The sequence below is a fragment of the Archocentrus centrarchus genome, chromosome 7 (genome assembly GCF_007364275.1).
Source record: "Archocentrus centrarchus isolate MPI-CPG fArcCen1 chromosome 7, fArcCen1, whole genome shotgun sequence".
Taxonomy (NCBI): Eukaryota; Metazoa; Chordata; class Actinopteri; order Cichliformes; family Cichlidae; genus Archocentrus; species Archocentrus centrarchus.
The window spans coordinates 36,175,003-36,316,683 of NC_044352.1; the positions used below are offsets into that span (position 1 = coordinate 36,175,003).

General features: G+C 42.5%; 8 protein-coding genes and 1 long non-coding RNA gene across 23 annotated transcripts in view; 5 read left to right on the forward strand and 4 right to left on the reverse strand.

Moving 5' to 3' along the window:
* The first annotated feature begins 13,055 nt into the window (after positions 1-13,055).
* On the forward strand, positions 13,056-32,279 carry LOC115782444 (polyhomeotic-like protein 2). Of its 7 annotated transcripts, none has more exons than XM_030732594.1 (7): positions 13,056-13,194; positions 14,067-14,229; positions 21,035-21,113; positions 24,651-24,762; positions 25,226-25,352; positions 26,391-26,640; positions 29,815-32,279. In XM_030732594.1, the coding sequence occupies exons 2-7, from the start codon at positions 14,092-14,094 to the stop codon at positions 29,967-29,969; spliced, it is 861 nt and encodes a 286-aa protein (XP_030588454.1). In that variant the 5' UTR covers positions 13,056-13,194; positions 14,067-14,091; the 3' UTR covers positions 29,970-32,279. The 7 variants fall into 7 exon arrangements, with proteins under 7 accessions (XP_030588454.1, XP_030588451.1, XP_030588455.1 ...); XM_030732591.1 differs by having other exon boundaries at positions 13,096-13,194; positions 14,000-14,229; XM_030732595.1 differs by lacking the exon at positions 14,067-14,229 and adding an exon at positions 14,000-14,066 and having other exon boundaries at positions 13,117-13,194.
* Positions 32,280-37,466: 5,187 nt separating this feature from the next.
* On the reverse strand, positions 37,467-48,741 carry kiaa2013 (KIAA2013 ortholog). Of its 2 annotated transcripts, none has more exons than XM_030734573.1 (3): positions 47,340-48,740; positions 43,202-44,055; positions 37,467-40,308 (listed from the first exon to the last, which is right to left on the reverse strand). In XM_030734573.1, the coding sequence occupies exons 1-3, from the start codon at positions 48,295-48,297 to the stop codon at positions 40,258-40,260; spliced, it is 1,863 nt and encodes a 620-aa protein (XP_030590433.1). In that variant the 5' UTR covers positions 48,298-48,740; the 3' UTR covers positions 37,467-40,257. The 2 variants fall into 2 exon arrangements, with proteins under 2 accessions (XP_030590433.1, XP_030590434.1); XM_030734574.1 differs by lacking the exon at positions 37,467-40,308 and having other exon boundaries at positions 40,322-43,296; positions 43,342-44,055; positions 47,340-48,741.
* LOC115783651 (uncharacterized) lies at positions 48,609-52,055 on the forward strand. 3 transcript variants are annotated; one of them, XR_004020233.1, is made up of 5 exons: positions 48,611-49,233; positions 49,588-50,613; positions 50,712-50,906; positions 51,004-51,117; positions 51,210-52,055. It is a non-coding gene; the product is annotated as an uncharacterized LOC115783651 (long non-coding RNA). The 3 variants fall into 3 exon arrangements; XR_004020231.1 differs by having other exon boundaries at positions 48,609-49,233; positions 49,588-50,906; XR_004020232.1 differs by having other exon boundaries at positions 48,610-49,233; positions 49,588-50,891.
* A 3,295-nt stretch (positions 52,056-55,350) lies between these two features.
* plod1a (procollagen-lysine, 2-oxoglutarate 5-dioxygenase 1a) lies at positions 55,351-83,134 on the forward strand. The gene is made up of 19 exons (XM_030734571.1): positions 55,351-55,673; positions 57,090-57,181; positions 57,317-57,450; positions 60,384-60,547; positions 62,826-62,938; positions 63,428-63,491; positions 66,493-66,590; positions 67,410-67,511; positions 67,654-67,785; positions 70,872-70,993; positions 71,162-71,266; positions 71,439-71,564; positions 73,013-73,154; positions 73,260-73,373; positions 75,513-75,578; positions 76,157-76,261; positions 77,932-78,078; positions 80,111-80,236; positions 81,163-83,134. Exons 1-19 carry the CDS (start codon positions 55,583-55,585, stop codon positions 81,316-81,318), a joined length of 2,199 nt encoding a protein of 732 aa, XP_030590431.1. The 5' UTR covers positions 55,351-55,582; the 3' UTR covers positions 81,319-83,134.
* A 1,108-nt stretch (positions 83,135-84,242) lies between these two features.
* On the reverse strand, positions 84,243-103,367 carry tpx2 (TPX2 microtubule nucleation factor). 2 transcript variants are annotated; one of them, XM_030733953.1, is made up of 17 exons: positions 103,267-103,367; positions 102,652-102,803; positions 99,616-99,714; positions 99,394-99,502; positions 98,452-98,514; positions 98,132-98,236; positions 91,641-91,750; positions 91,160-91,305; positions 89,723-89,894; positions 89,476-89,614; positions 88,814-89,036; positions 88,616-88,711; positions 88,336-88,509; positions 88,097-88,243; positions 86,735-86,846; positions 85,905-86,071; positions 84,243-84,576 (listed from the first exon to the last, which is right to left on the reverse strand). In XM_030733953.1, the coding sequence occupies exons 2-17, from the start codon at positions 102,761-102,763 to the stop codon at positions 84,466-84,468; spliced, it is 2,085 nt and encodes a 694-aa protein (XP_030589813.1). In that variant the 5' UTR covers positions 102,764-102,803; positions 103,267-103,367; the 3' UTR covers positions 84,243-84,465. The 2 variants fall into 2 exon arrangements, with proteins under 2 accessions (XP_030589813.1, XP_030589812.1); XM_030733952.1 differs by having other exon boundaries at positions 85,905-86,089.
* Positions 103,368-110,678: 7,311 nt separating this feature from the next.
* Positions 110,679-120,461, forward strand: LOC115783763 (rho-related GTP-binding protein RhoA-C). Of its 3 annotated transcripts, none has more exons than XM_030734746.1 (5): positions 110,679-110,778; positions 113,282-113,437; positions 114,964-115,084; positions 115,162-115,292; positions 116,796-120,461. In XM_030734746.1, the coding sequence occupies exons 2-5, from the start codon at positions 113,282-113,284 to the stop codon at positions 116,967-116,969; spliced, it is 582 nt and encodes a 193-aa protein (XP_030590606.1). In that variant the 5' UTR covers positions 110,679-110,778; the 3' UTR covers positions 116,970-120,461. The 3 variants fall into 3 exon arrangements, with proteins under 3 accessions (XP_030590606.1, XP_030590608.1, XP_030590607.1); XM_030734748.1 differs by having other exon boundaries at positions 110,749-110,860; XM_030734747.1 differs by lacking the exon at positions 110,679-110,778 and adding an exon at positions 110,985-111,167.
* Positions 120,462-122,485: 2,024 nt separating this feature from the next.
* Positions 122,486-130,675, reverse strand: tpk2 (thiamin pyrophosphokinase 2). Its single transcript, XM_030733534.1, has 8 exons — positions 130,445-130,675; positions 130,110-130,351; positions 125,352-125,415; positions 125,141-125,271; positions 124,948-125,066; positions 123,429-123,561; positions 123,220-123,316; positions 122,486-123,138 (listed from the first exon to the last, which is right to left on the reverse strand). Exons 1-8 carry the CDS (start codon positions 130,593-130,595, stop codon positions 123,092-123,094), a joined length of 984 nt encoding a protein of 327 aa, XP_030589394.1. The 5' UTR covers positions 130,596-130,675; the 3' UTR covers positions 122,486-123,091.
* Positions 130,344-138,587, forward strand: gmeb2 (glucocorticoid modulatory element binding protein 2). Of its 3 annotated transcripts, none has more exons than XM_030733532.1 (11): positions 130,344-130,709; positions 131,013-131,118; positions 132,237-132,440; positions 132,950-133,035; positions 133,913-134,037; positions 134,134-134,237; positions 135,042-135,199; positions 135,737-135,805; positions 135,899-136,036; positions 136,162-136,284; positions 136,398-138,587. In XM_030733532.1, the coding sequence occupies exons 3-11, from the start codon at positions 132,298-132,300 to the stop codon at positions 137,018-137,020; spliced, it is 1,569 nt and encodes a 522-aa protein (XP_030589392.1). In that variant the 5' UTR covers positions 130,344-130,709; positions 131,013-131,118; positions 132,237-132,297; the 3' UTR covers positions 137,021-138,587. The 3 variants fall into 3 exon arrangements, with proteins under 3 accessions (XP_030589392.1, XP_030589393.1, XP_030589391.1); XM_030733533.1 differs by lacking the exons at positions 130,344-130,709; positions 131,013-131,118 and adding an exon at positions 131,634-131,874 and having other exon boundaries at positions 136,398-136,661; positions 136,746-138,587; XM_030733531.1 differs by lacking the exons at positions 130,344-130,709; positions 131,013-131,118 and adding an exon at positions 131,634-131,874.
* A 2,151-nt stretch (positions 138,588-140,738) lies between these two features.
* The window catches only part of pdyn (prodynorphin), a 1,702-nt gene continuing 759 nt past the window's right edge, over positions 140,739-141,681 (reverse strand). Inside the window, exon 3 of the mRNA XM_030734363.1 lies at positions 140,739-141,478. Within this exon, the coding sequence (XP_030590223.1) occupies positions 140,912-141,478 (567 nt within the window). The 3' untranslated portion in view covers positions 140,739-140,911. The remainder of the gene's footprint in view (positions 141,479-141,681) is intronic.

Sequence of the window (141,681 nt, forward strand, 5' to 3'; positions counted from 1 at the left end):
CCTGCTTCCACGCAGCCAGTCGTCTCCCGGCCTGCTTCCACGCAGCCAGTCGTCTCCCGGCCTGCTTCCACGCAGCCAGTCGTCTCCCGGCCTGCTTCCACGCAGCCAGTCGTCTCCCGGCCTGCTTCCACGCAGCCAGTCGTCTCCCGGCCTGCTTCCACGGCTATTCCCCGAGCAGCCCCTGCTGCTCAATAAAGCAGCAGTGTGCCCTGTTCCGCGGTCCCAGCCTACGCATCCGGTGCCTCACTATGTAGGCCCCGTTCAGCCCATGGTCTCCGCTCAGTCCGAGCCGATGGGGGTCTCCGCTCAGTCCGAGCGCTCCGCGCCAGAGGGGGTCTCCGCTCAGTCCGAGCCGATGGGGGTCTCCGCTCAGTCCGAGCGCTCCGCGCCAGAGGGGGTCTCCGCTCAGTCCGAGCCGATGGGGGTCTCCGCTCAGTCCGAGCCGATGGGGGTCTCCGCTCAGTCCGAGCGCTCCGCGCCAGAGGGGGTCTCCGCTCAGTCCGAGCCGATGGGGGTCTCCGCTCAGTCCGAGCGCTCCGCGCACGGGGGTCTCCGCTCAGTCCGAGCGCTCCGCGCCAGAGGGTCCCGCTCAGTCCGAGCCGATGGGGGTCTCCGCTCAGTCCGAGCGCTCCGCGCACGAGGGTCCCGCTCAGTCCGAGCCGATGGGGGTCTCCGCTCAGTCCGAGCGCTCCACGTCACCCGAGGGTTCCCCACCAGAGCCCGGGGTCGCCCTTCTCCGCCGCCGCACGCCCCGCGGTCGGCCTCCAGTGACCCCTCCTCGTCGCCGCCGCATGCCGCGCGGTCGGCCTCCAGTGTCTTCTCCGCGTCGTCGCCGCCGCCGCTGGAAGCACGGTCAGCCTCCGGTGCCTGCTCCCCGTCGCCGCCGCCGCTGGGAGCGCGGTCGGCCTCCAGTGACTCCTCCTCGTCGTCGCCGCCGCCGCTGGGAGCGCGGTCGGCCTCCAGTGACTCCTCCTCGTCGTCGCCGCCGCTGGGAGCGCGGTCGGCCTCCAGTGACTCCCCCTCGTCGTCGTCGCCGCCGCCGCTGGGAGCGCGGTCGGCCTCCAGTGACTCCCCCTCGTCGTCGCCGCCGCCGCTGGGAGCGCGGTCGGCCTCCAGTGATTCCTTCTCGTCCTCGTCGCCGCCGCCGCTGGGAGCGCGGTCGGCCTCCCTCGTTGGGATTTTGCTTTGTGGCCCCTTGGCCTCTGCGGCCTCCTGAACTGTGTGTTTTTTGTTTTTGGATTTCCCACTGACTCCCCTGAACTGTGGACTGTTTTTTCCCCTGCTGTTTTTTGTTTTGTCATAGCTCCTGGACTGTTCCTTGTTTCGACCCCCTGTTTTGGACATTGGAGCTCTCCGGCCTTGTGCTGTCGCTTTTTATTTCATCCGGTTGTTTTTTGTTTTCTCATCCCCATGTTTTGCTCTGGTTTTTGGACTGTTATTCAGCTTGTGCCATTGCTTTTCTTTGTTCTGTTCCTTTTGCTTATTGTTTTTTGCCCTTGTGCTCTACCCTTGCTCCAGTGCTTCCTTGTGTTTTTGGGTTTGTTCCTGACTTTGTTTGCTCCCTGTCTGTTTTTGTTTCGGGCCCTCCTTCCTGGTCCCCCGCCTCCCGCCCTTGTCTGGTTTTGTTTCTGGTTTTGGCCGTCGGGAGCCGGCCTTTGAGGGGGGGGTACTGTCATGTCCTGGGCCGTTGGCCCAGCGTTTTGTGTTAATAGTTTATTTCCTGAGTTTGTCCTCCCTGTATGTTTGTCATGTTCCCAGTGTTGTGACTTGTCTGCGTGTTCCTTGGTTTATCACTTCCTGTTTTATTTTGCCAATGTGATTTCCTTGTGCTTTGTGTTTAGCTTTGCTTCCCCTGTGTAATTAGTTTCATTTGCCTCACCTGTTGTTCCCTGCTGTTTCCTCTTGCCCTGATTACCCATTGTGTATTTAAGCCCTCAGTTTTCATTTGTTCTCTGTCGCGTCGTTGACGTTGTGTGTCCGTGTGTTCCTGTGTTCCCTGCGCCTGCCCTTCGTCTCCCTGTGCCTCCCTTCCAAGGTTTTTGTATTTTTGTGTTTCCCCGGTGGAATAAACGCCCTTTTAAGTTACCTCGGGAGTCCTGCGTTTTTGCCCTTCCTTGCCCGTTTCCTCCCCGGCCATGACACTAGGACTACACTGGTTTGTGGCCTTCCCCATTGCTCAGTTCATTTGCATCACATTTTGGTGTCCTCATCAGAATCAATAAATTATTGTTAACATGTTTCAAATTAATGAAAATTTTAGGTATTAATATAAATGTGGATACACTGACACACACATCAGTACAAGAACAAGTTCCTTAAAATGAATTTCACTAATTTTATAGCAATTTTATAGCAAACCAAGGAGCTGGTGGTGGATTTCCGCAGGCGCAGACCCACCACACGGACACCGGTGAACATCCAGGGAGTGGACATTGAGATAGTGGACTCTTATAAGTACCTGGGTGTTCACCTAAACAATAAACTGGACTGGACTCATAACACTGATGCGCTCTACAGGAAGGGTCAGAGCAGACTCTACCTGCTGAGAAGGCTGAGGTCTTTTGGAGTGCAGGGGACACTCCTGAAGACCTTCTATGACTCTGTGGTGGCATCAGCCATCTTCTATGCAGCAGTATGTTGGAGCAGCAGCTTATCTACAGCTGAGAGGAAGAAGATAGACAAGCTCATCAGGAAAGCCAGCTCTGTCCTAGGATGTCCTCTCGACTCAGTGCAGGTGGTGGGAGACAGAAGGACTCTGACCAAAATAACATCACTGATGGACAAGGTCTCCCATCCCATGCATGAAACTGTTGCTGAGCTGGAGAGCTCCTTCAGTGACAGACTGCTGCATCCTAAATGCACAAAGGAGCCTTATCGTCGACCCTTCCTCCCAGCAGCTGTAAGACTTTATAATCATCACTGCTCCCAACAAAAACCACAATAACCTACACAATGTAGGATAATATATAATATACTGTAAATAGTCCGGCCTGTTAAGGTTCAACACACAGGCACATCATGTACATTGTATATAGTGTTATTATTAGTAGTATTAAGGTTAATATTGTTTGTTGATTTTATATATATTTATATTCTTTTCTTAGTGTGAATTATTACATTTTTACTTATATTTATAATAACTGCGGCTGCTGTTACACCCAAATTTCCCCTCTGTGGGACAATAAAGGCTGTTTCTTCTTCTTCTTCTTCTTTTCTTTGGTTGGATGGATCTGTTTTTGCTGTGTCCAACATGCTGCTCTGCTCCTTTCAAGCACTGTAATAATAAGGTATTAAATGGCACAAAATGAAAATACTTTTTAAATGTTCTTACTACTCTTAACAAATTATTGGGTAAAACAAACATTTAGATTTTTTTGTCTCCATTTTTATTATTTTATTTAACATTTTGTGCACGTCCCTAAAACTACTGTCCACCCTGTCATCATGGAGTAACTGCCCCTTTAAGAGACCAACTAATGAAATCAGTAACATCAACAGCCTGAATCTGTCTTTCTTCAATGGAGGTTGAAACAGCTGCAGCAGCTACAGTGAGCAGCTACACTTATATTTCCTAATTTTCATGTAATTATGTTGGTAGTTAGGTGGTGTCAACCTTAGCATATCCACCTTGTCAGAGGAAAAGCTGATTAATAGAAAAGGTTTTAGGAAAGTTTAAATATATTTTGAAAACAGCATGGGGTCTCCTTCAGTAACCAATAACTTTGGTAGCTGATGGTCCACCGTGTGCTTCTTAGATACTAAATTAATCCAAAGATGTCCACCCTGTCATTGTCCACCCTGTCGCCAAACCCCACATGACAGGGTGGATTCTGTATTTATAGCTGGGATTTTATTTTATTTTTTTACATATTTTGATGAGATTGTGATAATTTAAGAGTTCTTTGAACTTTTTTTCTCAAATTAGGCTCATACTGTTAAAAAGGGTCATTGGTGAGTTTTGTGTTGTCTTTTTAGAGCAGTGAGTCCAGGTGGAGCAGAGACAGCATGGCAATATTGGGAACATCATGATGCTGCTCCAGACAGAGGAAGAGATGAAGACAGAAACATGGAGGAGGAGGAGGAGGAGGAGGAGGAGAAGAAGGAGAAGGAGAAGGAGAAGGAGGAGAAGGAGAAGGAGAAGAAGGAGGAGAAGGAGAAGGAGAAGAAGAAGAAGAAGAAGGAGGGTCTCCCTGAGCTCAGTGAGACAGAGAAGGGGGGGAAATGGGAAAAAAAAGAGAGAGAGAGGAGTATCCTGCCGCAGAAGAAATGCATCAGTACAATTGAGATCCATCCATCCATTCACTTCTGCTCATCCTGTTCAGGGTCGCGGGGGGGGGTTGGAGCCTATCCCAGCTGACAGAGGCAGGGTACACCCTGAACAGGTCGCCACTCTGTCACAGGGCCAACACAGAGAGACAAACAACCTTTCACACTCACATTCACACCAATGGCCAATTTAGAGTGCCTAATTAACCTAACCCCAGTAAGTGCATGTCTTTGGACTGTGGGAGGAAACCCACGCAGAGAAATACAAACTCCACACAGAGAGGTCCGGGCCAAAGTGGAATCAAACCCAGACCTTCTAGATGTCATTCTAACTGTGAGGCAGCAGTGCTAACCACCACGCCACCGCGCTGCCCCCTGAAAGATTATGTTAGTCAAATGGCAGCTGGACACAAGCAAACAGTCACACAACTTAAGAAAAACATGCAGGAGAGTTTGTGTGCGATACAATGAAGAACTTAGGAAGTGACTCCCAGAGAAGCAGTTAGTCACACACTTCCTTTTGCCACCTTAGACACGATTATAGATCTTAATTGTGATGCAAAAATCTTATGAATGTTCATATTTTGTAATGTTCACCCTTGTTGAGAAAGCTCTTAATAAATCTACTCATGTCAGCAGTTAACACATTTTTGTCCACCCTGTCATTTTTCAGTTTTTTGAAAATAATCAAGTTATCGTCACAAGTTAGTAAAAGCTTTTCATGTTTTCTTAATAAACTAATCACTGCCAAATAATATTGTTTGAAAAACTGATCAGATCGAGGTTTATAGAGATTTTATTTAAAAAGGAAAACACAGCTATCACAGAGTCTTTGAAGACACGAGCAATTTGCAATTATTTCACTATTTTCAAAATGCTTACTTTACCAAATAAATATTATTATTGAGCAAGGGACAAACTAGCTATCTGTAAATGTGCATTGTATAATCACGTTGGTATGAAAATGTATTTACTTTCATTTGACTTTGTCCATGACAGGGTGGACATATTTTACAATGTGCTCATTCTTTAGCTGCTTGCAGTAAATTCGTAAAAAGTGTGGGAGTTTGACCAACATTCATTTACAACAGCCTAAAGTCAATTTGATACACTGGATATGAAATTAGTTGGGAAATTGAAACTTTTTTTGGGACAAATTACAATGCCCCAAAAGCACTTCATTTAAAATCCAACATGGTGGTGTACAGTGGCAAAACTACAAAAAAATCACGAGTTATCAGAGTTCCAGTTTCAAGTACCTCTCACTCATACATGACCTTTTGTGACCTGAGAACAGTGTGCCAGTTTAGTGCAGCTCAAAGTCTAGGATTTTTCCCATGGTCAGCCTATAACAGCTGTTACATTTTATGGCCTAGACAAATATCATGAAGGTCTCTATTGTATATTATATTATAGATATATTAGTATCTCTATTCTGTGCTCAGTTGACCAGGTTCTCCTTTTTCATTTAGTTTGAAACGAAACAACAAGGGGTCTTACATTTTCTTTACAGAATACTCTAGAACTCCAAATCAGTTTTAAATGGAACCCTATTGAGTTGTATGCTGCAACAGCCCCCAGCCCTGTTCGGAGGGCTTTTGGTACAGCTGCTTCAAATCTCTTCAAAAAGCCAGATGCAATTTTCACCCATATGACTTGTTTTATCTCCCAATGAATATGCAACAGGGCAATTATAGGCAATTATGCTAACAATAGCAACAAAGGCAGCAAACACACACACATTTATTGTGTGTGTTTACAGATCTTCCTGAAGTAACCTCCTTGCAGCAGCATCCAACAGCCCTCACAGCAGCATAAGCTCTGGATTTATTTGGTTAAATGATCAAAGCAAATGGGAAGTGTATGGGGGTAAAGGTTATTGTCTTCCTTTTCCAAAGTTGTCAGTTGCATTTAAGGTTTTAAAGTTTTTGCACTAGTAAACAATGAAAGACTCTGAAATGAGCCCTTATCAAAAGCTTTTTTATTGTCAGCGTTTTTTTAACCAGTACATCAGGACTCTTTAAAATTTCTTTTGCAAATGTGTTCTGGCCAAGATAAGTGGCCTCGCAAGAAGGGCTGGTTTAAGGTCAATGTTAAACACACAACAGGCAAACACATTACATCTCTTTAGTTCAAAATGTAGCTTTTCTCCAAATATTTAGGGTTTCGTTAGGGGTTATCTGATTTTGAAAATATTACTATTTATTAATTTACTGTTAGTCCATTCATATGAATGGGTCAGTGTGTATATACATATATAAACTGACCACAATAAGAATTTCACTATAAGAATACCATTGTTATAGCCATTTAAAATTTGGTTATTGGAGTTCCAAGTTAAGAACAACAACTCCCAATTCAAAGTACAGATATCATCACCACTAAATCTAAAGCCAATTCCTAAGTCATTACTAACAATCACAATGTCAAGTCAACACTATAAATGATCAAGCCGAGATTAAAAAAGTCTCTCCACAAGTCCCAAGTAAAGACCAATACATTCCATGTATAATATCTGGTAAAAACAAGTTACAAGTACAGAACAAGTTAAAAGTCAAGTCTCACAGTTGTCCCATGAATTACTAAGACAAGATGAACTAGTCTAAGATCAAGCTCCAAGTAAAGAGCAGTAATTCCCAGGTCAACATTCCAAGTCAAAATCAAAGAGTCCCAGGAAAAGGCCGTCAAGTCTGAAAGCAAATCCAAAATTCAACACCCACTAAGACTAAAGGCCGTTTGCAAGTCTGAAGTCCCGGCCCAAGTCATGACCAGTAAGTCAGTTTATGTTTCAAGAATGAATCCCCAAATCACCAACTAATCCAAATTCAAATCTCAAGTTAAAAACCATTAATAATAGTTAAACCCACCAACTCTCAATTGAAGCCGAGGGAAAAATCATGACCAATAAGTACCAGTTCAATGCCAACATATCTCCAAAAAAAGAATTCAAGTCCCAAAGCTCCTACCAAAGTACTAAACCATCAAGTCACTGTGCACCCTTCAACACATTTAATTCCATGTAACAATTTTAAATGCAGTTAACAGTTGGTAATTTAATATAAACACCAAAGGAATACATGATTTACTAAAGTTTAAATCAAACTGACACAATGATTTGAGGTCTAAATGTAGTAATCTGACGTTTAATCTATTTATCTATATGTAACATCATTAGATGCTCTGAGATAGACTCAAAATGTATCTGCTGTCAGAAAAACTACAAATACAACTAAGTTGTTTCACTGTCCATGTTTTTATGACCTTTATTTTAAATATTAAATGTTGTCAGAGAATTTAAGTCATCCCAAGTCAAAAGCTTAATTTTAAGCTAGTTAGCTTCCCAGTACAAGCTAGCTGGGTCTGTTGGCTGCTAAGAAGTTCCAGAGTTGCAAAGTTGCTTTAGTGAAGGGCATCTGAGAAGCAATAAAGACAGCAAATCTATTTTTTTTTTCTATGCTGAAGTTCTTTCTGTCTAACATTCACACACCAGTGAATATATCGGAGAGCAACTCGGGGTTCAGTATCTTGCTCAAGGATAATTTAGCATGCAGACTGAAACAGGGATCAAACCACTAACCTTCTGATTAATAGGTGACCTGCTCTACTTCCTGAGCTACAGCCGCCCCAAGCATTCAACCTGTTACAGACATGGCTACCTCTTTGCACCAACCTTTTCATAGCTCTCAGCTTCAACATGTTTCCGCTGGCGGAGCTGCTTGGCAACTGACTTTGGCAGCATCTGGTGCAGCAGATCTTCAGCCAGCTGTCTCTGGTGCTTAAGGTCTTCGGTTTTCTCCTTCAGACTGTGGGCATAGTTCTGTATCCACTCTGTCATCTGCTTGAAAGAGAACATCACAACAGGGTAGATGAGGCATGCCATGGCCAGCAGGCATATCCTCATACTGAGGCCCGAAGAGATGGATCGAGAAGCCACCCTGAGAGCCAACACTGCACGATCAAATAAGCACTGCTGAGTGTTTGTCAGAGCTTGAATTCCAGTGTGAGACCCAGACAGAAGATCTGTAGATCCAGACATCTGCCACTGACTTGTGTCAAAAATATAGGACTGTTGAACATCCAGGCTTGAGTTTAACTTGAGGTCTATGTTCTCTAACCAGCAGTCATTCAGTTTCTCTGTCAAAATCCTGGCAAAGCTGAGGTATCTCAGAATGTATGTCCATCTAAACTGGAAGCCAGTCGGAGTTTGCGTGCGGCCAAAGTCCCTCAACTGGTGGTTGAGATCAATAAAAGTTACTAAAAGTTTTGCAGACAGTACATCTCTCCAATTAGAATTCTGTTTGGCTTTTACTAAAGTATCTTCTACTGTACCCCAAATGTTAAGAAGGCTTTCAATGGCCAGTGAGAAAGCAAAAGTGCCATTTTCACTGGTAATGTTTGTATCCAGTGAAGCATTCAAAAATCCTTCAATGCTTCTCCTCATCTCCTTGCAAAATCTAGGCAACTCAGTACTGCAAGGAAGCCCAGTGTCATGACTTTGACCCACCAGTTCATCACAATGATTGTCAAACATGAGAAAAACAATCTGAGAAAAACTTGCCTCAGCTGTCTCATTGCCCACATCTTTGGAAAATAAATGCCTCATCTTTTGAAGTTTACCAACAAGCTGCAGGAGAGCTACAGTCCTGCATGAAGTCAGCTCATCATAAGCTGCTTCTGTGGTGTACAGCAAGTCAAAGTTGGAGTTGATGTCAATGAATACGGAGCCAAGCAGGGCCAGGAAAGAGAGGATGCAGGCTGTCAGAATCCGACGAACAGTTCGACTGCTGCCTGAATGGGAAAATATGGAACACCTGCAAAAGAGGAACACAATCACACAAGTTCAGTATTTTTCAAACAAACTACCTAATGCTAAAATGCTCCAAATTATTTTTGGGCATTGTTTTAATTTATGGACAGAGACTGGAAATGCAGGGGAGAGAGTAGGGAGATTTCTAGATTCTGTATTTTCAAGTCTCGGCATTCCTGTTTTGAGGCCACTTTGCTGTTTTTTTCTGTTCCAGAAATGACCGTATTTAGACCACAGACCGGCACGGTCAGTCATTATCTGGGCTTGGATAGCAAGCAATTGATCCTACTATATGCTGCTGTTGACTAAATTCTTTATTATTATTATTCTTCAAGGGCTATCTCCTCCCACACCGTATGTCATAGAGACATTGTTCTTGCACCAAATGACTGCTTTTGTCAGGTATATGTTTTATGGGTTTTGAATTATTTAAAAAGATTTTGAAAAAAAATCCTAAGAATCCCTCCCTAATGGCGAGATGGCGAGAATGGACTAATTAACCAACAAAGTGGGAGAAGCAGAAAAATGTCTCTTTAACCCAAACTGTAGAAAAACTTGCCTTCTTTCTTGAGGTAAACTTTTTGATCTGGAGCCATTCGAGCGCCCAGTACAGCCCAGTATGGTCCCATTATAATCTGATTAAGGATTTTCTGAGAAAAATCACATCGCTCCCGTGACCACGTTTTTAAGACCAGGAACACAAATCTGTCAAATAGCTTCTTCGGTCTCTCATGGTTTTGTTTTTGTTTGTTGTTTTTTAATCATGATGATATAACTTGAGGTTCTGAATTTTTAAATATTTTCAGGAGTCGTGTTGAGTGAAGTTTTGCGCAGATTTCTCTGGCAGTCACAGTGCCATCACCATGGTAACTAACTGCAGCTGCAAGCTGAATCTCCTCTCTGTGATTGGTCAATACTTCTCATGTGTGTTCACATCAAATGCTGGTCTCTCTCCCAGACAAATAGGCCCTCAGCGAAGTGGACTTAGACATGTTTCAGTGTATTTAAAGCTATTTATCTCTGTCTCTCTCTAATCAAGTGAAAAAGACAAGCCACTTTATTAGGTACACTGGGCATCTCCCTTCAGCCACAGACCAGAAGCAACAAACCCATCACAATTTTTTCAGAAACTGAGTTGTCTGTTGTTTTCTGTTGTTTGTTGGTTACTTTTTTGCTGTTGCCTGTGCATATTGTGTTTGGTCTGATGTAGCAGTTTCCCAGTGCAAAACATGGGAAAAGAGAAAACATATTAACTTTATAATGTTACATAGTTTTGACTACAGGGCTCCAGGGTTCAGGTTTTTCCTTTAATATGTCACTCATATATACATGCACTCAACAAGTAAAGATAATAATATCTTTATATTCTTTGTTTAGTGCAAACTAACTAAAGTCAAATAACAAGAAATTTTGGTTTTAAGCTAAATAAGAGGGTCATCATTATGAAGCCAAAATAAGCATAATGTTGAGAACTACAATCTGTAACCAGTCAGCTGAACCTACAGCAAATGTGAGAATGTTATTTATTTAAAATGAATCATAGGTTCCAAATGTATTATGTTCTCACCTTCTCAAATATGAGGAATTTGCTCCTGGTGATTTGGTAGAAAAGTTTTCTAAATACATTTTAAATAAAAATAAATAAATGCAAACAAGTCCCTATGAGTCCCGTTGTATTCTTGTACTGTCTCCTCTCAGTGTGGAGGCTTTATCAAAGAAAACTTCCTGACGCTCGGCCGTGTCTCACCTGCACAGCTGACACTCGCTGGCCGCATCGTGCTGCGCCCTCGGAGCGACCCTGCTCTTCTTTATGAACCTTCTTTTGAGAGAAGCTGAGGACAGCGTCCCAGACGGAAAACACTGCTTTTTCATCAAGTCCAGCGATGACATGCGACTCCCGCTGCAGCTGCTTTTACCTCAGACGGAGGCTCGGAGTCATCGCACACGGAGGACCGCTGATTAAAGTCAGCAGCCGCGTCTCGTCTGTTTCGGTTGTGTACTTAATAATTAATAATCAAAAATACTGGTACTGGTATTAATTCAAATAAATATATTCAGTCCAAAGACGTACATCATGTTAACTGTCTTTTCTAAATGTACCGTGTCTGGCTGGTTGGATCGGGGTGTACTCAGCCTCTCTCCAGGGCAGCGAGGGCACGATTGGAGCCGGCTGTCTCTCCGCTGGGATAGGCTTTTTATTTTGAAAGTGAGCTCGGTGGACAGGAAGTGATGCTTTTACTGCCAACTGTTTGACCACTAATCTACATGTTTTAATTGTGATAATTATTCTACTTTAATTTGATTTGATAATATTATGCCAGAAGTGTGTTGACTCATTTCTAAAGTACATTTAATATAGCCTATAATTTTTAGGACGTGGTGAAAGAATAATATTTTCTCATTAATTGTGGAAATGATGAAAATATCCCGTTTAAATTTTGAAGCAACAAACGGAGCAGTGTCACAGGCGGAGCTGCACACAGGGTCAGCTCTATTACCAGCTCCTGCTCTCACTTCCTAAGGCTGGACCTGGACTCCTGCACCGTAAACCCGGATAAGTTGAATCTACTAAAAAAATAAAACAAGGTAACTTGTTGCCTTAAATTTTTTAAGTAATGAAACATTGGTTGAATAAGTGCAGTGGACTATGTTCAATGTACTTGAGGCCCTTTTGGAATGGAATGAAAGATTTAAGATTTAAGCTAATAACAGAGTTTCAGTAACTGAAGATACTTATAAGCAATCAGTCACCACCCATTTATTTAACTCAGCTTGTTAAGTAAGCACTACTCCATTAGCAATTGAACTAAATTGTATGTAATAATTGACCAAACTTATCTTTTATAGTTCGGACAAATTAAAATATGTCTTTTAATCAATCAAGCTGGGTAAATTAAATATATACACTTTTTTTAATTATTAAACATACATCTTTCCATCCAACCTCTTCCCCCTATCCTTTTGGGGGCTTCTCCCAGCTGACACAGGGCAAGAGGCAGAGTACACCCTGTACAGGTCACCAGCCTGTCGCAGGGCCAGCGCAGAGGACCATTCACACCTGTGGGCAGTTTAGGGAGACCAATTAGCCTAACCCCAGTAACTGCATGTCTTCAGATTGTGTGATGAAACCCACGGGGAGAACATGCAAACTCCATGCAGTAAGAGGCGGAATCGAACCCAGACCTTCTAAGTGTTATGACACAATCAGATAGACCATCAAAAAGTCCAGTCTACTCAGAATTGATAAGTAATGTTGCGAAATGACAGCTGTTTAAGTGATATAAACTCAGGTTATTTCAGTAGGAGCTGCTGATTGGACTTAAAAACACGATTACAATAAAAAAGGACATGAAACAGTTCAGCTTACACAGCATTAACAAGTAATGTTCACATAATGGGCAATTTTAAGTAATATGAACCCAATATTTTTAAGTTGGATCAAAATCTGGGTTTACAGAATCTGTGGGCTGTTTCTTCAGAGAACAAGTGATGAAATGCCACTATTCTATTAACTGTTGTCTTTTTAAACTCCCATATATTGTGATTTGTCCTTGTCTTTCTGTGCTCATCTTTTCTCTCCTGCCCCCCCCCCCCCCCCCCCCCCCAACCAACCAACCAACCAACCAGTACTGCTGGAGGTCTTAAAAATGTCTTCCTTACACCGTCGCCTTGTGTTTCCCACTAAGGGAAACTGATCATTTGGGTTCATTGTAGCATCTTTATCTTGCCACATAACGTGTCTTGACTGTTGGCGCTATATAAATAAAACGGACATTAAATGAATTGCCTGAAACATTGGCCAGGTAAGTCCACTATATCTAGATTTAAGGGTAGATTTAATGTTTTCACAGCATTTTACGGGGCAATATTTTATTTATTTGTCTTCTCACTCCCAAACCTTTTTTTCACTTTGAAGCAAGGAGAGAAGTCCATGTTGTCTGCAGAGAAATGCGCAGAATCCAAGCGGACAGAGTCGCAGAGCTCCCTTTTCCCTCAGTTGTGTCCTTTGATTTTGGAGGCGCTCGCCGGAAGTGCGTTATGAGACTGTTTGGCTTGGGCGCTGAGCACAGACGTCCAGCGTATTGTAGTGTGTGCAGCAAGAAGGAGAATGGTGAAACATGGTGAGGTTATGATCGAGTCTCTAACTTTCCGCGTCCTCGTGTAACGGGGTGGGTCCAGCGTTGGTTTCGCTGGTTAAATATCCTTCAGCCTGACCGCTGGCAGTCTGACTCCTGGCCGTTTTCACGGGGGGAGTGTAAGTAAATGAAAGCGTTGTTGGGAGCCGTTGAACAAAGAGCTTTTCTTCCTTCTACTATTGTTTCCAAGTGGAGCGCCTGTTTTCCATCCGATCCAAAGGCGGTTTCGAACCGTAAAAGTAAGTTAACTTATCTGAAGTTTTCTCCTTTTTAAAAGGGGACGAAAACGTGCGTTTGTGTGGCTAAATTTATTCACATACGCAGTGAGCAAATCCGTGTGTCCGCCTGGCTAAACTGATTTGATACAAAGCTAGCTGTAAGTTCACACAACAGTGCGTATAACTGAGGCATAGTTGCTACACACAGGTCTAACTCAGAGTTGTAACTTCTGCTGAACTGTAATGTGTGCGCTTTCAGTGTAAACCAAACCCGCTGATTGGTTTTGTTTTCGTGAGCGAGGGGAACAGACTGATTTAACGCTCCACAAGTTATTATTCTCTGACGTCACAGGGTTAACTGCGTTATGGATGGGGCTTTCTTTCATTCTCAGGGTCGTGGGGTTTCCACAGCAACAGCGTACGCACAAGTCCACGTTAGCCTAACGATGCCCCCCCCCCCCCCGTGAAGAGAGACTCACACCAGTCTCCATTTTTAAATCTGGAAGTTCTGTGTTGTCTTTCTTATCGCAGCCAAAACATTAAGGCAAACTTTTCTTTGTGTATTTAACCAGCGGCTTCTGGGGGGACAGTCCACGTGGCCACTGCTTGTTGAGATTGCCATGCTGCTTCTGTTGACAGGTGAGGGGTGGCTTGTGCTCCAGTCATGACCTCTGGGAATGGGAACACTAACAGCACCCAACACAATGGAGAGCATAAACCCGCCCAGGCCATAGTCAAGTCTCACATCCTCACCCATCTCATAGAAGGCTTTGTTATCCAGGAGGGTGCTGAGCCTTTCCCTGTGAGTACTGGAGCCACACGTCTGTCAGAACAAGTGAACATGTTGACTTCATGTACGAATGCACGTTCTGGTTCGTCCTCTGTCAAAGTGGCAACATCTTAATAGGTTAGATTTCAGAACATCGCTCTCAGCGCAGGAGAAGTCTGAATGCATGATGCTACATTAACAGATGGACTGGCACAAGATGAGGAATGTGCCCAGTGTCTTCAGTCTTTGCTTATTATAAGAAATTATTATTTTGGAGAATGCTCTAAAAAGCAATAACATGAAAAGTAAAAATAAAAAAAAACTTTTGGCCTCATTCTGCTCAAACTAATCAATGACCGTGCCTTAAAGTGAACACTAAACACTGCATGTATAAAGGCTAACAGCATGGAGCCTTACTCTAAAAACCCATCGATTTAACACTGAGCTGGATTTAAGAAATAAGGGTTTTAGTTTTTAGAGCATGTGTAGCGCCATCTTGTGCCAGTACAGAATGTGTCATCATCAGTAGGGTGTAACGGTACAGAAACCACGGTTCGATTCATTTGCATATATGAAACAGTTATTTCTGGATCACATGATGACTAAAACAAATTATTTAGAACTTTGTTATTCCTTGCAAACAATAACAAAAATAACTTCCAATGAACATAAAAGCCACATTTGACTAGAAAACAAATGAAAATGGAAAAAAAGTAACTGATGATTATTGATCAGTGTCTACTGCACATCACCTGAGGTCTGTTAATGTTTCACTGCTAAAACACAGTGCAACACAACATTCCTCAGAAAAAGCTGACACAATAATCCTCTTCATGAGAAACAAAATTAATCCGTATCTACAAGTCACCTTAATATCACCTCATGCTTATTTTTTTCACAATATTGTCGCAATTACTGATTTTGTTTTTTTTTTCCCTCAGCAGATCAGACCTGCAACCCTCCCGTTTATGGACAGCTGGTATTTGCCAAAAAATGATTGAGTGTATCTAAACTGTTGTAAAATGACTTTCTGGCCCATAATCTGTGAAACATATGTCAAACTTATCTCTATCTACAGAACCAGACAAAAGTTTGAGTATCAAATAATTTTGAATAAGAAACAACTTTCCTGTCACAGGGTAGAAGCTGCAATCACTTTTTGGCAAAGTCACTTTCATATATTCTTTATTTATCAGGGTAAAAAGTGTCATTGACATTGAAAATGACTTTTTAAAGAGAGCAAGAGGGCTGCAGAAATTGTAACAAATATAACTTCACAGTTCTATAAAGATATTTTAATGGCCAAAAAGGACTGGGTTGATTTTAATGTGGATACAATAACGCAGTCATAAAGATACACGCAAAACAGGTCATTTCTTCATTTTGTCATTTTATATATAAGCCCTTCATAAATCCCGTTAACTACAGTCTGTTTACCAATATAGGCAAAGACATTACAATTAGAAGAAACACAGAAACATCAGAAATCTTTTTGGCACAGCACCTGCTGAACAGCAGCAGCTACAATGATGTTCGATGATGTTAGATCTACTCTGAAGAACGGTTCAGTAACAGCAGATAACAGTAGCTTACTGCCACAAAAACAGAAGCAGATACCGGCAGAAGTCCTGTTTGTTTCGCCTCAGTATCGCTGTCATCGAGCAGAAGGGAGCAATCACTACACACTCATTTAAAGTCTTACAAACACATATACTCACTCATTAACTAACACACTTAAACAGGTGCACATACGCTCACTCACGTGCTCTAAAACATACTGTCAGGATTCTCCCATTCTTTAAGTACGGTTAACAATAATGTCAGAAGGACTTACAAGAAAAGAGAGCAGAGGCCTTTTTTTAATTTATGCCATAATTTGGTTGTATATATTACTTTTTAAGTAACTTCACTTAACATTGTTTATTTGTATTTTATTTTTGTAATTTATTTATTTTGCATTTAAAATGTTTAAATGTTCTTTAAAAAGTGAAAGTGATTTAATATAGCATGCAAATACACTAAAAGGTTAGCTCTTGTCACATATTATAAAGAATTTAACTATTAAAATATTTAAATTTCTAAAGAGAAAATTAATGAGCTGTTCATTGTGTGAGACCTGTCGCGCTTTCGTTTTAAAATACTTAATATTGTTCATTAATAAGTCAAAAGTGTTTCTCATCCAATTACTCGATTACTCGATGGCATAATCGATAGAATACTAGATTACTAAAATAATCGATTGCTGCAGCCCTACTTTAAAATTACCACGAGGAGGTCATCCCTGAGATTGAACCTGTGGGTAAATCGTGTTTTTTTGTATTAATATGACTCCGATGTAAGTGACTTTCCAAGTTTGAGGTAAAACCAGCGCAGCCACCACACATCGGCTACTTTTGGATTTGGATTTTGTAATGGAGTGAAAGATGGTCTGCGGGTCATACAGTCTTTTGTGATTTTTACTGTACTAAGGTAATTAGTTCAGTTACATTTAACTCTGAAGGAATAAGTTAATCTGTGGTGGCTTGAAGCGTGTCGGAGGCCTAGTGAAACAAGGTGATGTGTCAGAATTTGTGCAGTAGATATCACAAAGGAATTTACAGCTATAATAATTAGTGTTAGAGTGGAAATGCAAAGGTTTCTGAGGTGTCAGGAACCGGTGTCACCATGAGAAGCTGCCATACAGAATGTGCGTGAGTAATTTCTTAGTGAATTAGTCGTGAAATTTGCACACTGCAGTGACAAATTATTTTAGATAAGCTCTGGACTAGAGAAAGAGCTGAAACTCTTAGCAAGGGAGCACTTTGAATAATCCATACAAGCCTTTCCTGCCTCTGTGATATTTGGAGAGTCGCGTGGATGTTTGTCGTGTAAAAATGACACACAAATAGCTACCACAGCTGAAAGCATACTGAAGCTTTCAAGCCACACCATCCTAAAGACGTCTGCGTTCCACTGCTGATCCCCATGGGCGACAGCGTCTCACTCTGCATGTCACTAGAGCCTGGCATACTTTTGTTGGAGGAGGGCGCTTTTGCACCCCTCACTCTTACTTTTGATCCAATGCAGCTGCAGGTTGAAAGGGCAGAGCATGTTGTTTACCCTTTTTGTCTTCCTCAGCATCAACGTGGAAGTCTTTTTAACCCTGTGGTTCTGGGATCCTCGTGCAATAGCTGGCATGAACCCAGGTGGTGCGACCCTTGAACTTCACTGCTGTCTGTGTTGTCAGTAGTACCTGGATTGGTCCCTGCCACTGTTGTTGTTCCAGCTGGTTCTCTGGAGATCTGATCAGCACCCAGTCTCCTGGCATGAGAGGGTGTAGGCTTGTTTGTTTGGGCTGTTTGTGGAAGTGCTTCTTGAACCTGCTTATGAAGAGACCACAGAGTAGATGAATAGCATAACATTTCATCCCCACAGTATATTTGGATAGGGCAGCAGCGGTGGAGGTCGTAGCTCCCTTCTCAGGTTGATCCTCCTGAGGACTGACGAAGTGGATGCTGTGCTGGGCTTTCTTCAACACTGCCGAGGTCTTAAGGCCTTTACACACACCTTTACTGTGTGAACAAACACATCTGACCAATCAGAGCACTGCATTTGGCGACTTGAGCTCATAGCTCAAAACAGGCACCGGTATGCAATGATATGAAAATAGTAAAATTATACTATTCTTCCTCAGACACACAGCTAGACGCTGCTCCGGGTCACTCAGCTCTCTGGAATTTTTTCTTTGGCTCCTCAGACGTGATCCCAACTCTGCCAACAAGAGCTAAAACTGCCCCACTGACATCCTGAAATATGTAAATATCAAATAATGTCCATTATGTCCCTACCAGTCACGGGGCATGATTAGCTAGGGATGGTAAGGAGATGCACCTACCAGTATTCACTCAGCGGGTGTAATTAGCGCCACACCGGACCCGGATTTGTTGCAGAAAACCGCAAACCAATTCGCCTCACGTTCCTACCAATGTTAATTAACCCTTTGAATACATGTACAGGATCTGTCAGTGTGTTGTGGCACTAAAATGTGAGAATTAATTTGGTCTAAATAACTTTTTCTAGTATTATTTGTCGTGATAACTGGCATTACCTTTCTATTTATTTATTTATTTGTGTTTAATTTATAATGTATTTATTTATATTGCAATTTATTTAGATTTTTTATATTGTATTTATATTTTGTTTATATATTCTGTTCTTTTATTTTCAATTTAGTATTTATTTTCAAGAGATTGTAGAAATGCACCAAATTTCAAAGTATTCACTGTTCTTTAAGTGCAATAAATGCAGTGTTTACAAAGTTGGTGAATACGTAATCGTGTTAAATGATCGTGATTTCAATATTGACCAAAATAATCCTGATTATGATTTTCTCCGTTATCGAGCATCCCTATCAGACACGTGAGCCTTCCATCTCAGCTGACAAAGAGCTGGTTATAAGCCAACATTATGGCAGCTAATGTTAATGTTGCCCTCAGATAAATAGTTTGATTACATTCTCATACTTCTACTCTCTATTTGCTATGTGTTCACTAATGCTGGCAAACAGCAGCAAAAACAGCAGTGCTTACAATTCAAGATATCCTCAACAACTCACCTCAGTATCATCGGACAGAAGTGAGCTTCACGGAGTCAGTGACTCGTATTGGACTCCTTTCACAAAGTTACGGCTTCCTTCACAGTAAATAGACGTGGACACCTGACATATTGACAGTTTCAGTTGACTGCAATCAACTGAAACCTGTTTTCCTCAGTCAGTACAAATGAACGATCCAGCGTTTTATGCAGTGAGGATGTGACACTAATAATAAGATAATCTACCTTTGTGGGAGTACAGTTTAGGTAGCTGCTCTGCATTGTGTTGGCACGTGGCATCGAAGAAGTGAAGGAAATGTTGAGTCTTCCTAAACCTAGTTACAGCATTTTCAGTAAGACATCTACTGTAATAGAATTTATTCTCCAGTGCTGTTATCCAGTATTGTAAATTTAAATGGTCAGACAAAAGAGGGTTTTCAGGAAATACTGTTACATGTTCAGTTTCTGTGTCATATGTCAGGGCAAGATCCAGACTGGTTGAAACAGTGACTCAGTCATGCAGTGCTGACTGTTGTCATTTTCAGCATCTACAAGGATGGTAAAATCAATCAATCCATCCAGCCATTCTTTTTGGTCACGCCTAAGCAGAGAAACCCAGACCTCCCCCTCTCCAGCCACCTCCTCCAACTTATCCAGGGGAACACCAAGGCGTTCCCAGGCCAGCTGAGAGATAAAATCTCTCCAGCATTTGTCCTTGGTCTGCCCCGGGGCCTCCTCCCGGTAGGACATGCCGGGAACACCTCACCCAAGAGGCGCCCAGGAGGCATCCTAGTCAGATGCCCGAACCGCCGCAGCTGGCACCATTTGATGTGGAGGAGCAGCGGCTCTACTCTGAGCCCCTCTCATGTGACTGCACTCTTGATGTTAAAAATCACCTTCAATAATCATTTGAACTAAACCAAATATTAAATTTGATTTAGAAAGTCTGACAAATCAGATTTCAAATTAATTTGGTTGATGAGCTAAAGTCAACAATACCAGCAACTCCTCCTCGGCCTGTGCTCCGAGGGGGTGTTGAAACATTTACACATTTTCATACTGCTATAACCAGGTTTTTATAAGGAAGAATATTAAAGGTGTTGATCACTTATTAAATCATTTACTAACAGGAATTTAAAATAAAGACCTCATGTTTAATAGTACTCATTTAAATGCTAGTTTTTATTCTGAAAAATCTTTTGTTAATTTTTGGTTTATTTTTAGATGGTCTGGGAGCAGACACAGTCTGGATATCGAATTTTGGGGGGCTGACAGGAGGAGGGAAGCTGCAGAGAGGCGTGTAAGACTCTCACTCTGCTTCCTGATCCCAGCTCTGGATAGTCATGTTTTGGGAGATTTAATAAATTCACCCAAATTTCTCAGAATGAGAGCTGCAGCATCCAAAGTGTGATGGATGCTGGTTTTCCTCAGAAAGTTTTACAGCTATCTGTAAAGTCCACATCATTTTCTGGGTGACACATACTAACAGGCTGCACCATCATAAACCGGGTTTTGGCATTTAAAAAAGTAATGTCAGTGTTTATGCAGAAAGTGCAGTTACGAGCGTGTGTGTCAGAGGTGGGAACTCAGATTTTTCCAGCTGACCCTGTTGCCTAAATATTTCTGGGAGGAAAATATTTAAGTCAAGCTCACAAACCTATTTACTAACATTTGCAACATGCAGTTTACTGCTAATTATGCCAATATTTAATGCCACTAAAAGCATGTCTTATTTTTTGCACTTGATATTGAATTGAGTGTTTAGAAAACAGAAACCTTAACTTTTGTAACATGTTACAAAAGTTGCACTGTTGCACTTATAGGTGTAGTTGCACTGTAACTACACATCGACTCCATATTAATTTTAGTGACCTCCAGTTTATGCAAGTTGGTGTCATTATTGTCAATGTCAATAACTCTTACCAAACTTATACTTATCCCCACCCTTACCCCGATCATTACTTTAAAGGCTGTTATTTGCTGTTTTTGTTCATTTGCCAATTTCTACATAGAAGTGGGCTAGAGTTACTCCTGTTTGTCTGCCTCCTAAAGCCAGAGGCTCATTGGTGTACATTCTAAGGTTTAAGAGAGAGCCACCTCAAGTATTTTATTATCCACTATTAGCATGATGAGAATGATTGACAGTTATGCCACTGGGAAAGCCTCATTCACATACAATCATGCATATGAATGATTTTAGCTGACAGTAATTAATGAGCATAAGGTCACTGGTATCGGTTTAACAGCTTTTTTTTTTTGTCTACAGGTGGAACGTCCATCTTTCTCAATAGAGAGTCTAAGAAGGCATACGGCAGACTCAAGCATGGACGGCCTGTCAACAAAGGGTTTGTCAGATTTAAATATTTCTTTGCTTCTTTTTGCTGTTTTGGTGGCTCATGGTGGCGCGATACCAAGATACTTTGTGTAGTCTTGTCCTTTGATTTATAACCCGTCGGTATGCAATAGTGACGCAGAGTTGTGTGTTTAATCTGGTTAGCTCATCATATTGAACTGAATGATAATGACCCTGAAAGGAATCTGACTTTACATGTGAATTACAGCATGCTTGTGATCCTGGCTGCAGTGCAGCATATATGGTACCAACATCAGTTTGTCCTCCTATTTTCCAACACTCAGTAGGGTTTTGAAAGGTCCTTTATGATGAATCTAAAGATGTATTCACATTGTGTGATCTGCAACGCGCCTGAGCATGTTTGACCCCCAAAGTCTAACACTTCTTTGACAGCTGGCTCTGTGAAAATCACTATGTTTAGTAATTTTCACATTTTTAAGGCATATGAGAGGATAGTATGTCACCACTTCCAAAATCAGCAAGACTCTCATGTAAAAAAAAAAAAAAAAAAAAAAGGCTGCTTGTTGTCTCTCAAGAAAATGGAGTATGCTAGCTGATCATATAGCAGGTCTTTGGGAATCCGACCATCCTGCATAGTCAGGTAACTTACCCAGCTGAAAGGCCTTTGGGTGGCAGGTGATCCTCAGGTGACTGCCAAGAGGGAGGTCTGGGATTTTCTGCTTAGGCTGCAGCTCCCACGACCCAGCCCCAGATAAGTGGAATAAAATTGATGGATGATTTACTGTTTTGTTATCATTTTAGATTTTACCTTTTATTGAAAATTGGTGTCATGAATTCATTTATCATCATTCATAATGATGTGCTTTTATCATATTTTAATACATCGTGAACCCATTTTCATGTCATATTTAACATCAGTTTATTTTATCGATTTAATTATGTTCACTATCAGTTTGGAGTATAACGAGCAATGTTCATAATACATTTCAACATTGTCCATTAATAAGTCATTAAATTTAACTTGATATCTGAGTGTTTAATTTTAGACTAGCTGGTTAGTCTTAAATTTTAGATAGAAAGCACTTAGGTATAGAAAGAATTGCTGGTATGAATGTGTGTGAATAGGTGAATGAGGCATGTTGTGTAAAGTGCTCTGAGTGCTCAAAGTAGAGTAGAAAAGCACTCTATAAGAACCAGTCCGTTGACCATTCACAGTTCAGTGAAGATCTTTGGGTGATGATGATGATGATGATGATGAGGTCTAGCTGTTGCCATTGATGAGATCTAGGGTGTCACCAGGATACTCTGTGCCTGGACTTAGTAGAGAAGAACACGTTGGTTATACAGAGGTCATGGTAAAAGCATATCTCTAGCAGTTTCTGTCCATTGTCATTTAACTTGCAAACTTGCAAAAGCCAAAATTTCCAATACAGTGAAGCCAAGACGCATTGCATAGGCAATAAAAGCTGCAGCTATGTCTAGATGTTCTGTGTTGGAGATTTGTTTTCTCAAATTCTTGATAGAACTCCCCCTTTATCCGAACAGAAGAACAAAATGTAGGAGCGTAGATGCTCAAAATATTTATCGGGCCTGAGATAAACCTTGATTATGCTCCTTGGCGGCCATGGACAGCTGGTGACCCAATGGCTAAGTAGGCATTTCAGTTATACAGTAAAAATTGGAATAAAATGGCCCATGGAATCCTATCTTACGTGTAAGTTGGATAAAATCCGATTCTTCAAAATTCTTCAGACAATATCAGACAGTTTGGGGTCTAATATCAAATTTTTCTCCAATGACTTTCAGCTTCATCTCTGGATTTGCTTCTGCAAATTTTATAATCTTGTATGTTTGCTCGTAAGTGCGACTTTGTGGCTTATGCTTGACTCCTGCGCTTGACATGATTGTCTCTGGTGAAAGGAACTGATTCGCCCAGCCAATCCAGATGTCACATGACTGTATAGACACTCAATCTCCAGGCATTGTTACTGTGTGTAGCTGCGCGTGAACGAGCCGATGTGTGGAGTTTGGGTAGATTGTAATTTGATCACATTTAATTGGAAATGTATTACAATGGGACGAGATTTTTCCTCCGAGGTAGGTGAAAATCCAACTCGTATGATCCAACTTAGGAGACGATTTTATTGGAATTAAAGTTAGGAAAAATTGGGATCTGCACAAGCCATCCGACTAGAGCGAAAATCTGATTTGTGCGACTTCAATTTAGGCGATTTTTACTGTACTTTGAAATCCGCTGCCCGGGGCACATGTATAACTAAATTCACCACAGACAAGTCCGCGTGGTCACAAAAACAGGCAGGCATGTGGATGTTCCCATGGACCCTCATGCTCACCATCTGATGACGAAATCTGTGTCATTCAAATCCTTGTAGACTCATGGACAAAGAATAACTGAGGATATAGATGTTAGGTGGGAGAGAAACTAACGTGTGCCTTTTACATGGTGGTTCAATAGCAGAGAATTTCTTACTGCAAAACCAATGCTGTGCGGTCTATATTCAATAACTGCTGTTCACAATCTCCATTAACCTGGTCCTCTGTAATATATATTTATTAGGAACACCACATAAGAAATCATCCTTTTCAAACTTAGAAATAAAAAAAAAAAAGATTACTCATCTATATTTCTTACATCTTACACTATTTCCTATATATATATTTATGTATGTTTATTTATTTTATATTTTTTGCACTGTTACTCAAGACCTCTGCACAAGAATTCCTATGTACCCAATCCTTCCATGCGAGTACAAATGGCAAATAAAGTCTCTTGAATCTTGTTCTGGTTATAATCCAAAAGAATGTGTAGTCTTTTGATAGACGTCTGGTCTCTTGCTGTGTAGCAATGTCAATTTTAGCTCCCAGTTCATTTTTTTTTTTCTGCCATTGTCAGCTTGTAGCAGTTCATCTGAGGCCAGGGTACAGTGCCCTAATATTCCAGCTTGCTAGCTGCAAAGTTGGTGGTTTGTCACTTCCTTCGATGCCTGGGTGGTGCATATAGGGGGTCCTTGGATGCCCAATCATCAGGCGTCCCTTCTTGGCTGCACTGATGTAATCCAAAGGAAGGCAAAGCTTTGGGTGATCAGTAAGACTATAAACGTGCTATTTAAGTTCTTACCTAGTGTTCCCGCTCTGCATTTGACATTAACATTAAAAGTGGGGGTGCTTTAGGCTAATAGTACAGTAGCTGAACATGAGTCATATAAAAGCAATTAAGGCATACCAGGACTCTGATTTCCCTTTAAATCCTTCTTATTTGTCAGTCAGGTAAGTTCTAAAATGAACTTGTTCAAACCTGCATTGTATATGTGACCACAATCTATAAAACCCCCTCATGTGCCTTAAATGTCCCTAAACAGAATTCAAGTTACATCCTGTTAACCACTTGTTCTGTTTTACATTGAGTTCCTCACTGCTGTGGTCTGTGAGTGAAGGCGGTGCCTGCTGGATGCAGTTCTTCTTGCTGGATGTTTGGAGATTTCTGTGAGCATCACAAAATTACTATAAAAATGAAATCAAACAGATTGTGTTGACTGTGTTTCCTCAGAGGTAAAGGGCCAGCAGGAGCCCATGCTGACCTGTGAGTTGTGCGGTAGGGTGGATTTTGCCTACATCTTCAAAAGGTCTAAGAGGTTCTGTTCTACAGTGTGTGCTAAACGGTAAGATAATTTTTTATCAGAATCAGAATCTTTATTGTCATTGTACACAGAAGTTGCACAACGAAATTTAAAATGCATTCCTTTCTAGGTGCCTCAGACAATAAATAATAAAATAATAAAAATATGAGTGATAAAAATGATTACTAAAATACAGTGCATTCCATTTTCACAATTCACTGTGGTTCTGTCTTAATATTGGCTCCAAGCTGATACTTTATACACTATTTCTCTCCCATGTGCAGTGAATTGTTGTGCTGTAGTTTGAGCAATATGAAGTGTCTTGGGGCGACTGTTGTGAATTGGTGCTAAAATTGAATTGAAGTAAAAGAACACTGCTTCTGAGGAATATAAGGGAACACGTTAATTCAAAGTGAATGTGCAGGCCACACCTGACGTAAAGATCTGGTACTGTCTTGTTAATGATGCGCAGATTTTGAGCTTACCTTGTTTGCTGTCCTTATAGCTACAATGTGGGATGCACAAAGCGAATGGGTCTGTTCCCAAACCGCAAAACCACCCTGGAGAACATGAAGAAACAAAAAGCTCTGAATGGAAATCACAAAAACACCATCTTAGAATCTAAAAAGAAGGTGAGATGGCTTTTTCAGATTTGTAGCAACGATTACTTACCCTAATAAAGTGAAGGATAACTGACCTCTCTCTACACTCTTGGGATCATGAAGTGGTCTGCAAAGGTTTGCCCACCCTTAGAAATTATATTGTGTGTGTATATGTATGATTATATAACTATATAAACACACTAATGCCAGGTGGCTGGTGGAGCTAAGAGCAGATCACACCAACCTCCCAGAGCAAGAACCAGTCAAAATCACAAAGACAGACATCCAAGAACGAGTCTGTGGAGTCTCAGGACCTGACATGATCTGCACCTACTGGCTGTACATGCTAACAGCACTCCATGGATGCCTAGCAGCACACATGAAGGGGCTGCTAACAGCAGGCACTCTTCTGTTTTTTTGTCCCTCTTTGGTTTCTTAAGAGGACAGGGGTCCATTTGGAGGGACAAATCATTCTTAAAGCAGTGGGAGCAATAATCCACATATCTGCTCGGGAGAACCAGAGCCAAACCTGGGAGAGGGTTTAGCTGCCACAGGAGGGGTGGTTCACCTCACTGTGCTGAGTGATAGACAAACCCAAGTCTGCATGGAAGACAAGAAAGCTTAATTTAAACTAACCATTATATGGTAATATTTTTCCATATTTGGTGGCTGTGAGTGGGTTGTTCACCAGTCGGAAGGTCGGTGGTTTGCTTCCCAGCTCTTCCAGTCTGCATGTCGAAGTATCCTTGGGCTGCCCTGAAACAAGGCACTTAGGTATTGAAAAAGCCCTTAAATGAACGTGTGAATGAGAGCTAAAGCATTTTGCATGCTCAGATTAGAATAGCGCTATATAAGTACCAGTCCATACATTTCAGGGTCTGTAGTAACTTTGTTGACTTTAAAGATTAATAAAATATCTTGACCACAGCTTTATATCTAATGTATGTCTTATTCGTCATACTGATGTATTACATCTGTAATTGGGAGAAGAACATCTTTTTTTTTTAAGAAAAACATCATTATCATAAAACATCACTAAAGTCACGTTTTTTTCTTGGACATCCTCAGACTGCTCCCTCTGTTCAGAAGCCTGCCACTGCTCTATCTACTGTTCACTCAGTTCACCCTGCACAAGGAGAATCACATCAGTGTTCAGATTTGTCTGGCTACAAAAGACCCCTTTCCCCTGTGTCAGCTGCCCAGAGGGTGCCTGTGGTACAAGCCTCTGAGCTGCCCCTGCTGACCCATGGCTTCCTTCCCAGTGATCCAGGCCAGTGGAACATAGAGGACGTTTTTGAGTTCATCTCTTCTTTGCCAGGTGGGTGCTACCTCCAGTGTCGCCTGTGTTCATATCCAGATGTCCATATCGTTTCCCTTTGTTAGGTACCATATAGAGATACAGTATTGCGCACAAGTTGAGAGCCACGCCCGACTTATTTATTTATTTTTTCATATTTTGCTTCCAATGAGCCAGACTGACTTTTAAAGTGGTCTTGAAAGTTTTTCTTGGACGTTGGCTGCTTCTTCACTCATTTTTTATCCAGTCAGAGAAATATTTCATTTTTTGTTTAAGCTACTTAACATTGACCTATGAATCCTTCAAGTATTAAAAAAAGCACCAAACCCTAAAGGATGAACCAGTGTGGTCTACATGAAACAGACAACTTGGCAAAGAACCTATTTTAAATTGTATCTTTAGCTGTTTTGTTACAAAACACCTCTCAAAAAAATAGTTTTTAATTGAATCTATAAAACATGTCAAAGATAACAGTTTGTTAGGCATAAAAAAGTATCTCTAACAAACTGATACTGATAATCACTTGGTGTGGTGTGCAGTGTGTCCTTAAGAAACTTGAGGAAACTGGACAAGTGAAGGACAAAAGAAGTGGCAGGCCTAAAAAGCTGTCTACAGCAGATGAACAGTATCTGAAAATCATGTCAGGAAATAACAAATCCAGAGAAATACATCTGGGCCTCCAGTTGGGCCATCTACTGTTTGCTGAAGCCTCATCAGAAACAGGGAAACAGAGAAAAGGCTAGGCATGCCAAATTACACAAGAACTGGACTGAAAATCAGTGGTGGCAGGTCTTATGGAGTGATTAATCCAAATTTCAAATTGTTGTCAGTATGTACAGAGGAGATCAGGACAGGGGTAAAAAACTGAGTGTATACAGGCATCTGTAAACCACGGTGGAGGCTCTGTCATGGTTTGAGACTCCAGCTTGTTAAAATTGGTGAAATTATGAATGCAGAAGAGTGCCATCAGATTTGAATCCACCGTATGATACCATCTGAACAGTGTCCAGCAATGCCTTCATTGTGCTCCCAAACACACTGCCTCCCAGAGCCAGGATCTCAACATTATTGGAGCAACCTGGGATCATCGTGGCAGAGGATGGAACGAGATGCAGCCAACAGCCAAAGAAGAGCTTTGGAATGTCCTTCCAAAAGCCTGGAGAACTATTCCTGAAGACTGCTTCAAGACTACTGGAATTACTGCCAAAGTCTGCCAAAGAGAGTTTAGGCTCTGTTGACCAATAAAGGTGATCATACCAAAGATTGACTGTCGGGCTTGTTAGAATTGTAACAATTGTAAGTCTGTTTTTGTCTTAAATACTGTATTTCCATTTATGTTTGCACATTTTAATAAAGCACTGCAAAATATAAAGAAATGAGGGGTGGCTCCAGACTTTTGCACAGTACTGTAAGAAAGTGGAAAGCTCCCTTATTCTTCTACATTTGTGGTCTCAAGACACTTTTAATGTAAGTTTGTTGCTTTCAGCCACATGTAAGGACTTTCTCAGCCTCAATGTGCATTATGATTATGATTACCACCTGTTGATGACAGCGTCACACTGCAGTCATGTCCTGCTACATCAGACATAAGGAACACGGGTTCCTCGTTGTCAGCAGTCGCAGTGAGGGTCCTGAATAGTTGAATTCTGACGAACATAAAGAAAGAATGTCTGATAAAAAGTATGACATTAGGTAATAATGTAAAGCACATGAGACAGTTATGAGGCGGACTTCTTTAATATTAGTTCTCTGGATTTGATTTAATGCAACACATTACCAGAAGAAAAGACAAAGCTTCAAAGTAAAAATGAATTTTATTTTATCCTGATTAGTTTGTTTTCATAATAGCTGGAAGCCAAAATTCCAACTGAAATTAAAATCTGATGAAAGGGTTGATTGAAGAAAATAAGAACAACCCCAGGTTTGTTTTCAGCGCTGTAGCCAGGCTGACAAAGAGTCAGAGCTCTGTAGAGCCGAGTATTCCTTTCACTTTAACTAGTAGTGACTTCATGGATTTCTTTACAAATAAAATTTTAGACATTAGAGAAAAAAATTATTCAAAATCATCTCACAGTAACACTGTGAGAAATCTTGGAGTCATTTTTGACCAGGATATGTCCTTCAATGCACATATTAAACAAATATGTTGGACTGCTTTTTTGTATTTGTGCAATATTTCTAAAATTAGAAACATCCTTTCTCAGAGTGATGCTGAAAAGCTAATTCATGCATTTATTACTTCTAGGCTGGACTATTGTAATTCATTATTATCAGGCTGTCCTAAAAGCTCCCTGAAAAGCCTTCAGCTGATCCAAAATGCTGCAGCTAGAGTACTGACAGGGACTAGAAAGAGAGAGCAGATTTCTCCCATATTGGCTTCTCTTCATTGGCTCCCTGTTAAATCTAGAATAGAATTTAAAATCCTTCTCCTCACCTACAAGGTCTGAATAATCAGGCCCCATCTTATCTCAAAGACCTCATAGTACCATATCACCCCAACAGAGCACTTCACTCTCAGACTGCTGGCTTACTTGTGGTTCTTTGGGTATTTAAAATCAAGTGATGGAATTATTCCATCCATATTAAAATAGCATAAAGAAAAAAGTTATTTACTCAACAGCTCCGGCCCTACTGTGCATCTGATTTACTACTAGTGCCTAAACCAACCAACCCCCTAAAGACAACCCAGTGAGAGGAACTATAGGGTAGGCCATAATTTTGTAGGATTCCTTTCAAAGTAAAAGCCATCTGGACCATAACTCATTGATTTATGTCAATTTTTATTGTCTTGTTTTGAAAAAAAAATTACTGCGTTCCAGACCTGTTACCTTGTAAAGCTGATTGCAGCCATGATCAACTTGGGCCCCACACAGCAGCAGCAACACTGTAAGAAGTGAGGCTGATGTCTCCAGTACAACAAACAGGTTTTACCAGCATGGAGAATACCAACCCTCTGTGCAGATCAGGGTCAATATGTGCAGTTTTTAGTGAATCCTTAAAAAAAGAAATACTGATCATAAACTGAAAATAACACCTGGCTTCATCAGTTTATGTCTTCTGATTTAATAACCTTTTTGTTGCTCTTGGTGCTCTTTTTGCTTCTCTTTTCTTTCCAAGAGTTTTCTTCTACATTATGCTGGTGGTCACTCTGTAAGGACTCTGTGTGAGCTGACTGTTGTTGCTCTGTGGCTGCAGGCTGTCTGGAGATTGCTGAGGAGTTCCGCTCTCAGGAGATAGACGGACAGGCCCTGCTGCTGCTGAAGGAGGACCACCTCATGGGAACCATGAACATCAAACTGGGGCCTGCGCTCAAGATCTTTGCTCAGATCAGCATGCTCAAAGACTCATAGCCCATCCCACCCAACACATACACACGGTTCTCAACGGCAGCTCAGCTATTACTGGACTAACAGGATGTGCTCAGGATTCCCCGTGTCAATTAGCTCTAAGCTGAGTTCAAATCCCAGGCCGGCATTGGTTGATGTTGATGCTGACCTAACCACCCCACTGTTTACACTGATAACTTCACTGTGGCACTACTTCAGCTGTGGTTGGAGAGGGATGCTGTGTTATCTAGGCAGTGTAGAAAAATGTTTATACATTTAGTTTTTTATAGTGTGTTACCTTACCTTAGGTTTAGCATTTGATTTGTTCTGGAGCATGACTGTGAAGACTTCAGATGGGTGCTTGCTGTTCGGCCCCATATTCCAGGATCACTCTGTGCATCCTGCATAGAGTCGGTTATTCCTGACCCAGGACCTTTGGAACGCCTGGAAGGCTTTACTACTGACTCCTTGAACTTTGGATGCTTCTGTGTCTAGGCAGCTCAGTATTTGAGCTGTGGGAAAATAGGAACTTCAAAAAATAAATAAAATCAGTATTCCATGAAAGTTGGTAAAAACTCTGTAAACGTTAAAGATGCTGAAGCCAGGGAAATCATAAAGAAAGTAACTATTCATTTATTCAGTTTGAATAAAGGGCTGTGATTAAAAAAAAATTGTGTAAAATTAAATTCTTGGCTGGACATACGGTAATTAAAATAAGCTTTGTCCAGACCATCTGCTTTCCACAGCATTCAGATGGAAGGTGTGGAGCTAGCAGTGCCATAGCCAGGCTTTCTTTGTTTAGATGGTTGAAGTCCCTGTGAGAGAGAGCAGCTATGAAAACAGATTTAACTGCCTCAGCAGGCTGCCTGGATTCTGTGTGCTCACCTAAAGGGCCATTTAAACCGTACAAAACGGAACAATCAAGGATGGACTCCTAAGCCAAGACAAACGAGGAGTGCACTCATCTTTACTATGATAACTAGTAGGTGTGTCTGCCACCACTCAGCTGAAACTGTTGTGAAACTGCTGTAAAGTAGGCCTTTTAGGGTGGTCTTCAGGGTTACAGAATTGTCTCATATAATGCTTTTCCAAATGAGTTCTGACAGAATATACTGCCAGCTTGACAGCCAGCCTCTTAAGTACTTAAATGATGTCTTTATGAAAGTGACATGCTTCATTGCTGTGTGCCAGCAGTACAGTCTTTAACTGGTCCCAGACTCCAGTCTTTGCTCTAAGCCAGACAACATTGGGATTGTCAGAAAATGCCTTGATCAAATGAGCAGTTTGCTTATTTGTTTTTTGATTATCACTTTAGCAAGATTTACAAACACACTCAGTGACCGTCCTGCAGCAGAGCTGCTGTCTCCAGGTTGAGGCTGACCGCGTGAGCATCCATAAAACTGATGGTGTCCACTGATTCAGTCACATTTCAGTTCACCTGCGTGCACTGATGAAGCAGCCCTCTGCTCTGCGTCAGACAAAGCGAATGAGTGCACACCTGCCTTTCCTGGTGTTCCAGGCTGAGTTCCTGCACACAGAGGCTGAGTGCACTGAGTGTCTGTGCTGTGGTTGTTCAGGGTGATGGGAAAGCCATTTTGGATGCTGTCATCTTACTTTTACCAAAGTCAGTTGGAAGTGGAGCCAAACAGCTGTCATAACCTGCTTATTTCAAACAAATACCACAAAATGCCAGAATTTGTTTAACAAAATATAAATATTCTATTTTTTAAAGGGGGAAAAATTCATCACATTTTAAAAAGTCTCACACCACTACGTCCCAAAGTAGCCATAGTTTCCCCTCAGCACAGAGTGTTGACCAGGACCGTCTCACAGTTAATCAGCATTAAACAGCTCAGTGGCAGCTGACGTACAGCAGTGAGTTTTCACACGGAGAACTGTTTAACTGAATAAAGTCGTTAGATGAGAGAAAAGGATCACTTCTAAATGTTTTCACTGCATTTTTTTTTATGACTGTTACTTTTGGGGGTGTTATCACAACTCAAAGGTGTGTTAAGAGTTTGCAGCCACAGCTCACGGTCTTCAGCGTTTCTCTGTCCTCTGCTCTCCTGCCTGTGACCTTGAAATCAGCCTCAGCACCCTATGTTGAGCCCCCCAAAAGGACAGAGGAGTGGGGAAGCTTGCTCAAAGTGCTCTAATTGAGGGTTCACAGGTGTACCCTTTACCTGTGATGTATGGAAGAGGCATGTCACACCACTGGACTACTGGGAAGAGGACTCTGCATATATTACTTTGTATTCATAGGTTCATTTATTTAAGTTAGCAACTGATTGATCAAAGTTTCTGCCCTTTACTGTTTGTATTAAAAAAGGTTATCTTGTCACATTGTGTCATGTAGTGAATTTAATTAAAAGTTGTCATTAACACTATAATGCTCACATGATAGGTGAGAAATACAGGCAGTGTTATTTAACAAAGTGAGACATCCTTGTTAAAGCAATATTAATTAAATGACATCATTTGACAACTAAAACACAAATTGTTTGGATATAGCCCATTTACACCTGTATTTTAAGATTTCTAGTGGGAGGGGCTAAAGTAAAGGTGAGTATGGAACGTGTTGTATGATTCTTCTCAGCTCTGTGAGGTGGCTCTCAGCTCAGGTATCTGATAATAGGGAAACATTCTTGAATTTTGGTAATGGCCAATGTTTGGAAGCTACAATGTCATTTTACTGGGCACTTAGTTTGTTGTTGCCACTGAACGCCCAGATTATTATGGGATTATTTATTTAAAGAATGTGTTAAAGAATGAAAGTACAACTGATAAACCTAACCCAGATGACCTCTACTAATTGGAAGGTTGGTGGTTCAATTACCTCCAGTCTGTATGCCAAAGTGTCCTTGAGCATAATACTGAACAGTTCCTTGTGAGGGTGAATGGAAGATGCTGTCTAAAGTGCTTTGAGTAGAAAAGTATATAGAACCTTTAATGTGATGCAGACCCTCTGTGGTCAGTGACTGCCTAATGGCACCAAATGTTGACTAGATACCAGGCCATAAACAAAGGGAGGGGGAGGGGGAGGGGGGGGCAGGAATGTGGAGCTGAGAGGAAGGACTTAAATGTCTGATTGGTAAAGGGAGAGAACTGGCTTATATGATGGAGAGAAGGAAGGTGAATATATGGTGTGTGCAGGAGACCAGGTGGAAGAGAAGAAAGGCCAGGAACTGTTCTATCATGGTGAAGATAGGAAGAGAAATGGAGTAGTGGTAATCTTGGAGGAAGAGTATGTGAATAGTGTTGTGGAGGTGAAGAAGGCCTCAGACAGGATCATGAGTTTGAAGCTGGAAATCAGAGGAGTGATGTGAATGTTGCCAATGTGTATGCCCCACAGGTTGGATGTCAGTGAGAAGAGAGAGGAATTCTGGAGAAAGTTGGATGAAATGGTAGAGTGTCCCTAGTGGGGAGAAACTGGTGATTAGAGCAGATTTCAGTGGACATGTAGGTGACAGAAAGGCATTTGATGAGGTGGTGTTGGCTAGATATGGTGTTACGGAGAAAAATTCGGGACAGATGCTAATAGATTTTGCGAAAAGGATGAAAATCACTGTGATGAACATTTCAGGAAGAGGGAGGAAGATAGGGTGACATATACGAGTGGAGGAAGGTGCACACAGGTGGACCATATCCTATGTAGAAGGTGCAGCCTGAAAGAGACAGGAGACTGCGAGGTGGTGGCAGGGGAGAACGTGGGAAGACTTTGGAAATCAAGAAGAGGAAGTGAGCACAGCCAGGCTCTCAGATTTGGTACAGTTGAATCATATTCATCTCCTAAAAACAATAGAGGATGATCTCGCACAGTGGAATATGGTAAATGGACTAATTCTTAGAGTTCTCAAAGCACTTTATGCAGCACGTTTGCATTTACCCATTCACTTCCTGCTACAGCTCAGTGCTTCAGTGTTTGTTCTGCATCAAAGCCAGAACAAACAGACTCAAGAACAGTTTCTTCGCCAGAGCAATCACCACCCTGAACTCTCACACTGTAACTGTGCAACACCCACATCTCTGTGCAATATTAGATTATTCATACTGAACAATATCTAACATTCCTATATTGTGTAATATCCAGTATTCATTCACCAAGTGCAATATTCATCATCTTCATTATTATATGTATACACTTATTTACTTTTCTTACAATGTACAGATGCACCAATGTATGTATATATTTTTATACATTCTATTTTTTGTATATTTTATACATTGTTTATTTTCTGTATATTTCTTGATTATACTAGATTATAATATTTTTATTTTAGAGTTTGATTTTCTGTTGCATGGCACTGAACAGGAGTGGCCCTCCAATCTCATTGTACATCCTGTATAATGACAATAAAGGCATTCTATTCTATTCTATTCTATTCTAACCATTCAGACTCTGACAGTCGCATCAGAGAGCAACTTGGAGTTCAGTATCTTGCCCAAGGACACTTTGGCATGCAGACTGGAGCAGCCAGGAATCAAACCACCAACCTTCTGATTAGTAAGTGACCTGCTCTACCTCCTGAGCTACAGCCACCCCAACTTTACCTGTATCACTCATGGGAAACGTTACCACCATTAAAATGGTCTCTGGAGCTTGAAAAAGGGCGACTGGACTTGTTTCTCGAAGACGATTCACCTCTCACCTGAAAGGCTTCTTCAGTTCTCAAACCAGAGGTGGAGTAAGAGGAGTAAAACAAGCATCTGTGTCCACTATGAACAACCATCATTGAACAGAGGAGGTGGATTACGTTACCAACTCCCCCCCCCCTTACAGTGCTGTCCTGAGCTCCCTTCCCAGATGTCTCAACTCCCACTCACACCTTTGTTCCAGTGACCTCAATAGGTCACATGACACAATGGAGCGAAGTCCTAAATTGATTTCATCTGAAACCACTGATGGAAATGGCCCACGTCTCCTTTCACACCTGGGCACATGTGATTATGCACATGAACCATGGAGGGTCATAACCACCTCCAGGGGACCACGCCCACAGGGGTTTAAATACCTGAGTCTCTCCACCTTTGGTTTGAGAAATGAAGAAGCCTTTGGGGTGAGAGGTGAAACGTCTTCAAGAGGCAAAAAAAGTCCAGTCGCCTTTTTTCAAGCTCCAGAGATACTGAGAACCTACACAGACACCGTTAAAACGATGGTTTTACCAAAAATCAACTATTTGTTCTCACTGATCCCTAACAAACCCTCTGTTTCTTGGTTTAGGTCACTAGATTTGAACATCTTAAAATTTCTATGCAAAAACAAACAATCACAAATAAGTTTAAAAACTTTACAAAAGCCAAAACACAGTGGTGGGATAGAAATGCCAGATTTTAAATTTTATTATTTCATAGCCAATAGATTGAAGGACATTTCAAAATGGATCAAATCAAACTCGTTAGCCCATGGCTGGACCTAGGACAGCAAAGTAAAAATATTCATTAGCTCTGATATTAAACATCATAACTGCTTTAAAAGCCTTCCTATAAACACCTGATGTTTTTTTTTTTTTAAATAACTAAGTCTTCATTTATTCCATGTAAACCAACAATCAACAACAACAAGATTGTTGGTTTGTTTCACATGTATATTTTTTCAGGTACTGCTTTATGTTTTTTTTTTTTACAGGTGCAGCAGGTGAACCACAGCGTGCTCTGTCCTCCCATCTTTTTCTCCCCGTTTTCTTTTTTCACCCACCTGTGAACTCCGGCATTGCTACAACACATATACATGTATGTGAAAAATCACTGAAATAAATAAATAAAATACAAGGAAAAAAACACTAACAAGAGGAGCTTATAGATAATCTATAGAGCTCATCTTGAAATATGTTTGCAGTGCATTCAGATCATAATTCTGACTGCAAAACCTGCCAGACAAGACAGGCTTAAAAAAGGGTTGTGGAAGCTGAAGAAGGAGGAATGTTGCAGAGTTCACGGAGGAGTTGAGACAGGGTGGTAGGGAAGGGTTACAGCTGAAATAGTGAGGGAAACGGCCAAGAAGGTGTTTGGAAGATATTTTCTTAGAGATCGTCTGGATAGAGGAGACTTGGTTGTGGATGAGGAAATACGGGAAAGTAATCAAAGAAGAGGACAGCAAAGAAAAAGTAGGTTAGTCAGGGAAATGAAGAAAGTAGACAGGAGCACTGGGAGGCCAGGCGTACACCAAAGAGAGAGGCATGAGTGAGTGTTACGTGAGACTGGACACCAAGGAAGGAAAAAAGACTTGTATCAAATGGCGAGCAGAGAGGTCGAGGTGGAAACAATGTGCAGCAGGTCAGGCTGATTAAGGACACAGATGGAAGTGAAGAGTGTGCTCACAATGTAGAACGAGTACTTTGAGGACCTGTTGAATGAAGAAAATGAGAGAGAGGAGGACAGATGGAGGACAGTTAGTGTGCAGAGGATTAGTAGTTAGGAAGTGAGGACAGCTATGAAGCAGATGAAAAACGGAAAGGCACTTGGTCCAGATGATGTACCTGTGGAGGTATGAAGATGTCCAGGAGAGCAGTGGACTTTCTAACCACAGTCCTTTAGAGTGAGAGATTGCCTGAGGAATGGAGCAGACTTGTACTGCGGCATCACGGTGGTGTGGTGGTTAGCACTGTTGCCTCACAGCTGGAAGGTCTGGGTTTGATTCCACCTTGGCCCGGACCTTCCTGTGTGGAGTTTGCATGTTCTCCCCGTGTCTGTTTTGTCCTGTATATGCTCATGAAGCTTATGAATAAGCTGAATAAGAAAGATCTGTAATCACTCATCTTCCTGCATTCCTGGGTGTTCAGGCTGCTGCTCTATTATTTCCATCACTTCCACTTTTCCATGCTGTCAAACTAAACTCTGTCCTTCCTGCAGCCCCTTTAAACTCTCCGTGCATTCGTGTCCTTCTGCCTTTCAGACTGTCACCTGTATGACCTGCTTCAGCCCAATCTCATCACTTAAAGACGCTCATCCAACTCTTCATCTGTGCCACCACCAGCATCCGGACTCCGGGGGGTCCCGACACCCCCCCCCATTTAACATGGCTGTTCCCGTGTGACAGGTAAAAACCCAGTGTCAAGATAAACAAGGGTAAGATTCAAAATGGGTTTACTGCCCACCCAGCTGCAGCGCGCCTCACGCTGAAGCAAGCGCCCCTGTTACTCCTTTCCCTGCTTCTCTCTCTGCAGGTAATTCCATTCACCTGTGCAGCTCACAGCTCCCACAAAAGACACCACTGGTATGGTAAAATGTTCATTTAAATTGATGATATTCTTTGGATGAATGCAGGACAAAGTTAAAGTTTATTTAAGGAATATTTGGTAATGTGTGTCACTACTTGCACTGAATATAATTCATATTTATGAGATATTTTAAGATCAGCTCATTAATTGATTGAACATTAATTCATGAATGACCCAGATAAATTTTAATCTGCAGAACATTTTATTTGAGTAAGATGCAATAAATGTTTAAATATGTAAATAAAGTTAAAATTGTTTGATGGACCATGTGACTTAAGAAAATGTGTAGATAAGTAAATGTTCATCTTGCTAAAAGTAGTGCGTTTATCGATCATGCAGTTTAAAACAAATCTTTTTCAGGCTGCAGTGAATTAGTTATAAATTGATGTTTAATGTACATGTCTGTTATCAACCTACTCATCCATTAATCCACCTGCTCATTTGCCACTGCACCGAATGCTTGCAACTCCAACAAAAAGACAAAAAGCACTTAAACTGAGTGGACTTGTCCCAGCATCCTTTTGTGTGGAGTCAGCCTTTTTCAAGTTTGGGCAGGAGCTGAAGGAAGTTTTAAAAACGTGACACCCAGAAATACATATAACAAATTTACAACACATTTCAGCATTTTCTCACAATAATTCACTGATTTATTCTCCCCAATGTAAGACAAAAATAAACTCTTTTGCTTTAAATTTACAGACCACAAACTATCCACTTATTTCAAGTACAGTAAACGAGCTTCTTTCTTCATTATAAGGCACACTCAGTAGTTCACATAAGATTCTTGATCAAAACCCACAAACTAAAAATCTTCAGATATGATCATAATGTGATGATGAAAGTACACTGACAGAAAAATCTCCACTGACAAACACAAAACATCTACAACTTATTAATAGTGTGTAAGATTAGGAACAGTTAGTAGAAATGTATACATACACACACACACACTTTAAAAACCCGTTACCTGACAGTACAGGTGTGTTAGCCCACTGCAAACCAAAGCCCAACCTTTCATTTACTTAAAAAACCCTCAAAGGAATTGAGCATTTGCAGAGGACTGGTTTATGAAGAGCTTCAATAATTGATTTAAAAATTGATCACAGCACAAAAGCTGGAGGAGGTTATTAATGATGTGATCTTGGCCTCGTCTCATTTTACTGCAGAGACTAGAGTACAGTGTTGGTACTAAAGCTGGCCTGATCACATCCTCATACTTCCCTCGCAAATTAATATTATAAATGAAAGCATTACTAAATAAATTATCCGATTTCCACTGCTACAAACATGATGCCCAGTAATGTTTCCATCATGGACATAAACGTCATGGTAATTCTATCTTTAAACAAAAAAGCAACAAGTTTGAATTTAGTCTGGATTTTCTCTGAGCCACATAGTGTTTAAAGTATGCATACAGGCTCAAATATATACACACACTTACTTGAGTGATGCTGAAGGTTCTACAATGTCTGTTAACCCAACAAGGCCAGAGCCTATGAAGGCCAAGGCCTGTGAGCTTCATGTTAGTGATCATGGGCCTGGTTCTCTTGGAGGTCTCTTCCTGTTAAAAGGGAGCTATTCCTTACCACCATCACCAAATGCTTGCTCATAGGTTATTGGGCTTTCTTCTGTATTACTGTAGGGTCTTTACCTTATAATATATACAATGCATCACATGACACACCTATGACTTTTAAATTATTATGAGCAATAAAGGAACACCTGCCAAATTTACAGAGAAGGCACTAAAGCTGTAATAAACCAAAGTTCCCCTTTAAAAACAAGGGCGAGTGACTGATTTCTAGACACTTGGAAGATTTACTGATAAGTAAAGCAATAGCACAAAGAAAATATTATATGGTTGATGTGTTAGAAAAGTTCAAACGTGTTACAGGCTGTAAAGAAGAAAAGCTTCCAAACACACCGCATTTGTAGTGAGTAAAAAAAGGCAGATAGGTGCATAGAACTATAATGAAAAGGCGAAATGAAGGCTCATTAACTTTATGACAAGGTATTTCACAAGACATATATATTATTTATATTTATATATATATATATATTTTTATTTATTTATTTTTTGTATATGTAAACACACACATGCACGTGGTTTAATTGATCAATGAAGTTAAACATTATCCCCGTTTGTGCTTCTGCCTTGAAGGTTCAAAACCTCGTCATAAGAAATAATTCTGATTAGTCGCTGACAAGCAAAACCTGACATACCAGAATGATTTGAAAGATGCTAAAATCATGTGAACCACAGCAACTCTGAGCCAACTCCAGCTTGTTGGAGTTGGCTCAGAGTGAAAGAGCTGTAAAGGTTTTTAAAGTGCTGCATCAGCTCCACTTTGTAACAGGTCCTTACAGGTTCTAATCTTAGGAGCGACGTGTTTGTTCTGCTACAGAAGAGCTAATTCCCAGACTACGCTACAAGGCTGCAACTAGCACTTTATTAATTACTGTCATAAAAACAGATGGACAAAATTGTTTATGTATTTCCACTTCTATGCCAGGAAAAAAAAGAATGTTTTATTAATAAAAACTTCTAGCCCACTATTGCTGAATGGAGCAAATTCACACACATTCATGAAGCCGGACCCAAAAATGAGAACCACAAAGCTACGACCATGAAGGAGCTGACAGCTCTGATTACATTTCTCATGCTGTCAGTGCTGCGTCCTCACTCCTGAAAGCCTTAACTTTCCTCAGGTACAGGTGTGAATCACTTCTGTCTTCATATTCATCTGTGTGAGTCAGTCACTTTAACAACACTATCACTATTATTTTCTTTCTCTTGATTTTTAGCTTTGGTTTAGGAAAAGATCAGAGTTTGGGTTCAAGAGCTGAATTTTCTAGATTGTTTGGGTGAAGAGTCAAAACAGAAACTTAATTCAATTTGAATTTTTTTTTAATTTTTTTTTTGAGAGGGGTAATTACTCTGCAGCTGATGAGATTCTTTAAAAATACAACGTTCGGTCACAGCTGTGACCTAAAGGTCATTTCAGCTTCAGCAGCACAGCCGTGTTAATACCTGCCCCGAGCTCAAGCACAGCAACGAGCACACGAACAACGTGTGCATCGCACTGCTGCAGCATTCAAGCAGCGTCCAAGGAGTCATGGCAGCTATCCTCGTGTTTGCCGGCCACCTGGTGAAGTCAGAGGGGAAGGTTAGATCAGCTGGGGAAACTGGCTACCCCAACCCAACAAACGCACCCTGCCTCCCAGGAGGAAAAACGCACAAGCTGAGCATGACAGGAGCACGACCAACACACAGCAGCATATCACAGGTCAGCAGGGAAGAAACAGTCAAAGCCAAACCCTCTGATTTCTGATAATTTAATTAAGTGATTTGATATAAAACATCATCAAAAAGCAGGAAAAAAGGAACAGCAGAAAAAGACTCTTGGCAAAGAAAGCACACAGTCCATGCTGATCAGACAAACATTTAGCGAGTGTCCAGCAGCTCAACGTCTCTGTGGCAGTAAACTGAAGCTGCTTTTTGCACTCTCATTCCAGCTTGGGTACATTTTTTTTTCCGGCTCTGGAAAGGTGAAAAAAGAGGAGCAGTCGTGATCAGACAGCAAAGCTTCACTGCACAGAAAAACTGAGGCAGAGCTAACACGCTTACAGTTAGCCCTTCACTCTCCTCCGGTTCAGTTTGTTTACACACCATCCAGTTCAGGTCTTCTTATGATACTGCTGCATTTGCAAACCGCACAGGTTAACATAAACCTCCTTCAATTTCAGGAGCCATAATAAAGCTGGCTCAGGTTTTATGTGACTTCACTGCACGCCACTATAAATATTTATTTAGCATATGTTGTACTTTTATTTTAAGGTTGCTGTTTTTGGGTCAATGGTTTCAAACATTTAGTCTAAAGTGAACTCAGTCAGCCCACACAGGTACTCTGTGGAGGTTCAGTGAACACAAAGCTGTATATCTCACTTCCTGCTCAGAAACCTCCATAAAGCAGCTCTGCAGGACACCCCGACTCTTTCAGCTTATGATGCTATAAAAGCCCCCCCGTTAACGCACGCCATTAAAAACACCAGAAATATTTTCACTGCCTTCAAATGTTTGCTACACACATTCACTGTAGAAGGCCACCATTGCTTTGCATGAGCAATGCACTCTGGGTCAATGATGGAAACTGATGGCGCTTCAACGCAGTCCTGATACAGCTGCCATTCCTAACAGATGACACAAAGCCTAAAAAACGGCACCGTGTGCTGCTTTTGGTTTATTTTCCTGTCAGAAGGAAAAAAGGGAAGTGATACTGGGCTGCACGGCTTTCCTGGGAATAAGAGAATATCCAACACCTGCTGTTGTGTTCTTGGCACTAATCAACTAAAAGAGCTCACAAATGGCAGATATTTGTGATGACTGCAACCAAATGCTGTGCTGACAATTTTCTGCCACCAACAGGCTTTAATAGTAAACCTGAGAGCCAACCACAGGTCACGACCCTGATCACAGAGGAAGTAATGATCTATACGTTTACCCTGCTGGATGACTATATGATGCTGTGGATTCCATTTTATCATCAAACAGCTGGATCCATACACTGACCTCCAACAGTTTATTACCTTCTATAACACGACAGGAAGTGTTTATAACAGCGCTCAGCAGAGCAGAGCAGCTGCTGCACACACACACTTTCCTGCTCTGTTCGAACATCTGATGTCACTACCCAGACTGCACTGCAGCTTCAATGGTGGCCTGCCAGTGAAACTTCATAACAACAAAATCATGTGTTTGTGTAACAGTAAAACAGTGACGTTTTATACCAGATTTAAATGTTAATGTTCGTCAGGCTGTGTGTGTATTCACCGTCAGTGAGTGTTTTAAATGTGGGAAGGCTGTTCTGTTGTTGTTGCTAACATTTATATATGATGATATGTCCACTGTGGGGTTTACTACAGCTCACTTTACACTGTCAGAAACCAAAACTTTCAATGTAGCAAAAATGACATTCAGAAATCTCCCATCACTGAAGAGCAGAGGTGATAAAAATGGCACATTTAGCCTATTGAAGGTTAAAAAGGAAGAGAAGCTGGGGGCAATATCTGGAAAATTATTGACGGGTTTTGTTAGAGATTTATTAGAGAAAACTCTCTGAGATTAAAGGCCTTAAATTTCAACCCCAAAAAAGAAAAACTGGAAAAAATAATGAAACATAATCACAGCTCAGATGCTGCGTGCCAAGTGTCTGCAGGTGATGACCTCATCAAATTATATTTATTAGCAGAGAAATGCCTTTCACTTCAGGCCTGAATCGCCACAGAAACTTTGGATGACACACTGCCATAATTGTTTTCCCTCACAAATGTAGATTTTTATTACATTTCAGATAAATTTGTAGATTTATTACATTAATCTTTTTTCTATTGTTTCATTTCTTCCTTTCCTTGCTGTTGTCTAACCTTACAGTGGCCATAAATCACTGCTGTGGGTGAGTCACACAGTGGCACTGAAACGGTCCAACCACAGCCCCGTCATTTCAAGATAACACTTGTGCTCCATTTTCACCCTTGTGATCAACAATGTCTTACATTCCACAATGAAGTGCAAACACACGATGTGCTCCAAGGACACCGCAGACTAAAGGGTTAACTGTAACTGTGGGATCTTGAATGAGGGCTGCTACTCTACCGGTGCTCTAACAGGTCAGACTTCCCTTTGCCTTCAGTCTCTCAGAGGAAACACGTGCAGTGGAAACTTGTCAAACAGTTCAAAACAAACAACAAAAAGTGTAGATGATATTTTGAGAGAGCTGGAAAGGGGAGGTGTGTAAGGCTATTATGCCAACCCACTCCGAACACGTCCCAGGTAAGATTGGAAAACAAAGTTCACTCACAGAAGAAGTTAAAGTCAAAACCGAGTACCCATCCCACAGAGAGCATCCAGAGGAAATCTTTGCTGCCGCCACCACAACACACACACACACAAACGCACACACACGCACGCGCACGCACGCACACACACAAAGGACCAGAGGAGATCAGGCTGCAGTTCTGTTTTATTACCGCTGTTTATACCTTGCTCCTGAAGAGGGGCTTGGCTCCGGGGCCACAGTACTCGTTGTATATGAGCTTGAATAGGAAAAGGTGGAAGAGCGTTATGAGCGAGGCCACGCTGAACCAGAAGAGGAAGGGCAGGCCTGGGTACCTGTTGGCCATGTGCTCCTCGTGAGCCAGGATGGCCTTTAGGTGCAGAGTGTGGCGGAGGTCCTGCAGATGGCGCAGGTCTGTGGAGATGTAGAGCAGAGGCGTAATGGGCTGCGTTACCATGACAGGGAAGGTGTGGCCTTTGATCTCGGACGTGAGCTCCACGGGCTCGTTGAGACAGCCGGCCTCGCAGGCGTACAGCTTCACGGGCTTCTCCTGGGGCTTCACCGACACGTGAAGAAAAGGCTTTCCCTCCACATCCAACAGCACCGCCAGGTTGATGAGGTCCTGGTTGTAGTGAATGCCTCTCAAGGCGTAGCTGTTGTGCAGCACATCCGGGTCAGCCTGGAACTGAAGATGGTTCTCTGTGAACTGAAGGCCACCGAAGCTGAGCACCATGCCCTGCATGACTCCATGGGCCCCGGCAGCTACCAACACCTTGCAGCCTCTTTTGTGCAGAGTCAGAGTCCACAGTGTGACCAGCTGCAAGATCTGAGCAGTGCTGCTCACCCTCTCGGGCCACAGGTTTTCTGCGTGCATGGTGGCGTGGCCGCTGAAGCAGTGATCCGCGTAGTTAAGACTGGATTCGAGACGGGCGTGCTCCTCGCTGTTTAGCCTTTGGTCCAGCAGGGGAGCTGTGGAAGAGGACAAGACGTAGTAGAGGGTGGTGTTCACCGTGCGGCTCGATGGGGTGTGGGAGTCAATGATCTTCCTCATTTCAACACCTGAAAGAAAGAGAAGCAGAGGTACAGCTTCACCCAAATATGGCATGTAGTGTATATAGGACTGATTACTGGCTACTCTGACCCCGATTATTTACTGACCTTCGCTTTATTTCTGATTTTTGTCACAAAATTATTATCCAAACGGCTCCATAGTGTAGAAGTTTACACATTCGCCTAACACACGACAGCTCCCTGGTTCGATCCTGGGAGGACACACAAACCCCTTTGAGGTTGCACCGGGACTATAAAATCATCAAACATGCGGCGCTGCCTGCTCAGAGTAGCTGGCTTTTTTAAAACTTCAACTCAGAAACAAAAGCTTTTAGATTACATTATTATATACATTATTTTAATGACATTTCAGCTACTAAACCTGCTCCATCTTCAGAACAAGGATCATTTTCATTTCCCCTCCATGAGTGTGCTCAGTGAAATAAGTTCAGTTCTACACAGTTTAACTTTCAGGACTTTAGAGACACTGTGGCTTTGAGAAAAATCCACAAAGTGGCTGACAGGAAGCTTTCACTGCTCATATACAGCCTTCCAGCGGTGACTGCTGATAGAATCCTGTGCAAGGCTTTTTCTGTGGAAAAAATAGGATTTTCTGCTCATTTGCTGCAGACATGCCGGCCAATCTGCGTTATCGGGTATTTTCTATAGATTCAACTAAAGAAATGGGAACACGTTGTGTTTTTGTGACTGCTACTAAATAAAGTACAGATGCTAAAGATACTAAATTGGTTCTTTGGTAAGTTGCCCGCTATGTGAAGACATGAGACTGGTTTATGCTTGAATGATTTATAGGTCAGTGTTAAGGGGCTTAAACAAAAGAAAAAGAAGAAGAAAAGGACTGGACTGCAAATGAGTGGAAAAAACAGGCAATGTCCAAAGAAATCTTTGAAAGCTTTAGAAAACCTGGAGAACTGTTGTTTTAAGAGTAGCTCCAGATAAGAACAGCCCGGAAAATCAGCATCTCCAAATCTGATTATATTACATGAGAACGGTGATAGGAAAAGAAAATGTTATACATCATTTTCAGATTAACTGCTTCTGTGCTTTTTGGGAAGCTTCAGCACTAAAGTACCTTTACCCTGATTACCCTGAACCTGACTGAAGAGCCCATGGTATCTGCAAATGATAGACCTGTGGGTTATCTGTGACTTATCTGTGCAACTGGCTAAAAATTGTGGGCCCTTCATGCAGATCTGCAGCAGCACCGCTTGGATTCACTTCATTCATTGATTTGGTCAATCTTTTTTATCTGCATTTTGTAACTGCACTGTAAGGACACCGACTCATCAACAGAAGCTGTCGGTCTCCCTGGTTTTAACATATGCTAATGTGTTGCTTCACTTCCTGTTACAGGCCAGCACGGTGGCACGGTGGTTAGCACTGCTGAATACCATCTGGAAGGCCTGGGTTCGATTCCATGATGGCCCTCTCACTCTCTCTCTGTGTGGAGTTTGCATGTTCTCCCCGTGTCTGCATGAGTTTCCTCCCACAGTCCAAAGACATGCACTTACTGGGGTTAGGTTAATTGGAAACTCTAAATTGCCCATAGGTGTGGATGAGAGTGTGGATGTTGTCTGTCTCTCTGTGTTGGCCCTGTGACAGGCTGGTGACCTGTACAGGGTCTACCCTGCCTCTCGCCCTATGTCAGCTGGGATAGGCTCCAGCCCCCCCACAACCCTGAACAGGATAAGTGAATGGACTTCCTGTTCCAGGATTACCTTTTTCTGATGCTGATTCAATTTTATTTATACAGCTCTGAAACAACAGGTGCTTTGTATTGTAGGTAAAGACCCTCCAATAATTAAAGAGGAAACCCAACAGTCAGAATGACCCCCTACAAGCAAGCACTTATCTGATCATGATCTTATAAACTCGCAGATAAACCATATGGTCTATCATTTGCAGTTGTTAAAACCATCAATCAGATTCAAGATAATCAGGGTAAAGGTACTTAAATGAGACATAAAATTTTCTTTTCCTGTCATCTAACACATTATCATGTAACAGATTTGGAGATGGTGATTTCCAAACATTATCTGGAGTTACTCTTAAACATTACAAGAAAATCTGGCTCCTTAGAAGCAAAATATAGAGAATGTGCAGTGTACCATATTTGCAGGTAATCCCTGTGGTGCAAAAGGTCAGGCTTCACGCTGATCTAAACTCTGTTTCAGTTATTTGGTCCTATATTCTGTAAATCATAAAGAGGGGACGTCCATATATTTTATATTATATCATTAAGTATGCAGACGACACGACCGTGGCGGACCTCAGTAAGAACAATGATGATGACCGAATGGAGGTGGAGCAGCTGATGTCGTGGTGCAGGTCCTGCAACCTATTGGTTAACATCCCAAAAACAAAGGAGATGGTGCTGAATGTGAGAAAACCCACCACACAGAGAGTCCTCTGAGCATCAGTGGGGCTGCTGTGGACGGTTTCAGAGTCCACCTGGCAGAGGACTTGACCTTCACCACCAACACTGCAGCAAACCTCAAAAAGGGCCAACAGTGGCTCCACCCACTTAGGAGACTCAGGAAGGCAGGTCTTCCCACCGTCCACTCGACCTCAGAGTTTATTGACCTACAGCCTGACGTCTGGTTTAGCAGCTGTAAGAACTATGAGAAACAGTTTCCCCCTCACTGCTGGACAGCTACAGCGAGCGCTGCATCCGTAGGGTGTCAGCTGTCCTAAAAGACCCTTACCACCCGTCTCACAGTTCTCCCTGCTAACACCTGGGAGAAGGTTCAGGAGCATGAGCTGTAGATCCAGCAGACTTTTCACCAGCTTCTTCCCACAGACTGAGAGCACTAAACAAACGGGACCTTCTTTGAACACCTGCACAATTCTTGTTTTGCAGTCTTAATTGCACAGTGCAGCATACGCTCTCCAACACTCACTGCTCAGTGTGAACGCTGCTGGCCTTATTGCTGTTTTTATATCTCAGCATATTTATCATTTACTGAGATCGTTTTCAGCTTTATTTGCACTGCTTCACTCCAGGCAAACAACATGTTGTTTCTGTTGCAATGACAAAAAAATAATTTTATTCCCCCCAATCAGATATCAGCTTCATCTTTATTTAACTTGCAAATCATTTATTTAACCCTATTTAAAGAGGGTTTTGTTACTGTTATCCTTGCATTATATGGCTGTATGGTGATGCCATCTCTGATATTATTTGGTATAGTGCAGAATTGTAGTGAATAGAGAAAATTTATTGAAAGAGCAAAACTGTCCCATAAAGCACTGCAGTTACTGCTACTCCTCACCTGAAATGAAGAGGTCTATCCAGGCTTGATGGTGGCCTTCAACCAGGTCATCCTCATTGGTCCTCAGCAGCTCTCCCAGCTCCTTTTTGGCTCCGTCTCTGAGGATCCTGAAGGTCTCCTCCAGCTTTGAGGACTCGATGGCCTCCGAGGTCCACACCACTGACAGAATGCTGTCTTTGTGTTCTGACTTAGCCACGACATGGATCCTGTTGGTCAGTTTGTTGGTAACCACCACTACCAGAACCATCCTGTTTTTCTCCACTGGCACCCTGCCAGAGGAAAGGACTACCTCTCTGTCCTCCAGTGTCTCCACACTAGCGGAGAACTTGCTACCGAAAGAGGGATTTCCAGGCGATATGTCAAAGTTCAGGGCCCTGTCAGACGGATTGTTGATGTGGATTCGCTGCAGAAAGACATTCGGCCTGCTTCTGTGAGCGATAAACTCCTCTCTGATGGTGACACACTCTCGGGCTGACTGCAGGTCGGCTGGTGAGGCGCAGCGGACTGACAGCACGGCTCCCTTCCGGAACCGCAGCATGGTAGCCTGAACCTCGGCGCGCGTCCCTTCGAGACGGACGGTGACCCTCGGAGAGTATTCAGTCTGGTGTACCGGAGCCGAGCCGGGCTGTGAGGATGAGGCTACCCAAAGTTTGTTAGAATCTATATCAACCAGAATATGGCCGTTACCAGTTACAAAAGGCGTGTCTAGTTGTTCCTGAGGTGTGCTGTATATGCCCTCTCCTCGGTCTACCAGAGACTTCCACCTGTAGATCTCAGTCAGGAGACACTGTCCGGCCGCCCCGCCGGGCATGGCCGAGGCGCTGAACAGCCTCCATCTGCGCTCTGCTCCCAGGTACCAATAGAAGATAAGGAACAGTAGCAGTCCTATCAGGAGTCTTCTCGCCCAGCTGCTCGATAACAAGCCCGGTAGCCCCTTCAGTCTTTGCTGTAGCCACATTGTACGATCAAAGCCCGGCTGTGAGTCTGCGTAGAGACAGCACCCAGAGTGCTCGGGGTGAAAACGTTCGGATGTCTCACATGGAAATGGCTCGTACTTTCCCCACGAATGAAAGCTGACGGAGAGGATCGGGCTAAGTGAGTTTAGTCAGTTAGCTAGCGCTGTAGACAAAACCTGCACAAAAGGTGTGGACGCGTCTCGCATTGTGGTTAATCTCATATCCTCAGGCGGGCTTATACGTGAGCCATCAAGATCTCTTTTCTCGGCTTATTTTATTTCGGTTTGCCTTCAAATGAAAAAGAAAAACTCTTCGGAAACAGCTTTGCAGCCAAAGGCTGGCTCTACTGGTTTGTCACAAATGTCGTCAAGCAAATTGGCAAAAAACAACGACCGGAAATGTCGCAAAAAACAGTAACTTCACCGTGAACACGTGACAAGGAAAAACTTCCGCACGCAGTTGATGTTAAACTAGAGCGAAGGGGACCGAGCTGTTCACAGCATGCTCGCTGTTGCTGTAAAATTGAGGCGCAACGTCACGATGGACGCTTTGACTGGCAGCCGCTGTCACGGAGAAACTTGCGTACCTCCGTTCGGGAATCGCAGATGGAGTCGGGGCGCTCAGAGGAAGTCCAGCGGTTACTTTTCATATAACCACGGCCGCCTGTTTCAGACTGCCAGCGTGAGGTGGTCTAATCCGTAAATGAACGGCTTTTGCTGGCTGTCGGAAAAAGCTTGAGTGTTCATGAAGTCAGTGCTGTAGTTCAAACACGAGCTCTGCTGCTGGATGTTCATACCTGCAGCAGGTAGCTAATGAAGCGGGTTGTATTAGGTACCCGCATGCGTAGAACGATCAGTTTCGCTACCATCGATTCGCCGAAAGAAAGTGTTTTTTTTTCCAGTGCTCATCAACACTGTGTCACACGGTGAAAGTCAAAGGTAAGGCGCTAACAACGGCAGTTTGTAATGGTAGGAAGTACTTTGTTAAACTGTTTTCTTCACTGAAACAGCGTCTTTGTTTCGTACTCATGATCCGTGGATGTGCATTTGGACCCAATTTAGACATCGGTGGCTGCCACAAGATGGCGCTGCGAACGTTCAGGGAAATATGAGCTTGCATCACTTCATCACTGTCACAGAATATATTTCTAATGCTTATGCTTCCAAAAATAATCGCTTCAGTTTCCGAGTATAGGAATTCATAATAACACTTGCCTCTGTAATTGAAAAAATATAAGAGAAGAAATTGCTCTTTCATTCATCACTGGGACAGAAATTTCCTTCTTTTTCCAGATGGCCTCAGCTGCTGATACAACTCCCGTTTTTCCCAGGAAGTCTGAAGACTGAGTTCCTCACACAAGCTGAAGCCCTGAGTGTGAAACTGTCGTAGACTGAGCACTTCCAAAAGAAAACAGAAGGACTGACGCAGGTCCTGGAAGAGTGTCAAAAATGCCTCATCTCCCTCTTCGAGCAGCCCCTGACCTTAGTGACAGTTTAAGGGTGGATTTCTGTGAAATGGGAGATAAATACAGGACCGAGCACAAGGAGAGAGACAGCAGAAAGAATTTGATGATTTTTTTAAAAAATCGATTCATGAATTACCGGGAACTCGACCTCCCGGGACTGTTTCCGTGGTTATCATTTAATGGATGTGTTACAGAACTTGGAACGTGAGAAACTTTGCAGGGAAACACAGGCTTATCAGGATGATAATAATGATCAACACAAAACTTTAAAATAAGAACTTGATGTGATGAAGAGGCAGGTTGATGATCGAGAGAAAAAATGATCAAACCAGAGGAAGTTTCGTTTGGAGAGGAAACATATAAATGAGGACAGATCCCGCTTACGTAAATGGGTGGAAAGAAAAATGCAAAAGTGCATCAGTGAAGTGCAGACGAGCTGAAAGTGTCTGCAATGGAGAATAATTTTAATAAGTGTAAGAGCAAACTGAGAATGGTCAGAGTCCAGCTGCAGAAATCTTATTCTTTAAAGAAACAGCCGGTCCTGGTAGTGTCGATTTGAATCATGATGATGTGATAAAGAGATTAATGGATGGAATAGGGAAGAAACATGAAACCTCCTTTTCTTGAGAATGAGCTGGAAAAATGACGTTCATGATTGGAGGACTTGAATGCTAACCAGATGTCAGATTATGTTCTAACACAAAGAGCTGGGAAAACATGCATACTGGGTGAGAGAGGCCAGTTTAAGATCAGGGTCCAGCAGAAAACCCATCAGAGGCACGCCGCAGACTCTACAGAGTCTTCACTGGTAAAGAGACGATGGAGAGTTGCCTTCTAAAAAGATGTGCTTGCAGTAAGTGAAAGAACTGACATCAGAGCTCCACCAACTCCAGGGTAAAATATTATACTGGATCATCTGTTAGTTTAATGAAGCCTTGTCTTTTTTAACAGACGTTCCACGTCAGTCATCAGCAGAATGTGTCCTGGACCGTGAACGTGTGTCTCTGCTGCTTTCTGATAGGCTGGGTTGGGTGTTCCTCCCCTTGTGGGTGGAGCTACACTCCCCTGCTGCTGTCAGATGCACCTGAGCTTCACGAAGCCCCATCAGGCTCCTTTGCTCCTCGCCAGAGAGTCAGCATCCCTTTAGTAAAGTTTTTTCTCCTTGACTTAGCTACTCTGTTACCAGTTACCCACCTGCTACGGTCCCAGCAAATAACCTCTTGCATTCCTTATTTCTTCTCAGTGTTCACTTCCCCCACCTGCGCGTTTGGACTTGCCTGCCTGCTCTCCCAGAAGCCTTGTACTCTGGAATTTCTCCAGCACCTTACCTCCTCCCAGGAACAGACTCATTTGGCAAGTAAGCCAACAGCTGTCAGTAGTCCCCCTCCTGGCAAGTTGCAGTGTGGAGTCACTTACCTGGTCAATAATCTTCCTCTCCCTTTTTCACAGGAACGTCCCTGTGGACCCAGCACCAGTTCCAGACCCTCCTGTGTCTGCTGATCCAGTTGATCCAGTGCCTCAGGCTTATGATTTTCTAGGTTTTCTTTGATAAGAAAAATGTTTTGTATAGGTCATTAGTGAGACTGCTGAGCACAGTATTGTGTTGCTTTTTGTTTTCATACCTGCGTCTGCTCGCAGCCTCGATGTTTCGAGTTCACCTTCTAACAATACCTTAGGAGTGTTGTGGAGTAGTGGATTTACTTCCTCACGTCAGACAGATTTTAGTTTTGCCAGCTTCACAGCAGCTCTGGCTTTGTTTAAAATAAAGACTCTGGATTTGAACACCTGACTCCTCCGCGTCCGAGTGTTCGGCCTCGATGGCGTCTGACAAGAACGTTAGATTGGAAGAATGTATGAGAACCTCAGAACAGGAAAAGACCAGCTTTAAGGGATCTCTGTGGTCACAGGAGCGTCCCTCAGAGTCACACCTCATCCTGCATGTCCTCTCTTTATGCTGAATGCACTTATTTAATACTGGAGTCAGTTTGTAGTAACTGCAAACTTCAAGATCTTGACCGAGGGGTCCGTGGAGGTACAGTTGTTTGTATACAGAGAAAAGTGCAGTGGTGAGAGGACACAACCCTGTGGAGCGCCTGTACTGATAGTCTGGGTGTTTGAGGTGAATTTTCCCAACCTCACCTGCTGCTCTCTGCCAGTGAGGAAGTTGGTGATCCACTGGAGGGACCAAGTGGGACTTGGCACGCCGAGTTGGAGTAATTTGTTATGTAGTTGTCCTGGGATAATTGTATTCAAAGCTGAACTGAAATCTAAAAATAAAATTCTTACATATGTTCCTGAGCGCTCAAGCTGTTGAAGAATAAACTGGAGTGCCATGTTCACTGTGTCATCCACTGATCTGTTTGCCTGATATGCAAATTGCAGAAGGTCTAGCAGAGGTTCTGTGATGTTCTTCAGATGCGAGAGTCTGGTATTAAACCAGGGCTTGTCATTGTTATATTTTATGCGAGTCCTGGTGGGAACACAGGTGCCTTCACAGAAGCTGATGTAGGATGTCATAGTATCCGCATATTTGTCCAGGCTGCTTGTAGCGTCCTCAAACACACTCCAATCTATTAGTTCCATGCAGTCCTGAAGCCTCTCTTTAGCCTCGCTGGTCCACTTCTTCACAAAGCTGACTACAGGTTTGGCACACTTGAGCTTCTGCCTGTAGGTTGGAAGAAGGTGGACCAGCGAGTGATCGGAGAGGCCCAGAGCAGCATGGGGAACAGAGCAATAGGCCTCCTTTAACACAGTGTAGCAGTGATCTAAAATGTTACTCTTCCTGGTGGAGCAGGTAACATGCTGTCTGTATTTAGGCAGTTCGCTCTGTTAAAATCCCCTAAAATGATAAAAACAGTCCGTGTGCTTGAGCTCCACACCGGTGATCTGGTCTGCAAGAGCGTGCAGCGCCTTGGACACGCACGCCTAGGGTGGAAAATACAGTGGCTTACAAAAGTATTCATACCCCTTGAACTTTTCCATATTTTGTCACATTACAACCACAAACATAAATATATTTCACTGGAATTTAATGTGAAAGACCAACACAAAGTGGTTACAATTGTGAAGTGCAAAGAAAATTATACATGATTCAAAACATTCTTTACAAATAAAAAACTGAAAAGTGTGGTGTGCAAAAGTATTGAGCCCCCTTTTCTCTGAGTGCAACCAACTGCATTCAGAAGTTACCCGATGACTGCTAATGACTAAAAAGAGTCCACCTGTGTGTAATCTAATCTCAGTACAAATACAGCTGCTCCGTGACGGCCTCGGAGGTTGGTTAAGAGAATATTGGGGAGTAAACAGCATCATGAAGTCCAAAGAACACAGCAGACAGGTCAGGAAGAAGGTTGTGGAGAAGTTTAAAGCAGGCTTAGGCTATAAAAAGATTTCCCAAGCTTTGAACATCTCACGGAGCACTGTTCAATCCATTATCCTGAAATGGAAAGAGTACGGCACAACTGTAAACCTACCAAGACAAGGCCGTCCACCTAAACTTACAGGCCCAACAAGGAGAGCACTGATCAGAGATGCAGCCAAGAGGCCCACGGTGACTCTGGACCAAATGCAGAGATCCACAGCTCAGGTGGGGGAATCTGTCCACAGCACAACTATTAGTCATGTACTGCACAAATGTGGTCCTTATGGAAGAGTGGAAGAAGAAAGCCATTGTTAAAAGAAAACCATCAAAAGTCCCGTTTGCAGTTTGCCAGAAGCTGTTGGAGACACAGCAAACATGTGGAACAAGGTGCTTTGGTCAGATGAGACCAAAATGGAACCTTTTGGCCAAAATGCAAAATGCTATGTGTGGCGGAGAATTAACACTGCACATCACTCTGAACACACCATCCCCACTGTCACATATGGTGGTGGCAGCATCATGCTCTGGGGCTGCTTCTCTTCAGCAGGGACAGGGAAGTTGGTCAGAGTTGATGGGAAGATGGATGGAGCCAAATACAGGAAGAAAACCTGTTGGAGTCTGCAAAAGACTTGAGACTGGGGCGGAGGTTCACCTTCCAGCAGGACAACGACCCTAAACATAAAGCCAGGGCTACAATGGAACGGTTTAAACCAAACATATTCATGTGTTAGAACGGCCCAGTCAAAGTCCAGACCTAAACCCAATCCAGAATTTGTGGCAAGATCTGAAAACTGCTGTTCACAAACGCTCTCCATCTAATCTGACTGAGCTTGAGCTGTTCTGCAAAGAAGAATGGGCAAAAATTTCAGTCACTAGATGTTCAAAGCTGGTGGAGACAAACCCTAAAAGACCTGCAGCTGTAACTGCAGCAAAAGGTGGTTCCACAAAGTACTGACTCAGGGGGGCTCAATACTTTTGCACACCACAGTTTTTTATTTGTAAAAAATGTTTTGAATCATGTATAATTTTCTTTGCACTTCACAATTGTAACCACTTTGTGTTGGTCTTTCACATTAAATTCCAGTGAAATATATTTATGTTTGTGGTTGTAATGTGACAAAATATGGAAAAGTTCAAGGGCTATGAATACTTTTGCAAGCCACTGTATTTATTCATATACATTCAGTGCTTTGAGCAAAATCTTAAGACTTTTTAGCCATTAATATCTAAGCACACTTACTGATTTATTTATGCAATTACAAATATGATAACTACAGATTGTGAATGCACATTTGCAGATTCCTGTACACGTTCACAAATCTCTGCACACATTTATAAATCTGATTACACACACACGGATCTGAATATGCAAACACAGATTTCAATATACAAACATAAATCTCCACACAGATTTAAATGCATATGTGTGGATGCACACACACACACACACACACACACACACACACACACACACACACACACACACACACACACACACACACACACACACACACACACACACACACAAATAGTTTTGTCACAGTAATAGCCCCATATAACTGAAACATGACACTAAACATTGTAGTGGGGTGTGATTCATTTGTTTGCTCTGGGCCATCTGTGACCGACTCAAAGCCATTTCTTCTGATTTTTCAGATTCTGAAACACTCATTTTATTAAACATGTGATTAATTTAGTCATTGGTTCCGATAGAACGGGGGTTTCTTGTTCCTGCACAATTTTCCTAGCTCTAATAACCTCTATCTGGACTCTAGTGGATACCAATAGGTTAATAACACTTTATAACTGTTCACCACTAATTAATAAAGCACTCATACAGCTGTATTCTCTAATATATCAGATGTCAGTACCAGATTACGCACACCTCTGTTGCATCACCTTTCATTGGGCTTCAATGTGAAGTTTATAATTACTTTGAATAATGCAGTCTGTGCTGCTGTTGAACCGTTCTCTGTATTTCCCATGTTTAGGATAGCTTAACCTCATTCACACCAACCAGGGTCACACTATTCCTAGTTTCTTGTTACATTGTTGCTTCTCCATGGTCACCCTATAATGAGAGCTTTAATTTGACAATTTAGTTTAGCCGTTTTGAAGCATTTACATGAAACTAATACACAACCAGCGGTTCGGGCTACGTGCAAGTACTCATGTCTGCGGAACAACTGGATCACCATATGCAAACAGCTTTCTCCTGCCCACTGTGGAAGTGGGCGTTTGCGTGCAGTTTTAACACATGGGCGACTATGTTATAAGAGTTGGAATGCCGTTGCACAGACGCCAAACTGCTGTTTTACTGCTCTTATCGTTCTGCTGCAGCTGAGGTCAAACACAGGGTTTGTGTGCGCAGAGAGGAGAGAAGCCAGGGGAGCAGCGCAGCCACATTCAGCAGAACCGGAACCAGCTGGGAAAGTGGAGAAAAGACTTTAACTTAGCAAAAATGAGACTTTCTTCTTTGCTGTTGTTGTCAGGTATTTTTGTGTGCACGCTTCCCTCTCTGATAAACTGCGAGGAAGAGGGAATCCCCAAAGGTAAGGCTGGAATGCTGGTCGGGAGAACGTTATGTCCGCACCCTGCAGTGTTAGCTGGACAGTCTGTAGCAGATATTACCGTCTGATCAGTCGGCTGTAATAGGAAGGGTTGGGACAGTTAACTCACGCAGGGCCAGCTGAATAACCGCGACAGAAATGTGTGATATTAAAACTACTGAAGCCGAACCGCAGACAGGATCAAAGATGGTCGCGGAGCTGCGGAGGAGCCCCTGACCGCCGGTCCCGGTGCTAGCTTCAGTAACAGGCTAGCCTGTTAGAAAAACCGAGATTTGCACTCGCTGCTCGTGGCGCCTGCCGCCATAGTTATACTTATTTACGCACCACTTTTCTTTTTTTATGAATTTTCCAAATAAACATCATTAATAAAACATGAGTTTATTGACATTTCATCACCTCTTTACAACAGAGCGCAGACAGTAGGGACTGGGCGCTGAGGAGGGCTTCATGCCGCTGACGTGGACGCTGTCACCGCTGCCTGTAACGTTAACGTTAGCCTACAGCAGCGGTGTGCAGGGGGACCCGAGTCTGCCACAGACGCAGAAGGAACAAAAATATAACTTTTGAGACTTTCTCAGGCTTGATGAGTTTGCATAGAGAGATCTGTCACCCAGCAGCTGTCTGTTAAACCATAAACCTGAAAACACACAGCGCTAATACAGATATGAGAGCAATAAAAATGCTTTATTATTACTGATATAAGCAGAAAACTGAGTAGACAGCTATATCACTTCTGCTGTCGCCACAATGGTATGATCATTAGTAACACAGATTAATAGAAGTTAATAAAGTGGGCTTATAATGCTTTTATTCTTTTCCCTTTTTGTTATATTTATACTTTTCCAATAGTGGAATCTCATATGAATGTGCTCTGTGCAGAGAGGGGATATACTGGATGTTGAATATGGAGCTGCCAGTTAGCAGGAAAAGAGGAAGACCACGTAGAAGATTCCTGGATGTAGTGAAGGAGGACATGCAGACGGAGGGAAGCCCTAAAGGGGGAGGAGCTAAAAGAGCTGGTTTCAGACAGGATGAACTGAGGGGCTGCACCAAAGCCCAGAGTCATGGACAAGGATTCAAACATGGAGCTCAAAATGAGCAGAACAGGCCCACTTTAAACCAGTATTCAGTTTCAAAATAATGGTCTCCTCCCATTAAAGAGGAACACCGTTATTAGGAAACATTAAAATTATTAGTATCTATTATCCAAGTACAATAATAGATATAGGCACACTAAACAATCAGGGTCAATGGACATGTTTCTTTCTGTTCGGTTATTGTGTGCTAGGACTCCTGTTGCTGACAGGCAGACATACATTACAGAAACTCAGTAACTGCTGAGTTTCTTCATCCTTAATAAAGCATTTCTAATTTCCTCCATGATGCTGTGTCTTCCAGACAAACTTCTAGTTTTGACTGTTGCGACCAAAGAGACTGATGGCTTCAGGCGTTTCTTGAGGACGGCTAAACACTTCAACTATACGGTCAAGGTAAGAAGTTCTGGGGCCAGATTTTGGACAAAGTTCCTTTGATGCAGTGTAGACATGAGGCCTAAGACGACTTTAATGGCACCTTTAAATCGTAGTCTTCAAATGAAGAGAGTCAAACTGTGCATGTTTTTAAAGGTTCTGGGCCGAGGTCAGAAATGGAAGGGAGGTGACTACATGTCAGCCCCAGGAGGAGGCCAGAAAATACGACTTCTTAAAGAGGCTCTGAAGGAGATGAAGGACGAGGACCAAATCATCCTTTTTATTGACAGGTAGATTGTTCTGACTGCACACACAGGTTCAGTCTATTCTTTTTTACACATATAGGCCACTGTAACACCTTGGTACTTATCCAGTCGCTGGTTCTGAGTCACTTCATATTACATGAACCTGCCTGTTTGACCCTAGTCGGTCCACACAACAGTATAGTAATGTGTAGGCTGTCGTTCTCACTGTGCAGCCAAGTGACAAGGAAAAAACCGCAATGGTTGGTGAGGAATTTGGAACCTTTGTAGAGGGTACAACTGTGCAGTTGTGGCATCATGTGCGTAAAGTCTTAGCAGGTTGATTCTGATATTTCACTGTAAAAAAAAAGACCTCGGTGACTGTGAAAGAGCTCATTTCTTCTTACAAGTCTATGGTCAGAAAGACGGATCAAAAAGCTCGTGTTTCAGGTGGCACAGCAGTCAGAAAGACATTTTGATATACTGGAAAAACAACAGTGTACATTTTTATAAACTGGCAGCAAATATCTGATGACCATGATCTTCAGCATTGATATGTAAGAAACACAGAGGAGGAGCTGTTGGAGTTATGGTATAAATTCCATTCTGTTTATTATAAATTATCATATCTTCTGTTTGTATATTTTCTATAAGTTGTTTTATGTGCATATGATACTGTTGTTTTTATGTTTGAAATGGGAACACGTGGTGGTATTTCTTACAAAGGAAGTTGTAGTTACCTGCAGGCTGCTCTCAGCCTGCAGAGAACAAATATAGGATACGTGTCTCGTATACGCCATGTTACATGCGCACATGTCACAGTATGCTTACGACCATATATGGTAAGGAAAAAGCCAAGAATGTTGTTTATTACATGCTGTAAACTGTGTTTGATGTAACCCACGTGATCTTATTGTGAAAATCCGAATAAAAGCGCTGCGCAGGAAGCAGTTCGCCGGGACAGACAACTTCCGCTCAGCTGAGAGCTGAGTTCAAGGAACGGATCTCTCCTCCTTGCGCAAGTTCAAAAGAGTTGTGTGTTTGTTCTCTGAGTTTTTAAAATGATCTGAACCTATCAGAGCTCTGCTTCAGCAACTAATCATGAGTGCAGGGTGTGATCAGGCTGTGAGGAACAACAGGCAGAGTGATATTATGGGGTTGCACTGCATTAACCCCTCACAAAAAGATGAATGTACATTTGTGAGTTATAAGTGCACGTATCACAAAGATATGGGTCTGAAGAGGTGAAGGAAAAAGAGCATCTGCAGCACCAGTCAAAGGTTCAGACACACTCAGCCATGGGTGAGCCCACACCAGGAGAACAGTGCAGGGCTGAAAGATTGACCCCTCTTCAGTGAGAGAAGGAAGGGTGACTTCAGGAGTTGTGCGTGGTCTCTTCCAGGGTAACAGTGCCTCCATCAGTAGGGCACGAGGTCTTCAGTTGTTTGCCTAAACGACCAGTTCTGTGAGTTTTTGCCTGTGAAGCAGCAAAACCAGAGTACATCAACATAAACGAGCCCTTTTGCATTGGGCTGTGTCTTTAGTACAGAGCAGGAGTCAGGACATGTTAACTTAAAGCGCCTTGAGGCAACTCTTTGTTGTGATTTGGCACTAGACTATATATAATAGACTGGACTAGACTGGACTATATAATAATTACAGATATCTTGGTTTGAGGATCTGCTGATACCGAGCACCTAATCTGGACTGCTCTGAGAGTCTCCACTGCTGACTGCATCAGTCACGCTGGTTTCTACTTTCCCTGCGCTCACTGTGAACACACCGCCACACTCGTGCTTGTGGAGCAAGAGGAGTGAAATAATTCTAATGAGGACAGCACGTTATCTTACTTTCTCAACAAGTGTTACACAAACATAATCAGAGTGACAGCAGATCCACAGATGTCACAGGTTTTCCACTCATGTCACCAGTTTGTGGTTAAGTCAAACGCTGCTCTAAACATACAGAGATGTGTGGCAGACATGAAACAGCTCTAAGCTAACTGCAGCTCACCGCTTCCACGTTTTATGCCAAACCAGGCTAGCTGATTCAACATGCACAGTATCAGTTAATAAGAACATAGACGATGAGAATTGTTTCCATATAAATGAATACATGGACTAGTTCTTATAAAGTGCTTTGCCACACAGCACATATGCATTTAACCTTTCACACATTCACTTCCTTCTATAGCTGAGTGCTTCTATCTAACATTCACACACATTCACACTCCCATCACATTCAACTCAGGGTTCAGCATCTTGTCCAAGGACACTTTGGTGTGCAGACTGGAGCAGCCTGGAATTGAACCACCAACCTTCCAATCAGTAGATGATCTGCTCTGCGTCCTGAGCCACAGCCACCCCCCAGTAGCCACCCCCCAGTAGCCACCCCCTTAGTAGCCACCCCCCAGTAGCCACCCCCCAGTAGCCACCTATTTAAAACAAGTTAACAGTTCCTATTTTTTCTGCTGTTTCTTGAATCTTTTAAGATGGCGTGCTTTGAATTAAGTAACAAGCTCCACTTACAGCAAGTTATTTGCTCAGTTGTGATGGTATGAGGCAGTTTGTTGAGTTCAGTCAGTAGATACTGCTCCTATTTTATAATTTAACACATTTATTTTTCATTGTGCACAAGTAAATAACCTGTTTTAAAAGTACCTTTAATGCAGCCTGTAATGTACATATGGTGCATGGTAGCTGAAGTCACAGACCTGTCACTGTGCAAACCCACTGATAAAGATCTTTATGGTGAAGCATGTAATCACAGTGAAATCTAAAGAGTGCATGTTATTTTTCTTACTGTTGCAGTTCCTTTTCTGCCAGTAAACATAACCACAGGCAACTTAACTCTCCAAATAAAGGCGCTGGCATCTTATAATAGCAACCCCTTAATTTGTTTTAACTATGTTACTGGCTTCACGCAGTTCTGAGCCACACAGCGCACTAAAGTTTTCTATTTTCACTCCCCGTTTGACACAGCTATGATGTGGTTTTTGCCTCGGGCCCCAAAGAGCTGCTCAAGAAGTTCCAGCAGGCCAAACACAGGGTTGTATTCTCCTCCGAGACCCTCATCTGGCCAGACAGACATCTGGAGGACAAACATCCCCACGTCAGGGAGGGCAACAGGTTCCTGGGCTCAGGGGGTACGTTCACCAGTCCTGTCAGCCAGAACAGGCCATTGACTGTACTGCTGAGAAAAATGCTGTTGTGTAATTTTCTCTTTGTGCGGTGCCTGTTTGTTTCTCCTGTCAGGAAGTGTTTCCACTGAGATACCCAACAGTTCATATATGTCAGCCTTTTGGTTAGAGAGGCTCTGTTAGGAGTTAGGAAAGAAAAAAGTAGGAACATACACAGAACAGTGCAGATGACAAAGGAAACATGTCAAATGTCAGGTACTTGCATCATTTTCCAGCATCTATGAAAATTCACCAGATTAACAGGACAGCAGCGGTTCATGTTCCACCAAACTACTTAGCTTTGACCCTTTGCTCATACAAGGCTGCAGGCTTGGCTCTCTGCTCTGGCTAGCTTTAGCTTTGAGCATCGGTTGTGAGCGTGCGTAGAACCATTTGCCAGGGCCTCTGTGTGCATGTTGCTCATGCATAAAATGGACCGGCTTGATACTGGACAGACGTGAGGCTAACCTCACCGCTCACAGCCAGTTCCAGTCCCTGGCCAGTTTATCAGTATATCTCTAGTCTTCACACCAGTCCTTAATGCTGTTGTAGTTTTAATTAATCCCTGCTGCATGTGCATGTTCTTTTAAATGAAAAGGATTCAGACGACAACGAAATAAAGATCAGTAACTTGAATTCAATCAGCCAAGAATCACACAAATTACAGACCGGTCCTGGTGAGACTTTAACCTGTCTGAGCTAATACAAATCAGCTGGTTCAGGGCATGAAGTCTGAACCCCTCTCTGGCTAGACCCAGACATGTAATTTTTGGTTATCACATTCTGTTAAAATTGAGATAAATTCTCTGATTGGCAATGGCTTCATTTTTCAACATGACAGTGACCCCAAACACGTTGCCACCGCAGTGAAAGTGTACCTGGACAGAAAGCTGGGCTCATCTTGACAGAAAATGGAACCAAAGGCAGCCAATGTCAAAAGAAGAGCTTTGGAATATCCTTTAGGAAGCCTGGAGAACTATTCCTGAAGATTACTTAAAGAAATTCCAAGAAAACTTTCCTAAGAGAGTTCAAACTGTGTTGAACAACAAACCAGAACCAAGGCAGAAACTAGGAAGCAACACAAGTGCGAAAACAGGGACGAAAAGTTCTGGGCCTCGGCTCGGCCACAGGGCAAGGCTGTGGACCAGTTTGCAGGGGCCGAGTGGGAGGCCGACGACAGCGGCGAAGATCCTCTGGAAACCAGTGTTGGTGGAGGTGACGGGACACCTCTGGTGGCCAAGCCAGTGGCCTGCATCGGCAGGGACCTCCTTGAGGCTGTGAGAAAGGAGATTCTCACCTGAAACTAATGACGGAAGACGAGACAAAGGAAGGAAAATTAAACAGTGCACCCGAGAAGAGATTAGCTAAATAAAACAGGAAGAGAGTGAACATGGGAATATCTAACACAGGAACGCAGGAGGGCCCGAAAACAAAGTCAGGGAATTAACACCCCACCTGTGATTACAAGTTACAAAAGAAAAGAACCTCACTGAGAATAAGCTCACAGAAAACAAAGAAGGAAATCAAACTCAAAACTCTGACACAAACATGTAACAACTAGAAGGGCACTCATACCTCGCCCCCCCCACATGCTGCAATAGATACCACCCAACACTGTCATACTCCATCATATACTTCAAGATCACAAAGGCTAGAAATTAATTTTATTGCAGTAAAATATGATTTTATACTTTTATTTAAACATGAGCTCCACATGAACAGATAATGGCATATAGTCATTTAAAACAGAAAAACAATGAATTATCAGCAGTACTATTTTATACCTGAGTACCAAATTTCATCGTGAACACACAAACACTTTAACAAGCAGTGCTACAAAGTGCTTTACACAGGGACATTCAGATGATATCACTTAGCACAATACAGTAAGCAGAAACAGGCCAGAGAAATAATCAATAATGCATAAAGAAGAAAACATTTGTGTAATAATACCAGATTCAAAAATCTAAGGTCCTGAGTACACTCACCTTCTGAGAACGAGCCCGTCCTGAGAATGTGAGGCCGACGGGTGCTGATGTGGCTTTTTTACCGCAGAGAACAGCAGGTCTTTAGTCAGCACTGCACGGGGCCATAAAAACCTGGGAGTGCTCATTAGCCAGCAGAAGCCTTCACTTTTCCTCCCTGTGTCTGAATGTGGACGCAGGACAGCAATGACAGTGTGCTCATAAACAAATATGTGCATCTGTTTTATCCTTCCTGTGTGACTCCTCCTGGTTTCTCACAGGTTTCATTGGATACCTTCCCAACATCAAAGAGCTGGTGGCTAATTGGACGGGAGAAGACAGCGACAGCGACCAGCTGTTTTTCACCAAGATTTACATCGATCAGTCGAAACGAGTAAGACGTGTTCCACCGCTGTGATGACTTTATCAATGTTGCACTGATATTCACATTAAAAACTGCTCTTTTAATAATTACAGTAATTGTAGCAAGTAATTCTTATAAATAAATACTTATGAATCTCCTGCCAAAAGCACTGAAGCGCAGCACTTTCTGTCCACATGTTTCAAATTAAAGGCCTTCCAGTAGCTCAGTGGGCATTTTCCTGGTTCGTGGTTTGCTTTTAATTTGAAACATATTCCAGAGGCTTTGCTGATGGTAATGACAAGCAATACACAAAACAGTAGTGTTGAAAAGACACAGTGTTGATGCTGAATGCTGCATGGTTCACAGCAGTAGTGTTGTTGTGATGGATTAGTGGTGTGAAGCTATCATGTGAGCAAAATGCAGATAAATAAAATATAAATAATCTAATAATGTAATATAACAATATAAATCAGAGACATGTAAGATATTTAATTAAAATAATATATTTACACGTTTCAGAAATCCATAAATATCACCCTGGACTTCAAATGCAGATTGTTTCAGAACCTTCATGGAGCTCTCGGTGAGTGAATTTTGTTCCTCTTTGACCTCGATTGTTGTTGTTGTCTAACACACGTGACACTAACCAACATCTGCTCATGCTCACTGCAGTGTACACTGAGCAGTAACACAAACAGTAACTAGAAGGGCACTCACTACAATACCCCTCAGCCTTTTCAGGCTGAGGGGTATTGTAGGGGTATTTCTTACTCCTGGTTCTTTCTTAATCATCTGCGTTTGAATTGTTATGGTGAATAAAGTCACTGAGGCTCATATGTGCCCCATTCAGATCTACTGAGACCTGGAAATGATCTGTTTTAGAGCTTGAACTTCCAGGAGGCTGAGGGGCAGTGCTCGATTATGTGTTACAAATTGCAAATAAGGAAAGCTGATGTATTTAAATAGACCTTTTAAAAATAACAGGCAATGAAATATAATCACTGTTTGGTCATGTATGACAGTGCAGGTAGGAATACACTGAGGCTAAGACAGCAGTCACATTAAGGCTTAATAAAATCTGTTTGTTTCTGGTGACATCGGCATTTCAGGAGTGAACCGACAGGCAGGGAATTTATTTATTTATTTTACGTTGATAAGAATTTGTGGCTGCTGTGACTCGTGAAATCTAGGTTTTATTAAATTATGACTGGGGGTCAGAAACTCACCTGGCAGTGCCAAGCTTTCTTTTTTAGGCATAGTTAAATAAGAGTTTCCTTACGGGGTTGGAAGGACATATTTTTATATATGCACTAATAAACATGTCAGTTACAGTCAACAGTACAGGTAAAATCTAGAACACTTGGTGGACGATATGAAAGAAACAGTCACAAAGGTCACGGCCCACCAAGCACTGAGCATGTACCTTCATTGTTTTTCACCGTGATGAAGATGTTTGAGGTAAAATATCACACAGCTAATAGAGCAGTTTGCATTTCATGGCCAACCACCGAAAGAAACTGAGCCGAGCGGAGGCGAGCAGGTGCTAGTGGAAAAGAGGCATAATGCTCCTGTTACCACTGGGACCACTTTGGACCTTCCACTCTATTCCAGCTGTTCCCACAGCCTCTGGTACTTCTCTGTTTTTTGTGTGCCTTCTTGCTGATGTTGCTGTCCGCTGGGATTATCACAGCTAATCACTACTGCGGTCTTCTGCTGTTGTCGACCACCACTATGACTGGTTCGTTGGGCAGCAGCTGCTTGTCTGTCTGGAACTCAAAGTCCCACAGGAGCCTTATTTTTACCACCTTTGGTGGTATCTCCCATGTGTGGCACAGATATTTCGGTACACTATCCCAGCCACTCGGCTGTGCCTCTCAGTGTATGGGGTCCCAGGTCTCGTCCCATAATAATCAGTGGGGCCAGTTTTTCTGCATTTCTTTTCTTTCTGCATCTTCTTACATATTCCATATTCCAAATTCTGTTTCTTCTTAAGTCCACTAATCTTCATCCTCTGGCCCATTTGCAGTAGATCTCAGGTACTCTAAAATCTCATCAGTAGTATCATCATCATCACTGGATTCTTTTGTGTCTTTCACAGAAAAACGGTTTGTGTTGTTCTCTCTTTTATGTGTTATGTTATGAGTCATTATCTATGAGATTTGATCTCTGCGTGCTGTTATTTTATTTTAGTTGTGCTGATAACTTCTTTTGGTCAACAAGAGAGGTTATTTGGGATCCTGCACCTGCGTCTGATTTCATATCTCCGTAGTCTAAAAGACTCAGCTGTTTGTTTCTGTCTCTCGGGGGACTCAGTCTGCTCTAATTTTCCTGTTAGGTTTGATAAAATCCTCTTTTGTGTAACTTTTGGTGGACTGGAAAAAGAGTTTCCTCCAGAGAGTATTGCCATCCGGGTCACAAGGCACCAAACTGCTCCAAGCCCTATTTTCCTTTAGTTTGCTGTGGTGGTGTGTTATTAAAGTATACTGGCATTCGATGGGTTTGCAGACACAGAGAGCCAGGAATATTTTTGATTATCTTTCTCAAAGTCAGTCTCAAAGTATGTATGAACTGAACTGAACTGAATTGAATTGAATTGAATTGAATTGAACTGAATTGAACTGAATTGAATTGAATTGAATTGAACTGAATTGAATTGAATTGAATTGAATTGAATTGAATTGAATTGAATTGAATTGAATTGAATTGAATTGAATTGAATTCTGAGGGCTGAAGAGTTTAGTTAGAAAGGGCTGGACATTTAGACATGATTTTTTCCTCTGTGTCAGAGGGAGGAATTTTTGAGATGGGGGTGTCAGATTTCACGCAGACAGCAGAGACATGAATGGACTCAGTGTGAACTGCCAGCAGCCGGACATCCTCTCTCTTCCATTAACTCCTAACTCTATATAGAGACTGCAGCAGATTATTGTTTTAGTCATAAAATAAGATCTGATTAAAAATGAAGCACCATGATCTTTAAGTGTTGACTGTAGTAATATGCAAAAAAATATTTTTTTAATTACATCTAATTCCTTACATTTAAATTAATACACTTCCATAAAAACTTTAAGCGTTTGTAAACCTCGGCTCCCTGGGTGCCCTCCTGGTGCCCCTCCTCTCTCGCCCCGCTCCCCCTGGGGTGGGGGATGTTCTCCCTGACCTGGGGTGCCGGTCGGTGGTGGGGTGGTTGGGCCAGTTGGGTGGGCTCAGGGCTGTGCTGCTCGGGCCTGGGTTTCGTGGGGTGAGGTGGTGGTGGGTGGGGAGGCCCTTCCTGGGGTTGGGGGAAGGTTGAGATAGTTGACCCTGGTGTGACCCTGTGTGCGGGGGACACTTCATTTAATTCACAGCACCAGTGAATTAAATGGTGCTGTGAATTAAATGAACACACACACACACAAATATGGAGGAATTTCCAAATATTTCCGCAATAAAAAAAATGGCACCAGCCCCTTACTAATGCACAGTTAACATTCGAGCTGCCATAATTCTTTGCAGTCAGCGTGATAATGCTAAATCACTGTATTTAAAATCTAAATGTGTATTTTTGATAATAATTAAAATCTTCCACGTATATGTGTTTCCAGATGAGGTGGTGCTGAAGTTTGAGGACGAGCGAGTACGAGCCAGAAACGTGCTGTTTGATACTCTGCCTGTGATCATCCACGGGAACGGACCAACAAAGGTACTCACCTGTCACGCCCTAATGACACGGCACTGCTGTCAATCACACTGTGGAGCTGATACCAATATGACAAGTTAGTCACATATAGGGGCAGCCACCTGCCACAGATTAAGACTTTTGAGTAAATGCTCCTGAAATCAAAAAAGGCACTCAAAACCCACTGGAGAGGAGCAGCTTCAGGTGTGAGTCAGTTTACTGAACAGGTAGGTTAGATGGAACACAGGTATTTGCTACCTGCCAGGCATGGCTGCAGGATGCAGCTCTGGCTGTACCATCAAGCATCTGCAAGCTGGGAGCCACCCTGTTTCACTTCTTTGATATGCAGGTGTTGGGACAGCAGCAGTGACTTCCCCCCACCACTTCCTGCAGCCGGCCTTTTCCTGTCCCACTTTATGTCTTTCCTCCTTATGGGCTCACGGATCGCTGTGTGGCAGGAAAGAAAGAAAGAATCAAATATGATTAGGCTTGTTCCTTGGTCACCTGATCCAAAAAGGAAAGTTTGCAGCGTAATCTTAAACATTGATAGTGTGTCTGTGTCTTGAAGCCAAACTGAGAGCTGCTGTCCACAGGAGGGGGGAGTATACACTGTGAGTTTGTAACCTTAAAGGTTGCTGCACATGAAAAGTGTTGATAAAATGGTGGAAACTGTCAGAATCTGATAAATGTTTTACATGATTTCTGTTGGACTGTTGAATTTAGTTCCTGTGACATCTTAACTATTTTATTTAATGCTACCTGTATTTTTGTTAAGCTCATCTTTTAGTATTGCATATTAGATTGAGATACATTTAATTACACGAGCACACATTTGTTGTCCAGCTCCAGATAAACTACCTGGGAAACTACATCCCCAGAACATGGACATTTGAGACTGGGTGCACAGTGTGTCATGAGGATCTACGCTCTCTCACAGCTCTAAAGGTCTGTTCACATCTGTGTCTCTGTAATACTTCACAAAACTGCTTTCACTCAGTCACAGGCTGTTGTTTGTTCAACCTATGATGCCAGATAAAAATAGCATAAATTCTGGTACTTGGGGACTATGTCTATTTTTTTCTAACAGGAAAGTGAATACCCGCTGGTGGTGATTGGCATCTTCATTCAGCAGCCCACCCCCTTTGTCACGGTGTTCTTTGAACGCCTGCTGAAGCTGCAGTACCCCAAGAACAAGCTCAAACTCTTCATTTATAACCAGGTAACTGGAGAACCCTCCTGATACTCAGCTAAGATATGCAGCTGGTCACAAATGACCACAATCCTCACTAAGCCATAAACAAGCTGCCCAAATGAAAAACTCTGGCTATTATTTCATAAAGAGCAAAAAGTGGAATTCATTCACTTCGTCATTAAAGGGAACCTTTAATGCTTTTCCTTATTTTCTGTCCTACATATCCTGTTCCAGTGATGGATACTCACATGAGGTCAGGTTATGTGAAAATGTGGGTTTTGCTCTGTATGATGCTCTGTGTGACATCACAGAGAGTGTATATTTGGTCATCTCAGATACACAGCTGCTGTTTAAACCTCCTGTTTCTGAGGGCCAGCTGAGCCAAAATTGGCTCAAAGGGAAGTGGAGGGAGGGTTACATGCAGCAGCATACAGCATACAATGATGGACACCATGTCCGCAACCAGTGATAAAAAGTCGAGCACAGTAATACACTGAGTCCAGTTTCTTTAAGTGTTTTTCAGGAGCAATCCTAAAAAGCAGGTCATCATAGTCCAACAAGAACTTTGTAGAGATTAAATAATCTGTGACCGATGAGAGAAACAGGATTTGTTTCTAAAGAATCCCAATTTATTAATTAATTTAATTTTGGACTTAGACACAAGTGTGTCAGTGTGCTCACTGAATGAGAAGTTACACACAGTGGTGACACTCAAATACTTGTATCATGTGACAGTTTCAGTTTGTGGTCCCTGAGCTGTGACAACTTTTGGAAGGTCAGCTGGTAACGCTTTGCCACCAGAAGTAGATACAGTACATCACAAAAGTGAGTACACCCCTCACATGTCTGCAGATATTTAAGTATATCTTTTCATGGGACAACACTGACAAAATGACACTTTGACACAATGAACAGTAGTCTGTGTGCAGCTTATATAACTGTCTTCATGCAGAGCAACAATTCATCTTTAAGATCCTCACAGAGTTCTTTGCCATGTTGGAACTTTCAGTGACCAGTATGAGAGAGTGTGAGAGCTGTACTACAAAACTGAACACACCTGCTCCCTGTGCACACCTGAGACCTGGTAACACTAATGAGTCACATGACATTTTGGAGGGGAAATGACAAGCAGTGCTCAGTTTGGACATTTACGGGTGTAGTCTCTTAGGGGTGTACTCACTGGTTTAGACATTAATGGCTGTATATTGAGTTATTTTGAGGGAAGAATAAATTGACACTCTTATAGAAGCTGCACACAGACTACTTTTCATTGTGTCATTTTGTCAGTGTTGTCCCATGAAAAGATATACTTAAATATCTGCAGACATGTGAAGGTGTACTCACTTTTGTGATACACTGTAGATAGATAGATAGATAGATAGATAGATAGATAGATAGATAGATAGATAGATAGATAGATAGATAGATAGATAGATAGATAGATAGATAGATAGATAGATAGATAGATAGATAGATAGATAGATAGATAGATTACTTTGGCTGCTTCTCTGACCTGCCAGAGTCTCGTACAAAGACAAGCCAATGTCAATGAGCCTGGTCAGAAGGTCAAGTGTATCGAAAGCTTTTGATAAGTAAATGAATAAAGCTGCACAGTATTTTTTCTTATCCTAACCCTCAATGATGTCATTCACCACTTTAATGGCTGTGGTGGCTGTACCGTGCTGCTTTCTAACACCCACACTGATGTTATTCAAATCTAAATCATCTTTGAGTTGCTCACAGACAAGCTTTTCCAAAACATTATCCAGGACACATAAATTAGAGATCGGCCTGTAGTTGTTTAAAACTGAAGAATCACCTCCTTTCAGGGGAGAAATAACAAATGCAGATTTCCACACTTCAGGAAGGGAAACCACATCCCTGTTAACACAATTCATATAATAGAGGATGAAGAGACTCAGAGGAAACGGTCAAGAATTGCTGTTTTGTCAGTTACCATATAATTACCATCTGTGTACAACTCATAGTGCCAAATCCATAAGTGCATTTGTTCACTTTTCAGAATTTCTTTTGACCCTTTAAATTATTTGTAGTTTTGTAAAGGTAATAATCAGATTTGGCCATCTTGATTTGAGAAGTAAACCAATTTCTAAGCTGCCTAAAAGCTCAGGCAGCATCACTTCCTCGTTTTATGGTTGATAGTTCAGGAGAACCGTGGGCTTATTCTACCCTTAACTCGGTATTTGCGAGATGGAGCATGCTTAGTTTGCATACAAACATTATAAAAGTAGTTCCAGGCCAATTCAGCATCATTAATAAGTGATAAAAAATATATAAATAAATAAAATCCTTTTCTTGAGAACATCAGCGCGACAACTCCTAAATGTTCCTGATTGAATTTGATATGTATTTATTAAGATATGATTTCCAGTATCACCATCATCATAATATTCTTCCAGAAATTCCTGGTTCCACATCTGGATTGAGTCCAAATGTTAATCACTTCTAATTTGGGCCAAGCTCCACTTCTGGGAACATTTTCATGCAATATTAATCCTCAGTGTTTTGAGTAGTTCTGCTAACTGACAGACAGACTAACCAAAGCATGTTTCCTCTTTAACAGGGAAAAGCCCAAATTATGCAACAAAACAGCCAAGCAGGGTATTCCAAACAAATGTTTTCCCCGGCGACACCCTGACCTCTTTTTAACAAAAGAAGTAACAGCTTTACTTGTGTCTCTCTCCCCTCAAGAATGGTGTATGTCCTTCAGTAAGTTGAGCATGACCTGGGAGGAGAAGATGCTGGTGACCCCATCAACAGCAAGCCTTGACCTTTAATGCTCAGCCGTTCATGATCAACTAAATTAATGACATGGAGTGCCAGTCCTGTAAACCCACAAGGCATCAGCACTGGGGCCAGGGCCAGGACCTGGGTGTGCTGAGCCCTAGAATCACAGGCTGGTCTCAGGAACGTGGGCTAATCCTCTTTCATTTATAATAACATCGCAACATGCTTTATGTTATGATTTTACACCTTAAAAAAAGCCTAGCTTTTTCTTTTGCTAACTGTCATATTATGCAGTAAGACTACAGTCACATGTCTTCATGGTCTGCATGTCTTTGTAAATCCATTTGTTTTTCTCTTCCCTCCAGGAAGCTCACCATGTGCGTCAGGTCCACTCTTTCGTGCAGGATCATGGGAGCCTTTATGAGGACGTTAAGCTCGTTGAGCCTGAAGAAGAGATGGATGGAGGTGCCTCTCGGAACCTAGGCTTGTGAGTTCTGTGTAACAGTGGTTACCTAAACATGACACAGCTTCATTTAAAAATGTTTATCAACTCAGTTGTTCAAAATCAACTATGCTCTTCATGTATGCAGCCTTTGGGTCAGTAAGCAGACAATAAATAATGTGCTAATATATCCGTATGTTTTCTTTGTCCCAGTGATCTGTGCCGAAAGGACCCAGACTGTGAATATTTCTTCAGTGTGGACATTGAAGTGGTCTTAAAGAACAAGAATACACTCAAAATTCTCATTGAACAAAACCTGTAAGTAATGTATTAATATTGAATCCTGATCAGCTGATGTGACTTTGGTAGTCACAATAATATTGATTCGTCTTAATTTCTTTCACTCCAGTGTATTTATGTGAGTCTTTATCATCTGTATGTGTTGAGATGATGAAATGTAACACAAAACACTTCTTGAATGGTTTCTCAGTCCTATTGTAGCACCGATGATAACTCGAAATGGTCGACTGTGGAGCAACTTTTGGGGAGCCCTCAGTGAAGACAGTTACTACGCCAGGTCTGAGGACTACGTGGACATTGTTCAAGGACGGAGAGTGTAAGTTTCTCAAGAATTGCTGCCTGAAAATCTTTAAACGATTGAGCAGCACGGGACTTGGAAATACACCTGTTCTGCTTTCCTAATATTTTTCATATTCTCAAATTGGTGGATGCGTATGTTAAATGTGGTTAAGGTTTGCAATAATGTGCTGAGTAAGCTGCTCGGCCATGGAAACCCATCCATGAAGCTCTCACTGTTCTTGAGCTGATCTGAAGGCCACATGAAGGTTGGAGGTCTGCAGTGATTGACTCTGCAGAAAGTTGGTGACCTCTGTGCACTATGACCCTCAGCATCCACTGACCCCACTCTGTGATTTTACGTGGCCTACCACTTCATGGCTGAGCTGCTGTCGTTCCCAGTTGCTTCCACTTTGTTATAATCCCACTAACAGCTGACTGTGGAATATTTAGTAGTGAGTGGACTTGTTGCACAGGTATCATCCTATCACGGTACCACCACTGAGCTCCTGAGAGCGACCCGTTCTTTCACTGATGTTTGTAGGAGCAGTCTGCATGCATAGGTGCTGGTTTATACACCTGTGGAAGTGACTGGAACACCTGGATTTTCAATAAACCAACTTCTAGATATATCACGAGTTCATATTACATATATTACATATTCACATATTGTGAATTTCCCTCTGGGATCAATAAAGTTATTCTTATTCTTACAGTATGAGTGCATATTTTTACAATATAAGTGGTAACAATGTTTCAGTAGTTTGTTTTTCTGTTTTTACAAAGACACAAACTGCTCACCGAACTGAACTTCATCATTCAGCCTTGTGCTGAGCAAAATCATTGACAGCACTCTTTAAACCAAATTCCTGGTTTTATACTCATCCTGTTCTCTCCTGCTTCTTTTTTGCTGTGGCTTGCTAAACATAATTTATAATACTGCTAGACCGCTTTATATAATTATATAAGTATATAAGTGATATATATATATAAGTGACCGGGTGGGGCTGAGGGGAGAGAGACAGGACAAAAGACAAAAGACATGCTGTGGAAGAGAGCCAGAGATGAATAATAATTAATGATTAAATATAGAGTGGGGTATAAATACAGCGTAAACAGAGGTGAATGAAAAGAAACACTCATCATGGGAACCCCCCAGCAGCCTAGGCCTATAGCAGCATAACTAAGGGAGGGTTCAGGGTCACCTGATCCAGCCCTAACTATAAGCTTGATCATAAAGGAAAGTTTTAAGCCTAATCTTAAAAATAGAGAGGGTGTCTGTCTCCTGAATCCAAGCTGGGAGCTGGTTCCACAGAAGAGGGGCCTGAAAGCTGAAGGCTCTGCCTCCCATTCTACTCTTAAATAGAGCCAGTGAAGAGAAGCCTGTCAGTACTCTAGCTGCAGCATTTCATCTCAGTTTTCTGCTTTTGTGCAAACCAAAAAGTCTTGTGTTGGTATGTCAATTGTCTGAGAGTATGCTGTTTTTAGGGGCGTGTGGAATGTGCCATATGTGTCCAATGTGTACCTGGTGAAGGCCGGCCTCCTCCGAAAAGACCTGAAAGACTACGAGCTGTTCACTTCACACTCCTCTGATCCTGACATGGCTTTCTGCCACAACATACGCAGCGAGGTCAGCAAGAGAAAAAAGACCAACACAGAATAAACACAGAATATACTTTTTGGACTAAAGAAAAATGTAAATGTAAAGTTGTTCACATTTTGGTTTTTCTCTCAGGGAATCTTCATGTATGTAACCAACATGCACACATTTGGACGCATCCTGTCAACAGAAAATTACCAGACCAGTCATCTACACAATGATCTGTGGCAGATCTTTGAAAATCCCCTGGTGAGATGGTTTAAGAAACACCTGGAAATATTACTAACTGTTGAACTTTGTGTTAGTGTCTGCTGGAGGAGAGGTTCTAGCTCATGCTGGTTGTTATTACAGTAGCAGAGTTGCAAAAGGTCAGTAGAATTATGCTGTTGTGTACGACATAAAACCTTTTAAAAATTATATAGTGGTATATAAATTTTAACTACAAAGTCAAAACATCCTTATAAATCGATTAGACACAACTCAGCAAAATAATATTTTCACAAATCCTGTCTGCTTATCCTACTTCTTTTATTTTAGAAATATTGCACAAATGCAAAAAAGCGGTCCTGCATATTTGTTTAATATGTGCATTGAAGGACATATCCTGGTCAAAAATGACTCCTAGATTTCTAACAGTGTTACTGGAGGCCAAAGTAATGCCATCCAGAGTAAGTATCTGGTTAGACACCATGTTTCTAAGATTTGTGGGGCCGAGAACAAGAACTTCAGTTTGATCTGAATTTAGCATGAAGCAGGACATTAGAGGTCATCCAGGCCTTAATGTCTTTAAGACATTCCTGCAGTTTAACTCATTGATGTGTGTCATCTGGCTTCATTGATAGATAAAGCTGAGTATCATCTGCACAACAATGAAAATGTATAAATAAGTAAAGTTTATTTATTAAGTGCTTTTCATAGACAAACAGTGACAAAGCGCTGTACACAGTAAACAACAAAATAGGAATTAAACACCATAATAGCTAATTAAAGATAATGCACTAGAACAACAAAGAATGAACAGGTAGTTCATAAATAGACAGTCTTTAGTCGTGTGTGGGGAACAATTAACAAATTCTGAGCTATGAACGAACACAGCGAGAAGCAGTATATTTTATAAGAAACTGAGAAATATAATCTGGAGCCTGGCCTTTTAGTGCTCTGCATGTAAACATGAGAATTTTTAAATTGACTGGGAGTCAATGTAAACACTATAAGATATAACTAAGGTCTAGCAGGACAAGCACAGAGATGGGAGTGGGTTGTCTCTCAATTCAACTCAATTCAATTCAATTCAATTCAGTTCAATTTTATTTATATAGCGCCAAATCACAACAAACAGTCACCTCAGGACGCTTTGTATTGTGGGTAAAGACCCTACAATAATACAGAGAAAACCCAACAGTCCAAACGACCCCCTATGAGCAGCACTTGGTGACAGTGGGAAGGAAAAACTCCCTTTAACAGGAAGAAACCTCCATCAGAACCAGGCTCAGGGAGGGGGGGTCATCTGCTGAGGGGGGGCTGAGGGGAAGTGCTGACAGCTCAGCTCCTCTCTGCACCTACAGCCGCAGATCTGATGATACCATTACAAAATCGATTCCTTATGGATAAACTGTGGTTTGCACAGAAGTCCAATAACAAAACACCATTCAGGTTCAGATCGGGCAGGCTGTTCCTCCCAGTCGCACCCCTCCAGGTCTCACTCTCATTGCCCACATGAAAGTTTCCCGGCAGGACGATGGAGTCTCCAGATGGAGCACTCTCGAGCACCCTGCCCAGCGATTCCAAGAAGGCTCTGAACTATCTTTTGGTGCATAAGCACAAACAACAGTAAGGACCTGTTCCCTGGCCCGAAGTCGCAGGGAAGCAACCCTTTTGTCTACCGGTGAAAACTCCAACATGCAGGCAGTAAACCAAGGGAATACAAGAATACCCACCCCACCTCGCTGCCTCTCACCGAGGGCAACTCCAGACTGGAACAGAGTCCTGGGCAGACCCAGGACATGCTGGAGAGATTATATCACTTGGCTGGCCTGAGAATGCCTCAGCACTGAATAACAATAGTACGTCTCAGAATACATGCCTTTAGTCATCTTATCTGCACCAAACACTGTCTGAGGAGTGTCCACAGTAAAATTCAATGCAGTTCAATTTTTAATTGTATAGCAGCAATTCACAACAGTCAGCTCAAGGTGCTTTATATTGCAAGGTAAAGACCCTACCGAATTAATAGTATCAGTATTAGTATTACTGAAGTAATCAGTTTAAACATGGAGGTTTTTTATTGTAAACTAAGCCACATTCTGGTCTTCTTGTGTTTAATGAGGACACAATATAAAAATGCACCACATTTGCACTGAGCAAGTCTGTGTGATATATCTGTTTCAGGACTGGGAGGAGCGCTACATTCATGAGAACTATACCCGCATCATGAAGGACAAGCTGATTGAAACTGTGAGTCGCAACTCAAGCTGAGCTGTGGTCAGATTAAATCACTGAAGGAGCTGAAAAAACAGAACACATTTAACTCTTGTGAACTTCCATATTTCTTATGAATATTGTGACTGCAGGGACCTGCAAAGTACGATTTTAATAGAGGAGTTTGTTTAAATACATGGGATAATCTTTTTTTTTTTAAATATTTCAAATTGGATATTGAAAATCATGTAATTCTGCTGGTATCAATTATTAGATTTCTGGCATAGTGATGTGGGCTGATATTCCAATCAGCTAATATATCAGAATTATAGCTTAATTTGATTTTGTGTCCTGCCTGAACTAACACAGTTTGTAGGACCTTCATTTAAGAGACAGTGAATATTCATGAATGGTTCTGTTACAGCTGTGTGGAAAACTGGAACATAAGAACCCACTGTGATACGGGTGTCACAGTTTCACATGTTCTGGAAAATTTCTGGAATAAGTTTTTAATTAAAAAGATTTTTGAAATTCTGATTAAATTTTCCTTTGAGGAGATGTGTGTGTGTGTGTGGGGGGGCGCTTTTAATTCGGTTCTATCTTCTGTCCTCCAGCCATGTCCTGATGTGTACTGGTTCCCAGTCTTCTCCAATGTTGCTTGTAACCACCTGATTGAAGAAATGGAGCACCATGGAAAGTGGTCACAAGGGAACAATGTGGTAAGGCATCATATAGATATGTGTATGGGTATGCAGTCTAAAAATTATCATCGTTAATAGTTGTGTAGTAAGTCTACATTGGACATACTGTGAGTCAGTAGTTACCATTATTTGTTTTTGTTTTTTATTTATCATAAGGTGCATCTTCCATCTACAAACCCATATTGTTTTCACAGTAGAACATAGGAAACATAACAAATGCTTAAAATGAGAAAATTACTAAAAAAAAAATACTAATAATAATATGAAAATACTAGCTCATTTTGAGTTTGATGGCAGCAGTGCGTTGGGACAGGACCATATTTACCATTGTGTAGCATCTCTGTAAGAGTCTGGACCTGGGAGACAGGACCAGATGTAGGATTCCATGTCCTCAACAGTTCTGGGTCTTCTTTGTCATATTTTTTGTTTCATGATGCACCAAATGTTCAGCAACTATACTTTTCTACCACAAAGCCTGTAATAGATGCAATATGCAGTTTAGAATTGTCTTGCTGAAATATGCAGGACCTTTCCTGAAAAAGATGTAACCTAGATGGGAGCATTTCTAAGTTTGATGCATGCCTATACATTTCAGCAATGATGGTGCCTTTCAATCAAACTGCTAATTCACTGCAGCTCAGAGACGTGCCTGCTCCCAGAACATCAAAAACAGCAAAACCCCCAAAACTAATTACTCATAAAAATACACAAATAAAGAACAATATAGCATAACAGTTAAATGTGAATTATTAAACATTAGGTCTCTCTCTTCCAAGTCCCTGTTAGTAAATCATTTAATAATAGATCAACGTATTGATTTATTCTGTCTTACAGAAACCTGGTTACAGCAGGATGAATATGTTAGTTTAAATGAATCAACACCCCCGAGTCACAGTAACTGTCAGAATGCTCGAAGCACAGGTCGAGGAGGAGGAGTAGCAGCAATCTTCAATTCCAGCTTATTAATTAATCAAAGACCCAGACAAAGTTTTCATTCTTTTGAAAGCCTGACTCTTAGTCTTCTCTCAGACTATTTATCTGATTTAGTGCTCAGTTCAGATAAAATTATTATAGTGGGTGATTTTAACATCCATGTAGATGCTGAAAATGACATTCTCAGCACTGTATTTAAGCTGTTGTTCATATATGAGCACCATATATAAGTTCATATATGAGCACCGTACCAGGGTCCAAAAAAACCCACCTTAGCTAAGCATATCACACATTTAAAGCCGGGATAGCAGTATGGTTGGTTGGGAAGGGGGAGACACCCGGAGAGATATGATTACCAGCCTCAAGGCCGGCTGGGGACCCGAATTCCTGATAATGCAGATGTTGTTTTGGAAGAGGCTGCTAGTTTTTTCAGCAGCCTTCAGTTTCACTGGGGAACCCATTCAGTAAAATCCTATGGTCCAAATTGCAGTTACCGTTCTTCGCTATGCAGAACCGAACTTTATCTCCAGATCTGATCCCTTTCGCCTGCGAGCACGTTCACAGCTGGACTACGCATCCAGTTTGCAAACATTTGATGTGTTTTTTTTCTGTTTGTGAAATTTGCAAATCATTGTTTACTGTTTTTATTTACACTTTACGGAGTGTCACAACTTTTTCTGAATTAGGTTTGTACACCTGGTGAGATTTACCTGCATACCAGATACAAGTTAACATAAAGTTTCTCATTTATCAAGGACACCAGAATCCAGGGTGGCTATGAGAACGTTCCCACCATCGACATCCATATGAATCAAGTCAACTTTGAAAAAGAATGGCAGAAATTCCTAGTGGAGTATGTGGTACCAATAACAGAAAAAATGTTCCCTGGATACTACACCAAGGTAAGACCGTCATCTTCACGTAGTCTTATGGAAAGTCTAAGTTCACAGAAATTCAAGTGTGTCATGTGTCATATTAATAGTGATGTCTGCTGTAAATAAATGGTCCTCTTTCATGCTCCTTTGTTCTCAGCTTTGTTGTAAAAATGGATACACTCTGTCCACTTCCTGTCACCTGCTGTTGACATTTTTGTGTACATTAACATGCACTGGCTTCTTCTTTAGCATCATTTTTAATTAGTAGTACACAGAATATACTTCAGACTTTTCATTTTAGCTGCAGTCACTTAATAAATCTTGTATGTTGGAAATCCTGGACATTTCCCCTTACATGGAGCCATGTCTGTAAGGAAGATGCATTTTTGGGTTGAGCAGCAGAGTTCAGTATGTGAGCTGCACCCATGAAAAACTTGCCAAAACTTCTGTGCCAATGCAGCAGCAACATATTTTGGGAGTTTGGGAAGTTTTTCTTTCATTCTAGGCCTAGGCTGCTGGGGGGGGGGGGTTCCCATAATGCACTGTTTCTTTTCATTCACCTTATTTACTTTGTTTATACTCCACTCTGCATTTAATCATTAATTGTTATTAATCTCTGGCTCTCTTCCACAGCATGTCTTTCTCTCCCCTCAGCCCAACAGCAGATGACCCCCCCTCCCTGAGCCTGGTTCTGATGGAGGTTTCTTCCTGTTAAAAGGGAGTTTTTCCTTCCCACTGTCACCAAGTGCTGCTCATAGGGGGTCGTTTGGACTGTTGGGTTTTCTCTGTATTATTGTAGGGTCTTTACCCACAATACAAAGCGTCTTGAGGTGACAGTTTGTTGTGATTTGGCGCTATATAAATAAAATTGAATTGAATTGAATTGAATTCTGTGACCAACACAACCACACTGGCTGCTGTGCCATCCCACAGCAATGTGTAGCCAAGCAGCACGAGGCTGTGTGGTTCTTCCACACGCTACTGTTAAATTGTTAAATTGCTGATGTTTCTTGTTTCGTCAGACTTCAATCATTGAATCCAATAAATGACACCAAACCAGAATCCATAACAGAATCAGCTGTTTGGCATGTTTTTCATGGATGCAGCCCACGTACTGAACTCTGCTGCTCAACCCACAAATGCATTTTCCCCACAGATGTGGCTCCATGTAAGGGGAAATGACCAGGATTTCAAAAACATATAAAATTTATTGTCAAGAAGCTTTGATACAACAAAGAAACACAAATTTCCTTTTTTTTTTTGTGCTAAGTTTACTTCATATGTTGGCAGAGTTTTATCTGGTCTTTGTCTGACGTCATTTCTGGGTCCAAATGCTCCTAAATAAACAGCAATGGTATAACCAATGACTGTTCACAATTAAAGATGATTGTAACATACCTTATCAACTGCAGCTATTTCCGCTTCTCATTGGTAAAATCACAGCTGAGTGTGTTTTTTTTTCGAGTCGGATTGGTTAAAACAACCAGGGACGCAGCATTGCGGCATATTGATCATGTGACAGTTTGGACCCGGAAATGGAGTTCTACGTCATCACTTAACAAGAAGTATATTACCCTGTACTGCAAGTTGAAAAAAGACAGGTGCTCTCAGACGGGGCAGCACGGTGGCGTGGTGGTTAGTGCTGTTTCCTCACTGCAAGAAGGTCCTGGGTTTGAATCCGCCGGGGCCTGTGTGGAGTGTGCATGTTGCAGTGTATTTGACTTCATGAACTCAGCAACGCTGTCCACTGTGTGTTCTGCTGAGCAGCATGTCTCTGATCATCAGTGTTACACTCTCCTGAACCTTGTAGTGAGATACAAACCCGATGAGCAGTGCCTCACTGTGACACCTACACACTCACTATTAACATAGCACATCAGAGGCACTGGATACCAGCTAACTGAGGAGGAGCTGGCAGGTAATAGAAGCCACAGGCAGTGATAATGCAGGGGATCTGCACCTCTGTTCCACCTGCGGACGTGAACAGAGCTGATGCTTTTCTTTATTAAGTAGTACCTGTGTAAAGGTGCATGGTTCCTTTCTGTCTGTGTGTTTGCAGGCTGACTTCGACTTGGCATTTGTAGTTAGATATAAGCCCGATGAGCAGCCCTATTTAAGGCCGCACCATGACGCCTCCACGTTCACTATAAACATCGCACTCAATCAAGTGGGCCTGGATTACCAGGTGAGTGTTACGTGTTGGTAGAAATCTGACAGTTCCATCCACATTTCTACATTTCAGGTCAAATGTAACTCATAGAGAGCAAATCATAACAAAAGGATGCTTCATGAGTCAGAACCTTACAGCATTACAGAGTGAAATAAGCCTGCTCTTCATTCAGCGTTAGCAGGCAAACAGCTGCTTTACCTTACATATAAAGCATCTTGAGGCGACTGTTTGTTGTGATTTGGTGCTATATAAATAAAACTGAACTGAATTAGTTGTTGTTGCTTCCACTATGATTCATTTTTTAACCACTTTAAAGGAGCAGGTCAGAAAAGTCAAGCCTTCCTGCGGGTTTGGCCCAATAAAAGCTTTTATGGGACGGAGGATCACACAGACTTTTTAACTCAAACATTCTGCAGGAGCTGAATCACTGAGAACATCTTAACAGGAATCCTACTAAAGTAGTTGGATTACTTTTAGTAGTACTTTCAGAAAGAGTGCTTCGAATATGGTGGATATTAAATTCGTCAGTACGAGATAAACATGGGGAAAATGTCTCGTGATGCATCCTGTTTATCACCCAGTGCAAAATTCCACAATGAATGAAGGAGGATCGTGTTTCTATTGTAGCTTCCCCCCCAGCTGATGGGAATTAACCTGAAAGTAAGACTTCCAGCACGTGAAAGGGTTCAGAAACCTCCAGCTAATTCTACTCTTTCATTAAAATGCTGTTTCTATAGAAACAGTTAAAGTGCTTCATATGGTAGAGATAATATTGAAGAGAGAAATTTAACGATCCATCACCAGTGAACAAGCACTCAGTGGGAGACAGCAGAGACCATGAAGCAGGAACAGTAAAGCAGTGTGGGGGCACTGATGTTAAAGTTGTTCATTTCCAGACTGTCACAGCTGTCAGCTGATAATGTGCTGTTTCGCCTCTGCAGGGTGGGGGGTGCAGGTTCCTCCGCTATGACTGCTCCATCCAGGCTCCTCGTAAAGGCTGGGCCCTCATGCACCCGGGCCGCCTCACCCACTACCACGAAGGCCTGCCGACCACTGCCGGTGTCCGCTACATCGCCGTGTCCTTCGTGGATCCCTGAGCTCCCAAAGATGGCTCACACACCGACCGTATGCTCCAGCATCAGTTTCTATGTTTTTTTTATTTAGAGCAGTTTATCTTTTCATCAACTCATTTCCTTTAATATACTATCGCCTCTGTCTCACTGTCACAGTCATGTTTGAGGTTCACTTGGTGATCAGCAGAAACATGGAACACAGATGAACAGTACTGTCACCACTTACAGTGAGAACTGGGTCAAAGTAACAGTTTATTGAAACTGTCAGCCGGTGTTGACTTTGTGTTCACATCGTAGTCACAGCACTCAGAGCACGCCTCACCCATTCACACACAGAGAAGAGCAGCTTGGGGTTCAGGATCTCGCCCAAGGACACTTTGGCATGAAGAACTATCAGAGGCTGACAGGCTGCATTATCAGCAGGGCCCCAGAATACTGAGGTCTGAAAGTTATCTGTTTGCTCATAGGCTTTTAATTAAGCACTCTGGAAACTTTATGCCAGGTTATTAAACATCATCAAAGGGTATCTGAGAAGCAGCAGGTGACGTCGCGGCTCACACACCTGTGTGTGAAAGGTGTGCTGCTTTAGAAATCTGAGTGCTGCACACAGAAGTTTGATTCTGCAACAGCAAACACGATGGATGGAGGAACTTTTAAGCATTTTTTTCTTAATTCAGGGAATTAAGTCAGGAAACAGTTTTTCCCAGATTTTTCTGAAGATTAAGTTTTTATGTCCGACCGACAATTAAAATGATGGTTTTTAGATCATTCATAATAACTGCTGGTTGAAGATGGCTGCTGAGTGGCATGACTTGCTTCCACCAGGCAGGTATCTCCATTTTTCCTTTTTAAAGTGACCACCATAATTGATGCACTATGTAAACGTGTAACACTATATCAGCATAAAACAGCATGTAATAGATATGTTTGCAAATATTTTCATGGCAGCCTTGTTAAGCTGTGGGTAGACTTTAGAGCGCGACCTGAGTAAGCCGAGCTCAGGGGTTTAATGAGCCGCTGGCTCAGCATCAAGTTACTGATTTTACCTCCAGGGCCAAAGTTGACACATGCTGACATCACACATTAAAACACGTTACTTTGGTCCCAGTTCTGACTGCTGGAACAATATCGCTTTAGTCTGCCGTGCTGTTCAGTTTCTTTATAGGAAGAGGAGGAGTTATTGTCCTGGGAGCTCAGCTTCAATGAAAATTTGCCATTTATTTCATTTTATTTCACTGAATTTTTGTAGCGTTACTGAAAATATGCGCACTGTTAATGGCACAATCCTGCTGTTAGGATCTTTTGTGATTGTGTGCTTTGTTTAGGTGTTGTTGTGCCTTCAGCTGATTGTGTCACATTGTAAACAGGCCTTTGATTTGTGAAGACGTGTTTACTTCAGTAAGTTACACGAACTGTGCCTTTTCCTGGAGCTGAAGCAGCCTCGCTCAGACTCTCCAAAGCCATTTATTTATTTTTGTATATGAGATAAAAGCTGTCCTGTGATGTTTCATGTTGGAGTCAGAGCTCACTGATGTTCAAATAATCCGGTGAACTCATCATTTTGGGACAGATCCTTCAGTGAGACTGTAACAATCCTGCAGATATGGATGCCAAGGCGTTTATATTAGAAGCACACTTTAACTACCACTTCATTAATTTTGGTCTGAAGGTTCAGGTCAGCTGAATTAAGCCACTTTTATTTTTTTGGTCATTTGAATTTCCTTTTCAGATCACACTTAGGAAAAATGTTTCTCTTTGTTAAACACACATGCACAATACAATGTTTATTTTCTGTTTTAATTCATATAACCAAAGATAAATAAAACCGTTTCCCACCCCAACTCTGAAACCAGGTCATGTCATTTACAAGGCAGCAGAGCACACAGATGATCAAAGGAAGCTCCCGTCAATCAGCCATGAGTATAAACACCTTTAAATCTAATACAAAGTAACAGAAGGATGGATGTTTAACAGTGCCAACAATGAGCAACTATATAATTAAAAAAAAAAAAAAAAAAAAAAAGAGAAACGGCTACAAACAGAAACATTAACGTGTGCACATCAGCTCCAAAGACAAAAGAAGTCATAATCAGGATCATCACTACACAGCTTACACATCTGTGTTTAAGTTTTAAAATAAAGACAAAAACCAAACAGGACTTTGTCAGATACAGCAAGAAAAAAAAGACGTGTGGAGGTGGGTTGCCAAGGGGCTTACAAGCAGCAGCAGTCAGTGGGAGGGGCTTGCAGTTTCATTGGTGGTTGGGGTTAAAACCACAGCCTAAAACCAGCTCTTTAATATCTGCACCAGGAGAGGTGAGGGTTCACAATATGAAGGGTTGGTCAGGGGGAAGGGCTACAGGGTTTAACTTTGTAACAACTGTTCCATTTCTAAAACCATACATGGGATCAATTTTATTCATATTGCACTCAGTATCCAACCTGTCCAGGGTCTGCCTCTCACCCAATGACAGTTGGATAGGCCTAATCCCACCCATCCATGTTCTTCTGCTTATCCGGGGCCGGGAGCCTAAGCAGAGAAGCCAGGCTTCCCTCTCCTCCAGCTCATCCGGAGGGACCCCAAGGCGTTCCCAGGCCAGCCGAGAGATAATCTCCCCAGCGTGTCCTGGGTCTACCACGGGGCCTCCTCCCAATGGGACATGCCCGGAACACCTCACCCAAGAGGCGGCCAGGAGGCATCCTAATCAGATGCCCGAGCCACCTCAACTGGCTCCTTTCGATGTGGAGGAGCAGCGGCTCTACTCTGAGCCCCTCCTGGATTAACCCCGCCCACGACCTTAAATTGGAAAAGTAATTAAGAAAACTGATGGACAGTCTCAGGTTGCTTTATATTTATTTTCAGATAAAGATCCAACAAAACTAGAAAGAACCCCAATGATCAGATTTTCACTGTATTAATGTCAGATTAAAAGGCCCAGAACTATGGGTGGGTTGTGACGACGCTTTATTTTGTACTTTAGAACAGTCAGAATAATGCAACAAGCGTGTACATCAGGCAGTTAAAACCTAAAGCTAGAAAACAGGAAAAAGATTTAGCAATTTAAAATAGAAAACATGTATTTACAACTTCAGAGTCAGGTTTCTACTGACTTAAAAACCATGTAAGACAACATCAATATGAAGGGTGGGGGGGCTGTGGTAGAGTTACATTCACAAGCGGAAGCGATCAGAGAAGTTTGGGGACTCTGGGACTGTGAGGGGAACCTCGCTCTTCTTCACTGCTACAGGTTTGTAGTGTCTGATGGGCTGAGCCTTGTGCACCTGCAAAGGAGAAGGAAACCTGTGAGACACACTGCAGGCTGCTGCACACACACACACACACACACACACACACACACACACACACACACACACACACACACACACACACACACACACTTTAACCCTCTGCAGTCTGGGGTATAATTTTGTGTTTTTGGTCAAACACTTTCTGATAGCAAATATCCTGTTTTTCCCACTACAAATGTACATCAGAACATGAGGACAACATTCAGGGAAAAGCATAAATTAGTTGGTCTGGTTTATACTCGCCTATTAAAAACTGGTACACACTTTCAGCAGGTTGAAACGGAGCCTCAGTGAGACTGCGTCCTGCTGCTACATCATCAGCGTTTGGCAGAAAGATGAAACCATTTTGGAAGTGGTCATAATTACATACTAAGATTATTTTAAAAGAATTTCTTTAAAGTTATTTGTACTTGGTTCATAGGACACATTATTACACAAACAAAAACACTGATGAACTTTTTACTGGTACAATCATAAGGATGTGGCGTTTCCTGATGACAAAGCTAAGATTTTTATTTTTTTAATCATCTTAAATGTAGCAACAAGAATGAGAAATACGTGCATCTGTGTAACAGAACTCTGGCTGCCTGAAGCCATTTTTCTGATCATCACTGCTACTTTTACAAATCACAAATGCAAAGTAAAACTTCTCATTTTATGTGTCCACTAGCATTCAATATGCACAATATTGATGTGCCAACGAGGTTAAGAAACTTCCAGAGGAGGAAAACTGGAACACTACGGTGGCTCTTTAGGGCCACAAATGTGCTGGGTTTCACAATATATAAATTTCACTGACTAATGGCAACACGTGTCTGATGTAAACAGATTAACACACCTGTGCAGGATGCTGTGGTTCAGTGGTTACGTTAGTACACAGAACAAGCTCAGACAGCATCAGTGGAGGCAAAAATGGACCCTAAAATGTAGCTTTAAAAACTGAGCCATGACCTTCGGTGATCTGTAGCAGCCCTTCGACATTACACAACCACACCATAATCAGTACTGTAGACCAGTGTCCCCCAGAGCCAAGGCACTGGGATGCAAACTCCAATACAAGAGCAGTAAATTTAGGTCAGTAATGAAAAATATTAAACTAACCACCTCCTATTATCAGTTTTAATTCACTTTATATAAATATTTCTATAAATATGTAACGGCATACTTGTAGTTTCAAACTGCATCTGTTATTACTGCGGCCCCCCCGACAGTACCTCTGCAGCCCACCAGGGGGCCCCAGCCCACACTTTGGAAACCACTGCTGGAGACAAAGTTTCCACTGATATCTGTTTTGCAGTTACCTGCTCCTGCCGCAGCCTGGCAATCTCCTCCTTCTCCTTCTGCTCTTCCTCTCGTCTCTGCTCTGCTTCCATCTGTGCCCGGAGAGCCTCTTTCTCACAGGCCAGTCGCTCATACTCCTGCCACTCCCGGGCACGCCGCTCTGTGGCCAGCTCAAAGGCCTCTACAACTGTGGAAGAATTATTGTCTTCAAGAGTGTAGTGACAGATGATAGTGAAGACAACAGGAACACAGTGAGTTACACAATCCTGACCTTTTTGGAGAGTGCTTCTGCAAAGCTGAAGCACTCTTCATGAAGGTCTGCAATTATCACAGTATTCAATAACAGAGCTACAACTATCATCCATTAGCATTCCTCACATTCAAACAATACTGAGATATGTCCAAAACCCACAGATACGGTAGACTGACTGGTTCTTAAACAGCACAATATGTTACAGCAATGAGCTGGGTCAACACTTCTCTCTGATTTCATTCACTAGTTTCAGTCTAAGTACCATATAATGGTTACATTTTTCCATCCTAGTCCTCAGAGTAAAAAGGGAAAATAAAGTTGCTTCATTTCACTCCTGTGTGAGCACGCACTAACATGGGCTTTTTCCACAAATGTGACGGTGGAGGGAAAGAGACGTGCTTGAACATGTGAAGTTCTAGTCTGGTGATGACAGGACAACAGAAATCTGTTATACTGCTTTTTGTTTTAAACTGACAGATAATGATTGCGACAACTTATGTTGTCATGCACTTTTAGTCAGTCTGCAATAAATCTAAATGTTATAGACATGCAACTTGACTGCTATTTTTAAATGTACGATTTATGCAGTTTTCTTACCCACTGCAGGCCGGGTCTCTTTCTTGGGCCGGAAAGGCTCCTTATGAATGACTGTGTTGGGCCTTGCTTTAAATGCTGTCACTTCCTCTTGATGTTTCTGTTCTTCTTTCACCTACAAGTCATAGATGTCATTAGAAAGAATTGTAAAAGCTGAAAAGACTAAATGTTTCACTGATATGTTGAATAAATTCAGATCAAACTGAAGTTCTTGTGCTCGGCCCCACAAATCTTAGAAACATGGTGTCTAACCAGATACTTCCTCTGGATGGCATTACTTTGGCCTCCAGTAACACTGTGAGAAATCTTGGAGTCATTTTTGACCAGGATATGTCCTTCAATGCACATATTAAACAAATATGTAGGACCACTTTTTTGCATTTGTGCAATATTTCTAAAATTAGAAACATCCTTTCTCAGAGTGATGCTGAAAAGCTCATTCATGCATTTATTACTTCTAGGCTGGACTATTGTAATTCATTATTATCAGGCTGTGTTTCTTTTCATTCACCTCTTTTTACTCTGTTTATACCCCACTCTGCATTTAATCATTAGTTATTACATGTGGGGGTAAAAGGCACAGCTTTAGAGTGGGTTTGGTCATACTCGTCAGAAATTCTAGGGTCAGTTTTGGGGCAACTTCTTCCTCTGCATCACTCCTATGTGGAGTTCCACAGGGTTCCGTTCTGGGGACAATTTTTTTTTTTGCATTTTTGGTCACTGCAGCTTTTATCGGCAGTGGAGAGAGACAAGAAATGGGGGAAAGATACGTTGGCAACGGGCCGGGACTCAAACCCGCGCTGCCCAATGCGGCATATGTATGTGGTCGCTGGCTTCACCACTAATCCACCCAGGCACCCTCTGGGGCCAATTCTTGTCGCCTTATATTTATTTCCCCTATGACTGACTCTGATAGATATGGTATCTCTTTCCACTTCTATGCTGATGAGTCCCAAATCTATCTGCCCCTAAAAGGAAATGATTGTAAATAATATTTTCCTGACCTTAAAGCCTGGATGGCCTGCAGGAGTGTAACAGGACAAAATGCCACGATTTGGTTCATATTGCAGTACAGAAGATACAGTTCAGTGAATTTCATTTCTTTCAACTGTGGAATGCATTACCACCTAATGTCAGGCTGGCCCCCACCTAAGATGTGCCTTAAAATTATTTTTTTATTTTTTGCCTTGCAACCCAGAGTGAGAGCTGGAGTATTTAGGCTGTTGGATAGATCTTGAATTTTTGTGATTTCTTGAATATATTTACTGATGTGAGTATGGTGTATCTCTTATTTTATTGTGCAATCCTTTGTTTCATGTCCAGCACTTGGGTCAACTTTGCTGCTTTATAAATAAAATCAGATACCATCTGTTCCCAGCGACTGTTCTTCACAGCTCCCCGTTCATCTATGAGCAGCCTAAAGGGCTCAGGCTTTGTAGGCTCCAGCTTCTTCTTCTCTGGGAGGACCACAGTCTCAAAGTCAGGTAGAGGCTGGGCCTTAAACTGTGGTGCCTGTAAAATATTCAGGGGGAGAAAAAAAAATGTTAAGAACTGTGTCTGTACTGTGAAGCTCAGGATGGCAGGTTGGGGAAGTGAGACTCTACCTCTTCATTTTGCTTTTCCTCCAACTTTTTCTCTTTCAAAGCCCTCTTTTCACGCTCCCTCTGTTCAAAGGAGAAAGGACAGACCTCCACACGGTGGTTCTCTGGGAGCCGGGGCTGGAAGGGTAGGCCAAAGTGAGGCACTGGAGGGGCCTTAACTGGCGAGGGTTGTTTCACCTCATGAAAAACAAAGAGTTTAGGATACAGCTGATGGTAGATGGTTGTTACTTCAAAATGAACAAAGTACATATGATGCATTGAGCAAACAGCCACATGTCCTTACTTCCACAGCCTTGTGGTCCATTCGAACCCTCTTCTTAAGGGCAAAGGCAGGAGACTCTGGCACAGTTGGATTTGCAACTTTCTTTTCAGGCAATCCCTGTGGACGACAGGAGCATTCTTAAAAACTGTAAATAAAACTTCGTGTCCTCCTTACTGTACTCAAAATCAAGCAACTTGAAACTCAAAGCCTTAAACTCACCACAACTCCTTCCAGAACCTTTTTGGGCAGAGGCCTGGCTTTAAAGTTTTGGGACTTTTCTTCACCTTCCTGGGGCTTCTTGGTGACCTGTCTCTCCTGGAGCCTTTTTTCAATCTCCAGCTCAAAGCCTTCAGGTACTGTGGGCTCCTTCACTGCTGGCTTTTTCACATTCTCTGCAGACTCCAGTATCTTCCTGTTCAGCTCCAGAGCCTTGATTTTAAAGCTGTAATTAAAAGCAAACGTTAGTTAATGATCATTCAAAATTTAATGCTTTGACAGTAAGGCTATGACATACAGGGTAACTATCTGGCAGAAATCACTGACCAGTCTAGTGGCATAAACATGTTACCATGTCAACCCAAATATTTCAGCATCTTGGAGCTCCTGGTTACAATTTCTAATCTTTAACTGTCACTGCAGCCAACTAAACATGATTTCCTTTTTTGGCAAATAAATGACAATTTAGTTTCTCAGAGGTACCCATGAACATGTTGATCCATAATTCCAAAATACTGAACTGTATTTTGTACTATTCCAGCCCTAAAAGGAACCCCTGCAAGCCCCATTTTTCATTCACTAGTCTTATAAGCAGCAGGTCGAGCATGGATGTGTTTCCTGTGTCCACTGTGGAAAAACACAAATCTGGAAACAAAGTTTCTCACTTTGCTAATTTTTCTGCCTCCTCGGCCTCCAGCTCAGCAGTGCACTTAACAGTAGGTGGCCTGCTCCTCTGGCGAGTCATGAGGTGTGGGGAGTGAGGGTGAGTGAGCTTCAGGTGGTTACCCTTTGCTGTGGTGGGTCCTGTCAAAACATGATGCAGATACAATTAAAGACCAACTGTACAAGAACAATTTCTTTAACCGCTCTGAGAAGTGGCAATGAATGGCAAAAACCCAACATATACCACACCTCTCTCTTGACTTCTACGACTGTGCACATGATAACGGGTGGGGGTTCGCTTCTGGAACTGCTCGATCTGCTGGGCCATGGGCACATAAGCCTTTGGGTCGTCCGCCTTCCTCTTGTTACCTGTCGACAAGTTGAAGGGTTTGGGCACTGTAGCACCTGTCCGAGCCTTTGCCTAAAAGCACAAATAGAATTAGGTGTGTTTTTCCATGTGTCCTCAGTATGATTATTCAGGAATTTGACTACTATCCTTCTACTTACAGTTAACTAAAATGAATTAAATAGTGGGTTGGTCCTGTGAGTGCAATATCACTCCAATGGGAGCCTTTATATTCTTTCCAGCTCCATATTTCAAACATCCCTCTTATTTATTTAATACTGGGCCTTGGGTCAGCCCCTCAGTTCCTCTGTATACACATTTTATGGGCTTAGTCTCTATTAATTCCACCCACTGTCTTAATCTCTTCTGATTCAGTTGTGATAAAGGGGACATGAAACACTACATATGTTTTTAGACCGTGTCTACATATGTTCCAAAATCTACCGTACATTGCTAGATTGGTTGGATGCTGCTAACAGACTTACATTAGTGTGTTAGCCAACTAGAAACAGAACTGATAACTCAGTAGAAAACAAGAAAACAAACCAAAAAAGCAGTTAAAAGGGGTCATTTTTGTGCTGCTCCTGGCTGCAGCTGTGAGTTGATGTTAAAATCTAAGGATCTACTGTGTCTGTTGTTGGCTAGTTGCGCTGAATTGGGAAAATACAGCTTGTTAGCCGTAATGTTTGTAGAGCACTTTATAAATGAGGACTGAGGAGAAACCGTTTGAGTCAGGTGCACTGGTGGTGCACTGCCCCAACAAGCTGAAGTCAGACACCGAGCGGTGCAATCAGCTGACAAAGCAGATGCCTGCAAGGTATGAACAGCTCTGCTTTATTTCATAAAACTGACTTTTCTCAAGCACATCCAACCAACATAACAGGTTACTACATGTGCATCACACCACAAACACAAGTAAGTTTCTTACTGAAGCATGATCCTAACATCCATACATCCCACTGCGATCTTCAGTCTCTCTAAACCAAAGAAAAGAAAATAAGGTCTCCAAAAGTTCAGCATCTATTCTTGGAAGTCCCCAGTCATCAGGTGTCATTTTTGTACTGCCCAACACTGCGTTTTAGTTTCCTTTTTTCAACTGAGTTATCAGTTCTGTCACTAGTTGGCTTATAAACTAAGTCTATTAGCACCAACCAACCTAGTGACACAACGTTCTGTACGGGCACAAAAAGGCACTACACATGCTCTAAAAACAAACTGATTTAACTCTGCCTGCAATGCTGGATTTAAATGGCGGCTTCATGCTGTAGTCTTTATACATGTAGTGTTTCATGTCCCATCTCAAACTGGGGGGGGTTAATAATAATTAACCTTTTACTTACTGGAGAGGAAGGTTTGCGGAGCTGACTGACAAAGTCCACTTCCTTCTCTACGTTGGATGAAGCGGATGCCTTAACACGGGTGTCCGTATTGAAGTGGAAGTCTTTTGGCACAGTTGTAGATAGGACCATCTTCTTTGGTGGTGGATCTGAAATAACAGTGCTCTGGAGTTGGTTTTTCACCATGAGGTTTGTGTGCCATGTGCTACATCTGCTTGGCACTGCAGACTGCACCACACACCAAACACACTAACTATGCTCTCCAAACACACTAAATGTCACAAATCTCAAATTTCTCCAAACACACTCAGTGAGGCAGCGTCCTGCTGCTATGTCTCTTAAATCATTTGGACGTGCCGTATGTCCACTGATTCCACAGAATTACATGATTTTTAAAATGCTAAGGGGTCAAAATAAACCTCTTGGCAGTTCTTAAACAGTTACCACAGGCTGTAGCCCCACACAGTCAGAAATATATACTCACTGCCAGCCAGTGCAGCCTTGTAGCTGGCCTCATTCTTCTTGCGATGCAGAGCAACTTCCTTCTGGAGGTTCCTGATGCGCTCCAGCTCCTGCTCCTCAGAGGTACTCGGCCTGTGAGGTCACAGATTTGGTGGACATTAATCATAAGCAAAGTCCAGCTGTTCCTCAGGCTCTCATTTATAGGCTCACTTTCTGTTCTCTTCATGACTACTCAGCTTTTCTAAAGGCCTCTGTTTAGTTTTTGTGAAATGCTAGCAACTACTACACTACCCATCATTCAACTTTAATGCTCAGCCTTGAGATCCCTTCCCAGACTTCCCCACTCACATCTTAACCCACATGAACTTAGAAATTGACATGGTGGTGGGGAGTACAACAGCTCCCAGGGCAAACTCCAAGGGGACAGCCCCACCATTTGTCTCCATCAGCTGGATGAGGTGAAACATCACAAACCAACAAGAGAAGTCTAGTTTCCTTCAATTCAACCACTTCGTAGAATTAAGCTGCCAGCAGTGGAGACATTATGAGGCTAAGTGATTACTCGTCATACCTGACACTCATTTTCTGTCCCAGCATCTGCTCTGCTGTCCAAATCACCACGTCCAACGGCTCTGAGGTAAATAAGTGTCAGCTTTTTTTTCCTCTCTCAGTCTCCACAAATGCTAAAGATTCCTCATGAGAGCATTTTAAATTACTGCTGGCTGAACTTACAGCGGGCCGTGGAGCACGATGGGAGATTAGGACAGGGCTCCGAAGTCGAGAGAGAAAAAACTCAAAACGATGAAAGAACTGATGTTTATGTTATGTTTAAAACTGACACGAAACGAGTGGGAGACAGAAATCTGAGGAAAGATACGATGTCTAAGGACCAAGAAGAACATGAGTTTGAAGAGTCGGTGGAAAATGGAAAAATGGTGATCTGCTACAACGTCACACTCATGAGGTGTTCACAAAACTCAAATGAAATTCAAGAGGTCAAGAAAGAGGTGAAGGATGACCTCTCCACATTTAAGGAGGAGGAAGTTAAAGAGGCAGTGAGGCTGACAGGTTAACAGAAGTGGAAGGACACGGCAGACGCTGCAACCTGAGAATATATAATTTGGCTGAGAAAGACTGAACGGACTCATATGCAGGGAGCTCGATATACCTGAGGGGATCTACAAAAACAGCTGGTACACAGGAGCTTTGGAAAGAAGCCACCTCCAGGTCTGTAGTGGTTAACTTCTTAAAATTTGAGACCAAGGAAAGTACCCCAGCAAAAGAAACAATTTGTAGGATGGGATAGGTGGAACGCTGGCTCTCGTCCTGTCACAGCTGGGATGGATATGTTAATATTTGTTTTTATAGGCTGGGAGAAACCTGGAATTAGACATGAGATTCTGCAGCTGCAGAATTTCTCTTTGCCACACAAATTAGACCTTTGATATAGTGGTGAAATATGGGACACGATTGTTCCAAAATACAAACTGGAAAAAATAAGTGAGGGGGAAAGTTGTACAACTAGGGATGTGCGCGACTGGATGACTAATTGTCACTATAGTCACTAGTTGGTACCAGACGTACTAGTCGGTTAGCCTAATTATTAGGATTTTAATTGATACCAAGTGCTGGTAAATGTTTGTCCTAAATGTCATGCAGCCATCTGCCACCAGATGGAGCTGCAGCCCTGACATCGTTACAGAAAAATCCCATAACTGTTAATCCTGACCTTGTAGGAGTCGGTGGAAGGAGACACGAGCAGGTATGTAGTCTCAGCTTTATTCGGTAAAAATCACAACAAACTAGAACTCCAAATATAACTCCTGCAAAAGGAGGAGTCAAGCCCTTTTATCCCAGGCCTCAATCATTCCCCGGGAAAACCGGCCCGCTCCTTTTGTCGGCCCCCGAAGCAGATGCACCAGGAAGGAATTCCCCTGGAACCCTCAAAGGCTGGCCCAGGACCAGCTCGGCTGAAGAAGACTGCAGGTCCTCCTTAGGTGTCGCACGCAGGCCCAGCAGGACCCAAGGAAGGCGGTCAACCCAGCTGCTGTCCACCAGCGCAGCCCGTAAGGCAGCCTTCATGGTACGGTGGAACCTCTCGCAAAGGCCATTGGCCTGCGTGTGGTACGCGGTAGTGCGATGGAGTCTGACGCCAAGGTTCTCCGCCACAGCAGTCCACAGCTCAGACGTGAACTGAGGACCCCTGTCAGATGTCAAGTCAAGCGGTACGCCAAACCGAGATACCCAGGAGGAGACGAACGCACGAGCAACATCTGCTGAGGTGGTTGACGCCAAAGGAACTGCTTCAGGCCACCGAGTCGTCCTGTCCACCATTGTCAGGAGATGGGTGAAACCCCGGGAAGGGGGAAATGGACCTACCAGGTCTACATGGACATGTTCGAACCTTCTCTGGGGTATGGGAAAGTGCTCCAGAGGGGATTTGGTGTGTTGTTGCACTTTGGCGCGCTGACAAGCAACACATGAGGAAGCCCACGCCCTGACCTCTTTCCGGAGGCCGGGCCACACAAACTTGGCCCCTACCAACTTAACTGAGGCTTTAACTCCTGGGTGCGAAAGAGAATGAACTGCCTCAAAAACCCGCCGACGCCAGCAAGCAGGAACCAAGGGGCGAGGCCTGCCCAATGAGACGTCGCAAAGTAGGGTTACGCCACTATCCTGAAATGAGACATCCTCCAAACGCAAACTGGACTCGGCCGCCTTAAAAGCCTGAATCTCCGTATCCGTAAGTTGGTCGGCAGCCATGACAGAGTAGTCCACTCCCAAATGCACAGAACTAACCTGCGCCCTGGACAGACAGTCAGCCACCCGATTACACTTGCCGGCGACGTGCTGAATGTCAGTGGTAAACTCTGAAATAGCAGAAAGCTGCCGTTGCTGCCGTGCAGTCCATGGTTCCGAAACCTTTGCCATGGCAAATGTGAGAGGTTTGTGGTCTACAAAAGCGGTAAAGTCACGGCCCTCAAGCAGGAACCGGAAATGACGCGTCGCGAGAAAAAGGGCAAGGAGCTCCCTGTCAAACGTACTGTACTTTCTCTCCGCATCCCGAAGCTTCCTGCTAAAAAAGGCGAGGGGCTGCCAAGCACCACCCACCCATTGTTCGCACACGGCCCCGATTGCAAAATCGGAGGCATCGGTAGTAAGGGCAACAGGCGCCTCGGGAGACGGGTGGGCCAGCAGGGCAGCGTTGGCAAGAGCAGCTTTGGCACTGTCAAATGCCTGCACCCGCTCAGGTGTCCACTCTATCCCTTGGTTGCCTTTCTTGCCCTTAAGTGCATTGTACAGAGGGTGCATGAGGTGAGCAGCCCGGGGGATGAAACGGTTATAAAAGTTCACCATCCCCAAAAACTCCTGCAGGGGCTTCACTGAGGAAGGGCGCGGAAAAGCAGAAACCGCCTCCACCTTAGCGGGCAGGGGAAACGCCCCTTGGGGCGAAACGAGGTGTCCCAAAAACTCTATGGCCGGCAGACCGAACTGGCATTTAGCTGGATTCACAATCAAACCGTGCTCACTGAGACGCTCAAACAACTGGCGGAGGTGCACTGAATGCTCCGCGGCGGAAGGGCTGGCAACCAGTATGTCATCCAGATAGACGAACAAAAATGGCATACCACGCAAAACGGAGTCCATGAGGCGCTGAAACGTCTGTGCCGCGCCCTTCAGACCGAAGGGCATTCGCAAAAACTCGAAAAGGCCAAAAGGAGTGATAACCGCGGTCTTGGGCACATCACGCGGATGGACAGGAACCTGATGGTATCCCCTCACCAAATCCACCTTTGAAAAAATAGTTGCCCCCGCAAGATGAACCGAAAAATCTTGAATGTGGGGAACCGGGTACCTGTCATTAGTCGTCGCATTATTAAGGCGCCTAAAATCCCCACAAGGGCGCCACCCACCGTCAGCTTTAGGGACCATGTGCAACGGGGACGCCCACGGGCTGTTTGAGCGGCGCACAATACCAAGGCGCTCCATGTTTGCAAACTCCTCCCTGGCTATCGCTAACTTCGCGGCATCGAGACGGCGTGCACGCGCAAAAACCGGCGGACCCACAGTGGTAATGTAATGCTCCACACCATGTTTAGCTACGGCTGCAGAGAAGGTGGGAACCGTGAGGGTGGGAAACTCGGCAAGCAAACGCTGGTACTCATCACCTGTGGCAAGCATGTTAGCGAGGGGCAGGGGGCCAGGACTACCAAGTGTACAGGGGTAGGTATCAAAAGACACAGCATCTATCAAGCACCTATTAGCTACATCGACCAACAACCTGAAAGCACACAAGAAATCAGCGCCGAGTATAGGTACTGACACAGACGCTATCACAAAGTCCCAGTTAAACTGACGTCCCTTGAAACACACAGTCACCAACCTCATTCCATATGTGCGAATGGGGGTACCGTTCGCCGCGTCCAGCAGGGGTCCGTGACATTGTCCCAAGGCGTCCGCAGCTGAAGCCGGCATGATGCTACGCTGAGCACCCGAGTCCACAAGCAGACGGCGTCCCGAAGCAGTGTCCTCAATGAAGAGCAGCTTGTCCGAGCTGCCAGCGCACACAGCTGCTAGTGAGCACCGGCCCTCTCGTTTCCCTGGTGCTGGAAGGTACACGGCGGAATGCAGCGCTTCGCCTTCACTCCGAACCGGCGATGATAGAAGCAGAGCACGCTCTCCTTCCTCCGGCGCTCTGCGATGGCGGCCACAGCACCAGCTTCTCTAGTCTCCGTCCCTTGTAGAGCCGCACTCGGTAAAAGTGCATGCACACCGGAATGCCTGGATGCCAGCAAAATCTTGTCCGCCTCTTCAGCTAGCCCGCGGTAATCCTTGGCCCGTATCAGAGCGGAGCTGGCTAGCGCGGTGCGCACGGGAGGGGGGAGCTGGCGCAGGAACAGATGCGTAAAGAGAAACGAAGCGTCGCCCGGGCCGAGCAGAGCCAGCATGTGCTCCATCAGCTCGGAGGGTTTACCATCTCCCAAGCCATTCAGGGACAACAGGCGATCAGCCCGCTCTTCGTCTGAAAGCTGATAAATCCGCAGCAGGTTCTCCTTCAGCGCTCCATACTTGTTAGCAGGCGGCGGGTCCCGGAGCAGTCCCATCAGCCGGCGGGTAGAAGCAGAGTCCAGCGCCGCGACGACATGGTAATACTTGGTGTCGTCTGAGGTGATCCCGCGGAGGTGAAACTGGGCCTCCACATGCTGGAACCAAGGCTCTGGATCGTGCTGCCAGAACTCCGGGAGCTTGACCGTGGCCGCAAAAATAGCGGGAGAAACGGCGGCGGCTGGTGAGGAAACGGCGGCGGCTGGTGAGGAAACAGCGGCCGCTGAGCTGTCATCAGCAGACATGTTCTTTAGTCGGGGTCACCAATGTAGGAGTCGGTGGAAGGAGACACGAGCAGGTATGTAGTCTCAGCTTTATTCGGTAAAAATCACAACAAACTAGAACTCCAAATATAACTCCTGCAAAAGGAGGAGTCAAGCCCTTTTATCCCAGGCCTCTCTCTCCCGCCTTTTCCCTCTCTATTCCGGTCTCTCTCTTCGCAATAAGAGCTTGGGGCATTCTGGTGTGAAATGTGCATATATGTGGCCACCACAACCTGATACTTTTATTAGGTCTAATATTGTTAGTTAATTTTGAAGTTTTACATTGTAACTTTGCCCAGAGAAACACCCTTCCTTCCCTGTACTTCTGGCCAAGATGTTACAAAGAAGAAAAAAACTAGCACAGCAAAGAGTATTTTTTCAGATGTTATTTTCTCAGATTTTAATGATGCAGAAACCTCGTTTGCAGTAACATTTTCATATATTTAACATCAATTGATTTTAAGTTTTCCTTTGTTGTTTGGAGTGTAATGTGCAGTGTTCATAATGTGCAGTGCCGCACAGTTAAACAGCATTTAAAGTGCGATTCATTATAGAAGAACATGATTAATGTCTCATACCTTTGTTTAGATGGTTTTTGACATTGTCCATTAAACAGGCATAAAATTTAATTTGATATCTGAGTGTTTCTTAGTTTTAGACTAGTCAAATATTTTTCCCTTGTTTAGTCGACTAAAATTAGTCTCCAGGAACATCCCTACATACAACATGTGTGCAAGACCAATAGCTCTGGGACCTGGACAATTTTTTGCGGGAAGAATATAATTAAGTTCTTCATAAATTCAAAGATTAGAAGGAAATCATTATCTAGCCAGCAACTGTGCTGGAAGTTTTGTGAACGCATGGATGCAGACCATCCACATATATTTTAGTCCTGTAAAGATGTGGAAGGACACTGGTCCAAAAATCAGGCAAGATACTCCATTTAGGAAATCTGACACCAGACACTAAACAGAGGAGATGAGTATCTTGTCAAAGTAATGTTAGCAGCAAGTGTTAGAAGCAAATGATACTGTAACTGCAAAGAGGAAAGAATAAAATCTAAGTTAAAATAAATAAATTACTGTAACAGGCAATTTTTTTATTCTACATTTGAGGGAAAACACAGGTGTACATGTAGTCTTACTCTGTGAGTGTGGAGGTGGAAGCTGCTGCACGGCTCTGATGGCTCCCCTTGGAATTCAACCGCTCACTCCTGCGGGGACCCAGCCTGGAAATCAGCTCCCCACTCCTGGATTTTTGGGAACAGGACCACTACATTCAACAGCTTGAACACTTGAACAAAAGCTAATGTGAAGAGGTAAATTTGATGGTGGTTTCTTAGCTTCTAATCTGTACAAAGTGTACACTTGGCACTGGACCCATCAGAGGTTTTTCCAGGACGTGTATCTGCCAATCAGCAGCAGAGGATTTTAGAATGACTGACAGGACACACACAACACTTACTCTTTGTACTTTTTGGATGGTGGTACAGCTGGACCGCTGGTTATTTCTTTACGCTTTGAAACCCTAAAAGAATAAGAACAAGACCTCAGTGCAGTGTTCAATACTGTTGACCATAATTTATTACAGCAATTAGAACATGCCATAGGCATTAAAGGTACTGTGCTCCAGGAGTTTCAATCATATCTAATAGACTCCAAATTGTTCATGTAGATGAGGAGTCTTCTTCACACACTAAGGTTAATTATGGAGTTCCACAGGGTTCTGCGCTAGGATATACATATTTACATTTCCCTTAAAGCAGCATTATTAGAATAAGAATAATCACTGATCCCAGATGGAAATTCACATGTCTAACAACTCATTTGCTATTTGTATGAGAACCGAAAAGCCTGATAACTATGGGTACAATCTTGTTGCAAACAATCTTGTTGATTTGCCAACACTTCCTGTGCTCACATCAACTGTATTTTAATGCAGTCAAATTCACAATAAAACTATTCTCATCTACATATTTATCTCTTTTTGTTGTCAGACAAGTGTACATGCATGAAAAAGTCACAAGCGTTGACAACGCAGACTACTGCAAACTACCCTTTACTCTTAAACCCTGTTCTAACAGCTGCTCTTCAACACTAAAGTCCTGATTTTATAATAAAAGTTGTCTGACAAATTCACCATTCACATCAGTTAAAGTCTCAACTATTCTGTGATTTCAGCCACATTTACACCTAAGACGACCACTTGGTGAGAAAGTTTGATGTCACAAACTAAGGTTACTGTTAGTGGATACACCAACATGTGCAGTTGACCGTTCCTTTTAGGAAAACACTCGTTACATATCAAACTGCCAACTTTCTCGGAAGAGGAAACAGGAGGCAAAACAGAGTTACCTGAAAACAGATTCACATGGTTACACAATAGCAGCAGTTACATGAACTGTACCTGCGTGGCTGTGCAGGAACTGGATTAACAATCCTCCGTTTTGGTTGGGCATCATTTGCACCCCAGGATGTCACGATGTTCGCAGGTGGAGATGCAGATATGCTGGGACCTGGAATATAAATCGATCAGTACAAGGAAAACCATCATTAACCAAGTTATGAGGACAGAAAATAGTCACTAAAGATGCACTTATAATCAGCTTTAATGGGGGTGGAAACTAACCAGAGTCCCCATCCAAATTGGTCTGAGGGACTGAAGTGTCCCCTGGTTTAGGTCTTGAAGGTGTGATAAGCTGACCACTTCCTCCCTCAGCATGCAGCTCTGCCGGTGAGAGAGGCAAAATTAACAATTTAAAAATCACAAAGAGTGGTATTAAAGACTACAAATTTTACAGTTTTACTGATGTTTAGATGCATTGCACCATCTTGGATTGTTAATCAAGGTTGGCGGGACTGCTCCAGTTTTGAGTTGGAAGTCCCACTTAAGGGGAGAATTAAGTTAAAAATTTTAACTGGGACCTTGGAAATCTTGACTTTAAATGGAATGCACCAATCAATGAACTCAATGAACACCAGCAGAGGATCAAATCTGTAACTGCAAAGCCACACTCAAGGAACGAATACCACTGATGCAAAAGACACTCTTGTATTTACTGACCTCGAGCTGACCTGTAACGATCTGAAAATAATGTTCCAGTGTACAACCTCTGTATGTGGTGTGAATCACCAGACACCCCATGATACGATTTTAATCACAATATTTCACTCGTGACATGATACTGTCATATAATGTTTTGCGATATGCTGAGTACTGCAAGAACATATACTGTTCAAAAAAATGTAAGGAATACTCTGAAAACATCAAATCTCCATCCATTCATCTTGTTCTGCTTATCCGAGGCCAGGCTGTGGGGGCAACAGCCTCAGAGAAACCCAGACCTCCCCCTCCGCAGCCAGCTGAGAGAGAGAATCTCTCCAACATGTCCTGGTCTATCCCAGGGCCTCCTCCCAGTAGGACACGCCAAGAACACCTCACCCACGAGGCATCCTAGTTAGATGCCCGAACCACCTCAAATTTTGATGAGGAGGAGTAGGGTCTCTATTCTAAGCCCCTCACAAATGACTGCACTCTGCACCCTGTCCCTAAGGGAGAGGCCAGCCACCCTTCAGAGAAATCTTTTTCCTACTGCTTATTTCCGTGATCTTATTTTTCGGTAACTACCCAAAGCTCGTGACCATGGACGAAGGCAGGGACAGACTGACCAGTAAATCTACAGCTTTGTTTTCATGCTCAGCTCTTTACCACAGACCAGTTCAGTGTCTGCATCACTGCAGCTGCAGCCCAAGTCTGTCAATCTCCCGCCCCCTCTGCGAACCATTCCAGTGTGAGCTGGAGGCCACCACCTGATGAAGCCAACAGGACCACAGCAAGAAGCAGAAGTCAGATTCTGAGGTCACCAAGGTGGAAGCCTCCCACCACTTGGCTACACCTACTAATTCTAATTATGAACAGAATCAGTGACAACGGGCAGCCCTGATGGAGTCAAACACCCACCAAAAATGGGTGATTGAATGGCCTGTAACAATGGGCCAGACACCCCATGCTCCTACAGCACCCTCTACAAGGCAGGTTGGTCAATGACATGATACGTATATTTTTGAGTATTTTAAATTTCTTCGAAGCATGACATGAAGGTTATTCTATAAAACCTTTAGTCTGAATACGTTTTCAGTGCTTTCAAATATAAAAACACACAAAACAGTCCATTTCATCTCATAACTAATCAACAATGTTTAAGCACAACAGTTTGTGTGTCCACTCAGTATCATTTCAGGCTTCAATAGCAACCAGTGTTTCAGATCTTTATGCCCGAGTCCATCACAAAGCCAACACAGCCTGGTCAGCGATCACTGTTGGCATCGTGCATCTGTGGTTCATAGACATCACCAGATTGTCAATAGTGGTCTGTGGGACTTGCCATTAAACTGTTGTGCACACGCTCAAGCCAGCGTGCTTGTGGTGTTGTGGTGCCACAGTGAAATAGGTCCCCACTGAAACACTTCTGGACATCGTTTAGGCTTTTCACAGGTCTTGCGGTATATGAAAAATATAAGTACTCGTTCTCAAACAGACTCGTTACTTTAGGTTTAAAACGTCTGAGAGAAGTTTTTATTTCCAGTCAGTGTGCCGTCAAACATCCAACAATCTGAGTCTAAATGAAGGAACAACAACACATAAGAGACAATCGTCCTGGAGTATCCTCCATCCCCGCAGTTTATCGCATACAAACAGATTAAAGAGGCAAAACCATATAATTTATGTATCATATATAGTGCTATAATCAGGGCTAACAGGGGGCCGGGCTGAGGGCAGATGTCCGTAAGTTGTGCTCGCGGTACTTCCAGCATCTTAACTAGCACTGCTGAAGAGGAGCGAAAATAAAGGGAGTAACGTGTGGCAGGTAAATGCAACGTTTCTAAATGCTCAACAAATATCAGCAAACACACAAAGTGTGTGCAGTTTGTCACACAGTGTGTCTGCTAGCTAAAAGAAGAGCTGCTGTATTTCAGGGAGAGCAAAGAGAGAGAAGTTCACTCAGAGATGGAGAAAGAGGACAGGAGAGGAAGGAGAGAGGTTAGATTTAAAGGGAAGGACTGCAAAACAAACTGAGGTATGCTGACTTTGTGTTATTCAAAGATTGTATGAAAATACAGCAGTTTAGTGTGTAATAAACAGGTTAGCTTGTTGTACTGTATTTACAGTAAAGCTCTGTGTTGGTGCACAGAGGCTGTGTTCATGGTCAGAGTTACAGGTTACATCAGTGCAGCAGAGATGAGTTTGAATCAAAGCTGCTGATGCTGAGATTCATTCACTGAATCCAACATTTACAGCCTCATACTTTTACTTTCTTACTCGGAGTACATTTTAGAGCCTGTACTTTTTACTTAAGTAAAAAAGTTGAGCCAGTACTTCAACTTTTACCAAAGTATTTTATAACACAGGTACTTGTACTTCTACTTAAGTACAGAACATCTGTACTTGTGCGACCTCTGATTATAGGTTAGTTTTGTGGAGCCCCCCTAACACTAACACTTCCTGTGTGTTTAGCAGGATATCCTTTATATTGCAGATTGTTGGATGAAGACAAAGAATGTGGAATAGTGGGCGTGATGTTATAGCAACAGAAAAAGGCTCAGGTTTTTACTAATGTCTCCACACTGAACGTTAACACCAAGCAGATTTAAGGAGAAGTCTTACCAAACCACTTGTCGTCGGTTTCAGCATCCAGCAGCTCCTTGAAGTCCACGACGTGGGACGGGGCATCAAACTCGTAGCGCTCATTAGTGTCCCCGGACTCGTTCTCAGCCATAGTCTCACACTGTTTGTTCGACAACTCACTGAACTAGAAACTACGAAAGTTGCAAACGTCAGATTATTAGGCCTTCAGATAACACTCGCTTTGACTGCAACAACCAAACTGTGGGTTTATTTCATGGCTGTGGTCTAATGGGAATACTGGCCTATTAGCTAAGACAACAGACCATCGTTCCTGGAAAAGGTTAACAGTATTTAGTCATCCTGTCCTAAGAGAATATATAGCCCAAGTAATGTTATGTTGATGTAGTAATTGCGTTGCTGGGTCACATTTTGTCCATAGGAATAAATCTAAACTGTAACGTTACCGAGAAAAAACAACTGGCGAGCTAGCGTTAAACACAACTCCACAAGAATACGTTAGGCACCATTATAACGCCAACTAGCCCCAAAATACGTATAATAAGCATCGCTTTATACCGTTTATTAAACATTACATCTGAAAATGAGGCAACATTAAGTACTGTACTACCCAATAAAACTAGTTTAAAAACTTACCGTCTTTGCTCACTGCGCCCGAAAGAAAAAAACACACAAGCCGCGCGACGCTCAGCGTAGCGTTTAAGTTCCCCACCAGTTTGAACCAGCCAATGGCGAACATTGTATTCGCCAGCTTACCGCTTATTGGCTTATACAATCTAACTTCCTGTTACCGCTTGATCGCCAAAATAAGTGAAACAGACTCGTAAAAAAAATGCAAGTTCTATTAATCACTGGGTTTGTGCACGTGGATTAGTGAGTTAAAAACCGAGTTTAATTAGTCTCAGAACGAAAGCTGTACAAATGTGTAAAACTTTGTAAAACTGTTTTACAAATGTGTACGCGCATTTTTAAGTCCAGTTTCAGAAACCCGAATTTTTTTCACTTTTAAAAAGCTTCCGGTCTAAAAATATTTTCGCTCACTTACACATCCTCAAACAGGCGTGCACGAATCTTCTGACAGGCACAGATGTTATATGTGCTCATCAACTGAGGCAAAATAGACACAATAACTGGAACAAAAAAGGACATAATTCAACGAAACTTAAAGTTTTATACCATAATGTCAAGGTTTCATATACATATTACTTCAATGGGCTTAATAGTTTGTTTGTTTGTTGTATTACATAAGGTGGCGCGGTATTGTTTGAACTCATTAATAAAGTGTAATAAAGTGAAGGAAGGCTGGTTTTGTTCCAAAACATATCTAGCTCAACATTTCTTGGAAGAAGTTTCTTCCTTAGAAAGTTTGCACATCCATCCTGAATAACCTTGAATACCGAGCGGAAAATCAGGTGAGAAATGCTTCCACTTTCCAGTCCACAGAAATCACATTTTAAAAGAACTCTGATACCACCAACTGGTAGGTGGGGAAATGTTCCAAATCGTTTCATAAGACATGAGAGATGTTTTTTTTTTTTTTTTCAATAATCCATTTAACTTTAAATTAGTTATTTAGAGACCTGAAATCTAGAATTCCAATTCCATGATCTCTGGGATTAGAAATGTCTTCTTCTGGCACTCTCACCTTGATGTTTAGTTACTGTAGATTGTATTTTCTCTTGCTGCTGAAACACAATAATTTGGATAAAAGCACTCGGCCATATAAAGATAAATCCCTCATCAACAAGTGGTTATAATTTCTCTTAATTTTTTAAATAATTGGTTTGAAGTTTAGGGTACTTCTTTTTGCATCTTTACATAAAATGAGTCCTATAACAGAAATTTGAAAAAATAATTGGACAGCACTGATATGTTCAGCAGGGAGCACATTCAGTGCAAGACTCATCCCACCAAAATGCACCACAGAGCGCCACAGGAGGTCATTTCTACCTGTGGCCATCAGACTCTATAACTCCTCCCTTAATAGGTGACATTGTGGTTCATCAGTGTCACTCATTTATCAGTATTCAATTGTACATAAAATTGTTTAAATTTCCATATACATTGTACATACACTTATACATTGTACAAAAAAGGACTGTGCATATATAAATAATGACACCTATTTAAAAATTTTTGCACTCACAATTTTCATATGTGTATAGATTTAGATGTGTATATAGTCAAAATATCTCTTTAGTCTTTATACTTTTATGCCTTTAGTGTATGTTATTGTGTTTTAGGTTTACTCGTTTAAATGAAACGGTTGCAGCTGTAACAGTAGTAATTTCCCTTTGGGATCAATAAAGTATTCTGACTGACTGACTGACTGACTATATTTGTCACATCACATTCCTTTAGTGCAAATATAATTGATTTACACATATTCATTTTTAAGCCTGAGCCCATACTGAATTCTGAGACATACTGAAGTCAAATGAAGTGTATTGATACAGTCCACTGCTTTTTTACTTCATTTTTTATCTTTTTTAGTGTGTCATCAGCACGCCGACTTAAGTCCAGCTGTTTCCTAAAAGCTGTGATTCATTCATTTTAATATGTGTTGACATTACTTGCTTTACTAACAGGAATAGAAAGGGTGATATCAGGCATCCTTGTGTTATACCCCAGCCAGTTTTCAATCTTTTTGAGGTTATGCTTGACTGAATTGATACAGCCATGGTCTGCATGGCCTTTAGAAAAAAAAAAAACCTGACAAAACCACAAAAATGAATGGCTTCAAAAATAAACACATGTTCAACTGTTTCAAAAGCTTTGTAGAAACCAGTAAATAAGAAACTATTCTGTAGAGGTGAGGTCACTAAAATCAATGAAATCTAATACCAGTCTGACGTTGTTGCTGATGTGACTTCCCTGCATGAATTCTGATTGTTCCTCATCAGTTATTTCATGTAGACCCTTTTTGTGTCTTTGCAAAGATTAGGGCAAATGCTTTTGCAACATTAGTTAATAAACTAATTGGCCTCCTGTTGTCCAGATATAATTTATCTTTGTTTGGTTTTGGGGTAACACTTTCTAACCTAAGACCTTTGTGGCAAATTTACTTTTTGTATATTCTTTATTTATCATGGTAAAAAGTCTCATTGACATTAAAAGTGTATGTTTTAAGCAAGATCTGGCCAAGAGGGCTGCAGAAATCACAACAAATATAATATCACAGCTCTATAAGGATATTTGAAGTGGCCCAAAAGTCTGGATTGATTATAATGGAGATACAATCACTTAGAATCATAAAACTTGTGTGTTGCTGCCCCAGGTGGAGGAGTTTAAGTATCTCGAGGTCTTGTTCATGAGTGACGGGAGAAGGGAGCAGGGCTGCATCTGCAGTGATGTGGACGCTGCACTGGTCTGTTGTGGTGAAGAAGGAGCTGAGCGGTTGATCTACGTCCCTGCCCTCATGGTCACAAACTTTGGGTAGTGACCAAAAGAATGAGAACACAGATACAAGCAGCTTCCTCTGAAGGGTGGCTGGCCTCTCCCTTAGAGATAGAGTGAGGAGTGCAGCCATTCAGGAGGGGCTCAAAGTAGAGCCATTGCTCCTCCACATTGAAAGGAGCCAGTTGAGGTGGCTCGGGCATCTGCCAAGAATGCTTCTTGGGTGCCTCTTGGGTGAGGTGTTCTGGGCATGTCCTATCGGGAGGAGGCCCCAGGGCAGACCCAGGACATGCTGGAGAGATTATATCTCTCGGCTGGCCTCAGTGTCCCCCCCGGATGAGCTGGAGGAGGTGGCTGGGGAAAGGGAGGTCTGGGCATCTCTGCTTAGGCTGCTGCCCCTGTGACTTGGCCCCAGATAAGCGGAAATGGATGGATGGATGGATGGGTACACTAGTATAAGGGGTAACAAGTCAGGGTTTTACAGGAAACAAAGAAATAATTATACTGTAAGTAAATTTAAATAGTCTGTAAGTATTTTTAAGTAATGCATAACTACAGGTATTTTATAGGAAAGAAGAAATAATTACACTGTTGGTAAATTTATGAAGTCTCTAAATTCTGGATATTTTACAGGATTATATTGATCCATAATTATTTATTTTTACAATAATCACTGATTTTTGTTAAGCACAAGGAGCCTAAAATGCCATGTCATCTTTGTTCAAATTCAGTTACCAATATAAGTTATGAAAATCCAAAAAAATTTGATTTTCATTATTGTTGCACTTATAATATTTTACACCAAAAGTTTTTTTCTATTTATACATGATTTAATGCTTAAAGCATCTGAAATAAGGTGTGCCCCTGAATTACCTGTCCATACTCAGTTAACTCAGTGCACCATGGGAACCCCCCAGCAGCCTAGGCCTATAGCAGCATAACTAAGGGATGGTTCAGGGTCACCTGATCCAGCCCTAACTATAAGCTTGATCATAAAAGAAAGCTTTAAGCCTAATCTTAAAAATAGAGAGGGTGTCTGTCTCCTGAATCCAAGCTGGGAGCTGGTTCCACAGAAGAGGGGCCTGAAAGCTGAAGGCTCTGCCTCCCATTCTACTCTTAAGTATCCTAGGAACCACAAGTAAGCCAGCAGTCTGAGAGCGAAGTGCTCTGTTGGGGTGATATGGGACTATGAGGTCTTTGAGATAAGATGGTGCCTGATTATTCAAGACCTTGTATGTGAGGAGAAGGATTTTAAATTCTATTCTAGATTTAACAGGGAGCCAATGAAGAGAAGCCAGTATGGGAGAAATCTGCTCTCTCTTTCTAGTCCCTGTCAGTACTCTAGCTGCAGCATTTTGGATCAGCTGAAGGCTTTTCAGGGAGCTTTTAGGACAGCCTGATAATAATGAATTACAATAGTCCAGCCTAGAAGTAATAAATGCATGAATTAGCTTTTCAGCATCACTCTGAGAAAGGATGTTTCTAATTTTAGAAATATTGCACAAATGCAAAAAAGCGGTCCTACATATTTGTTTAATATGTGCATTGAAGGACATATCCTGGTCAAAAATGACTCCAAGATTTCTCACAGTGTTACTGGAGGCCAAAGTAATGCCATCCAGAGTAAGTATCTGGTTAGACACCATGTTTCTAAGATTTGTGGGGCCGAGAACAAGAACTTCAGTTTGATCTGAATTTGGCTCTTTTCATGCATGAATAATGACAACCTCAGCCAAGATTTTTTTTCTGTGTTTTTATATGCCTCTTTAGGCATGAAGAAAACAATACAATTACATTTTTGTTTATGAAACTATTTTTCATGGAGTTACAAATTTGTCCACCATGCATTTGACTTTTGAGCCAGTGAAATATGTTTTTAACAAAGCAATAACAGAAAATGATACTGCATCCTCAGATCGACTGTCACTTCTGCTAGTATTGACTAATCCTTTTAATTACGTTCAAATAACAAATAAAATAACAAAAAAAACCTACCATCACTGGCCAATAAGTAGCAGTGTAATTGATGATGCACAAGCATCCACTGTGCTGGCTAATATGCAACTATAACACATGCATATACAAGAGAACTGTCCAGTGTAGTGACCACTATGCGCAAAAGGGTGAGAAGCAGGAAATTAGAGGTCATCCAGGCTTTATGTCTTTAAGACATTCCTGCAGTTTAACTAATTGATGTGTGTCATCTGGCTTCATTGATAGATAAAGCTGGGTATCATCTGCATAGCAATGATAATGTATGCTATGCCTTCTGGAAAACATCAACTCTGCCCAACAAAAGTGATCAACTGGAGATATTGATGAAGACTCAGTATACTGTGAGTGAAGTCTCATGTGTTTTATGGAAACATGGCTGAATCTGTCATAACTGACTGTCAAATTGGACTTAAAGTGTGGACTCACAGAATGAAATTTAGTGCATTTATTTACAGTGATAAACAGTACAAGTGTTCTCAGTGGAATTGGGCAGTGCAGTTAGAGAGGGCTCCAATTTAGACTGGTCCATAGATTCTGAACAAACGGTCATTAACAGTTCTGATAGGGGTTGATCCTCCACTTGATCCCTCACCAGGACTTCTCTCTCAGGTTTACTCACAAAACACAAGCTCCAGGTCTCCTGCACGGAAGGAACAGATGTTAGTAGTGATCACAGAACATAGGCAACCAAACATGCAGATTCAGAGGAGCCAATTCCACTAACTATTGTCAAAGCAATGATCAGGCATTGAATGGGTGCCTTCCTCCAGCTTAAATAGAAAGCCACTGATCTCCTAAGTCTTCACAGGTGTGGTAATCATCCCAGGTGCATGAAGCTGGAAGGAGGAAGTTACACCCCTGGAACACAAGGTGCATCTGACACACCCACACCCACAGAGAGAGGGTAAGAAAGCTAGAGGGGAAAACTGAGTGAGCCAGCCAGGAGTCAGACTTCCCCCCTTAATGGAAGCCTCCCACGACCCACCCACCTTATCAGGATGCCAGAAATTAAAGTCCCTGACCATTCACCTATCAAGGATGGCCAACCATAGAAACCAGGAGCGCTCTTCCAGGCCATACCCTTCCCAATCCACAAGGTATTGAAGGCCTCTTCCATGGCACCTGGCATCCATAATACACCGCATCATATAGGCTGGCTCGCTGTCAATGACCCAGGCGGACAGAGGGGGGTCAGAAGGTGGGCACAGAGGACTGGAGAGAGTGGATTTCAGTTGAGAAATATGAAAAATGTTGTGACTTTTCATAGTGTGAGGTAGCTTTAACCGGACAGAGATTAAAATCATCAATTTCAAAAGGACCAGTGAAACTCTGATTGAGCTTTTTGGCTTCATACCTGAGTGAGATGTGTTTTGTTGAGAGCCAAACCTACTGTCCAGGCTGGTAATTAGGAGCTGGGGAGCAATGATGTTTGTTCTGGTCCTTCGTCCATAACAGAGCTGCCTGCATAGACAACGCCTGACATGATGAAGAACTGAAGGAACAGAGATCTCACCTTCGGTGACGGAGAACAGAAATGGCTGATAACCAAGGGATGCTTCGAAAGACGAGAGACCAGTTGCAGTGGATGTCAGGGAGTTGTGGGTGTATTCTATCCAGGCCAACTGCAGACTCCATGAGGACTGATTTAAGGAGGCCACACACCAGAGAGCTGCCTCCAAGTCCTGATTCGCTCTCTGCTTGGCCATTTGTCTGTGAGTGAAAACCAGGCGAGGCTCACCTGAGCTCCGAGGATAGAGCAGAACTCCTTCCAGACCCACGAAGTGAACTGCGGCCCACAGACCAGTGACAAAATCCACAGCAATATAGGACCCTGGGCATCAGGAGTGGGTGGAATTGACCAGCAAGTGGTGACCTGGGAGAATTATTTTGGGTGCAAACAGCACAAGCGGAAACATATTCTTCAGCATTTTTTTACTAAAGTTGGCCACCAACACAGACATTGAAGAAAGGAGACCGGGGTGGCAACAAAGTTGGAGGTGTGGGCCCAGTGAATGACTTATGATTGGACCCTGGAATGCATGTACAGCCGGTTGGGGGCCCGGTACCGGGAACGGGGGCTATGGCAAATAGATGCTTCAGGGTGGCAAAAGCTTCCTGAGTAGTACCATTCTAACAGAAGGGAATCTTAGGTGAGATGAGTGTAGTGTGACCTTACTGTAATTCCAGATGAACCGACGGTAGAAATTGGCAAACCCTAGAAAACACTGCAGGTGTTTTCGGGTTGTGGGAATGGGCCAGTCCACCACAGTTTGAACCTTTGCTCAATCACATGGACGTCGCACTGCTCACCTCACTAAAATTACTGAGGTCCAGACCTCCGTCACCCCATATCTGGGGATTTATTAGCATTCAGCTACATCAACAGAGTGAGATGTGCTCTATCAGCAGTGGCCCTTCCTGTTATTGGCATTTATGAATATACTGAATAACATTCAACCTCGCAAACAAAGAAAGGGATGCATTTGATGTCAGCTAGCTTTGTTTTAGATATTTAGTACCAACAGGGGGCTAAACAGAAACATTCCTGGGAGGCTGTACTCCGGGCACAATAGCGCTCCGTTTCAAGAACACAAAACCGGAGGCCTTTAATAACATGCTATGCTGATTGGCTAAGTTACCGTTCACTCATGATTCCACTTTGTCCCATTGGCTGAAAGTCTGTGATGTGGGCGAGTCCAATCTGCGTGGCATTGTCGGGGGCGGGACTGTTGGGTCTGACAGGAAAACTAAAGAAAGGCGAGTATCTTCAAAAAAACCAAAACAAGACAACAACAAAACAAAGCAAAAACAAACAAACAAACAAAAAACAAAAACAAAGGTAAAACTCTGTGATTACTCAGAAGCTCCCGCTGCTCAGCTGCTTTTGATGTTAGCGCCGCTGCTAGTGTCCAGCTGTTCGCTGCCTTCTTAAACACCGAGCCAGGAAAAGTTAGCAAGCTAATGGTTAGCTTTCTTAGACGAAACGGAAACTGTAGCTAGGTAGAAGTTAGCCGACACTCCAGTGATTACTGAGGTAAAGAGGTTAACAATATACGCGAGAACCGAGGAAACAGTAGGGTGGCAAGTTTTCTGTGACTTCCGTTTACCCGGGTTGAACTGAGTTACAAGTGGCCTTTCCATTAGAGGTAAATATCAGTGAGGAAGTGAAGTTCAAATGCAACGTAAACGTAATAAATCCCCAGATAACCGAAGCTTAAACGTTTAAGAGTGTATAACGTTAACCCAGCTTATTGTGTAAAGAGGTTAATATAGGTGTTTACAGGATGAGTAGTAGTTTATAGTGTACTTCGAGATTTAATTTGAAGTACTGCCTGCACTGTGCGCACACATCTGAACCTTCAGGAAATAGCCGCAGAAATGCACCCTAAAAATGACTGCTTTGGATTAAGAACGGTCACAGCGCTTAATTCCGTTTTATCAGCACAATTTAAAATCAGATTTGTGGTGTTTGTTATTTGGTATGTGTAACTGTGGTCACAGTGGGTGTCATAACTCTGCTTTATTGTGTTTTGTTCCAGTAAAATGAATCATGGTGCGTAGTGATGTGCTCAGTGTTGGTTAAGCTTTTATTACCACACAAAAGTAATTACTATAGGGAGATGAGGTTTATCTTTGACATGGCTATCATGTGTGATAATAAGAAAACTAATAATGATCTTAACAAGAGCAGTCTCAGTGATGTGTAGGACAGAGGGATCTAGAGCGCAATAAAGGGCGTGAAGACAGGTGTGTTTACAAGTAAAGAAAGTTCTAGTAGCAAGAGAGAAGTGAATAATGGCTAAAAGCTGTCTGGACAAATGGAACTTTTACAGATATGCTGGGTATACAGCCTGAAGAGCAGGTGATATGTATGCTGTGCCACGAAAAAGTATTTGCTCCATCCTGATTTCTTAGCTTGATCATGTCTGGTGATGTCCAGCTTGAGACTCTGTGTTGGATGTCTGCCACTGTGATGGTTACTGGACTCAGATCCACTAGCCACTGAGCACTGGTGTTACGTGCTGCATCCACCCGCCCATATGCTGCTCCGTCTCCAGCCTTGGTGGGGTTGCTGTTCTCATATTGTTCCCCTGCCATTGAGAGAACACTTTGGATGTTTCAGTGGAGAACATCTGGTTTATTCTCCTTAGAGGTGGAAATTGCCAGATACCTCACGATACAGTATTAGCACAGTACTTCACTCACAATACAGTATTATTGCAATTTTTAACATTTTGTGATACGCTCAGTATAGGATAAGATAAAGTTATCTCACTTCAGTTATTTTTTTACTGCAAAATGAGATTGACAAACATACCAACACTGTCACTCAAACCTGCCGTAGATGTCGCTGGAGTCAGTCTGCGATCAGTCTGTGACTGAATGGGGTCAAGTTGGCAATTACATGCAATTTGTTTCTGATAATACAGCAATTAACTGTGATAATCACATATTTGTTGCCGTCTACATAAATTCACATTTAAGTGTTTGTTCTTGTTCTGTGGGAATTAAACCAGAATACAAGCAGGTGGCAGCCAGTTGAATCGGGTTCCCTCAAGTTGTGCTCATTGACAGAAACTCATTCAGACTGATGGCAACAACTGTCTGCATTTATAAATCAGATAGCAAGTATTTGCAAACCTTCAACAGTCTCTCTGAGAGCGACTCTGAGACTGTGACTGTGCTGAGCGGTTGCCGGTTGTCAGGTATCACACCAGCTGCAGACACCATAGACAGACATAATTCTTTAAGTCCACCTGAACACAGCATAAGTTCTTTTTGTAGTATTTTAAATTACTCATAGGCTTTAAATGTTTTATAAATCACTCCATTCTGTTTTCACACAGTGCATTCAATGCAGTGATTCTCTGAGTGGTTTTTGGCCATGTTACAATGGGGACAGCAGTAGAATGCAGTAGAATGCAGTAGAATGTGTAACTTTTAAAACAAATTGTGATGGAGTTGTGGATGAAACAATACAGCTGGAAGTTACTGTGCTTGATAAGTAACGTGCTCTCATTTTTGGGCGTGTTATTTGGAGACATTTTTTTTCACAGTATTTTCACACCAGCATTTCTAGAAGAACCTTTTCAGATTTCTTAGATCACTGATCCAAAATCAGTTCAAACCACTGATCCTAACAAGTTTGTCCTTTGCAATAAGGTAATATGTCGTTGAAATTTCTAACTTGGCTGATGGAGTCTGTAATCATATAAGCAGTGGAAATAGGTAAATCTCTGTGTTTTGATGATTTTTTCAGATGGCTGCAATCAGAAAGAAACTGGTGATCGTCGGTGATGGAGCCTGTGGTAAGACCTGCCTCCTCATAGTGTTCAGCAAGGATCAGTTCCCTGAGGTCTATGTGCCCACGGTGTTTGAAAACTATGTGGCGGATATTGAGGTGGATGGTAAACAGGTAAGCTGTTCATTTAAGCAACCAATTTCAAATTGTTACATTTTTATGTTTACAGTCCAGTATTGTACCAGTGTGTAGTGTGAGGCTCTGAACTTTAAGACAGGACACACATAACAAATGTTAAGGTGACTGCTGTTATAGCCAATGGGAGAAGAAGTATTTTTGATCAGTTACTTTAGTAAAAGTACCAAAAAATAGTGTAAAATAGTAGTTAGTAGTAAAATTATCTTTCAAAAATCATGCATATTTAAAGTTCTTTAATAACGGCCCAATTACAATCATTAATAGCAGATTAGATTCTAATGATCAATTCATTAATATGTATATCACCTTAATATTGAATTTGGAACTAACTTTAATGTTTGGTAGTTTTCTGAATATTGATATACAAAGATCAACCTGATAAAGTTGTGATGTGCAAATTATTGGAGTTTGCTTTTAACTGTGCTGTCATCCATCTTTACTAAGTGCAGCCAATCAGAGGACTTCTTTAACTGTGGTTGAAGTCAACTTCAAGTACATCTTGAATAAAGCTTAACATTAAACAGTTTAGACTAACAGCCTCCTGCCTCATTCACAGGTTGGCTGTTTGTCCCCCTGGCACTGATAATAGACCAGTCTGGGAGGGATTCTGATCAAAGTAACAGAAAATTTTGTTTTGATCATTTAGAAATCAGACCAAACAGAAAAATCAGCCCTCAGCCGTACGGAGTGCTGCAGTGAATAAACTTTTTTTAGGCCAACATGGAAGATGGCATTATCCTGGTTCCCTCAACAAAACACTAATGGGATTTTTCCATAGGCCTTTGGCTTATCTTAGAAAATAAGCTTTCATTGCTGATGGAGGTGTGCAGAGGGTGACTGGCATCATCCAGAATGTCCAGTAGTTTGTCCATAGTCCTCCTCTCTGCCACCGTCACCAGAGAGTCCAGTTTCATGCCGACCACAGAGCCGGCCCGCCTGATCAGTTTGTCCAGCCTGGATGTGTCCTTCTTGGATAATGTGCCCATGCTGAGATGTCACATTTACCACCAGCTACAGGCTGAGACATCTGTCACCTGTTATTCTTCTGATACATCATCAGCTCTTTTTTGTGTGTGTTTGTGAAGACGTGGATGTGACCTTCTCCAATATCCAAATCCCTTCAAAGGCAGCAGAATGCATCTGAATGAAACCCAGCAATCAAACACTTAAACAAGGATAAAGAAACAGCAGAAACCAAACCAAGCAGTGTGGTGATTTATGTTGTGAGGACGCCCCCACTCCCATCAAAGACACCAGCACCTTGTTGAATCTATGCTGTGAAGAATTTGTTCCAAAGACAAAAGGGGGTCCGACCCGGTAATAGCAAGGTGTGCCTAATAAAGTGCTGGTACTGTAGGAGCTGTTGCCTATTCTTTGCTGGAATAGCTTGGGTCCAATTGTCTTCTTAGCATGTTGTTACATGGCTTAAAATGGGACTTTGTGTGATGACTGTAAGCACAGTTGGTCTGTGTAGTAGTAAACTATAGCCCCCCCCGCTGCAGGTGGAGCTGGCTTTGTGGGATACAGCGGGTCAGGAGGACTATGACCGACTGAGGCCTCTCTCATATCCAGACACAGATGTCATCCTCATGTGTTTCTCCATCGACAGCCCCGACAGCTTAGGTGAGGCATTTTTTTTAACTAAACATTCTGTTTGCATCTGCTGCAAGTTTACCTTTCACACTTTGTTCCTGGTGCAGAGAATATTCCTGAGAAGTGGACTCCAGAGGTGAAGCACTTCTGTCCCAACGTGCCCATTATCCTTGTAGGAAACAAGAAAGACCTGCGAAATGATGAGCACACGCGCCGAGAGTTAGCCAAGATGAAACAGGTTAGTGAGGCTATGGAGTTACATGCTCACACACTTTCATATTATTCCTACCAAAAAAGGCTCGTATTAACATGACTGATACACTATTCAGTTCAGTTTTATTTATATAGCACCAAATCACAACAAACAGTTGCCTCAAGGCGCTTTATATTGAAAGGTAAAGACCCTACAAACTCACCATCCAAAGTATTGAATCCAGGTGTTTCAGTCCCTTCCACAGGTGTATAAACCAGCACCTAGGCATGCAGACTGCTTCTACAAACGTTAGTTAAAGAATGGGTCGCTCTCAGGAGCTCAGTGAGTTCCAGCGTGGTACCGTGATAGGATGATACCTGTGCAACAAGTCCAGTCACTGCTAAATATTCCACAGTCAGCTATTAGTGGGAATATAACAAAGTGGAAGCGATTGGGAACGACAGCAGCTCAGCCATGAAGTGGTAGGCCACGTAAAATCACAGAGTGGGGTCAGTGGATGCTGAGGGTCATAGTGCACAGAGGTCACCAACTTTCTGCAGAGTCCATCACTGCAGACCTCCAACCTTCATGTGACCTTCAGATCAGCTCAAGAACAGTGAGAGCTTCATGAATGGGTTTCCATGGCAGCTGCATCCAAGCCTTCCATCACCAAGCTCAATGCAGAGCGTTTTACATTATAGTTTAGTTTTAGTTCGTTTTCAGAGCAGTTTGGCTTGTTTTTATTTTTGGTTTCGTTTTCATTAGTTTTAGTTTTTTCATAGTTTACCAGGTGCAAGAGTGACTATTGTGTAATAAAACTCAACAAAAGCTGCCTTTTAAAAGATTGTACCGTTGTCCCTCGATATATCGCGGTTCACTTCACTGTATCGTGGATTTTTAAAAAATTTACTAATTCTGTTTCGCTGAGTTTTTACTGTATTGCAGGATTTTTGTGGTATGTAGGTATTTATATAACACCCCATAACTATGTTCATCACTCAGACGAAGAGATGAGTTACGCCTACGCCTTTAGTGGAAATAGGAGTTACAGCTGAGGGCGAAGAGGGATCAGTGTAAAGGTTTGGAACGAGTGAAAAACGTCCTCTCGCCGCATGTGTTCTTTAACAGCTCTTCTTTAACAGTCATATCTGTAAACACCATCTGAATATAAATGCACAGCTGTATCATTTATCTGTGGACTTGTCCAACTGCATTGAAAAACGCTCGCAGGGCGCAATGACCTCCCAAAACTGCTGTGTCACATCCTCAGCCATGACTTCGCAGCTCCATGTAACTGTACTCCATGATAGCTGATAAAGTCCTCCTCTCATTCCTGATGAAAATGGTCCAGCTGTTTATACTCTTTTTTTTTTTTGTTTAGTAGAAAAATAAATAAGGCTAATGACGTTGCTTAGCTCACTGGAGTTTTACAGTAACACCCGCTGGTGGCTCGGTGGTGACTAGTGTATTAGAAACAATGAGCTGTCAGACTGGCTGCCCTGTATGCCAATCATGGTTTTCCTTCATGAGTCTGTTCTTCCCAAACAGGAACCTGTGAAGTCAGAGGAAGCGAGAGAAATGGCCAACCGGATCAATGCCTTCGGTTACTTGGAGTGCTCAGCCAAGACGAAGGATGGCGTGAGGGAGGTGTTTGAGATGGCCACCAGGGCAGCGCTACAGGCCAAGAAACGAGGCAGAAAGGGTGGCTGCCTCCTGCTATAGAGTGTCAAGTCACACAGGGTAGGGAGGGCAGGAGGAAATGATCCTGGCCAACAAAAGCAACCCTCCTGTTTCTTCTTTGTCACCATGCTGGGCAGAATTGAATGGGGCCTTTTCAGGTATGAGGGAGAAAAATCAAACTCGGCCAAAGGGGAAAAAAAATCTATGGAAAAAGAGAGTATGCACATGTATGTCCAAGGTTATGCAAAATGCTTTTATCTAATATAAATAGTGTAATCTTGTCTTTGGATTCATAAAACCTGAAATAAGGAGAACGTTGAAAGAAGGGAACATTTTTTCTCAGTAATCGTTTTAAAGGTGTGGTGGGATTTCCAGACCTCTGAGTGGATCTCTGTTCTAAACTTCAGCTTGCTGTATTTGGCATCAGGTGTAGAACAGATCCCAGGTGTGCAGTACAGTCACAGATGGATCTCCATGTAAACAAGTCTTTGGAGTTCTTGGCTTGTGGTCTGTTATTCTGTACTTTTGTCATTTTCCTTTATTTCTCTGCAGAGACCAAACAAACTATATGGACCTGATTTCCTCCTTTATGAACGTGTAATAACATGAGTCCTACTGAGTCCTGAGTCACAAGCTTTCATTGAAAATCATACTTTTATTCATCAAATGAATCCAAATGCGAGTAGAAAAAATAGTTTTGATACTGAAAAGGTTAAAAGTAACGATTTCTGTAAAATCATTTTGTCCTTAAACCTTCTCGCTGTGAGTTTAACGTTTGCTGACATTCTTCCAGAAACTCCACCCTGTGGAGCGGGTTGAGATCCTGTAGCTATGCTGGCTGACTGCATCTCCCATAAGTAGTTTTGCACAGTTTAGTCATTCTTTGGCTCATTGTGCTGTTGCAGGAGGAACTTGTATTAGTCAGTCAGCATCCACAGGGTAAGATATGGTCCTACAAATTAAATTGATTTTGAAGAATTTCCCACTTTCCCACCACTAAAGTCTGTGTGTGTGATGGGGTCAGGCACGCCTCCAGGATGCTTTCATTTGTTCTGTCTCAGAAACTGTTTCGACCCCAAACCTCTGCGCTGGGTTTGTCTGTCAGTAACAGTCTGTGTTCTCGTGCCTTCGCTTTGTTGTAGTCTCTGATGGCTTTTCTTGGACCTCCATTTTTCTTTTTCGACTCTTGATGCTGAGACATTATTTCATGATGCCAGCTGATGAACTGCTTCTCAAACAAAAGACTCTGATTGGCCCGTTGCTCAGCTGGGCTGTTCTGTGAAGGGAAGAGGACACACTGTTAAATGTTTTTGGCATCTTCCCACATGCGATAGCCTTCACTTCTGAGAACATTCATACCTGATGATGAGTTTGGCAATTTCGATTTGGACTCACTCCTGATACTCAGCTAGATTTATTGCTTCTTTAATAAGCACAACAATCAAGCACAATTGCAAATGGTTTCTTTAAAAACAATCAATTAGCCATTTAATATTTAAGTCAAAGTCCACTTTATTGTTAATTCTGCCGTATGTACAGGACATACACAGGATCGAATGTTCCCCTGACCCACAGTGTGCAACTACAATAAATAAATATGATAAAGTAAAAACCAAGCAGAGCTATAAGATTATGATGAAAGATAAAGTATTGAACAAGATATATTAAAGCCCATGTACAATTATTATGTTTAACAATCTGAGGTGTATAAAAATGTGAGGATATTGCAGTTTTTTTGCATACAAAATATTAAGTATAAATGAATTTTTAAAAAGCCTATATACAAATCAGAAAGTAAACTTGAATTAGTAACACAGCGATGTTTGCTAAGAATTCCTACACCAAGCTAGATATCCCATTAAAAGTGCAGTGATGTCTGATGAACACACAGTTTGGAGTCTCATTCTTTTTTCCATTGTGCTTCTCTGTCTGTCATTCTGAGAAACCTCGAGTGTGGAACAGATGAAACGAGCAGTGTTTTGTAAATTTCCAGAATGAGTGTTTTCAGTTTGAACGTGTTTTTAGCTCCGCTGTCGATGACAGACGATGGCAGCAGAGCCGATCGACGCCGAGCGGCTCCTCATTTAGATTTGAAGCCTTCTCAAACTTGGCGCAGATACTCTTTGGGTAATGCTTTACAAAACAGAGGGGGGTGCATTTTTTCTTTTTTTGTGGCTTTTATAAAGATAATTTTTGAGGTGTTCCAGAAATGCTGTAGATCGATGTTTAACTTCAGTGGCTCCTCCTCCCTTGTTAATGTCTCATTCTGAAACGAGGCCTTAGTGTAACTCCAGCACAGAGGATCTCTGTATAAGAAAAGATGATGCTCATCAAGGCGAGCAGTTCCAGTGTTAGTGCGACACATCTGTGTTTTCTGATCTGCTCCTGTTTACCTGCTGTCTACACTACTTCCATCAGTACGCTGTCATGTCAGGGTCTCTTTAACAGAAGTGCTTTGGTCACTTGCTAGCACCACTGAAACATAGTTACCAAGAGGCTTTTAATTTGTAACACTTTGTAGAGGAGAACAGTGTTTCTCTTCAAACATCATTGTGTTGTACTGATGGAATTAGGGCTGCAGAAATGTACATCACATGGAGACATGTTGTGAGGCTAGTGTGACTCTGCCATTATTCAAGTATACCTACATGTATGTGGTTCCTAAAGTACTGGCTCTTTGTATGCAAAATATTCTTTTATATCAGCTGTCTTTTGTAAAGTTTTCTAAGGGAAATACATGAGAATGACCAAATGCTGTCATGTATGTCACTTCTCACGTTCTGTTGTTTTACCCACATAAAGTAACTGAGTGTTGGTTTGCTCGAGCTCTGTGTGGATGTTCCTGTGCCTGACAGTGTTTTGTAGTGTAAGGTTCATGCAGACTTCAGAGAAGTATAACAGGAACGTGTGTGCTGTAACCTGCTCTGCAGACAAGTATAATCCCCTCGTTACAGTGCACGCTAGAAGACAAAGTCACAACCCACTGTGTCAATGACTTCTTCAGAAGTCATCGAGAGTTAGGTATTCTAGTTAAGAAAAATACACAAAGTGTGATTACTGATTAAATCTGCTCTTAAGAATAACTGGTTGGTGTGAACCAGTCATACAAAATGACCTTGCAAGTATAGAGATTGGGGGGGGGATTAGTAATTCCCAAGATAAAATACAGATAGTGATGCTGCAGTTCAGGACCGTTGCTGTTTTCTCGAGGACCAATGCGCTGCACATCAGACCTCATCCATGGAGCACGGTGGAGGAAACATCATGGTTTGGAACTGCATTACTTCACAGCCTGATGTCTTAAGTCTAGATTCCTCCATTGCAGGCAGGCACAGCTGGAGACCCAGCAGTCCTCCAACTGCGGCGCATGCGTAGTTGATGCATTGTAATGTGAATTCTCTGTGGATGAATCCGTGCAGTCACAAAAAAACAGGCATTCAAACATCTGCATGGACCCTTGCACTTACTGTCTGATCACAACATGTCTCTTGGACCCTCGCGGACCATCACGGACTCACCGATGTGGAAAGTGTAATCGAGGCTTTACAATCATTAAAGCAACAATGAATTCACAGTTGAATCGATGAGTTGTATTATTTGCACTGAATCAGGGCAGCAGGTCATGTGCTGAAGCTGAGGAGTTTGACTGATGAAAGAAGATCAATTACCCAAAGCACACAAATTAACAACACAATTGTTCAATAATAAAACTCTTGGAACAACCAAGTTAAAGTCCTGAGCTCAAACCAACACAGATGCTTAACTTTGAAGTTATTCCATAAATACTGATGAACTGGAGGTTTGTTGGAGGAATGGTTCAAAGTTCTTCCTCATAATTGTGCGAGTATCAGGAGCAGCTACAAGAAACAGCCGATGGAGGCTGTTGCTGCTTTAGGAGCTTCTAACACTGGTTTTTCATATGGTTTTACAATACACACAAATCACAAGTGGGCAGCAGAGACACTGCTGTGTCTATCAAGAGTTGTGTTCAGATATGCTAGTTTGCCAAAATATTATAATTTTAAACTCAATAGTGAAAGGTAAGAGGTATTACTTTGTTTTAAAAAGATTAGAATCCAGTGCCATCGATGACAAGTTGGGATGTTATGTAAGATGTAATGTTTTCCAAACCTCAGAAATCCATTATTTTATTTACAGTAGAACACAAAAACATATCAACTCTTTAAAGTGAGAAAATGTACAATTTTAATTAGAATCTTAGCTCAGTTTGGAGGTTATGGCAGTAACACGTCTCAGGACCACGTTTACCACTATGCAGCATTCCCTCCAATTTTAACAGCAGTTTGTAAACGTCCAGGAAGCGAGGAGGTGCCGGGATTTTGGGAGAGGAATGTGACAACGTTCCTGTCTGCTCAACAGTCCCGGGACTCCTTTGTCATATTGTCTGTTTCATAATGCTCCAAATATTTACAGTAGGTGAAACGTCTGGACTCTTTTTTTGGATGGCTGCAGTATGCGGTTTAGCATCGTCTTGCTGAAACGTATGAGCTCTTCCCTGAAGAAGACGTCTGGATGGGAGCACATGTTGGTCTAAAATCTGTATGTACCCTCCAGCATTGATGGTGCCTTTCCAGATGCAGGTTTCTGAACTGAACACTGATAAGCTGGATGGCCCTCTCCTCCTCAGTCCAGAGAACACAGCATCCATGTTTTCCAAATAGAATATCAAATTTTGATTTGTGTGACCACAGAACGGTTTTCCACTCTTCCTCAGTGCATCTTAAATCAGCTTTGGCCCACCAAACACGGAGGTGCTTCTGGATCATGTTCACATGTGGTTGCTTCTTTGCATGATGGAGTTTTAACCTGCATTTGATGACATTATGTACTGTAGACGATGAGGAACACTATTCTGTCTACATCTGCTCAGAGATGTAATGTAAGGGGCACAGTTCTTATTTCTGTTGCCAAGTAGAAACACCTTTGCTAAAAAAATGAGTATTTTAACTGAGTACAAGTCATTTGTGATTTGCAAAAGAACAAATAACGTCCTGCATTTATTCTCCTGTTGTGTTACAGTCAAGGATGCATCGAGACACCTGAGTGTTTACAGTATGTGCTCGCTCACACTTTAGGAAAGTATTTAAAAGATATTTAGAACTGAAATTTTGATTTTTTTTTTTTTTTTGAAACAATAATAACAATCGTCTTTATAGGTCAACCTCTGCTAAATTTGGACTTGAAACGACACAGACGACCACAGAACGCTGTTATAATGCAGAGAAGCATATTTGTTGGATTATTTACTGATACGTTTTGAGCAGTGGAACATAAAAAAACCCACAGTTTGCTTTTTTCATTTGAGTGACTGCATGTGACACAAATTTTCCAAATTGCTGTCAAATGTATCACAAGCTTGTACACAACAAGCAAAATGTTGCAGTAGAAACATTTTGCTTGTTAGTGATCACATAAAATCATCCCCATGGCTCCAACACTGTGTCAAAGGATTTCTCCATCTTTTGTGCGAGCTTTAGAGGTGGAGATCCACTTTTTCCATGATATGGACAAAAATAAATCACACACACACACACACACAAGGTCCACTGTAGTGCTTTATTGGTGTGACTAATCTCAAAGCTGCCTTTTTGGAGTTAAGGTTTAAGCACAAGCCAACAAGAATTCATCACATTCATGTATCAGTCTGTAAACAGGAAGTAGTTCTTCAGCAGTACCTAACACACCTCCAGCTCTGGCAGGGTTATGTGATGGAGTGCTGGAGCCCACAAACCACCCATCTATACTTTGTTTTGCTCAGCGTATGTGGGAAAAATGGAGTCTGATGAAAGAATGAAGCTGCTCCTCTGGGCTTTGCATACTAAAAAGGATCTGTCATGTAGAATGCAGTCAAAGAACTTAAAATGCTCCTTGCACTTAAACTTTCTTACTGTGACTTACTGTAGCAACAAAGTTACTCTGATTTACACAACAACCTGCAAAGTGTCCTGCAGGATAACCGTTAATTGTCATTCTCAAATCCATCGTCTGAACCACTGACCTCAAGTTATCAGGCTCTACTGAGCACCAGAAACACCTGTGAACCTTGATGTTGATGTGACGTACAACTGATTGTGTCATTTCTTTAGTCCGATTGTTTTTGAAGATCAGGGACGTGACGTCACACAGCACGCGGTGCCTTCAGTCTATAACGTCTGGTGGAGTCCCTCCACAAATTCCTGGTAGCATGGCTCTGAAATGAAGAGAGATCTAAGGCGCTGAGCTGCTTTTATAATTGATTTCAACTGTGGACATTTTGTGAACAGCCACAAACCTGTGTCAGGTTCAATGAATGAGTGTCTTATGAGGAAGTCCAAGACTACCATGGCAGAGTTGGGTTTGAAGTCATCAGTGGCTAGCAGTTCCTTCACCTGAAACAAGACCGTGTCTTATCTATCTCTGTGCCATCTAAGGTGTGATGCATGTAATGCCTGCTCTCAGAATGCTGAAGTCCCAAAATTACAACACGTGAAGAATACTCACCTTATCGATGGGCAGGAGGTAAAACTCATGCACCTCTCCATCCCCTATTCTGGGCTTGAACTCCGGAGGAAGTTCCAAATCAAAGACAAACTGGCTTTCTGCAAACACCCCTTCTTCATCCTCATATGTGTAGCTTGAAAATATATTCGAGATATTAGCAAAAGAGGCTTAAGTGTCTTTTTAAAATAAATCAATTATTTAACTTTGTTTCATAATGCAACAATTGTCCAGAACAGCAGGCCGTTCCAAAGCTAGGGACTTTGTCTCTGAGAGGTTCGATCTAACCACGCCAAAGCTGCAGAGCATTAGCAGCAGTACCAGTGCCCCTTTATCATTTTGACTACTGAAACGCACAGCATACCCTGTGTTTCATTTATTGCTAACACTATTCCAATGACATAATTAAAACAATGGGACCAAAAAGTGTGTCTGTTCTGTTCTGATGGAGCTGAAGCTGCAGAGAACTTCCAGAACATTTTCCTTTGATATTAGAAAACTCTGAAGACAGCTAATCTGTAGGAGAGGAGGTGTCTGCATCATTAACGCTGCATTCAGCACACCTATTCTCTCTGGTGGGACAGCTCATATTTAGCAAAGGTGGTTAAAGTCCACCTGAAAGTGAGATAGCAATGAAGGCACCTGGGTGTCTGAAGCCAGGCTACAGCTGAATGGACAGTGTTAGATGCAGAAGCAGGGCAGGTGGAGGGGTCCAGTTCAGTGTCCAGGCCACATATATACTGATGTTAACATATGGGTCATTCCCATTGCCTGTATAAAGGACAAACATGGCTCCACTTCCTCCCATTGAACAAACGTTTCCCACTCATGGGGGCTGCCATCTCAAAGTCTGTAGTGATTTGGGGTGGAGTCGCTGCATCGACCTCCTGCCCGCACAGCTGTGGACGTCACCACAAACACACACACACACCCCTACACTTTTTATGTAGCCCGGCTGCTCCAGTTTTAACAATTTCAGCTGTGTGATTAACGACTCTTTATCATCTGCATTTTAGACAAGGACATGGCATCAACAGCACACACCCCACAGAGGCCCAGGGCTATTGGAAATATCAGAATCCTCTGGAAATTAAATGTTGCCTTTTTAACACAAGACTAAAGATGATATAAACAAGCTGAAGATTTGAACAGATTTACATCCATTCCACAGTCACAGAGTGCTCTGCAGCCTGGAAACGTGGAGAGCTTTAAAAACACACCAAAAGTAGCTTTAAAAGGACCCAGAGTACACATTATTATCAACAGGTATATATTAGGGGTGGGACTCGATTTAAAAAATTAATCTAATTAATTAGAAGCTTTGTAATTAATTAATCGAAATTAACACGTTAAATTCCCACCCCTAATATATATATATATATATATATATATATATATATATATATATATAAACACACAGCCTGAGTCTTTTCTGGAGGTTGTCAGTAATAAAAAGGTGCAGTCTACCCTTAGCCTCGTGCTTTAACGCCTCTTTTTCTTCTTAGCGGTGCATCGAGCTCACCTCACTGTCGCAACTGGCCGAGCCTTCTCGGCGATGGCTGCTGGGACACACGCTTCCTCCTGACATTCTTTGATCAGAGTGTGTTTGATGCCAACACCAGCAGCTAGACCACCTGCTGCCTTCAAAAATACAACAAGCAGATGCACAGAAGGAACTACTTTGGCAGTACGTCTTTGTTACAGTCTGTTCTCACCATATTGTCCAGAAGCCCAGGGTACGTCTGCTTCGTGTGGGAGCGCCGTGCCAACCACATGCTGACTTCCCCACTGCCACTGACAGTGTAGCCATTGATATGGACTCCGTACCGCTTCACCCCAAAGAGACCTGCAGTAGCAGCATGGTCTGCTCACACAGCTCAAACAAGGGCAAAATATAAAAGGCTGATACGGTGTGTTGAAACCTACTTGTAGCTGCTCTTTCCATCCACATCAAAGGGGGGTCTGAAAATGTTGGCATTACACTGTACTTCTGAAAGAGAAGAGGTTTTAGTTTTATTAGTGAGAACTTATAAGTTGATTTAACCTCTTCACACACCATTCATATAGATTTAGGAAAGTGAAACTATCTTGCTGCGTCCCGTTTCATTCCACCCACTTTAAAGCCATTCAGTGGCAAAATAAGTGGCAGTGAACCTAAGGCCAAAATGCAAAGCACTAAAAAAAAAAAAAAAAAAGGTTCTTTACACCACAAATAACATTTGTTTTCATTATTAAAACATTTGGAGAAATATAGACATGTTTGATGTAGTGACAAAAAAGATTAAGGTTAGAGTTCCACGGGGAACAGGCAAGAACAAATGGTGATTACATGACGCAGTAAATGAGACTTAATGTAAAGTACTACTCAAACTGAGTATAAAGGTACAATATAAGTACCAGCCCACTTATCATCCATTTACTATTTTGGAGAAGCCCAGTTAAAGTCTGATTGTGATGACCCGTTTGTGCTCGAGAAGCCTCCATCGTGGCTGAATTTAATCAAGTCTGCAAAGAGCGGGCCAAACGTCCTCCACAGCGACGCCAAAGACTCTGCGCCAGTTATCACAAATGCTTGACTGCAGCTGTTGCTGCTGAGGGTGGCACAACCGGTTATTAGGTTTACTTTTTCATACAGGGTCAGGTAGGTTAGGGTTAGGGCTTTTGTATGTATAAAATTGGTTTAATTATCTGAAACATTTAAGTGTGCAAAAAATAGAAATAAAAATCAGGAAGGTAGCAAATACTTGTTCACAGCTCTGTAAATGTTGTATGGCACAGGCTGAGACATCCATGTGATTAAGAGCTGCTATTAAAAGGAAATGCAAAACATTATAATGCATGTAGTGAAACCCTTCAAAGTAAAAGCCTTTCTGGTTTGGATCATGCTACACTATATGGACAGAAGTACTGGGTCACCTCCATGTACAGGAGCTGCTCAGCCATGGAAACCAGCACCATGAAGCTCCCAGTGCAGTTTTTGAGCTGATGTTAATGCCAGAGCAGATCAGGAATGTTATCGAGTCAGCAGAGCTTCGGTAACTTTTATGCACTTGGTTTGAAACAAAGTTACAGTTTCCAACAATTCTATTTAGATTTGATTGTGGAATATCTGGGAGGGAATTTTACAAACTGGCTTGTTGCAAAAGTGGGATCGTTTCACAAACGTTTGTAATAATATTGTTAGTTTCAAATTTAAAGATTAAGAGTTATGGATGCAACAAGTACTGATGGTAAGCTTTTCATACATACAAATAATACAGAAAAATTAGGTTTGGAGTAGCCTAGTTAATGTCTGGTGCTTATAGTGTGCCTTTATACCTTAAGATAAAAAAGCTAACTTCATGTGAGCAGTCTTGTAAGTGTGCACACAGCGTGATCGGTAGGCCCCGCCCCTAACCCCGCCCACATTCCCATTCATTTCTCCCTGACAGGGAAACATACGGAGCACCAGGAGAGTCAGGCATATCAAAATAAAGTGATTTAATAATGAATTGTACAATAAAATATGCAATTAAAAAAATATACAATTGATTTACAAATGACTTTATAATTTATATTTATTTGGATATTAATAAAGTACTTCATTATTTAATAACTTTTTGGACAATAACAAGAGGAATTATAAATATTTGTAAATGAACTTCAAATGGAAAAGTGATTTACAGAAAAAAATTACCTCAATAAAAACCTAAAATAAAAACCTCATTTACAAAAACATTTGAATTCAGAATAAAAAACAAATCTTTTGACAAATGTCATTTAAAAGGAAAAATAAGTAAATGAATTCAAAATTAGAAATACTGATTTTTTCCTGACATTTAAAATGTGCATTCCTCTTTTAATTCCTTTTCTCATGAGCTGCTGGATTAGACTCTCAGTTTAGCCTCTCTGTGACTCTTCTGGTCTGTGGAGAAAAAGCAGTGCAAATTAGGCAGCGGTGCGATGTAAGGAGCTCTCTGATTGGTTAGAGCAGGGCTGTCAAACTCAGTCATAGGACGGGCCAAAACTGAAGACACAGTCTGAGTCGTGGGCTGAACAGGATTAAAAATAATGATTTTAATCAGTAATATGAATCTGAATGGCCAGAATACAGAACCCTTTTCCTCAACACATTAAATAAAATATAAACAGGTGTAACCACACGGCCCCGTCCCTGAAGCTGCAGGTTTAACATATTAAGATGTTTCAGCCCTGCTGAGACTTTTACTTTACTTTCTATGAACTGACAGATTTCCTCAGGTAGCTCAGCGCACCTGTGTATAAGGCACATCACCAAATTCAGAAGCTATGTCCTCCAAAACTGCCGGTGATTTAAACCTTTGCCTCTTATAAAGTTCTCTGTCTGTGTTGTAGTGCTTATGATTCTTCAGGACTTTGCTGCAGCGTTTCCTGCTGTGTGACGCAGTGATGCACTGTCAGCTCACCTGTGCAGGTCTCCCTCTGCATCTTCTCCCCTATCAGGCTGGATGTGGCCCGCGGGCCTTGAGTGTGACACACGTGGGTTAGAGAGACACAGGCTGCTGCTTCTAGCTGCTCACTTCCGGCCTTTGCGGTCTTTGTGGGCTGCGAAGGACCTCTACGCGGGCCGGGTCCTTCGAAGGACGCGGCCCCTGAATTTGGACATTGTGCGTCGATATAATCTGTATGCCTGGAACTCGTGCACTGAGAAACGTTCCACGGTGCAAAGTGCGATTAAAATGCGTAAAAAATTTTAATTTGTTATTTTCCCTGTAATTAATTAATCAAAATTAACGCGTTAAAGTCCCACCCCTAGTTTTAGAATAACTCATTTGACAGAGGAGATGTTTTTCTTCATTTCTTCATTTGAATGTGCTGATGGACATTTAGATCTTTACCTCCTACCACTAGGTGGCGGTAGTGTACCAATGTGTAGTTTGCTAACCGCCAATAAATGAACTTTAAATCAGTTTTTTAAATCAGATCCTCAACAGACTGAATTACATCAAAAACTTAGAAACAATAACTTCTAACAATTCTTCTTGTATTTATTATCATCTTTTGTTTCCTAATTATTATTTTACTGAGTTTATTTAATACCCATCAACACATGTTTATTGTTGCAAACTAAGCTGGCTAAGCTGATGGCAGTGTTCTTGCAGTGGTTTAACTGCAATCATCTGTCAGGAAAATGAAACCCTTTCAATGTATTTACATGCCAAATTAAAACCTTATTTTTTTTTTAAAGAAAACATTTCCCAAATAATCATGAGTGCAGTAATGTCAGTTACAATAAGGAACATATACAAGCTAAACTAAGGCATACTATAAAACAGCCTTTCTGTCCTCTTGGAAGCAAAAAGAGTAGTAACAGTTTGTATCTCCTGGATGAGGTAGTTTGGTGTGTGTTCATGTGTGTGTGTTGGTCTCAGAGCTGAGGTTTGTCCTGTGTTATGATTGCTGATAAATGCTGATATCTGTGATATTATTAATAATTAGAAGCAGTGGTGTGGACAGTGATTCAGGAAGAAGGGATAACACAGAGTCAGGGATGTGAGTCCCTCCTGCACTGCCAGGAGTGGATCACCGAGGAGGAGCTGAAAGTGTGGCCGACGAGCAGGTTGCTTCTCCCAGGCAATTCAGATGTAGCCAGGGAATGTTGCCTGTATCCGTCAGGGAACGTTGCCTGTATCCGTCAGGGAACGTTGCCTGTAACCTTCAGGGAACGTTGCCTGTATCCGTCAGGGAACGTTGCCTGTATCCGTCAGGGAACGTTACAGGCAACGTTCCCTGACGGATACAGGGAACGTTGCCTGTAACCTTCAGGGAACGTTGCCTGTATCCGTCAGGGAACGTTGCCTGTAACCTTCAGGGAACGTTGCCTGTATCCGTCAGGGAACGTTGCCTGTAACCGTCAGGGAACGTTGCCTGTAACCTTCAGGGAACGTTGCCTGTATCTGTCAGGGAACGTTGCCTGTAACCTTCAGGGAACGTTGCCTGTATCCGTCAGGGAACGTTGCCTGTATCCGTCAGGGAACGTTGCCTGTAACCTTCAGGGAACGTTGCCTGTAACCTTCAGGGAACGTTGCCTGTATCCGTCAGGGAACGTTGCCTGTAACCTTCAGGGAACGTTGCCTGTAACCTTCAGGGAACGTTGCCTGACAGTCCCATGTTTGCTGGGTCACAGGAACTGAAGTGGAATCATTTTAAATGTTCGCAGAAACTCAGCCTCGCTGATTCGATTTTTATTTATTCCTCTTTTTAAACTGCAGTTTTTAGAAAATCTTTTTAATTTGAAATCAAATTTTTAAAATGAGTTTTTTATTGAGAATTAAATGTTTTTTTCTATAAATCATTTTCCAATTTGAAATATTTATTAAGGAATTAACAGTTAATTTATAATTCTTCTTTTATTCTCAATGATCAAATAATGAATGACTTTATTAATGTCTAAATAGATAAAGTAAAAAGTAATTTGTAAATGAATTTGCTAATGCATATTTTATTGGCTGATTCATTATGAAACCATGACAGGCTTTATTTCTGTGCTGGTCCTCCACAGCAACCTTAAACCCAGCACTAGTCCCCCCCCCCCCCCCCCCGTCAGCAGGAGGTGTTGGGTGTGGGGGTGAGGACATGCTTGTCATGTTGACGGGTTCTGTGTTAGGGTCATTGTTACAGTGAGGCTTTGGTGAGCATACAGAGCGGTACCGGGGCGTGCCTCACCTCATCTCTCCATCCTTTCAGGCAGCTTAGAGAGGCCTCCTGCCTGAGAGCCTGCAGGACGCGGTCCACAGCCTCTGATCTCCTCCCGTATGAGTCCAGGCTGTGACGCAGGGACACAGCGCCGCCGTGCGGCGGACTGAACACATCCGGGTAGCGAGTTAACAGCGAAACCAGATGAGGAGGAATCCAGCCCACCTGGGCTCCGTCTATCTCAAAACGAGAGCAGCTTGAACGACAGGAACCTGTGAGAACACGTGACAGGGAAGCGATTAGTTATACAGCTGCCTTCGTATGATCCGCTTCATGCTGTCCTTCTCTTACTGTCACTCGTCTACCTGCTAAATAAAAGTTATTCATTTGACGGAGGAGTTGCAGTATTTTTTCTGACCACGAGCAGCTCGCCATTTTAAACTCCAGGAGCGCAGTGAAGGTGTTTACAGGCTGGCTGCCGTCAGAGTGCTCGGCCGCACACACGCTAATGCGCATGCGCGTTCAGGAAAGCTATGAAGATTTCTCCCTGCGTCTTGCCTGTCAGGCAACGCTTCCTTTCCGGGCTGGCTGTGGCTCAGTAGGCCGAGCAGGTCCTCTACTAATCGGAAGGTTGGTAGTTCGATTCCTGACTGCTCCAATCTGTGTGCCAAAGCATCCTTGGGCAAGATAGTTGGTCCCTGTGAATGTTAGAAAGCACTTAGACCATCTTCAACCCAAACACCACTATGCAGTCATCAGAAATAAAGGATTTTATTATTGTAACTTCCATTAAACACACACAAAATGTAGTATTGGATTGGAGCATCCTTTAGAGTTACAACAATGAGTAGAACTGAATATGAAGTAAAAATATGACCTTATTTTTGCATTTGCTGACCTAACCTTTAATTATCTGTTCCAAATCTATTCAAGGTCTTTCTTGGTGAAAAAGAAGTTTGGCAAACCCCCCACCTTTGTCATCCTCCAGCTGCAGTTTGACCTCCTCCCTGCTCCTGTGACTCCAAAAGGAGGTGCAGAGGTCAGCAGGATCCGCTCAGCTAGAGTACAAGATATAGTATATATAGTATATACAGTCACAGCATTATACGTTGGATTTCAGGCTATGCTTTTGTGGAAAGGAACTAACTGGGATTTATGCTTCTGTGGGAAATCTGCAATGTAACCTATGACTTAACCTGACGTGCACCTCTCTAGAAATGTAACAGGCATGTGTTACGGGGTTTAGTGCAGCTGATGTGCACAAACCCAGCCTGCAGGACCTGTAAGAGACTTCCTGAATACATGCTCAAGCAGTGCAGCTCACTCTGAGTGTCCTGCATGTTATTGCATTCAACATCGTAACAGCATGTACGAAAAATAGCGACAGTTAATGGCTATGCAGCTATAAAAAACTACGTTTTTTTTCCAGTATAAACATTAGTTCCAGTAACCACGTAGAACAGTATCCATCCTTGCAGTACTCTTTCCCTACAGTAGGTGGCGACGTGTACATTAGTGATTGTACCAAACAAAAATATACACAGAGAAGAAGAATACTAGCTTAGTGCGTTCAAGAAATGTTGTGAACGAGACTAACTGTATTTGTATGTAGGCTTTAAAACACCTTTAGGATTAGGGCGGCAATGTTGTGTGTGAAGTCGAAGGGAGACAGCGGTCAGCTACTTGGCTTTCATAGCTGCACGGTTTGGCGCTAATTTGCTGGAATTGGTTCAAAGTTGTTAGCATCCTTTCTTTAGGGAAACGCATCGTTGTCAGCATTGAGCACCTGTGTAAGGTAAGGTTATCCAGGATCATATTAATATCCTAATCTGCGGCAGCGTCATTACGTCTCGTTTGATCTCCGGTGTGAGAAAGACGGCGCACTAAATTCCATCCAGTAAAAGTTTCAGACAAACTCGAACCCCCACAGACGGTCATAGAAACAAGTCAGAGCTTTCTGGCGTCCATGAAGCCCAGTTATTGTTGTAGCTAGCACCTGCAGTTAGCCACCGCACACCCCCCAGTGTTCCCAGTTTCTGCCTCCCAGTCTGAACCGGGAGAATCTGCACATTCCTGCTCTAACCGACATAGCTATGTTGTGCTTTTGCTCCGGTCAGGAGATCATTTCTTGTAATTACTAAATCTTTTGCCACACAGTCAGTAATAACTGTCCGCTGCCTGCTGGCACCTGCTGGGAGATAAGCGCCATCGACTGTCCATGGCTTCATCAGAGGTGAACATGCAGGAAATGAGTGAGGTTGTGATCGTCACCTTACCGGAGTCGGGGAGCGAGGACCTCCCGTCTGTGGCGGAGGAGGATAAAGCAGTGCTGGTGACTGCAGAGCTCACCCCTCAGCCAGGGTAACACGCTCACCTCTGTGGTCACAGTATGAAGTTACAACTATAAAGAGATGCAAAGCTGGCACAGACACAGCATGGCTACAGAGACGAGCAAGATGGCAACAAAAACACAAAATGAGAACATAGAAAGTTTGTATGATAACAAAGCAATGCAAAAACACAAAACAGAACGCAACACAGACATGCAAAAAGACTATAAGAATGCATGAAGCACATTATGTATCAGCGGATGAGTCATACAGAAGAGACACAATATTAAAGAGAAACTCAAAGCACCTGCAGTGAGATGCAGGATAGCTGAAATAGTTCATTTCCATTTTACACATTCTGTGAGAAAATGTTCCTGTCGTGCTCAAAGCCCAGATTAACAGTAATACTGGTCTTCCTGTTCCAGTTACTTAACAAATATCACCTACAACTAACATATTGTATGTAAAATCAAGTACAGCAAATGGACTAATCTGCAAAAGAAAGTTTGCTGAGTTTAACCCTGTTTCTTCTTCCCTCAGCGAGGATGTGCTTACAGTAGCACCAATGGAAGCAGAAGCAGAGACCAGCAGAGCAGATTCACTGGCAAAAGAAGAGGCCGTAATTGGTAACTTGACCTGCACATTGCTTTACACACGTCAGAGTGACCTGTTGGTTTTTACCCTTCAGCCTGGAAAGGCTGATGGGGTATTGTTGCTGTCACCCTACCAGGCGGGTGGGCGGGCAGGCAACTTTTGACACTGTGAACATGATAAGTGGAGAACGAGGGTTTTTAGTCGACACCACAGGTGCATCTACTAAAAATCACGGCTGAGTTTGAATCTCGGCGACCTTGACTTCAAGGTCAGAGGTCAGGGTTACTGAAAATCTTGTGAACGTGATAGCTCGAGAAGGAGGTCACGTGGGATTTTTAAACCATGCCCTAGGTGCATTTCCTCATACAGGCCTCTCATGCTGAGAGCTGAGCTGCTGATAATCTCTGACACTTTCAGGCAGTTTGTATTGTGCAGGTTTCTCTGTGGCGCGGTGCAGTATGCAGCAGCGATGAGAACCCTTCACTGTCAGACTGCTGTGACTGTGGATTTTCAGGTCGGGGCACAATTTGATAGCAGAAGTATTAAAATGTTCCAGCTTATTGGTTCAATTCAGATTTCTTGCCTTTGGTGTGAGTGCTGCCTGGACTGCTCTGTCAGCATGGCTGCAGTTTGGATTCAGAATGATGACGAGGTCCAAAGGAGCGACTCAGATGTGCTCAGATTGAAGGGTTCAGTTTGTGATGTTGTTACAAATCAGGAGAGTTGATGCGCTTAAATTTGGACCTTTGACAAAGAAGAATAAATGTTCATACCATTGTCACTGAGTTTTTCAGAAGTAAATAAAATAATTGAGACTGTAATGCTGGCTTTATGGGGTAAATAAAGTAAATAAAATAATCTATGTATGGGGCTGGCTTTATGGGGGCGTTTGTGTCTCTGTCTCTGCAGTAAAGTTAACCGAAGAGGTGGATGTGGAAGCTGATGTTTTCTACCCAATCACATGCGGAGATGCCAAAGCCACTCTGGTCTGGAAGAAATTCGTCTGCCCTGGGATAAATGTGAAATGTGTCCAGGTACACAGTCACAGTGCTTAGGTTGTGTTGAATCTGAAGGGCATGAAGGTCAGGATAAGGTGGGTCATGACTTTCTTTTCTTTCCTCTCTGGTCAGTTCAATGAGCAGCTCATCAGCCCAAAGGAGTTTGTGTGTTTAGCAGGGAAATCCACTCTGAAGGACTGGAAGAGAGCCATCCGACTAAATGGCACCATGCTCAGGTCTGGACCTGCTAATAAATACATACAGTGAACTTTAACCCTACAGCCTCCTTTACTCTGCAGCTGTGTCATTAGAGAAGCTCATTAACATTATTACAGCGCTGCGTTCAGGACTCCTCAGGTGTGTGTGTGTGTGTGTGTGTGTGTGTGTGTGTGTGTGTGTGTGTGTGTGTGTGTGTGTGTGTGTGTGTGTGTGTGTGTGTGTGTGTGTGTGTTAGATAAAAGCACTGTATGGTTAGCAGTCCGCTGATCATGCAGCTAATAGCAGCTGTTAGACGAAGCCTGTCTCCAATAATCAGCTCTGAACACGTTTATTCACCCTGTTTGTTAACTTTAATAAATCTGTATTTGTAACTGACACTGAGGCTACTAGCATTTAAAAAACCAACAAACTGCACAGGAGACAGGGAACACACAAACATTCATACACATGCTGCCATCACTATAGCATGATATATGGAAATAGTGTTTAAGAAATTCTTTCAGACACTCTAAAGCAAAATGAAGTGTTAAGTCTTTGGTGTTTTGTGCAGCCGGGTGCTGCTCGTTATTTATCACCATGCAGTTAGAAATGAAAATAAACACCACTTAGTGTTTGTTTTACTGAACCGAGGACTCCTTTTGTGTCTGAGTAGAACTTTATTTCAATTAACTGACATAATTCATCAGATTCTTTCCTTTCAGTGGTTGATGTGCAGTTCACAAATAGGCCTCAGGATGGCACTCTTCCATCACGCATAGTAGTTGGTAAAAAATTGTGCATCTTGATGTCCTAAAAGCCTTTCATCATATTTAATTTCACAGGAAAATCATGGACTCTGGTGAGCTGGATTTCTATCAGCACACCAAAGTCTGCTCCAACACCTGCCGCAGCACTAAGATAGACCTGGTAGGAACCAAAGTGTCCATCAGCACCGACCCGTCAGCCAGCCTGCTTCCTGCCACACCCTCATCGGCAGACTGTAAGTCATAAAGCCCAGACCACGGTTATTATAAGTGTTTCTATTTTTATCCAAACTGCATAAAACTAATAATAAATCTAATAAAACACTTTGAAAACATCTTTAAACAGTAAAACTGAAATTATTCTGGAAACCATGTTGAAAACAAGCAAAATGAAACATAAACTCAGAACTGTAATTAGTCTTAAGATGAAAGTACAGTAAGTTTGCTGTCAGTGCAGACCTCAAATCTCCATCTGATCTTTGCTTTGGGGAAGGCTGGGAAAAATGATTTTGTAGAAACTCCTTAATGCACTGAATCAGGGGTGCATCATTTTTAAAAATAAATGCTGAAAACTAAACCTCATGAATTAAAGCTGCACTCAATCACATCCTGGTTGTTTGATTTCAGATCCACTTTGGTTGTGTACAGAGACAAAAATTACAAAAATTGCGTCACTGCCAAAATACTTATGGCCCAAACTGTTGGTCCTTCCAGAGACTCTAGCAGAAAAAGGTGAGTCTGCGCTGTAACCACCTGTCCTGTCTGTGTTGTAGTGAACGGAGCTGCAGCCTCGTTTCCAGAGGTGATGGAAGAAACTTCAGGGTGGGTCACGGCCATTGGAGGTGATCAGCAACTCCCCCTCACACACACCATCATGTGGAATCAGCTGACTGGTATTAGTGTTTATGTGTGTGTTTGTGTGTTTGTGTGTCCAGAGGACTCTATTGCGTTCTGGCGCGCGGTGAAAGAGGCAGGGCTGCTGGAGGAGGTAGTGGAGGACTTCCAGAACGAGCTGCAGGAGGTGCTGAAGGGGCTGCAGGAGAGAGTGTGTGACCCACCACTGCAAGTCAAAGGTTAGAAACACACGGGGGGGTGTTCTGTCAATCACAGAGACCACAGTGACCCAGCACGACTGCCTGTTTCGTTACTAGCAAACACCATCTGTGGCATGATGAGGAAATCGTGTTTGTTTTTGCAGATGCTGTTTTACTGAACAACATAGTGCAGAACTTTGGAATGCTGGACCTCGTCAAAAAGGTTCTGGCTAGCCATAAGAGCCAGATGGACCGTTACAGAGAGCAGTACACTCGCAGCCTTGCCGGTCAGTGCAGAACTCCTGACAGGCTTCTGATCTGAATAACCTTATAGAAATGACTGCATTCTGCATGAAGGGTGAACAATAATCTTGTGCTGCTACGTTGCCTCCCTCTGCAGCCCTGGAGCAGCAGTGTGACGAGCACAGGAAGCGAGCCAAGGAGCTGAAGAGCAAATCACAGCACCTCAACAATGTCCTGATGACCCTCACCCCGGTGCCCGCACCCACTGCGCCCAAGCGTCCCCGGCTGACACGTGCCATCTCCGGTCCTGCCACAGTCAGTGCTGCGCCCACCCAGATCACCCTGCCTCTCAACCAGCTGACCAGCCTCCCGCTGGGCAAGGTACTGACCATGGCAGGGGCCCAGCCCAGCACTAACCTGGGTGCGTACACCCTCCTGACTTCCCCGCTCTCTGGGTCAGAGCTGGCAGCAGATGCCTCTAACCTGACAGTTTTGTCCACTGCAGCAGGTCAGGAGGGGGCAGCTGGGGCCGGTAGCCAAGCCGGCTCTGGGGCCTTCGTTAAGGTCGTCGGCTCTCAGTTCCAGCTGGTGACGCTGCAGGGTCTGGCCACCACGCAGGGCGCTGCTGTCCAACAGCAGGTTGGCACCATCAGTGTTGTTGATGCCGTGGCAGCCGCTGCTGATGATTCCCAGGAGGGAAGCCAGCTCGATGGTGGTGATAAAGGTCAGCCAGAGCAGGTTAAAGAGGAGCAGGGGGAGCAGCAAGCCCAGCACCAGTGAGATAAAGACCAGCTGTGTGCTTCATTTTGGAGCGGGCTGACGGTGAAGGCTCAGGTCTGTGAACCCTCTGAGTTCTTCACACCGTTTCAGGCATCGCAAGACATCCACGAGTCTTCATCAGGCGTCTGACCTTCATCTGGGATACTGCATTAATAATTATATTGTCTATCATGTCAGTTCATTCCACCTCCGATTGTGGCTTAGTTTGCTAATAGATGCTGTTTTTTTAAGAAAAGTTCACGACTTGAGGATTTTAAAGCTTATTTTTACAATTAAACATGTATTAAGAAAATATTAAGCAATTTTTGAACAAATTTTTTTTTGATTTTTGACCAAAGTGTGATGTTATTGACTTAAATTCACACAGATAATAAAACACATTTACATAAACTAATATGGTATTTTCCCTCGAGAGAGATAACACCACTGGTGATGTAGCCCAGTTTATTCTACATACAGACGCAGCTTTGTTCACCCTGAGGCCCTGAACCTCGTCTCTGTGCTCCTTAACTCGGAGGTCTGACCAGGAGAACACTTTAAAATAAGGCTGCAAACCTGTATGTATGTGAAGCTTAACTAATGCAGGACTCATACTGACTGAATGCAGTATGTACCATGAACTATTGCTCACCTTTAACATGTAAGTTACAGTAATTTTGTGTATTAATACTTCATGTTTATCCGTTGACAAAAGCAAATTTACATGTATTGATATTAACTATATTTTAGCTGCTTTAGAGTTTTTGTAACCCTACTTGTGCATTTAAAAGCTTTATGTCCCCTAAAACATGGAGATTATGGGTAATATTTTAGCTTTATGACTGTATCACCGCTTCATAACAGGAGTCATCCCAAACTTACAGATGAGCCCCAAACATCTGATGGTTGGGAGGAAGAACTCCCTCTTAACAGGAGGAGACCTCCAGCAGACTGGTTGGAGGTGGGGTGGACAGCAAGACAGAACAAAGGCTAGTTATATATTTATTATATACAGTACCATGAAAAAGTATTTGCCCCCTTTCTCATTTTAGTTTTTTGCAAATTTATATCTTGAATCAGATCATCACTTTAATCAAACTCTGGAGCTTGTTCTGGTGTTTGGCAGAGAAACTGAACATGAAACTGTACTCCCTGAAAACTGATCATTTTTAATGTTTAAATGTATTATAATGCATTACACAGCAGTGAGAAATAAATATCATTACAGTAGATATCTTTCTGTTACTTAAACTTAGTTACTGCTGTAACTAAGTTTAAGGATCTAATTCCTTCATTGTTATGCTCTTCAGTGCCAACACAGTGCAGAGCAGCTACCTAAACTCTGATGACTGCCCCTCCCTGAGCCTGGCTCTGCTGGAGGGTTCTTCCTGTTAAAGGGAGTTTGGTTGCTCATAGGGGGTCATTTTGATTGTGGGGTTTACCTTACAATATAAAGTGCCTTGAAAAAGTAATTGCCCCCAAACCTAATAACTTGTTGCACCACCCTCGGCAGCGAGAACTGCAATAAAGTGTTTGTGATAACTGGCAACGAGTCTGTCACATCACTGTGGAGCAGTGGTTCCCAAAGTGTGTGTGTGTGTGTGGGGGGGGGGGGGGGGGGGGGGGGTTTGAGCATGGATGATGTGTTTAGGGTCATGCCGAAGCATCTGAAGAGGATTGCAGTGTGGACTTTGACTCGGCTTCTCCAAAACCTTCATTTGTTTTTTTGAGCCATTACAGGTGGACTTGCTGATGTGTTTGGGAGCGTGCTTGAGCTTCAGGAACAAAAACAGATGGACGTTCTCCTTCAATAATTAATAATAGAGAGCAGAATTCATGGTTCCATCATTTATGGAAAGTTGTCCAGGTCCTGAAGCACAAAGTAACCCCAGACCATCACACTACCACCATGTTTGACTGCTGGTATGACGTCCTTTTTATGAAATAGTTTTAATTAATTTTATGCCACATGTAATGGCAAGAGGGGGCAGTTACTTTTTCACATAGGGCCATGTAGGTTTGGAGAGCATTTTCCCCCATTAGTAAATGACATGTTATAAAATCTGCTTTTAGTATTTACTCAGGTTACCTTTGTCTAATATTAAAATTTGATGGTCTGGAATATTTAAGCGTGACAAACATGCAAAAAAAAATGTCAAATGGGGAATGTGGGAATTCTTTTTCACTGTATGTTTTTCATCCGTTAGCAGCTTGATTTGAAGAAAATAATAGAAAAATAGAAAATAATAGGTGCTATTCTGCTTTTACACTGAGCAAACATGTTTTTGGAACTGAAACCAATTTGTCTGTTTATGTCTTTATATGTCTGATTGAAGTGTGAATTAACATTCTTGAACTGAATACTATAAATTAGTGGTTAGCATCGTTGCCTCCCAGGAAGAAGGTTTCTGACATGGACTTCCTGGTCAGCTGGGGCCCGTCTCTGTGGGGCTCCTGCAGGTACTCCTGGCTTCATCCCACACAACAAAGACACGCTTGTAAATCAGTCCTGTGTGTGACAGATGTACAGGGCTGAAGTGTGGGAGTGGGTCAGTACAAAAGTGTTGAATTTTCTAATTCAAAGTTGTTGTTTGTAATGAGCATCAGAAATGAGTGAAATGCTGCATTAATTCATACATTCAGTCACTGATCGTTGCATTCTGTCATTAAAGTGTTAACTCATTATCTGTTTGCTGATGAAAAGGGGAAAAGTGCTGATCATTGCCCACAAGGTGGCGCAACAATGTTCCATCTGAGTGAGTCCACATCAGTCACATTCATTTCTCTCCGTCGGTCAGATTCTTCACATTTATCTTTCTGTTCATTTGAGCCGGTAAAAACTGCCCGAGCCATTCTTTGAATTATCATTCATATTCATATTTATTTATTTTAGAAACCTTCTGAAAAAGTCCTGACTGGAATGGAAAAATATATAATAGTCTAATAAGAATAATTTTACACAATTATACATTTTATTATTACTAATTACTAGTCAGCGGACTGTTTTTTTTTTAATTTAAGAATCTAAATACTAATGACATTTGCGCAGTCAGCGGGATTCCTCAGAGGTAAACGGAAATCCATTTTTTTCCCTTTATCCTTTTTCTGGCTGCCGGGCGGGGGGTGGGGGCTGGAGCCTGTCCCAGCTGTTATGGGCGGGAGGCCAGTCACACCTACGGGCAGTTTAACCTAACCCCACAGGGGGGGAGAGGCCGGAGAAAACGCACGCAGACACGGAGAGAACATGCAAACTCCCCGGCCAGAGGGTGGATTCGAACCCACGACCTTCTTGCTGTGAGGCAGCAAGAAGAAGCTAACCGCGCGCATAAACGAATGATAAACGTTATTGTTTATTATTAATTTATATAGTCTTTAAACTTAATTCACATGTCCACTATGGGGAATACTGGTTTGAAGTGACATAAAGGGATTACTGATACCAGAGTAACACCGAACGTCTCATTTCAATGAAAAATCCAGAATGAAGTCTGAATGAACCAGGATCAGGACCAGGACCAGGATCAGGATCAGGATCAGGACCAGGACCAGGATCAGGATCAGGATCAGGATCAGGACCAGGACCAGGATCAGGATCAGGACCAGGACAGCCGCGCGGTCATGTCCTGTCCGTCCACACCTAAGAGCAGAGACTACAAGCATGATGAATGGACTCTGCCACGGTTCAGCAAACCACCACATCCCCCAGTTTCTGGGAAAAAAAGGAGGGCGAATTTATTGATGATTTTATTAAACAAGCATTTATTGGAGGAGAGACGACGGCAAATAACAGAAATGTTACACAGAAGGCAGTCGAGTCTAAGCAAGTTAGGCAGGCATATGATACTTTTTAGATAAATTATGGCATTTCAAGTAAACCTGTGCAAGTTCCTTTGAGTTTCTCTGGGTGTGCGTCTATAGGCTCTGCGTGTCGTAGGAGTAATAGGGCTCCTCCACTGAGCGCACAGAGATTTTGAAGTGGCGGCGCAGAAAGCCTCCGTACCGCTTGTCCCACTTCAGGTTGTTCAACTTTGGTCGGACTCTCCTCATGAAGCCTCCGTACCGCTTCTGCAGCTCCTCGGGCTCCTGGCTCTCCTGCTCCACCGAACTACTCCTCTTTGACTTGGGGCCGAATTTCCGCAAAAAGCCGCCATAACGTTTAACATAACCGCGGAGGATCTGATCCCCCGGAGTCTCGTCTGCGTCCTCCGGTGTGTCCGCGTCTCTCTCTTCCAGACTCTTCAAAAAGTCTTCATATTTCTTGGGCAGCGAGACAGCTTTCAATATGTAATTGTCGCGCCATGGAGAGCTGAAGATTTTGTTCTTGTTCTTGTCGATCCTCTTGATGAAGCCGCCGTAGCGTTTGACCAGATCCGCCTGCTGGCTCTCCTCCTCCTCCGCAGCCTCATCCTGACTGAAGTCCGCCAGCCGCGGAGCCTGGCTGCAGCTCTCCGGCTGGCCCTCGCACTCCGCGCTGCAGGACTACAGGACACAGAGAACACCGCAAAAGCAGCCGGCATCAGCAGGATGGTACCAGCTCACCCTCCGGTTGTATTTGTACACCCACCCAAAGCAGCTTTAAAGTGATCAGAACTTTATTTCCCGTTCACAGGAACATTTTCAAAACTATATGTTACTTTGCCCACATACATACTACATATTCTAGATCGTAACCCTCTTAAATA

Coding starts and splice junctions, on each gene's coding strand:
- LOC115782444 (XM_030732594.1), top strand. CDS start 14,092: ATGACCTCTGGGAATGGGAACACTAACAGCACCCAACACAATGGAGAG. Junction 24,763..25,225: donor TCTACAGTGTGTGCTAAACG/GTAAGATAATTT, acceptor CTGTCCTTATAG/CTACAATGTGGGATGCACAA. Junction 26,641..29,814: donor GTTCATCTCTTCTTTGCCAG/GTGGGTGCTACC, acceptor CTGTGGCTGCAG/GCTGTCTGGAGATTGCTGAG.
- kiaa2013 (XM_030734573.1), bottom strand. CDS start 48,297: ATGTGGCTACAGCAAAGACTGAAGGGGCTACCGGGCTTGTTATCGAGC. Junction 44,056..47,339: donor GATAGACCTCTTCATTTCAG/GTGAGGAGTAGC, acceptor TCTTTCTTTCAG/GTGTTGAAATGAGGAAGATC. Junction 40,309..43,201: donor AGCCCCTCTTCAGGAGCAAG/GTATAAACAGCG, acceptor TGACTTCACCAG/GTGGCCGGCAAACACGAGGA.
- plod1a (XM_030734571.1), top strand. CDS start 55,583: ATGAGACTTTCTTCTTTGCTGTTGTTGTCAGGTATTTTTGTGTGCACG. Junction 67,786..70,871: donor AACTCTTCATTTATAACCAG/GTAACTGGAGAA, acceptor TCTTCCCTCCAG/GAAGCTCACCATGTGCGTCA. Junction 76,262..77,931: donor GGTCACAAGGGAACAATGTG/GTAAGGCATCAT, acceptor TCATTTATCAAG/GACACCAGAATCCAGGGTGG.
- tpx2 (XM_030733952.1), bottom strand. CDS start 102,763: ATGGCTGAGAACGAGTCCGGGGACACTAATGAGCGCTACGAGTTTGAT. Junction 99,715..102,651: donor AACCGACGACAAGTGGTTTG/GTAAGACTTCTC, acceptor TCTCACCGGCAG/AGCTGCATGCTGAGGGAGGA. Junction 98,515..99,393: donor GTTCCTGCACAGCCACGCAG/GTACAGTTCATG, acceptor TTATTCTTTTAG/GGTTTCAAAGCGTAAAGAAA.
- LOC115783763 (XM_030734746.1), top strand. CDS start 113,282: ATGGCTGCAATCAGAAAGAAACTGGTGATCGTCGGTGATGGAGCCTGT. Junction 113,438..114,963: donor TTGAGGTGGATGGTAAACAG/GTAAGCTGTTCA, acceptor CCCCCGCTGCAG/GTGGAGCTGGCTTTGTGGGA. Junction 115,085..115,161: donor CGACAGCCCCGACAGCTTAG/GTGAGGCATTTT, acceptor TTCCTGGTGCAG/AGAATATTCCTGAGAAGTGG.
- tpk2 (XM_030733534.1), bottom strand. CDS start 130,595: ATGCGCATTAGCGTGTGTGCGGCCGAGCACTCTGACGGCAGCCAGCCT. Junction 125,067..125,140: donor CTGGGCTTCTGGACAATATG/GTGAGAACAGAC, acceptor GTATTTTTGAAG/GCAGCAGGTGGTCTAGCTGC. Junction 123,317..123,428: donor ACCTCCTGCCCATCGATAAG/GTGAGTATTCTT, acceptor GTCTTGTTTCAG/GTGAAGGAACTGCTAGCCAC.
- gmeb2 (XM_030733532.1), top strand. CDS start 132,298: ATGGCTTCATCAGAGGTGAACATGCAGGAAATGAGTGAGGTTGTGATC. Junction 132,441..132,949: donor GAGCTCACCCCTCAGCCAGG/GTAACACGCTCA, acceptor TTCTTCCCTCAG/CGAGGATGTGCTTACAGTAG. Junction 134,238..135,041: donor CTAAATGGCACCATGCTCAG/GTCTGGACCTGC, acceptor TTAATTTCACAG/GAAAATCATGGACTCTGGTG.